At 40.2% G+C, this 144179-nt stretch overlaps 6 protein-coding genes across 8 annotated transcripts in view; all 6 read right to left on the reverse strand.

Annotated features, from left to right (window-relative positions):
• Window positions 1-1727: 1727 nt before the first annotated feature.
• On the reverse strand, window positions 1728-23530 carry rif1 (replication timing regulatory factor 1). Its single transcript, XM_062431770.1, has 36 exons — window positions 23392-23530; window positions 22803-22851; window positions 21516-21652; window positions 21341-21419; window positions 21137-21233; window positions 20899-21029; window positions 20717-20811; window positions 19927-20116; window positions 19718-19810; window positions 19073-19211; window positions 18813-18964; window positions 18067-18181; window positions 17785-17970; window positions 16888-16998; window positions 16259-16321; window positions 15274-15377; window positions 13951-14037; window positions 13767-13840; window positions 13036-13216; window positions 12117-12224; window positions 11872-12021; window positions 11367-11466; window positions 10983-11272; window positions 10513-10715; window positions 10261-10354; window positions 10012-10143; window positions 8927-9069; window positions 8734-8823; window positions 8590-8644; window positions 4174-7425; window positions 3957-4085; window positions 3787-3873; window positions 3454-3569; window positions 3166-3316; window positions 2947-3073; window positions 1728-2654 (listed from the first exon to the last, which is right to left on the reverse strand). Exons 3-36 carry the CDS (start codon window positions 21629-21631, stop codon window positions 2383-2385), a joined length of 7512 nt encoding a protein of 2503 aa, XP_062287754.1. The 5' UTR covers window positions 21632-21652; window positions 22803-22851; window positions 23392-23530; the 3' UTR covers window positions 1728-2382.
• Window positions 23531-25808: 2278 nt separating this feature from the next.
• tnfaip6 (tumor necrosis factor, alpha-induced protein 6) lies at window positions 25809-33561 on the reverse strand. Its single transcript, XM_062432258.1, has 6 exons — window positions 33462-33561; window positions 31992-32129; window positions 30903-31064; window positions 27254-27482; window positions 26013-26053; window positions 25809-25918 (listed from the first exon to the last, which is right to left on the reverse strand). The coding sequence occupies exons 1-6, from the start codon at window positions 33559-33561 to the stop codon at window positions 25809-25811; spliced, it is 780 nt and encodes a 259-aa protein (XP_062288242.1).
• Window positions 33562-46683: 13122 nt separating this feature from the next.
• Window positions 46684-88924, reverse strand: itgb5 (integrin, beta 5). The gene is made up of 16 exons (XM_062431837.1): window positions 88374-88924; window positions 87563-87648; window positions 87135-87342; window positions 86784-87033; window positions 85649-85817; window positions 84095-84256; window positions 82545-82640; window positions 82355-82444; window positions 79983-80117; window positions 74228-74402; window positions 73199-73453; window positions 54578-54800; window positions 52970-53070; window positions 51140-51259; window positions 49943-50109; window positions 46684-49047 (listed from the first exon to the last, which is right to left on the reverse strand). Exons 1-16 carry the CDS (start codon window positions 88450-88452, stop codon window positions 48952-48954), a joined length of 2412 nt encoding a protein of 803 aa, XP_062287821.1. The 5' UTR covers window positions 88453-88924; the 3' UTR covers window positions 46684-48951.
• Window positions 88925-89814: 890 nt separating this feature from the next.
• rbm44 (RNA binding motif protein 44) lies at window positions 89815-97752 on the reverse strand. The gene is made up of 19 exons (XM_062432259.1): window positions 97738-97752; window positions 97343-97484; window positions 96964-96991; window positions 96763-96869; window positions 96018-96092; window positions 95229-95428; window positions 94935-95113; window positions 94157-94784; window positions 94018-94079; window positions 93773-93922; window positions 93422-93587; window positions 93296-93327; window positions 93098-93182; window positions 92840-92972; window positions 92643-92750; window positions 92474-92538; window positions 92254-92306; window positions 91709-91922; window positions 89815-90105 (listed from the first exon to the last, which is right to left on the reverse strand). Exons 1-19 carry the CDS (start codon window positions 97750-97752, stop codon window positions 89815-89817), a joined length of 2733 nt encoding a protein of 910 aa, XP_062288243.1.
• Window positions 97753-105925: 8173 nt separating this feature from the next.
• etv5a (ETS variant transcription factor 5a) lies at window positions 105926-117365 on the reverse strand. 2 transcript variants are annotated; one of them, XM_062432041.1, is made up of 13 exons: window positions 117269-117365; window positions 115490-115634; window positions 115136-115229; window positions 114912-114959; window positions 114281-114331; window positions 112237-112360; window positions 111821-112129; window positions 111343-111692; window positions 109528-109590; window positions 109047-109115; window positions 108604-108773; window positions 108406-108507; window positions 105926-108018 (listed from the first exon to the last, which is right to left on the reverse strand). In XM_062432041.1, the coding sequence occupies exons 2-13, from the start codon at window positions 115535-115537 to the stop codon at window positions 107788-107790; spliced, it is 1659 nt and encodes a 552-aa protein (XP_062288025.1). In that variant the 5' UTR covers window positions 115538-115634; window positions 117269-117365; the 3' UTR covers window positions 105926-107787. The 2 variants fall into 2 exon arrangements, with proteins under 2 accessions (XP_062288025.1, XP_062288024.1); XM_062432040.1 differs by having other exon boundaries at window positions 108400-108507.
• An 11467-nt stretch (window positions 117366-128832) lies between these two features.
• LOC133992722 (diacylglycerol kinase gamma) overlaps window positions 128833-144179 on the reverse strand; it is an 86508-nt gene continuing 71161 nt past the window's right edge. For both annotated transcript variants that reach the window (XM_062431431.1, XM_062431432.1), the window contains 3 exons: window positions 133353-133473; window positions 130754-130814; window positions 128833-129173 (listed from right to left, as the gene is read on the reverse strand). In XM_062431431.1, coding sequence (XP_062287415.1) covers window positions 129075-129173; window positions 130754-130814; window positions 133353-133473 — 281 coding nt within the window. In that variant the 3' untranslated portion in view covers window positions 128833-129074. The remainder of the gene's footprint in view (window positions 129174-130753; window positions 130815-133352; window positions 133474-144179) is intronic.

The raw sequence follows: 144179 nt of genomic DNA on the forward strand, positions 1-144179 counted from the left end.
ACTTAATCTGATTCTATAAATCTGGTGCCTCTAGGAGCTTTATAGGTTACATGAGGATTTTACTGGAATACCGCCCAAGTGATAAAAGCAACAAGAAGATCAAATTTACACATCTTTAAACATCCAATGAAAACAGTGAGGGAGTGGTTTAGTTCTCACCTTGCTGCAGTGATGTATGTGTGTACTCCTGGCTGTGTCAGTACACCGTGACGTCACTGTCGGGAGTGATTAGAAGCTGAACTTCAAAAGCCGAGCAAGACGGTGCCAGTTTGAAAATGGCACAACGCTTGTTTCAATTTGACAAAGTTCACAGATGCTGTAATTAAGACAGACTTTTAAAAAATGCATTTCATTGTGTTTATAGTGGCTAATTTCCAAATGGAAAAGAAAGTTTAGTCTGTGCCAATGTCAAAGTTTTGAGCATAAAATAAGTTTTCTCAAGATCATTTTTAAAAAAATCTGACAAGTCACTATTTAGAGCTGCAGCTAATGATTATTTTCATTATCAATTCATCTACCATTTATTATCTTGATTATACCTTTTGTCAATAAATACTGAAAAAAATGCTTTTATAATTTCCCACTGCCCAAGTTAATGTCTTCAAATGTCTTTTTTTTAAGTTAAAAAAAAAGTTATTCAGTTTACCATCATGTATAGCAGTGATCACCAACCCTGCTCCTGGAGAGCTACTGCCCTGCATGTTTTAGGTATCTCACCACGCTAACACACCTGATTCTAATTATTGACTTGTTCAAGCCCTTGAAAAACATCAGCTGCTTGATAACAAGTTAATAGATAGATACATAAAACATGCAGGGCAGTAGCTCTACAGGAGCAGGGTTGGTGACCACTGATGTATGACAACAAAAAGCATCACATTTGAGAAACCTGAGAAGCTGGAATGACCAAATGTTTTGTATATTTGCTTAAAAAAAAAAATCTGAATATTATTGTTTGGGGCAACATCGACCTGCAGGGAGAAGATACTGACTGAATTCATAACAATTATATATAAAAAGGAAAAAAATCAATTAAAAACATCTGATTGTAAAAATTGTACAGTAAACCTTTTTATCTGAGGTATTTTTTTTCTTTAAAGTATAATTTTTAAATAGTGGTTCAAGTATCACATATGTGTATATAAGTGTACATTGTTTCATCAAAAAATGCACCTACTGACTCAAATAAATCAGTCTAATCTTTTAAACGGTCCTTCCCCAAAGCTGACTATGGGTGTCAATCTCCACATGATTTAGTAATCCTCTCATCTCAATCATTTTTTTCTACAAAAGAAATGTTCAGTTATCTCATTACAAATCCTTAAAATGACATCTACTTCTCACTCACTGACCCAGATTTCTCTGAATATACAAAGGCTTCATTTCAAAAGTGTTTTAACTGCTGGACACAAGATGTCTCCGACTTCACTATAAAGTCCAGTCTCAGTTTATGAGCACTGAAGACTTTAAGTTTCCACATCACACTTGTCTAAGTTGTTTACTGGCGACAAACTAGTTATGTCACAAATCATGCAGTAACTTTCCCCCTACAACAGATTAAATGTGAAAACAGCCTTCTAACATCACTCTCACAGCTTCACTGTGCAGAATGATGCGAAGATCCAATTCAAAACAGGAAGGAAAACATATTACTGAGCAAAGCAACGTTCATATAAAATGGAATCCAAACAAAAAGTATGAAAATGTAACTGCTTTAAAAATATCAGTTCTGTATTTTATTGAAGTATTTAAAACCACAAATACTGAAGTGCAGACCGTCTATTTCATTAAAAAAAAATGTGAGAAGACATTAAGTGAGATGACAGAAATGCTACAAAATATACAAAGGCACAGATGAACTGTAAACAGCCTAAAAACAGGCACACTGAGGAATGAAGGAATTAATTGACATGAGAGAAAGTATGTAGAAAATTCAAAAGGTGTAGAGGAAAAAAAGTTATTTTTCTTCTACATACATTTGTCTTCCATCAGTCTTTTATTACAAAGTCTATACAGGAAAGTAGGAAAAAACCATCCTCTCCAACTATCACTACTAAAAAAAAAAAACATGACTTCCTCTTCTGACACAGCTTAAAAAGTGTGACTGTGCTTCCCTTTGAGTGTCTCTAAAAATATGCTGCATTACAGCTCGAGAAATGAGATCATAAAATAAAAGTATTTATTTTAAAATATTTAAAGCAGATAAAAGGGGGAAACCATACCCAGTTAAAAGCATAAAATCCTCCTTTGTCAATTCAGTTCATTTAACTTGAGCAATGATGTATTTTTGCAGAGAATGTCTCAATGAATCCAACAGTTTGGTCTTTTCCTGTGCCTTTTATGCCTGTGCTGCCGTCTCTTCCAGCAGAAGCATTAGTCTCTTCAAGGTTTGCTATCTGTCTGGCAGACCCGTGTCTGCAGCTCCACCACCACGCGCCTCATCATCCCTCCTAACTGATCGTGCATCTGAACGAGCTGCTGTGGTGAGCAGCGATTGAGTTCTAGAGGTGACATCCTGCAGGTCAGAGCCTCCACCTCTGACAGAAGTCCTTTAGGCCGATCCCCTGCAGCCAGCAGGTCAAGCTTCAGATTCCCGGAGCGGTTCTCCTCCATCCTCCCATCCACAGGAATGGGCTCGTCCACCAGCTCTGTGGCTGCAGAGAGAAAGACGCCGTTGTTTATATACTTGAATGAATAGTTTGACATTATGGAAAACATGCTTAAACTCCTTGTGCTGGAGAGATAATATTGCTTTAATCATAGGGTTAAATGTAGATTCACACAAACTCCAGTATAACAGATGTACTGTATTACAAGATAAATTTGAACAGCATATAACCCCAGTGACACTGATTTTGATGGTGTGTTGTGTCGCCTTTAGAAACAAATGTTGAAATAGAGTAAGTGAGCACCTTTACATACACAAGTTTTCACACCCACACCCACCTAGTGTCTCGCCTGAGGTCTTATCCTCCTCATCCTGGTTGTGAGGAGTGCTCGTCTCTTCCAGTTCAGAGGTCATCATCTCCGTTTCATCAAAACTCTTCAACTCCTCAAGACCTCGTCCTTTACGCTGAAAGACAATGGTTCATATTTCAATACAAATAAGAATTTCATCTCATTTATTCATCTCTTTAAAAAAAAAAAAAGGGATCTCTGGAATACCTGTTGTTCATAGCTTTTAAGTGCCTTCTTGACATTTGAGATCTTTGGGGAGCGAATTGGCAGAGTCTTGATTTCACCGGGAGTCAGAGCACTGAGGTCACCCACTGTTTTGATGTTTCTGGCTCGCACAAGCTGCCCAAAACCCCGAGACCTACGAGGACAATTATCAGCATTTGGTTTCATTTAGACTTGACATGAATACAAAATCAAGTTCATATTTGAATACAGATGATCAGTTATAGTTTATGATGCATCCTCTTTCTTTACTGGACCCTGTGGTGTACTCACCACATGTTGGAGGATATCTGAGGCAGCACAGCTTCTACGGGTGCAGAGCAGCCAACAAGGGCAGGGTAGATACAGTCTTTGGAGACAGGTCGAGGCTCCTGGCTCATTTCAGAAATCTGGGGGAAAAGTCAAAATAATGCCAAACAAGAACTATAACATGGATGAATATTTGACAGATGGCGGACATGGACAGTTCCGAATGAATGCTAATGTTGCTCCATCTCTGCTTGATGTATAAAAATGCAATTCAGCTTGTTTCTGGGAATTTTCTACCTTCAACAACCTCTAAAAAGATGATAATAGTGAATGTTCATGTCTTATTCGTGTTCATACCAGGCATTTCTTGGAGCTCTTGTAACCTGGACTGTGTAGATTTCTGGGACTCAGCATCAGCAGACCCTTCGTTGGAGTTGTAATATACTAGAATAAAGAGCGGAAGGTATTAGGTTCCTGTGGAACTGAAAAATAGCAATTAACAACCATGTAGAAGACCTCATTCATACTTTTGGCTGTGGGATGTTGCTAATTCTGGATCTTCTGGGGGAGCTGGTTCTGATGGCCGGACTGCGACGATCGATGTCATCTGCAGTTTCCTGCTGCTGGATGGGATCAGCAAAAGACACACGGCGGGACTGCAAAATTGGAGACAACAAAGTTCAGGTTTGTGCACTGAAAGAAGTGAAGAGCATTTTGAGCAACTATGTTTTACACTCCACTTACCTTGATAAGAGGTGAGGGAGTCTCCTCTTCTAGTGGTCTTTTCTGGCCCTTTTTAAGAATACTAGTAGAAGGGGAGGCTGAGGGAGACCAGGTTCCTCTGGTCCTGCCACTGATGGGACTTTGACCAACGTCAGGCTCCATCAAAGCCTCTAGGTCTTTCTGCTTCATTGGAGATTCTTGGAAAACATGTTTGGTTGTCGGTTCTAAAGTGACTGAAGTGGCAAAAACGTCATTCAGAGCAGCATCTGAAGTTGCGACTCCTTCGTTTTCAGAGTTCGAAGTCTGAGTTTTCTCTCCATCCTGACACTCCAGAATCTGGGTTTTGTTGTCATCACTGCTGTCCTGCAGAGGTGTGACGTCTTCACCGGCACTGGCCTCTGTGAGCTGGTTTGTTGATTTGTCTTCTTCGACGGGAGCAGGCTGTTCCTCCTCCATTGAAGGCTCATCAATGACATCTGGATACTCCTCCGGGTTTTGTCCAGAAGAGGTACGGGGAGTGTCCTCTACTGGATGTTCTTGGTGGTCTTCATCCAAATCCTTTTCGTTTTCTATAACCGTGTCATCGGGCTCGGCCATTTTCTCCTTTGAAGACGCTGAGGCCTGTGGTTCCTCTGTTGTCTCAGCAGGTATGTCCACAGCAGACAAATCACAGGTTTCGTTTTCTGTAACCGCGTCATCGGGGTCGGCCACTTCGGCCACTTTCTCCTGTGAAGACGCTGAGGCCAGTGGTTCCTCTGTTGTCTCAGCAGGTATGTCCACAGCAGACAAATCACAGGTTTCGTTTTCTGTAACCGCGTCATCGGGGTCGGCCACTTCGGCCACTTTCTCCTTTGAAGACGCTGAGGCCGGTGGTTCCTCTGTTGTCTCAGCAGGTATGTCCACAGCAGACAAATCATAGGTGCCACAGGGTAAGTCTTCCTGAATTGGTTCAGTGCTGATCCCAACCGATTCAAGCATTTCAGCCGGTTGTGAGTCTCCAATGTCACTTTCTTGTGATGTAGAATCAGCATTTGTTTCGGCCTTCTTGCAAGGTGACATGCTGCTGTCCTTTGTGTTTTCAGTGTCAGTTTTGTCCAGGACAACAGGCTCTGATGGTACAGCAATACCAGCCTCCACCTCCATTTGTCCCCCTTCATTACTTTGCTCCTCAATGCTACATGTAACCTGGAGGGATTCAGAGTCCTGCAAATCTTGGCTTTTTGGGGAATCCAAATCTGTTACATTAGTTGTTTCTATGCCTTGTGAATCTACCTTTTGAGAAATATCCAAATCATCCTTAGCAATATTGCCATCAATCTTGTCTTTGGGTTCAATAGTGAGAGGACTTGCAAGAGACAGCGCTCGAGATTTCCTCCCTCTCTTTTTGGGCATTGAGGGTGTCTCTTTGGCCTCCAAAGATTCAGACTCTGAAGACTGCATATTGGCTGCCAACGCGGGAGAAGATTTTCGTCTAGAATATCTGCCCCTTCCTTGGGAGGACTGGCTTGATCCTGAAATATCTAATGATTGAGAGTTCTCTGGACTTGACTTGGATTGTTCCTCTTGTACCTTGCTCCTTCTGGTCCTACCTCCACTTTTAGGCTCTGCCTGACTGACAGCTGACTCCATTGTCTGAGAATTAGACCTACTCTGCCTTCTGGATGAGTTGCTTAAGTCCTGCGACAGTTCTGCTGCCTCAGATGATGCCTTACTTCTTCTTCTACGCAAAGACTGGCTATCAGAAGATGACGGTGTGATCACTTGAGAGTCCTCTTGACTAAGGTTGACATCTGTACCTTCTACTGTCTGGTTTTGGTCTTTGACCATCTCCTCTGAATCATTCACCAACTGGCTTGTAGTGTTTGTTTTATCTTGGGACTCTCCATTAGTTGTGGAAGAGGAGATTGTCTGAGAATCTACCTTTTCATTTTTGGTCTGTTCTACATGCTTGAGCTCTTGGGATTCTTTATCAGTTTGAGGAGATGAAGTGACCATTTGAGAATCTTTATTTGACTCATCTTCATTCTTTTTGGACTGTTCCACAAGCTCAAGCTCAGGTGTGGCAGTTTGGCTGGACTCTTTCTCAGGTAAAACCTTATTCTCCAATGATTTGCGTGGACGACCCACAGGCTTTTTCTGTGACTGACTTTCATGCTCAGATTGTGTGTCTGACTGTGGGTCAGTTTGGCTGGACTCCTGATCTCTGGCACTTCTCCTTTTGTGTTCAGGTATAGCAAGGAAATCCTGAGAATTGCTGAACAGTCTGATCTTCTTCGACGATCTACCCTGAGAGTTCGTTTGACTGGACTTGTTCAAGTCGCTCTGAGCTCTTGTTCGTCTTCTGCCACTATCCTCCTCAGCAGCCTGTTTACTTCTCGTGTTTGGTCTGCCTTGTTGTGGGGTTGACCCTTTATTTTCCTCTCCAGAACGTCTCCTTTTCGAATGCGTGTATTTCTCTTCCTGTTCCTCTGGATTCTCTCCAGGCAGCAGAGGTCTGACTCTGGGGCGTCCTGACCGCCTGGGTTCACCTGAAGAGGTCTGGGTCTCGGAGGATTGAGATTCATCCAGACTCTGTTGAGATTCACCTTCCTGGCTTGAGGGGTTCATTTCCTCTAATGTAGAAGACTTTTCTGTACTCTCCTTAACCTCTGCTTCAGTCTGAGTGTCTGGGATAACGTCTTCATCCTCTGTTGCATCACTTGGCAGTCTATCAGTTAGCCTTACAGGCTTACTTTTCTTCCCAGAGTCTACTTTGGGCCTTCGAGGAGACTCTTGGAGATTGTTTTCAAGACACTGCGAGTTAATTTGTCCTGTCTGTGAGGAATGACAGTCCTGAGAGTTTGGGCCAGTGACTGTCTGGGAAGCTTGAGGGGTGGAAGTTTTGAGGCTGTCACTGCGTTCTTGGCTATTGGAGGTCTTTATGAGGGGACCTGTAAACGTAGATTTGGGGCTAGCAGGTTTACCCTCAGTGTACTTCTCCAAAGTAATAAAGGACTGGCGGCGGCTGCAGGGTTTCTGAGGAGTTCCTGAGACCAAATCTGAAGAGCCTGAGATGTTGGGACTGGTGCCCTCTTTAGCATTTGTATCCATGTCTTCTGTGCTGACCTCATTCTTGGCGTCATCCTCCATTGAAACATCTGCCGACTCGGGTATCATCTCTTCCTCTTTGTGGTTTTCTGTCTGATTCTCCACTGCTGTGGGGCTCACGTAGTCTTGAGTGTCTTTTGTTTGAACGTCAGCTTCTTCCTCATTTGCCACAGCTTCCTGAGAAACCTGAAAGAAACCAAATGCAAGTGAATAAATCTGTCCTCAAAGATTAGCCATAATAAGTTTGAGAGCATCTCGGTTTGCTCTTATAGTTATAGTGATGAGAAGATGATTTTGATTTTTTCTGACCAGTCTCAACTTCTACTGAAACCCTGGCTGTGTTCTAATGGATCTAATGGATTACTTCACCAGTGGTGACTGGTTTGAAAGTAAATGAGAAAAAAAATAACGCAATTTATTATATCAATACACTATCACCACACTCTATTAAGTAATAATGAGGTATAAATGTTTCCGTCATTTGCTGTAGATAATTGCAGTTTCACTTTCTACCAGTTCAGGGTTACAGCAGTAGCGATAACTCGGTCTCGACCGCGATATCTTTTCAGTAAATAAATCTTATCATGTCAGTAATGTTAGACCCTGCAGCTCAATAACAATGCTTGAGAGACCATAAAGATTTTAATATTTGTTTTGCTTTGGGATTCAAAAGCATGTTATGCTTGATAATTTATTGTTTTTCCATGTACTTTAAAAATAAACAGGGACTACTGAAACTGATAACAGGAAACTGTAATTTTCTCCCCCCATCTGTAGAGGATACTTCCTGGATGCCTTGTGGGGATGCTCAACTGGGAGGAGACCCTGGAGCAGACCCAGAGCATGTTGGAGAAATTACATATTTGGCCCAGAACAGCTCAGTATGCCACAGGAAAAGCTTAAGGGTGTGGATCAGGAGGAAGATGTTTGGGCCATCATACTTACTCTAATGCACAATGAATAAGAATAACAACCCAGAAAAACAACAGATTGTTGATTGGATTTAAAAGAGTATTTAGACATTTTAGGGCCTCCTTTACCTTTATTTTGATGGTATCATATTGTTATGAGACATCACTATCTATAATTGACTTAATTAATGCTCAAGATTTCTGTAGTAAAGATATTTGACTTGGAGAAGATACCATTACTTAAAACTCCTGTTGCAGTCATGCTCAAACTACATGTGGGGCGGGTATAAAGTGCTGTGAAAAATGATGTTTAAGGAGATGTTTTTATTTGTATTGTTCTGGCAGTATTAGAGAAACCAGGACAAAAACAGGCCCGTGGTGGAGTCCTTCCTGCCAGTGTTATTTCGTTCCTTATGTTGGTGTGTGTTTGTTTCATTACCTTGCCTGGAGCCTCCTTGGCAACCATGTCCTCTTGTTCAGTTGGCAGTTTGCCCCTGTGGGAAAAATGGTTTAATCTATGAATCCAGCTTTATTGGAGAGCGGGGATTTATTCAGATTTTGGTAACAGACGCTTTGAACTTACGCTGAATCTTCTTGGCTCTGTGTGTACTGGCTGAACACTGTGGTATCCATAGAAGCATCAAGGTTGTTATACATGGCTGGGATGTCGACCCTAAAAAATAATAATTAAAAAAAAAAAGAAATTAGCTCTACACTCAGACACTTCAAATATAAAAAACACTGCTGACAGAAACAACCAAAGGGACAAATCTGACCTTTTAGTCCTCTTCACTTCCTTCTGGTGCTCTGTTAATACTCTCTCTTTCGTCTCAGGAGGAATGAAGACAAAATCAATAGAGGCCTCTTCCTCCAAAACCTGTCTGCGGGGAGGTTTGGGAGAGCCAAAATCCAGTTTTGTCTGCAGAGGGGGAAAAAAGAAAAGAAAAGAAAAAAAAAAAACACAAAAAAGTTGTGCAATGGTGAAAAAAAACACTCAAGTTGTTTGTTTGGGGAACATACACTTGCAGTTTTTGGGGACATCTAGCATGAAGGTGATGGTAAAGATAATTTGGCCTTTTTATATTGGTCATCTGCTGTTACCAACAACTATTGAGCATTTTTAAATAATTAATATGAAATGAATGAAAGTTCAACATTAATAACAAATTAAGTTTCCAATAATCAAAAACTGGTTAATGAATATTTACACAGGTTTAAATGGAGCTTCTATTTCAATAATAACTGCCATCAAACTACAGACATTATTCAAACTTCTCTGAACTTGTTAAAAAAAAGTTGTTTGTTTTTTTACAATCTCAGTTTTAAACGCTTTAATCACTCAAAACATGAAGATGACTGAAGGTCGAAATGTAAAAATGAAACCTGGTTAATCTCCCTGTATTTTGACTACCAGGATCACTCACACACTGTAGGCTGCTGTATAAGAGAGCAGCGCTATAACACTGCCAGGCTGATGTGGACTAAACACAGAGTACAGAAACCACAGGATCAACATTGGATCTGCTTTATTTGAGCAGATACGGATAAGATTGGCTCGGAAATCTTTAAATAACTTGTTTGTTTTTTTTTTTTTTAAGTAATGTGCTCTCTTAAGGTGCCCACAGAAAAGCAATGGTTTCCTATTCAACACTACATCTTTTATTTTTCTTGAAAATGGAGCGCAGACCAAACATTCACGTTATCACTGATGGTCAGACCTTGTGTGGGATGTGCCAGTCGTGTTTAAACAGTTGACATTTTCATTGGCAGTCATATAGTGGTCAAACGTCTCTCTTTATCTGATGCTGTCTAGACTGATATCAAAGTTTAGACTAGACTTAGAAAGAGAGTTTAGACTTACAGAAACTGGCTTGGAGGTCTTTGCGGACCTCCTGTCTTTCAGCTCAGGAGTCTTTCCCAGCAGCGAGTCTCTCTTGCCCACAGAAGACACTGTAATACCGCTGAGCTTGGTCTCCATCTGGGAACTCTCGCTCTGAAGAGACAAAAAAGATCAGCCAGATGAGAAAAACGACAGTAAACACAGAGTAGTGCATTAAAACTAAATGAATTTAAACCAAAAGAAGGTTAAAAGGTGTTCAGGGCAACTCACTGAATACTGTCCACTGAGCTCATCAGGAACACTGACCGCCTCAAAGCCAGGAAGTATGATTGGAGTCTTTTGCTTCACTTGGCTCAGGATTGGTCTGAGTACAGAAAAAGACAACATTGATAGATTATTATAATCTCAACTCATGCAGATCTCATGTCATTTATTGTGTATTCAATCAAAACAAAACATACATGTGGCCTTTTTTTCTGGCTCCAAATGTGATTGCAACAAATATGAGATGGAGATTTTCACCTGAGCTCATCTGGATAAGCGAGGCTGACAGAGTTGGCGAAGGTGGAGTTCCAGAAGTGGGCGACTGACGTGCGGACCTGCTTGTTCTTGTGAGGAAATACCACACAAAGCAGAGGAGACAGCAGAGCCAGGAGTTCATCATCGCAGGCCAAAGTGGAGCTGCTCTGCAGGCAGCCCAGAACTTCCGCGAGAAGCTTCTCCAACTGCAGGAAGCAGAGCGGAAATAAAACTGTTAAAATGTTTTAAAAATGGGCAAGAAAGTCATCAGTTGCATTCAAGGCCAAAATAACGATCCTGTGACCAGAGTCATTTGTTTATTTACATTCATGCTTTGACAAATATCAGCATTCCTGCTCTTCACGTGTCACTTATTAACTCTTGTGCTGCAGTTACAATGATATTAACTGCCACTCTAAAGTCTTATAAAAACGGTTTGTGAAGACAGTGTACCCATTTGATTAAGAACCCACCTTTGCCAGAATCTGTGAGGTGAATTTTGGCTGCTCGGTGGCTGCCTGTTTGTAGAAGACAGTGAGAGGCTGAATCAGAGATGTCAGCGCCTCCTGGACAGCGAGGGCGAGGACCAGGTTTGTAAAGAGAGCAGACAGGATGGAGAGCAGGGCCAATCCCGTGGGATCAGCGGAAGCCTCGGGGTTCTCCAGATACACGTCTAGACATTGTATCAGCAGCGACTGGAAGGTTGACAAGTTCCCCAGAGCTTTATTTCTCTTTCTTGTCCAGATTACAGGAGTGTGAGGAGCTGGAAGAAAGAAAAAGAGAAAAAAAAAAAGTTCATACAGAGGTCTTGTGGGTTATATGAAGGCTGAATTAAAGGGGAGCTCAAGTATCCTTACACTTAAGCTTTTGCTGAAAATGAGGTGTGTATGGAGAGAAGTCCACACACTCCACCACGACCTGGAGGATACTGGCAACGGCGTTCAATGTCGAAGGAGCCTGGAGGATCACACAAGGGTTACAAGACAAAGACTAAAATACCAGTTTCTATTTTGTCATCCCTCATTTATTTAGAAATATGTGCCCAAATTTTCAGATGTGAACTGGACTGTGGAACAATACTGCTGGTGGTGGCACAATAGTGACTTCAACTTGAGGGTGAATCATTTTAGGCTTGATAAAGAAACCTAGTAAAAATTACTAATTATGTTTTCTCTTCATGACAGAAACAGCGGACCAGCTGGACTTTTTCATTTATTTTCATTCTTTTGCATCCTTTACCACCTAATTGCTGAATTTTTGTCCAGGTTGGCAGCTTTTAAATTGAGTATATTAGTGAAATGACCATCGATTGTGATATGCATTTGTTTAGGTATTTACTTATGTTTGTTTTTTTCTACTCACCATTAGGGCATCTTTGTCGATTGCAGTGGCCATCTTTGCACAGAACTCCTCACAGCAGATGTTTTCCTCAGCTGTGACCACCAGCGCTGAGCAGCGGGCAAACACCTTGTACAGCTTGGACCACGTGGACAGCATGGACTTCTGGGACGCCTGAAAGAGAAAAAAAACATGCAGAGATGAGAATCAGACCATTACTGTTGGCCAAACAGAATGTATGATAGTGAAGTAGCTTAAAATGTACAGACCTGCTGTAGAGGAGCACCACGTAGCAGATGAGTGACTGGGAACAGCAGGGCAGAGTGCAAGGCGCTGAAGTTGTGCTCCAGGGCATCACCTTGGTTGACTTCATTAGACTGTAAAAAAATAAATAAATAAATAAAAAATAGGAAAGACGTAGAATATTTCTGTGTGAGATAAAACTCATGTAGTGCTCTGCTGCCATCAGGTCTGCTCAGAAAACACACATCCTGTGATCCCTCACTTTCAACCTCATGTGCTACAATAATATTTTCCCCCAGAAGAATCGCTTATGTAATCTGCAATCATTGTAATGTTTCTACTTAAAATCGGGTAAAAACAAAGGTTATCAGTCCAAGCTAAATATTAAATAATACTAAACAAAAAAGGTGTTTAGATAGTCTGAGATAATACAGCTGTTTTATGTTGCCTCCATCACAGAGTGTCTTCATCTGTTGTGGCAGGAAGGTTTGAACAGGGTTTGTTCATTGTTTTCTTTCTGTGTCATGATGCATGACACAGTTTTTAATGAACAGAAGAACTTTATAGATTGTGAAAAAACTGCAAAATGTTACGAAAACAGATGATTCTTCAGCATCTCCACCCATCATGCTTGCTCTCATTGAGGTTTTTATGTTTGTTTTTGCTGTTTTATCAAGGTTATTTTTCAGGATTTCTGTTGCTCTTGTGGTGATTTAAAAAATGCTTCAATTAGCTGAGATAGTAAACCTGCAGTTCAAGATGACGTGGACTAAAATCCAGATAAAACTAAAGATATTAAACAAGCATCCTTCTTCAACTTCATTTACAAAATCAGCCTTTGTTGTCCAGTTCTTATCAGTGGCAATGAAACTAAAATCTTCATTGTCAGTTCTTTTTAGCTATCCCAACTCCTGTGAGTTTCACTGTCAGTGCTTCTCCGTGTACCTGTGTGATGGTGTCTGTGAGCGGGCTGACCATCACGCTCCACATCCTCAACAGCTGCTCCTTGTTCTGCAGAGACGCAGCACTGTTGCTCATGGCGCCCAGCACCGCTTCCCCAAACGCCAGAGGGGATGTGGGACCAGACAAGCCACAGCCCACAAGTGTCTGAAGGCACTGGAAAAACCTGCAGACACAAATACAAAAAAGATGTTAAGTTGGTTATTATTTTTTTTGTAGGGCTGAGATGTGGGAGACAAAAAAAAAAAATTTAAATCTTGCACGTGTTGGTGCACCACTTCAAACTCACATCCTCATTTCATATTTGTGTGAAAAGCACCAAATCATTTTCTATAACATTCTACTCAGTTCATTTAGTGTAACAGCACAAGTATAAAAAAATAATAAAATAATACTTATGAGATTTAAAAGCGGTTGCCTACTAAGCTAGAAATTATCATAATGATTGTAATTATGACAAAAAACTTTCTGCAGGTGACAATCAGGCTGAAAGGCTCGAAGTATTTATCAAACTGTGAATGCCACATTAGTGAGCTGTTGAAAAGGACGTTTCCAAATTCCAAACAACTCTTCACTGACTTGTAGTGAGTCAGTGAATGACCTTCACAGACTAAACAGGCAACCATAGATTTGGTCTGGACTGAGAGAACCCAACTACAGATGTGAGCACAACTGATCATTTTAGGGGAAAAAAAGAAAAAAAGAATGAGTCCCACCTCTCATCCTCTATATATGCAGGGAGCATGGTGCTGTTGAAGAGGAGAAGAACGATGTACAGAGCCGGTGTTCCCTAGACAAAGGAAAACAAAAAGAAGGTGTGCCAAATCATCTTTGAGAACAATTCCATGAAAACTGTTCATGAACGTGATAAAAAAAGTAGATCCAGAAGCTCTCACTCACATTCAGTACGTCCATCTTGCCCACTTGATAGGAGGCAGAGCCGAGGACTCTCTGGGGAACGCCTTTCACTGTGGCTTCAAACAGAATCTGAAGGAACATCAGACATTTGTGTTGAAGCAGTTTCAACGACAAAAACTTCCAACTGTTAATACAAAATGCACTTCGATCAGTCAGCTGAAAGAAGCAGGCCAAGCAGGACATGTAACCCAAAGTTGTTGTTTTTTTAAATGCTGGGATTTAGAAAGGGAGCATGATTTGAAGTTGTTCCAACAGACCAGCAAAATTAACTATCAAAACATAACACTGTTACTAAAGGGCCGTCCACACCAAGAACGATGACCACAACAATAACTATAACAATAACAATGTGAGCATCCACACTTAATAACTTCCTGTAAACAGTGGCGCCAAGCACACACTGTACACTCCAGAAGCTAATAAAAATTTATATTAACTTGTTACTGCTGTATGTTATACAGAGAAATAAAAAGGAAAAGCAGAAGGGTTCACAGGGCGGTTGCTGATTCAGTGTGTTGCTCAAATGTATTTCAGGACACTAGTTGCTGTGAGGTTTCTTTATTTATAGACCAAACTGCACTGACTGACAGCGGGAGACGCTACAAAGTGCCATGTGCAAAAGCGTACAGATGAGCAGCTTTAATTGCACTGTGGCAGAGACACAGTATGAGCACAGATCTGAAGCCTAAAACATCTTCCAACTTTGTTGTTTTACATTATAATGGAGAATCTATCTATCTATCTAAAAAGGAAATCACTTTTGAAGACAGTGTCATCCTGCTCCAGTATACAGTGCGTCAGTGTGTCGTGAGAGAGGAGCAAAGCTGCATTAAAAATAAATACATATAAATAAATAGTCATCAGTCATTCAGTCAGCCATAATTAAGATGATATTTTTACTAGAAATGTCAGACTGGATGCAGTCCATGTGAAGGATTTTGATTGGCTGTCAGCTTTCCTATCGTTCATCAAATCACTCTGAAAGCGATCCCAACTATATCATTCACCACTGTCGTTGTCATTACAGATGCTGTGTGGACTCCATCGCTGCCATCCACTTCAGTTAGAACAATTTATAGTTACAGTAACTTATCCTACAGTGTTTGGTGTGGACCGCCTTTAACACTTTAAAATACTTGTGCTGAAGTTTTATCATTACGTGTACACACAATATTTCTTTGAAGATTCCAACCATCATGTGGAGCAACAAATGAATGGATACAATGAGTAGAGTTAAATTCTGGGTGTAGTGAGGTGAGTTAAGTACATAAATAGATGAGGCAGATGTTTTGGGATCGGTCTTACCAGGACTCTGTCTGCAGGCAGAGCTTCAGAGGTGACGATGCTCTGCAGAGCCTGAAGCATCAGCGTCAGAACTTCACAACCCTGACGGTCCTTCTTACTGCCTCCTGACAGACAGACGTGAATATAAATCATTTACAAAAACACATCAGCAGAACGAAAAATGCAAACAAATCTTTACAGAGGCTGAAACTTGTTTGTTTTTTAAAGACTTTGAAGGGTCATCATCGGGGGGGAGACCCCCTCAGTGTTTTTATCTCTTCACAGCGATCCAGACCCAAAAAATGGTTCTGAACGCTCCGACTTAAACTGACGACAGTGAGAAAGGGCCGGGCGGGAGACGAGGACGAGGTCTCGCTGGTCCTCCCCCCTGACTGACGGGAGCCCAGACCCAATCAGAGTGCTCTATGTGGAGCCACTGGGCGGGACCCATGACTTTAAGAGCCCACCCTGCTGAGCAGCATCCACAATCACATATGAGGAAACAGTTTATGAAAACGCTGGCATGAGGCAAGACCACTTCATATGTGGAAATGACAGGCAAGTGATCATGATTCATCTCATCGGCTCTGCAGTGAAAAATCCATTAATGTAGCAATAAAAGACAAAGCATGCTGATAAATAAACCAATATTCTGCAAAAGCATCTCATCAATTTTAAAATAAAGTCACAAAGGAAGCTGTTCTGTGTTTATTAGGATCAGTTTTCTGCTTTTTTGAAGTTTAAAATCAACCAACATTTTTATAACAATACTGCAGACTTTAATGAGGAGTCTGACTCTGATTAAATGAGTACAAAAACACCCACAGCTTCCTTTTTTGTCATGTCTGTGGTCTTTTCTCATAATAACAGTCCAGGTTTCCCAACAGAACAGAGAAAATTGTTTATAAACCAGCATTTGTTGCAAAAAAATGGAACAAATGAGTCTAGTTTGAGATTCATTTTCTACAAATCATACACCGTACAGAATGAACACCAGAGTACTTACCAGACTCAATAGTTAAGCTGACAAAACGAACGAGATTGGTCCATAAGACAGACAAAAGGGATTCTGTATGGAGGCAAAGAGAGGAGATGAGAGAATGTTAATGCAGGAAAAATCAGTAAATGTGCTCTAAAATAATGTAAAACCTGTGTTAATTGAGAGGGCTGATTTATTTAGACATTTAGACTTAATATATTTCAAATTCAGTCAAACTTTGATGAGTCTGAATACCAGGATGCTTTCAGTTAGTTTCTCTAATCCTCTATCCTGAGTCAGAAATCCAGGTTTCTCATTACAATAAGTTAAAGAGTGTTTCTGCATGAATGAGGTTACCATCACTTTACTGACTTCAGAGAAATGAACCCTCTCCCTACTCACACCATAAAAATGTACTTCTTCGTAAATGTGTTTAGTTCTGTCAAATAACTCACTTTGCTTTCTGTTAATAAACTGTCATAGTGTCCATCTTTATGAGCCCTGAGCATTTACAGACACACGGCTTCCTACTGTTGGTGGTTCAATTCTACTTTAGTAACAATCATTGACATTTTGCTAGATGCTGATTGGAGGAAAGGTGGAGATAGGATTCCCTTTTAGAAACTACACGACGGAGTTAAGCTGGTGAGGTTTACCTGGGGCTTCTTGGCCGACGCTGGTGACGCCATCTCTGATGTTTGAGATGAGCACGGCGGCATGTTTAGTGAAGGAGGAGGCGGCATAGAGGAGCGGGTGGTTCAAAGGCTCTGGAGAGGAAAGAGTGAGAATGGTGGTGAAACATGTTCAATTCTAGTGTTTATTTATCGACTTATCATACGCTAGACAACGGAAAGGCTGATGAATCAGATGCTGGTCTGATCATGACGCTGAATCATCGTTTTGTTTTTGCTTCATCATTCAGTCTGACGTTGTGTTCTCAACAAGGAGATTGTGTAGGCGGTTGAATAAAAACAATGATTTACCAGTTGCCATTTATGTAAGTAAACTATCAATCTATACAACTATAAAGCTGCTTCATCCACTTTATCAGCCTCTGATAAAGGAAGAGGACTGAAACAAGCTATTTCCGTACTGTTTGGGAATGGTTTGGACAAAAGTACTATAAATATAAAAGTAAAAGCACAAAAGTACTGTAAATAAATGAAACCATTTACTATTTGCTGGCTATTTATGAGTAGTGTAAAATAGAAGAATCACTGTTTTTGTTGCCAGGTTATTTCCTCATTTGCTGCCTTGGTAGTCCATTTAAAAAGGGCAACTTTGAATTACGCAAAGCTACAACAACAACACGCTACATATGCACTTCATTTATAACCTGCTGTATGTTAAGTCCGTCACATTGCGGTGGTATACTGTCAACTTTGTCTGTGTGAGTCCATTAAGATGTTGTGTGATTGTGATTTTCTTTAGAGCTTCAGGTGAAGGATGAAATATAGAAGAACATTAAATAGAAACAGAAGTAACATGTGTGAGATCAGCCTGTGACAGAGCAGTGTATGTACAACGAGGTAACGTGTGACTCCGACTCTCACCGAGACTCAGGGTGACTTTGTGCTTTGCTGCCGTGGTAACAACCTCTGGTCCCAGGAAATAATGAAGCAGCATCTCCAGCCCCAGCACCTGGATGGAGGGGAAGGTGGTGGGAACCTGAACGCTGGAGTTCAGGCTCATCCGGGTGGTGTTGGCTGGGCTGTTGAAGCCTGAGGTGCCGGCAGTAGCTGGGGGAAGAAAAAAAACAAATTACACTCTCCCCACCAGTCAGGCTGTGTTACCTCAGGAGGCTGATATGTCAGGGTGGATGTGCAGAAACGTACCGGTCTTAGGTGTGCCGGGTGTTGATGTGCCGTTTTGAGTGACAGCTCTAGCGGGTGTTCCTGGGACAGAAGAGGAGTTTGCTGCAATAGTGCACTGGAGCAGAGGGACAGAAACCTGGAGAGAGACACAACAGCACAATGTCTAAACTCTACACGTATATCATAAACAGGCTTAAAGCAATAACAATCATCTACATTTAGGAAGCTTTTTATACTGGACGTATGTCTTCAACCTGTTTGACCCCATCAACATGAGACTACTGACACAGAAAAACAATCCTTTGTCACCACTGACACAATTCCCTAACTGCTAAGCAAACAGTAACAAACAGTTTCTCTGCACACTGGCCCACTTATGCGCAAACAGGTTTTATACAAATAACCACTGAGCAATAAAACATTGGCACGTCAAGTTGAGTTAAATGCTAGACTTCCATTTACAGCCATTATTCACATGCCGCCGACTTACTTCTCTTTGAGCTGCTCTCTGACTTTAGTACAACTAATTGTAACTATAGCTAATTCTAATGGTTACTACTGTGTATTATTGCATAGATATCTTAAGACCTTTTTCAAATGAACCAGGACTTCACAAAACCACATTTAAAAAACAAGCGTTAAAGGGACAAAACATGAAGTGATGACGGTAAGAGCAGCATCACCTTCAGACCATATGATAATACAGAGACGATGAAGAGATGTGACAACTGAGATAGAGTCTAGGTGTTTTTTTATTTGTGACGAACCTGATCAAAGTTGGGCGACAGGTTGGCCCCGAGCTGGACCACCAAGTACCACCAGACCTCCACCTTGGTGAGCATCAGGGCCTCCGTCTTCACGTTGATGGATATGAGGGGCTGCATCAGGAGCTTCATACGTTTGGCGCTGCACAGGATGTCTGCGGGAGAGAGACGAGCAGGAAGTTAAAACTCTAGGAACTAAATCTAAGAGAATCGAAACCTGTCCGAGACTGATCTGAGAGGAAAAACCGGGATGGGACGCTCACCTGGATTGAGGGCAAAGTTGTCTATGAGGCTTTTCCAGGCGAGGAAGGCGATTTTCTTGATGGTGGGAGACGAGCTACGGAAACCGAGCTCCTCCAGATGCAGCAGGGAGTTGATGAAGGGGCCTCCTTTGTGGAGCAGCTGTGCAAAAAATACATACAAGTTCAATATAAGTAATATAATGATAAAAAGGTTTAATAAAACTCAAGCTCTCTCAGTCTGTCTAATGTTACCAGCTAAAAATAACGACACTTGTACCTTCACACTTCTGATAACTTGCAGATTTTCACTTCTAACAAGACAGATTTTAGACTTTTTTCTTTTTTTTTTTTTAAGTATTTGATCTCAACCTTGGGAAACTTCCAGAGAGCACACTGCAGTCTGGACTAACAACTCAGCTGTTTCAAATAGGGATGATGATCAAGTTTTCACTGTTTTCTTGGCCTAAAGTCTGCCTATGTTATAATTAGTAGCAGAACTAAATCAAAGCTAAGAATGTTTCTGATCTGCTTTAAGTTTTCCAGTGTGTCTAATTCCCCTTCCTCTACGGACAATATTGATTTATGGAGAAAAAGGGAAACATTCACAGTCACAGATTCATGTATTAATGCTTTACAAAACAGAACATGAGGGCAGATGAGCTTTACCTTCCCTAGAAGTTTAACAAATAAAGGCCACAGCTTCAGGACGTTTGTTTCATTCTTGGACATGAAAAGCTTTTGCAGCTCTGGGATCAGTTTCTGTGAAGACAAAATGCAAAGATATGTCAGCAGAGTTTCAGTTTCTCATGTTAGGAAACAAAATGAAATTTAAAAATGTGATGCTGTGTTACTAAGAAACACAAAGAACTACTCACCGAAGACATGATCGGTTCAATGATGCCGGCCACATCCGTCTGTTTCTCCAGCAGCAGAGGCATGCCCAGCTCCATGGCCGCCGCGGCTCGTAGGCGCACCTTGGAGGCAGAGTGCACCACCAGCGGGATGACCAGTTTCGCCCACCGGACCGTTCCGTCGCCCATCGGCTTCGGCACGTGCTCCAGCAGCCTGTGAAGACCGGGGAAGAATATGAACCAACGCTTTTTTTCAATCACAAACAATATACAAAAGATAAATGTTTTTTTTTCTCTTTAAAATGAATGAAGATACATTTGGGTTGTAGTGTCTGTTTTTGTTACACAGATAACTAATTTATTTGACAGTTTTCTTCCTGCGGTGTCTTAAAGTGGAGGTGGGCCTCGACAGAAATAAAGATGACCTCCATTCAGGGTTTTAAGATTACCCATTGGTACACTGAAATAACACATTAACTTTCAGGGAAAAAAAGATGAGTCACTGAACTAGGCACATATCTATTTCACATTCTAGTGTTGTTACTGTCTGAAACCTTCCATCACTACCACACTCATTTACAGATTTTGAAGCTGAGAAAATTACAGACTGATCCTTTAATATTGCTATGTATATTGTAAAATAAAACTTTTGTCAGATTTGTACTACTTTGCACATTTTTAATCCAAAAACAGACGCATAACCACATTCATTCCCTCTATCTAACAAACCCCAGCAAAAATGTAACTACTGCTGAACAGATCTATCTAGTATTCCCATTCAATAATGCCCCACTTTGACTAAATGTTCTTTTACCTGATGACAACGTTCAACGCTTCATGCTCCATTACAACAGACTGGACATCCTCTCTGCTCCACACGCTCTCCAGAGCCTCCAGTATACGCGGCACCTGAGAGGAGGAATCAATACAACATCAGCATGACACCCCTGATACTTCACTATATTTGTATTGATTCAAACCTCTACTGACGCTTACTTTTTTAGTTACCACATCTGGAGAAAAACTCTGTTTGGAGATGACCCATAATGCTCTAGTGCACGTATTCTTATCTGTCGATTTCACCACCAAGGAGCAAAGTGCTGATAGTACTTCTGCTGCGAAGGTTTCTGGAAGACAAAAACAAGAAGATCATCACTTTCAAAGCAGCAACTTCAAAGCCATAATCATGTGATCCCACCATGTCATGTCATCTTTGAAGTTAAAAGTTGTGTACCAGGCACTCCAGAGACCACGTGAGAATGATACACGCAGAACCCTAAAGCTTGCAAGGCAGCTTGGCACAGATCGGTGTTGGGACTGCTTATGTGAGCCTGGAAAACAACAAGAAACAAAAACAGCATTAATTATAATATTTTAACATAAAACACAGGACATTTAGGAGTTCTATAAACATTAATGATGTGCAAAAAAGACTCACCAAGATGGCTTTACCCAAACGAGAAAAGTGCTTTTCAACTGCAGGGAGAAACTGACGGCCCTCTTCTCCACTGAGCCGGCTGCAAATAGAAAGAAAACATTTTTACCCCTCACAAATTCCAACAATAACGACTCCTTCGACAAATCGAGAGGATGTTCGAGCACTGGCGACATACTTGGCGATTGTGAGGTAGGCATCTGTCTGCTCCGACTGTCCGGCAGCACCGTCCTCCAGAGACTCCAGCAGAGGGAGGAAGCTGGAGTTGCTGGGAGGCCCCGCCGTCGCCATCATTATTACTCACCACCACAAAGCCTTCAAAAAAAAAAAAAGAGAGAGAGAGAGGTGGAGAAAAGCAGGAGGAAGGGAGGCAGAGATTAGTTATTATGGGAAACAAGAGAGTGAGTGGTTGTGGATAGGCGGTGATGTTTTTATCATTAGAAAGAGACCTTGAATTTTGTGTAAAAATGTAAATCAAGTGTCTAAGAGGAACCTGGGGCATGTTATTGTCACACAAGACATAATTAATCAGCTGACAGGGAATTAATTAGCTAATTATTTATATAATCAATTCATCGTTTGAGTCATTTATGTGGTCTCAACTTCTCAAATGTGAGGATTTGCTGCATAAACTGAAAATCTTTAAGTTTTGGAACCTTTTGCTGGACTAGACAACCCATCTTAAAACAACACAAAGGCCTCTGAAAAATTGTGATGTCAGCGTTTTATTTTGTAGTTCTCCATGATGTACCCACTCATTTGCATACATTTTTCAAAACTCACTCAAGACTTAAATTTTAACATCCACAAGATGATAAGAGAAGACAGTTATACAACCATCAACAACTCCAGATCTGGGACAGGTATGTCTGCTGAGCTCTGGGTCAGAAAACAGTACTAAGTTTTCACACAGCGCACATCTGGAACAACTCCCAGAGAACTTGAGGTTTGCTCCAAATCTTTAAAATCAAATTAATCTAACACAATTAGACCATATTTTGTACTTTGCTATACATTACATTTATTTACTCCTATTGGTCTTCAATGTGATGACTTTTTATATATATATATATCTTATGTAGAGCAGTTTAAACTGTTTTGTTGTTGCAAGGTGCAACACAAACTTAACTCACCCTTCACAGTGCTGTCATAATTTACACAAATTGTACCACAGACCCCTATTCGATAAGATTTTAGATAGATAGATAGATGTAAACTTTATTGATCCCCTTGGGGAAATTTAGGAATCCCGGAGTCACCCATATCATAAGATTTTTACTTTTAGATGTTTTATTATGACAAAAAACAGTCATACATTCTGCCATTGTGTTATTTAAGGATGGAATAAAGTGAATAAATTATTTATACTCTCTTTGCTAGGAACCCCTAGAGTCCAGTGTCCCCTGGGGGTCCTTGCTCCTAACTTTGAGAAGCCATGGGGTAGAAAACAAATTAGTGGACATACCTCACAGAGATGTATGTGGAGCTGTGTTCACCCTCCACTATATCCAGAGCTGTGAACATGGAGCAGAGGAAGACAAATGTTAACTCTGCAGATGTGTGTGAACATCAGTCTCTCAGTGTGTGTGTGTGTTGCTGCTGCTGAATGCTACCCAAGGCCATTTAGCAACATCCTCTCGGACACTCAGAGGAACCAAAACAAGTCAGTCAGTGTCCTGCTGTGAATAAAAACTTCAACACACTGCCACAACTAGCCTCTAGCATTATTTAGGGACACATAAACCCTCACAGTAGTCATGTTGAAGCACACAGGAAAGTAGCAAGAAGCCTGCTAATGTTGACTAGCTGTAACAGGTTAGCAGCGCTAGCAGGCTGCATGTCGAGTCTGCAGCTGGCCCAACTTTGATGCACACAGGCGGACAACACTTTGTGTGCTCACACCGCGGAGGACTGTGCCTCACTTGTCCTCTGCCAGGTGTTTATTTACACTCTCCGACAAACAAACAAACAAACAAAGCTAACAAACATATATTTACACTTGTTTGTTTGACAAACATACACATACACACACGAAGCCTCCCTCCACCGCTCACCATCAACCCCCCGGTAAAGAAAAGGCTCCAGCAGTCCTCCTCAGTGTGTGTAGAGTGGAAGTCTGCCCTCCGCAGTGTTACACTTTTCTATTTTAGCTCTCTTCTTGTGTTGCGCCTTGTGCTTTTACCCCGCGAAATCGCTGGCGCCAAACCACCACGCAGACGTACAAAATTACCTTTGACCCCGCCTACGTCACACTCAGGACCCGCCCCTTTGACCTTATAAGGAAAAACAGCAGCTTCATCTTCATCCTCCTTTTCTTCCTCTCCACACAGTGTTCACACTTTCCATTAGTATGCTTCTCAAACACACAGAGGGAACTGTTTAAACCAGCTGAACTGCAGTCTCAACTAATTTAACTTTAACTTCACTTTAATCTGATGACATTAAAGATAAATAAATAAAATAGATTAAAACAATAAAAATCTAATGAATTGATACTTTTTTCATTTATATGGTGCATGAAATCACCTAATCATAAAATAATGTAATTTGATGTTGTAATTTAATTTTAATTATTTTAGGTCTGTGATCATTTGCAATGAGACAAAAACACAAGACCAGTGTCAATGGTCGGCAGGGCTGGGAAGGTTACTTTGGAAATGTAATAGGTTACAGATTATTAGTTACTCTATTTAAATTGTATAAGTAATGTAACTATTTAAATTACTTTATCAAATTACTTACTTATTATATTTGATTACTTATGATTACTTTACTAATTTTCTAACCAATGTTTTCAGCTGTTAGGGTAAGTGTACCCATTAAGCACCACAATCTAAGTTCAGGTGTTTTTCATGGATACTGACATGATTTATAAGGGAGATCATTTCTTATAAAGAATGATATATCTCTCATTTGAAAATGTATTCAGTAGTTCATGGCATGGGCTTAATTGGTACTGTGACACCATTTAAGGCTATGTGTGCTCCAAATAAGCCCACGTCATGATTTATTTACAAAATATAAAAATATTGATTTCAAAAAATTAAAAACAGCAATATATGTATTCAGCAACATGTTAAATATTTTAAAAAATGAGTGAAAACCCTCCTTCTTAAAGTAATGATAAAGTTTATCAATGTATTAAACAGATTTCAATTTTAGTGATCTACAGGACTGATATCATCTACTCATGGATAGCATCATGGATTAAAAGAAATATTGTATTATTACCTCTCCATCACTATTTCAAAATGCAGCAGCTCCAAAGTAATTTCTCCTTTGATTCTTTGACTTATGAACTATAACAACAAAGACACACTTTACACAAAAACAAGAAAACTCAAAGCCTAACACAGTTGTGTGCCTGCCTAGCAGTTATAGTACACTAAGGTAAATGAATATTCAAAAAATACCTTTAAAAACAAAAAGCAGTATATTGATGAGATTTGCCACCCAGAATCCCTTTAATAAGGCAAGTTTATTTGTATGGCACATTTCAATAAGGTCATTCAAAGTGCTTTACATCAAACATAAAAGGCATGAAGACAAAATGTAAAAAAATACATTATTTAAAAAAAACATTTAAATACAGTTAACAGAGAGTTAAATAGAAAATAAAAATAAGCTAAAAAAGAATAAAACAGGAGAGTCAAAGTTACAGTACAGTGTTTTGCTGGAACTTAACCTAACATTGTAAACTGGTCAAATGCAAGAATTATCAACATTATCAATCCAGAGGTATGAAGTATGAAGTCATTATAAATAGGTACGAAGTTGACGTATGTATTTAAAGGACGGTGGTGGTTCCTAAAAGATGCACAGATGAGGTAATAAAAACTGAGAAGCAACAGTGTAAACATAAATGCTTATTCACAAAATGCCACAGTCATGGTTGTTATGCTTTGAAAAGACTTAACAGTATGAAAGTCTATGAAAAAATAGGTGGAATAAATGGAAACCAGACCATTACCTGAGCATTAGACTTGTGAACAGCTACAGTACAAGAAACGGCCAGCTGACCTTGTGTACAGACTGACAAATTCCTTCATTCACACTTTGACTCTTTTGTGCCTTTGTGGTGTTGAATGTTGTTGGCCAGCTGTAGACGAGCCACTGCTATTAACCCATGTGTGTTTAAACTCTGACATTGTCATACATTTTTTATATGTGTGTGAATAAATTGCAGATTTGGATTTTTTTGCAAAGGTGCTTGCTTCAAATTGCCCCTCGAGGGATGTATAAAGTATTTTTAAATTGAATTTTGTATTTTCTATTGAGTAAGTCTTTGACAGATGAATACAAAGTCAGAATTGTTTATTTTTCTATAACGTAAGAAGAAGTCAGACCAAAAAAGAAAAACAAGCACAATTTAATGACCTTTTTTATTCAACATAATTATTTCTTTAATTAGTTATAACGATTCAATACTACTAATACGACTACATTTTACATCAGTGTATAAAACCATTGGTCAGTGAAAATCGTGTTTAGCCAGAGATGCATTAAAGGCAGTATAATGTAACTGGAAGCCCCCCCCTGTGACTGAAGCATCAGACAGGAACTTTAGTGTCATCACGTTTCCTGTAAAGCAAAAAGTTAAAGAATAAAATGTTTGTTGTACGATTGGCATGGACATATTCTGTATTTCCTCTATGAAAATACAAGGATGACTTACCTGTACTGATGATATCGTCGGGTAAATAATCACCACAGAACCTGTAAACAAACAGATTAGAAAGTTATGTTCATGTTGCACTTTTGTGTTGTGTTCTTATCTCAGTTCAAACATTCAGAGGGCAGAAAAAAACACATGAAAAAACACATTTGACCAGTAGAGTGTCTCTGGAACTGGAACTGGAACAGCACTGGAACTGCTTTGGTGTGAAAAGGGTAGTGTCACAGTGACAACCAGTCTGATAAACAAGCAGTAATACATGATGAGAGAAAATGATGGGAGATAGAGGTGAAGAACATCACTACATGAAGCTGAGTGATGTCCCTGCACTCAGTGTTGATACTGTTGTACATTTTAAAAAAAGATCAGTTTACCTAAAGCTTGAGTTACTTTCACCATTGAGTGGTAACATAGTGTAAAGCACATGTATTGTCACTAATGGTGACCTGTAGTTTAACGTACTAATGAATGAATTATTTCCCAGAACTTTTGTGCAAATACGTCATTTGGTAAAAGTTGTGCAGAGAACAGCAACACTGTTTAATTGGGAAACTTCCAATCTTCTTCCAGTTCACTGCTGTAACATCAACCTTTCAGTAAAACCAGAGTGTTTTAGTCAACTGAAGATGCAAAAATGTGTAAGTGTATAATCCAACAGATATCCAATCCAATAATAAATACAAATATTAAATACATTTGCTTGACAGTTCATTCTTGCCCTTTGAAACAGCAGTTGGCATCTCAAGGAGAAATAAAGCTGTCATTGTCGATTTTTAAGTGCTGAAAGGGCTCTGAAAGTTTTAATATCGACAATTCCATCACAACTAAACAAACTCTGTCTGCTGGTGAGGACTGTGTGATGAAAGCTCCAGAACAAGCAAGTAAGCGAACATTGAATTGAAAATTGTCAGTTATTAATTAAGCTATTCTTTCAAGGACATCCCCATCTTCCCCACAGATTTTCCCAAAAAACCTAATTAGGAAATCATAAATAAACCATTACTATTTAATGGACTGATTTAAATTGGTAAGTGGTCCCAACATGTATGTCTTATTGTACACGTTCACATTTGTTATTTATTTTCTTTTTTGTCGCCAGCATGATGAACTCAATTTAATTCCTATATATACACCTTGTCCTTCATCATGATGGCCAACTGGTTGATGAAGCACGTGTTTCAGTCCAGTAAGGTTTTGGTAGCTCCATGTATAGATGCTATTTTTCCCTCAGTGATCCTCACCTGCCAACAAAGCCTGAGACATCATCGTAGCTGTCATAAATCTCCAGGTAATCTGAAATACACGCTGTGTCTTCCTCCACATCAAACTCCAGGAAGTGCAGGTGGATCCTCTGACCCAGGCGCACTCGGATGTGCCAGTAGCAGATCTGTTCATCCTGATACTCCTCAGGAAAACCAGGAGACTGAATGATCCTCTGCTGATCTGTCAGCACACCACCACACTCCTTGGCTGTAAGACACATTAACCATACCTGCTCATTAGTCTTCACAGATACATGTTTTAATGTTTTATACACACAAGTTCAGGGTAACAAGTGTGGTCCCTTTATATGCACATGGAAGATTTAGATATATTGAATAGGCGAAAAATATAATTTATATACTATCTATGTGGACCGTGCGCTAAGCATGAGAGAATTGTTTTTTGTTAATTCTTAAATTCACGTGATAACTACGATTATGATTGATGATTCAGTAAGACACCTGAAAAAATATTTTGATAATGTCCCGGTCAATTAGATCAATTTAAAGCAATCCTATAAAAAGCTAAAAATTGGATATCTCTCTGGGGAGCTACAGATACTGGTGGCGGTGGGCTGAAATGACAAATATTCCTCAGCTAATATGATCATTAGATGACAGGAATGCATTCAACCAAATTCCAATGAAATCCTCGGAGTAGTGATAGGTAGAGCAAATGAGTGATGACAAATCAAAACGATGTGTTCCTGTCTGAACTTTTAACTTGAACTAGAAATACAACTAATACCATCAGTGCTACATTGCTAACTATGATGAATTACCATGAGTGACTAGCATTAAATGTGAAAATCTAAATGCTTATGTTGTGTTATGTCATGTCATGTCATATGTAAATTAATGTTATATTTTCGGTAACGTTGCATTGTGTTGCGTTATGTTATGTAAGGTTACATTTTTGTTCTGTTCCCTTCCGTAATTTACGTCACGTCACGCTACGTCGCGTCACGCTACGTCATGTCACGTAGCCTATGTTACATTAGCCTATGTAATGTTAGTCTATGTTACGTTAGCCTATGTTACGTTACGTTTTTTGACAATCATATTTTACATAGGAGTATTCCTTGCATGCAGAAATTAAGTAAATGTGTTGAACGAAAGGAGCTCTGCACAGTAGATCACTACATGGCGGCTCACTGGGAAAAAAATCTAAATAAAAGCGGCATGGGGGCCTAGTACATGTGCCATAACCACATTCACACTCATATTACATACATTGTATGTGCATATAATATAAATACAGTGTATACATTTCTCACACATGTAAGAAAACCACTGATACATTTTATATCATGGCAGTAAAAGGCAGCTCTGGACCATTGTCAACCGCAGACGTGGAGAAACTTGATATCCTCCATTGTATGATTTTCCCCACAGTCCTCTGTATTTCTTTAATCGACTAACGGGACTGTGCATACGTTCATGTGAAGCATTTTGGGTTGGGGGTCTGTCTCTTGCGTGTGAGCTCTGAATGATTTCAAAACAGGGAAAAGAAATCCTTTTGTTGAGTGAGGGGAAATTAAACACACATGTTGAGGCTGATAACAATGATATCAAAAGCTTTTTCTTCCAGACTTCTTGACGGGAAATGAAATGAGACCTTTTATATTATTTTTCATTCGTAAAAACGATAAGTGGCTTTCTCCTCTAACAATGAATCTCACAGCCGCTGATTATTAAATGCAAGTTGTTAGGAAATGAGAGAAATTAAGCTTGATTTAGTCTAAAATGTCTCATCTGTTTGAACTGGCTTGAGGGGATGAAACATTTTCTAAACAGAGACAAGCTAATATCATCAGCATATACTATGATATTGCACATATTTATACTTCAGTCAAGTACCAGAAGCAAAGTGTCAATTACATACTTTGTCCACCAGAGAGCATCTTCGAGTTTATTTTCAACTATAAAATCTCCTGCTCCGTACATATGTTGGTCACAGTTCTTTAATGACTGTGTTTAAGGGGGAGCATGTCTATGTTCCCACAGTCCTATGTTCCCTCAGCCCTATGTTCCCTCAGCCCTCTGTTCACTCAGTTTAATAATAAAATAAAGAATTTCACCTGTCTTTCAAGCATTTTAAAAGATGAAACACATTACATGCATTAGGGAATGTGCATTAGGGAAATTGGTGGAAAATCCTTGAGGGAACATTAGGCTGAGGTAACATAGGGCCTAATTTTGATTGGAGGAAAGTTTCTTAGAAATGGGAGAATATAGGGCTGTGGGAATATAGAGATGACCCAGTTTAGGGATGCTCGAATCAACCTTTTCAATGTGTAATGTGAAACGGGTTACTCGTAATGACAAGATCACAGAGAATTGTCATCTGACTCTGCAGTTTCCATTAGCCCTTTGGAGCGTTTTAGCATCTTTTAAAAACTTTACTCTCACGGCTCTCATCTGCATCGTTTCCAGATGAAGACAGGCAGCTGTTTTCAGCAAAAAAGTTCTGAAAACCTACTGAACACTACGTGTATAGCACCAAATATTTCTTTGAATTGTTTTTGTGTCTATATGTGAACCCTGTGATGGACTGGCCCTATGATGGACTGGCAACCTGTCCAGGGTGTACCCTGCCCCCCCCCCCCCCCCCCCCCCCCCTCTTAGTGTCATTTATGTTTCACTCCATCTTTCGGCCTCTGGTGAATCATTCAGGCGTGGTGCCTCACTCATAGGCCAGCATATGTCTCAGTTATCACTTAGTTTCTCCATGGTGCATTTACTCACTGACGTCTGAACCACATTGATGCTTTAGATCTGCCAAGTTTATACTATGTCTGACCATGCTAACTCACAGGGTGGGACTCAGATTGTGGCTTTGGCCTAGATTCTAAAACATCCTATCTTCCACTGTGGTCCTGTCATGCACAGATTAAGTTCTCTGTACCCTCCCTCATGTTTGACTTTAAGCAGTGGTGATGACAACGTCCTGAGTCTGTGGAGCCTCAGACTGGATGACTATTCTTAACCTGTGTGCCCAACCTGCATCCCCTCACTGTGACTCATGACTCTGACACTTAATCACAGCGATACAGTCATCATTTATTGTTTAAACCACAGAGAACCTCTTATTCAGCTAGTTTACTTAAAGGAACTTATGAGTACTGCAAGAAAAAACCCTGAATTCAAAATTTCACTTCAGTAGGTGAACAGAAATGTTTACGTTTTGAATGTAAACTGTACACATTTCTATAAAAGTCAAGTAAATGTAGTTGAGTAAAAAACTTTTAAGTACTTAAAGTTGTGTACAGTTTTTTTCCTGGCCACATGGAGCAACAAAACATCATTATCAACCCTATAAGGTTTGTAAAGAGAATGTGTTATCATGATATTAGTTGGTTTATCTGGGCACTTTTGGAAAAAAGGAAATACTATAAGAGATGCGAGAATGAACCAAACAGTAAATTTGCAGGTCAGAAAATTATAACAAGGAGCAAAAACATGCTAAACTGCTTCACAGAGCTGCATAGTCAAGCAATAATTCTCTGTGGATTTGCCACGGTTCACATTACACATCTAACCCATAGTTAGTATAACAATGTTAATTAAGGCAGCTTTGAGTACAGTTCTTAAGTAAAGTTACTATTTATGCAAAACATGCACTCACAGTTTGGGTTGTAGCAGTACACATCCCATCTTTCGCTTTTGTTCAGCCTGTATCCGTAGTCGATGATGCCAACTTTTCCAAATCCACAGTTTGCACCAGCTTTGACGATGGGGTAACCAACACGTCCTTTATCAAACCATCCAGCTGCACACACATGGAAACCTAAAAGAGCAAATAATTGGTTTTATTCAAGAGTACCTGTCACAGTCGTTGATAATGCTGTCACAAATAAACTACTGTATTCTTCAACCATAAAAAGGCTTTCTTTCAACTGTGCCACATGGTGAGCCTCAGATGGAAAAGATTGAATAAGGGCCTCTTGGTGACCACTGCAAGGCTTCTTTGGTTTGTTGTTTGATCGCTCTTACTTGTGGAGACACGGTCTGGCTTCAGAGTTTAGCTTAGAGTTACAATCAGCAGTCCCCAGGCAGAGCAGCCCAGATAAAAGGTTGGACCTCCTAGGTAGACTGCCGTGGGGAAACTCAGCTGTCAGGGAGGTGGATTGCAATGCCACAGCCAGTGGCTGGATCCAATCTCTGTGCCATGGGAACAGTGATACTACCTTTCCAAGAACGTGTTAACAGGCTTTTACAATACTCAAGAGACAGTTTAAACTTTGGCAGTGTCATGCAACAGCTCACAGCCAAGCACTCGTGGAAAGAAGTACTTCACTAACTGCTTCGAATTGACCTTTACCCTTTGAACATATGAACCTCTCTTCCTACATGTTAAAAGCATTCCAGTGGGTGAAGAGATGTATTACCTATATAACATCAGAGACAAGTCCTCAAACATGATTTTTAAAATTGTATTTCATGGATGAAAGGTAAACACAGCCCCACCTGCCTCTATTTGGTGGAATGGACTGGTAATGTAAATACTTGTTCTTATAAAAGTTATAAAACAGCACCAAGTTAATGGATCAAACAGCACACTGTGACTAATGGGAACTAGTTTTAACAGAGACAAAAGAGCCTCTATCTGTGAGTTATGATGAAGTGTGTTCCGCACAGTTTCCCTATTGTAAATCTTCTTTGGCAGGATCTCTGCATGTGTAATGTAGATGTTTGTGTGCAGGTTGCTGCAGACCTATTTGTCGAGCGGCCTCCAGTTGCTCGTGAGTGGCCAGTTTCCCTCCCTCATATTTGCAGACAGCTTTGGCCTCTTTATACGTCAGCTGGTATCTCCCTTTGCGCGATTCCCGGTGGTAAACTCCAGCTGCTTGTTCTGTCAAATAAAGAGCACAAGAAAGCTGCTAACACAGTCCACAGCCAAGACACAGCTGACAGCCTGTGTTTCTGTAGCAATCACAGTGAATTTGATGACTTTGCGTCATCAGTAAGGTCCAGAAAACATCCAAACATTGAGACAAACATAAATCATGGAAGGGGGAGGTAGGTGTATGAAATTTTTCTCCATTTTGGACATTCACCAATAGGTCACCTGCTCCCTGGCCTCTTCCATGGGGAGTCCTCTGCTGATCCTGTTTTGGTTTTACGCATGCATGACTACAAGACTGAGCAGAAAGCAACCTAACATAGCCTCAATTTGATATTTTGATCGTTTAAACGTGTTTGATGTGTGTTTTTACAGTCATCAAACTCTCATACTACACTGAACAACTGCCTTTTCACTCTACCGTTAACACCAGTAAGTGACCAACTATTCAATTGTAGAATCAGAGAAACTCAATTTGCCTTACTGAGCACTGCCCAACCAAAACATGGAAAGATGACACAAGTAGAAGCTGCATGTAATAATATGAGAAAATACTGTACATGTGAACCAGATGTGGCAATATGAAACACTACTCCAGTATTACAACAGGCTCACACCTCATAAAAATATAAAGAATGAAGATTTATGAGCTGGTAGACAGGGGTGATTGTAAAGGAATCAGCAGCTCTTCAAATTCAGTAAAATGAACAGGGAAGCTCACAAAATTATGTTCCCAAAGTCATAGAAACTTGAACTTTTTTGTTTTTCTTTTGACTCTGACCTGTTTGCGGTTTTCTGTGCATTTGTAGGATGCTGGGATGAAGTCATTTCCCCATATAGCCTCATGCAGTACTCGGCCAGGTCATAAACATGAAGTTTGGCAGAGAGGAAAGCTGCTGGGCTTGTATAGCCTATTAATCCTTGTTATTCTTCACAATGTGCCTCTGTGTGAGGGTCACTCTTGCCATGTTCCCAAAAAAACAAGCACAGAAGTTTTCACATGCTCAGGTAGAAGTCCGTGAGAGGACAACATCGTGAAACAGAGACGATGTAAAGCAACAGGATGCTGCTTGATAACGTTGAGACTGGAGTCTGATGGTTTGAATAAAGTGTACATTATCCTGTTTTTTAGAAAAACAAAGGAAATGAGACTATGTTCAGTGAATGAAACTAAGGATGTAAATATAATTGATCGTTACCGATTTCATCACAATCAGTACAATAACTAAAATGATTAAAAGTGATGAACTTTACCCCACAGTGGCCCTCACGTCACAGCGTCACCGACATTATTTCACCAACAACGACTACAACAGCAGCAGCAAGATCGTAATTATTTACCCAGCCAGATTGAATTGTGGAATATTCCGTCTTTGAAGCCCCAGGTGTGCGCCTCTTTCAACAGGAACGCGAGTGTCCAGAGGATAGTGAAGACCTGCATCCTGCAGCCCTCCGTGCGCAGCTGTTCTCTCCGGTCCAGATGTTTCCAGGAGCGTTGGCTTTATATACGACATGCTGACTGTTGCTGCCTCCTCAGAGAGGTGGGAAGTGGGTGAGCACTCTTCTTACTCACGTAGTACTACAATTACTGGCCCCCTCCTTGGGAATTTCTATTTTCACAGAGACGATCTTTCATTGCATGTATCTACAGAGATTTATTCAAGTTTTTAGTCCACCACACTGACGTTAGGTGTTACAAATTAGGACTTTAGCTCTATAACTATGTTGTTACCTGTTAAAGGTACAGTGTGTTAGATTTAGTGGCTGGCATCTGGAGGGATGGATTTTGCAGAAATTGAATAAAATATTCATAAGTATGTTTTAATTAGTATATAAACACCTGAAAAAAGAATGAGCCCTTTATATCTACATAGGGAGTGGACCATGGATGTATTATAAGAACTGGATACCAGACGAAAAATGGCACCCATTCAATCCTATGAGAATTTCTCATTGAGAATTACACATATGCCAAACAAAAGTTCCTAGCTTCCGGGTTAGCTTTGGTGTTATGAGGCCCACTGAATATGCTTAATGTTTCCTCCCCCTGCCCCCAACTCGGCCCATAGACTTTATATTGTGATGACGTTTGTGATTTACGTTAGGTTGCAATTCCTGACCTCACCTAGATGCCACTAAATCTTACACACTGCACCTTTAATAAAGTCTTGCATCTCCAAAGCTTCCACCTTTTGGTTCTTGCCTCCCAGCAACATTGGTCAGACGATGATAATGAGCACTTGGGAGAGAAGTTTCATGCTTTTCTTCATGTTTGTTGTGGATGTGTTCACAAGCTAATGCTAATTATAACGTTCAAAAGACAACTTAAAAGTAAACACATCAATTTTAATGAACTTTAACAGTGTGAGAGCAACAGTTCTTTTACCAGTAGCCTCCTTATATTAATACTACCAGTGTTATATTATTGCTAAATTGTTCACCTTGGTTTATATTAATCACGTTTTGGCCACTAGGGGGCATACGACTTCCACACCAAATTAAAAGGTATACATTATTATTATAATAATAATTATATCAATCATAATACTGTTTTAAAGGGCCATTCCAATGATTATAACAAATCAAGACAAGTTTACTTATCATAAAATTACTATTCAGAGTGTGAAACCAGTTTTACAATGTTCACTTACCTTTTAGCTTTATTTTGGTCTCCACCATTATCTGGGAAAAAGAATCAGACTCTTTAGCCATTAGATTTTGACTTTCCTCAGCTTGTATAGTCTTATTGCTAACTTTGTTTGTCTGTCATTTGGTTGTGTACTTTATGTTTGTCGTAGCTTGTTTGCTGCTGCTGGACACATGGTGGCAGCGGTGAGACTGGACTAAACAATAAATGTGCCTTAAAACCAAATCAGTTTAAATTAAAGAGTCTAAAACTCTCTGTACAGCTGCCGAGCAGAGGGTGGGTTATCACAACGAGTGAACTTTTTATGTACACGTCTCATTTCATAAACTGATTATTGCAGTTTTTCAACACAGGTTTTTGTAGTTTAGTGCTTGGCTCAACAAAAGAAAAGGCTTTAAGCTTAGCTCCCCTGCAGAGTCTTGTCTGTTGCTCAACAACAGGCCACATGGGTACTGGCATTTCCGAAGAAAGAAAACCCCACCATGCATGGGGGTTTTCCAGATGTTTTATGTCTCATACAGCTTCAGTAATGGGGTTCACTTACAAGAACACATTCTATGTTGAAATAGGCCTAAGGACTGTGTTTTCCCAGCAGTTTGGGAAGAGATAGTACAGTATATGTGTCCTGAACCCTAAAAGCAACCCTTAGACCAGGCCAGGGAGCCAGAAGTTATTAAGGATTTGAATACAATTTAGACATATGTTTTCAGTTGACAGTAAAAATTAAGTAGCAATATGAAAAAAAAAAAATAAAAACACAATGAACTAGTCAACAAGGACAGCAATAACAGTGAGAAAATAACATCTGTCAAGTATGTTTTCCTTCTTATTTGGAAAAATGATAACTTAGTTAGAGCCCAAACAAATATTCACCCAGCAAGTTCCTCACAGCTTTACGCATCATCATTTAGGGTATTATTTTGGTTTTACTGCCCGCAAATGTACTTCTTAGTTAGCGCCTAACTGGTGAATATAGTGGAGCATTTTGTAGCAAATAAGACCTTTTTTTCTCAGAGTTAAAAAAGAGTCAATATTGGATTTACAAAACAAATACTAATATGCTTGTATTGATCCTGAATGTGTACCCCTTGATGCATTAACTATAAGGACTTTATCGGGTGTTTACAGTTTGTTGTAGTGCCCACTAGTGGCCAAAAAAATCAACTGATGTAGGTTAAAATAAGACAAACAAATAGTGAAACCAAAGAGCTGACTGGTGGACATGTGTGAGTTTATTGACATCACAGCGGGTATCCAGATGCTCTGTGGATACAGAATATTTTGTGTTATACCAGACCAGAATAAAATATACCAGATATAGTCATTCAAGTTAAAAAACACATTCTATCCCACAGCGCTTGGATTTCAAGAGCAGATCCTTGGACTGACTCAGTGTGATACCTCAGTCTGCAACATGATATGTACTTCTCAGAATCGCAGGTTAATGTGAGAGGGCGCGCACTCACCACCGGCTGTTGGGTAAAATTGCCCAGAATTGGTTCCAGATCTGGGAGGAAATTATCTGTACCCTCTAAATTCCCCGTGTGCCTCTCCCATTCAAACCCACACATGGAAAGTCCGTCTCAGACACTCTAATTGTGACATACTGTATATTACAGTTGCTATTTAATGGGAGATTCATCATCATTTCCATGCGTCCAGGGAGAGGAGAGTAAACTGGTTACAATATGAATGAGTCTGTAACATGATTAAACAACAATTAAAGCGCACTAAATTATTTATACCACTGACATCATGTCTGTCATGAGGGCTATAAATAAAAAACAAGGTGAATGTACACAGAAAAAGAAGGAGAGGCAGCATAATGTTAACATAAGCAGGTTTTCTGGGAAATGTATCTTTAAATGGACAGAATAAAAAAAAGAAAAACTGACTTCAAAGTTAAATAAACAAGTAGCAAAGATATTGCCATTTTCAGAAAGCGTTGTAATATACCGAATGAAATGTCCTAAAAATGAGTTTTAATACCTACCCTGTACTCACATCATGGAGAATAGAGATGTTATAAATATAAGTATAAGTATTTAAGTAATATTCCTTTGTGTATGTATGTTTTTCTGAATTACATCAGTCACTGTGTGAATTACATTTCAAAAGCGACTTTTATGACTATGACAGTTAAAGCTGGATTTATGCTTCTGTGTGGACTGGATGGCTTTAGCGAGGGATTTGATTTATAGTCAGGTGTCAAGATTTCACTTGTTGATCGTCACGATGGATGAGTTGTATATTATCAGGCAGTTTCATGCTTTAAATACACCCTTGAATTCACTCTTTCATTTTCTTTGTGATGTAGCAACAATGGGTAAGATTACTATGTCTAAGAGAGAGACTACCGCCATCAATAAGAGTCAAGTACGTTCGTTCATTCTCTATGATAGAGGACATTTGCAGTGAAAATTATGTTGCTGTCACACAAAAATGAGTACAGTAAATGTAGAGCTGATGAAAAGGAAAAAATGACTCAGCCTTTCTTTGGCTTGCTTGGTCTTGTCGTCACTATGAACAATCAGAGAAAAATAGAGGTCTCTTGAGACCATCTATCATTTGAAATGTAGAATAAACAGCTAAAAGCACTATAGTTTATACAGACTGAAAAGATTCACAGAAAATCTTATTACATGAGCATGGGAAGCAGTACATCAATGCAAGCTTCGAAGAATAAGTATGCGATCGCTAACTTGTATATTTGCGTGACCTTTGAACAACTCCTATGTGACATCATTCACTCCTTGTCAGTGTGATGGAAATCTGAAAAATAAAGAGTCGACTCAATGACCAAGTTGCCTTTGTGGTTTGCAAAGGAACAGTGTACAATCAGGACAGAGTGCAATGTAGACTGATAGTTGATTCAGGGAATGTACATACAGTTTATACAGCAAGGAAACAAAGGAGGCAGAGTCAAGATGTGCCTAGGTGCACTGGGTACCATCAGGAACTATCCACCAGTAGCACAAAACTCATTAGTTCTGTTAAGGAGGAACAGCTCTGTGTATTCAAGGACAGGTTACCAATTAATCACTATCAGACAACACGAAAGGAGAAGTAAACATATGAGAATATATTTTATATTCCAAGCTAATAAAGTTAGATTATACAAAGTATAAAATGTAATTTTACTGCAACATCAGTCTCACTTCCCCTTCAGTAAAAATCACCTCTTAAATTTGGTGTGATCATGTGTATCATATTCTTCGAAGGAAGCTTTTTTTCCCCCAAATTCCTCTTTCGTAACTGATGAAACACAAATTTTGGTTACACAAGACAAAGCGCATGATCTGGCGAGACATCTACTCAAGACAAAACAAGGCAATCATGGTATGAAAAGGTCACCGATCATAAAAATTGGTGAATGAATGAATTACTTCAATCACACAGGTGTTTAAGTATGATACATAATCTAACATTTCTATTTATGTTATAATGGTCAGTTGGCAATTAAATAAATACTTCTTAATTATGTCTAAATGTATTCACATAGCGAAGGTCTTTTAAATCTTATACCTCAAATTTCAGATACTTTGTTTAATGTTACGCAAACAAAGTTTTAATCAGTTGATTTGAAGGCAGAAGTCCGCAAATCTTGAGATATTTTTACATTATATTGTTGTTGGCTGATATCTAATGTAGTAGGGAGCACTATAGGAAACACTACGCTTAACTGCTCTTGAACACAACCCTTGTCTGATAACTACCCCGCCCTTCCAATCAATCAGGGACAGGGATATATAGCTGTAGACTGATATTCACATATTAGAATGAAGCTACCTTGTTGTAGATGTCTAGTTGGGATAATTGTTTCAGCTTCCTTGCTGGTATTCCCTGTGAGTCTTCCCAGTTGTAGACTCAGTAAGTAGGAACCAGACAACTCTGAATTGATTTTATGGTTTATGCAGGTACAGGACTATATTAATGACAAATCTCTTTTGTTGGTCTCCACCTGCTGCTGTTTTGCCATACGTGTTTTTTTTAAACATTGTTGTGGAAGATACTGCCATCTTTAATTTTTCTGTAGTTCCTTATTTCTTTCATTTAATGGAGCTGAGTGCCAGTCAATATGTGGTTAAAACCACTTCAACACATGAGTATAGTCTTTTTGTTGTGTGCATGTGTTTGGGTTACTGTGACTATACTTGTGGTGAGCATATGGTAGCACCGCTAGATACTGGGGGCAATGGCAATTCTCTTTGGGTTTGCCACTATAAGTGACATTTGTGTCATTTGACCTATTATTCATATGATAATATTGATTATTACAGAATTAGTTCAGTAATATGGTAATGTTCTATGTTTTTGTCTTTTAAGACAAAATAGGAAACACATTCAGAACAAATATTTTGCAATGGATAACTTGTTTCTGTTCATTTGTGTATTGATACAAGAGCCCATATTGGATTTTTCAGGTTGATGCAGAGAGTAAAAAAAAAATATATATATATTTTATTGATATATTTTGTTAATATATACAGAATATATACATATACGCACTGTTTTTGCAGTAATTCAACCAAATGTGGTTACACACTTATAACAAAGATATGTAATGGAGGAATGATATTTAACAGTTTAACAATAAAGTTTATGTGACATCAGTGCACTGAAGACGTAAACTTGGGAATTCAATAATTATAAATAACTATAAATAAAAAACAAAGAACAAAAACATATGCATATATAATAAACACGAATCATACATAAAATGCTGCCTATATAACTTTTTTTTTTTTTTAAATATCGGTGTATATCGGACAACACGCCAATACCGATATAACTGTGATAGGCCAATATTGGCTGACTGATAGATCGGGCGGGCTCTACTTGATACATTGTTACATTTCTAATATAATTCATTATTGTAAGACCACAGAGGAGCAAGTTTCTGGTAATCATCCAGTTAAGTTGTTTTTATTTGTTTTATCTTTTCATTTGCTCATTTCACCTAATGAAATGTGTAATAGAGTTTGAAAGTATGGGTATTTTTATATTTATTTAGTTAGTAAAGTCTTAGTGGGCTTCGAGTATTTGAAACTTGTAAACAGTAAGAGGAAATGGTGGAGAATTTCCCTAAATGTTGGGGGTCGTGTCTGGTCAGTAATTACTGCCCTGAAATGACGTGACATCCTCTGGGCCCTCCATACTTCTCCACACATGCCAAACACGTTTCTGGAGCAGAGCTTATTTTATTATTCAGACTCTCTCAGGCTGTATGTAACTGTTTCCTGGGAACTACCTCCACATGCACATCAAACACAACAGACCCAGATGGTGAGAGGATGGACGGATTGGAGGGAGGGACACATGCAGAGGATAATAGTTTCTTTGTTTCTGGGTTGTTCTCTATGGGCTGTACAAACTGACTTTCATGACTTAACATACCGGCACTGGCATGGGTCACACTGGAGGGGGTGGTGGTGTTTCTCCCTCTGGTGGTCTATGACACATATTCACTTACACAATCACACACACATAAACACACACACCCTCTTCAGTGCTTTGTTAAAGACCCTTGCACCAAATGAACTGATATCAGAGTAAAAAAGTTAAACTAGCTTAAAACAACTTTAGTAGAGAGGTCCTGATTAATCCAAGAGTATCTTTGGTTTCACCAGTATTAACCTACTTCTTATAATACTCTTTCAGACATTTTGGTAGAGAATGTTTAATACATAAATGTATCATCATGTTTCCACAAAAAGAAACAGAAACTGAAAAATAGGGTAGAAGAAGGACAAAAGAACTTTGTTGGACTTGTGTTCTCCAAGCACATTAAGTTACCACAAACGCAGCTTCCAAAGCAAATGTGCTGAATGCTGCCATTCATGTAGATTCATTGACAGATACCACTGCCCACCAGCATATTTCTGTTATACAGGCTACAGCCACAATTTATCCTTTCATGGCCATCTATCCAGCAGTTGCTGAGTCATTCCACTTTGAACCAAATATGTTGGTCAAAGTGTTGTTGAGATGAAAAGTTGGGGTCACCAGTTATTAGGACTCATTCTTTAAGGCTGATGTTTGGGCTAGGCCCCTTACTTTCAGTGAAGACTAATATTAATGCCACAGATAATATTTCGGAGCAGTGATCCTCCGATACAAGCCTGAAACCAAATTTTCACTATCTCAGGGTTTAAGGGTTGATTAACTGAGTATAGATATTTAAAGATCTACAACGTTTTAAGACATATAGAAATACTCTGCTGAAAGATTGTGTGGCATCTAGCAGAACAGACTTGGCAGAAATGGCACATAATATTCATAAGTTTGTTTTATAAGAAAATAAGAATAGTTGTGTTTTCATTACCTTAGAATGAGCCCTTTATATCTAAAGAGGGAGCAGATCCTCTTCCACAGAGGCCACTATGTTGCACTGCCATGTTTCTATGGTAGCCCAGAATGGACAAACCAAACACTGGCACAGGGCCTTTTGCATTTTTCATGAGGTTGGCAGCCACCATGGGTTCTTTCTCCATGCTTGAAAGGGGAGGAGGGCAAATAGGGAGGGAGCGAGGGGGTTATTCAGTTGGTTGCTATTTGCAATTTCACCACTAGATGCCACTAAATACTACACACTGGTACTTAAACTACTGAATACAAGATGTTTCCTACTCCACTGTAAAGTCCATTCTTAGTGTTTGTGCATTGGAAGTGTCCACATTTAAATATGGAATTTGCAATAAATTATGTACTATTTGTCAATGTGTTTATACAGCAGCATAAAATTCAGACAGTAGAAATAAGACAGATGTGACATCTGAGGCCAAAAAGCCATAGCCTTACAACAGAACTCACCACAATATAAGAAAATGAACAAACAAAGCAAGGAAAAAACTGCCAAACTAATAAATGGTAAATATGAAATACACAGAAAATAAATGACAATAAGAAACACAACATGAAGAGGAAAGTTTACCAATCAGCAGGTAATAATGGCATAAAAACCAAGACCTCTATGAAAGAAAATGCAATAAAATTATACATCATAATTTAGATTTCCTCTCTGTAGGCAGACTCGTCGCCTTTGGTGATCAGCCCCACTAGTCGTGTCGTCTTCATATTTAACTATGGTGGTGGCGTTGGGAGAGGATACATAGTACAGTTATTGTAGTGATTACTTTTTTTTCATCATTGCAAACTTTTGATAATGTGCACCGTGGCACTCCATATCTGTACATTTGAGTGGACACTGGCCAAGTTAGTGAAGATTATCAACCTGTTTGGTATCATAAAAAGAAATCAGAAGAAGAATTACATTTGAAGCACTCCCTAAAGATCTGGTTAGGTTTAGCAAGACACATATTTCCTCGCCCACTTATTTCTGTTCCTGCAACAGTGCAATGTTTCAGATGATCCACTAGATGGCAGCAGAAGGTAGGAAGCTGGGGAGCAACCAGTCTTCTAATGAACACAAGTCAACATTTGAAGTGCTGCCATCAATAATACACTGTGCTATCTGTACACATACTGTACATGTACTGTACTATATGTATTATAAATGTATGAATCATGTTATTCAGCTCTAAAAGAAGAAACTCTTAAAAACAAATATGCACTCACAATCATTAAGAAAACAAGTAGCAGCCCAAAAATCTAGTGGAACATTAGGAAAACAAGGTATCTTGGAATTACCATGTCTGATTTACAAGATAATATCCATTTAAGATTTAAGAATAGTGACGACATACAGTATATTTCACTTTGTAGGTGCAGACTTGGTGTTTTCCTACTTTGGTCCATTTCCTGTAATTCACCCACTACTTTTAGACACGTTTTAGACCAAAAAAAAGCTACTTTATGGCTCAAGAGTTTAAATAAAGTTATACCACCAAACTTAATGTGACAGGTGCAGGATGGAAGCAGATACGGCAATAATTCTGTCCAACAGTGCACGTATTTCAAACGTAACTCTCAGAACAGACTGACAATACCAGCATTCAGCAACAGGAGGTGAAAGGTCAAAACACAGTGACTTTCTGACAATGTTGTTTTTTACGCCTCATAGAGCTTTTGTGATGCATATGACTCGAATATGAAGTCAGCGCTCCACAGTGTTGTGACCGTGGATGCAATTGGATGGCAACAGAGAGGACTAGTGACAAATGAGCTGCTGTCACACTTACACACACACACACACACACACACACACACACACACACACACACACACACACACACACACACACACACACACACACACACACACAGAGCAGTTCATGTGAAAACTTTCCTGAATCGTCTCAGGATCCAGGCCACAGTTTAAACAAACCATTTTTACATCACAAAGAGAAGTTCCTGCTCCAAAGAAAACACAGCACTCCACTCTATCTCCACATTGTGGAGCCAAACAGACGACTGTTTCATGAGTAACACGGTGGATAATTCATCAGTGAAGACAGTGAAGTCATAAATTACCCTGATAATATTACACTGATATGCTGTCACTCCTGACACCGTTTCACATGTGTATTTTATAAATGGAGGAGAAGATATTCAAAATGCTGTCAAGTATAGTTTCCTGTTGAGAAATGAAATGTCTGGTGAAACATGACAAGAGGTGAAAAGTAAATTATGACTTTTTCTCTGTTGTATGTGAATACAATTTAGAGATGATGGTAGTCTGCCTGAGTGTTTTGTTTGTATTAGACTTTAATTCACTTCAAAGGGGGATTAAGTGCATTTTAATCCATTAAAATCTCTCTTTCTATCACATCATCCCCTGTAATCTTTCATTTTTGCCTTCAAATAAAGGCAAAAATAGCATTACCTTAAGAACTCTGAGAAACAACCTTCAGCTCAGTTACACAATGCAGTTACACAATGCATTTATATTTTATCTTTAAAACTTGTAAGATCTTATAAAAGCTGTAAAAGTTGATACAAAAAGATGACATTTCCCAAATCAGGAGGTTGGTGAACCTTGTATTTTCTATATTTATTTACTTCAGTATCTTCAGTGATCATTCTTCACAATAAGTAATTTCACTTTTGATACTTGACTGCATTGTATTGCAAATACATACTTAAAAATGTAAATGCAGGACTTATCCTTGGAGTATTTTATCATTGTGATACTGGTAAGACAATTACGATCACTAACTGTTACCAGAGTTGTCAGTAATGATGTAAGTACATACCAACAGTTACTGAATCTCCTTTACAAACAGCTGAATGAGAGGTGGTACAGACATGTGACAAATTAAAGGAAAAACCAACAGAAAATGTGTCTTAGTAAGGTGTCCATATGATTCACTTTATTTTCATACTCATCAAAGCATTCAGTGACTCCTCATGCCCTATGGATGGGCCAGTTTTTAATTTAATTAGTCATCTGTCTGTGTGTGCATTCAAAGATTGCTTAATTTAAAGTTAACCCTCGTTTTCAGTTCCTCTAAATAGAACAGCTGACAGTCTGAGGAGAACAGAAAGAGAGAGAACACTCTCAAGTACACACTGAATGGAAAGACGCTGCATTGAGGAAAATAAAGCAGAAGGGTGGAAGAAGGAGTTTTCTTTTTTTATGTAGTGAAGAAGTCAAATACAGGAACAAAACCCTCCAGTCAGGAATAGTTTCATCCAGTGGAAAAACTTTACTCAGATGAGTGTGAAGTGTGAGAGGAGCAAGAAGAGAAAGTTTGACCTAAGTAGTCTCTCCTTTATATACAGTACAGTGTACAGAGACCCGAAACACACACACACACACACACACACACACAAATTATGTGAATAAATATTCAGTCACTTTTTCACTCAGTGTGAAATTTGTAAAATGGTCAACCTTGAAGGTGAAAAATATGTTGTTTTAAACACTATAATGTAACATTAAAGACTACATAGAATATTTTTGAGCAATGTTGGAATCATAATAATGTTACAAATGCATATGATTGGATATAACAATATAATATAACTATGCAGGTCATTTGCCAGAAAGAAAAAAGAAAAGAGAAATAACTGCACATAAGGTTATATATAGCATGTTATGGTATAGTAAGTGTCTATGGAAAAAAAAAACCTCTAATAAATTTCCTCTGACTAAGTCTAAAACACAGCCAATGTATACTGCAGAGACAAGCGTTTACCCTCTTGAAAATCTATTCTCCATCACCCCCTGTGAGTGATGTGTTGGGCCAGTTCAGCAACAGCTAATTGGGTCATTGATTGTGTTAATTAGTGTGAGTGAATAAACCAGTGATTCATCAATGTCTGACGGTTTATTTTCCTGTGTTGACCCTTTTTTTGTGCACTTGTGATTTTCACCAAACTGTCATTCTGCACCCCTCCTCCACCTCCTCCTCCTCCTTCTGCTCCAAGCCAGATTACACCTGAGCTGAAAAAGTGACTTCACAAACATGACAGCGTGCTGGAAAAAGGTTTTCTCACAGTCAGGGAGGGAGAGAGTAGAGAGGGAGGAAAAAAAGAACACACAAAAACCAGGGGTGCAGAGATTAATGAGCTCATCTCGAGCAGGAATAACAGAAGATCACAGATGTAAGAGGTTCATCTTAAACCTCTGAACACAGCTGCTGGCTTCAGAGACACATGTGAGCTACTTGAGGCATAAACACAGAAAGTCTTTGTAGCTCTCAGTTGATTTGTTTGATTTATTCTACAGAAATTGTTCCATGACTACACACACTGCTGCTGTCAAGTTTTATTTTCGACCTTCCTGAAAATTTTCCAGTGTGTGAAAATGTTTCAGAAGACCAAAGATGCAGATGCAACCCACATGAACATGTTTGCCATCATCAGAGTTATTTTCTATCTAGAGTTGTTGTTGTTATGTATTTAAAGTAGAGTAATATTATTTAAACTTTTTTTTTGTTATTACTTTTACTGAGAAACCATATTTTAACTTCACTTAAAGCATTGTCATTTTTATTACTATTCATTTTGTTAGTTTTTAAAAGGTGCAGGTTGTAGGATTTAGTTGCATCAAGTGGCGAGGCTGCAGACTGCAACCAAACAAATGCCCCTCCTCTTCCAAGTGTGGCTGCGAAACGTGTGAAAAAAATGAAAGTCCCTCTCTAGAGCCTGAATTTGGTTTGTCCATTCTGGGCTGCTGTAGAAACATGGCAGTGCAACATGGTGGCCTCTGTGGAAAGGACACGCTCCCTATGTAAATATAAAGGGCTCATTCTAAGGTAACAAAAACACAACAATTCTTATTTTGAGGTGATTATTCACTAATGAAAACATACTCATGAATATTATATATTTAATTTGTGTCAAGTCTGTTCTGCTAGATGCCATTAAATTCCACACACTGCACCTTTAAATCTAAGTTTGTCTCTTCATGTTTTCAGTGTTTTCCCATTTCTTCTTTTTTGTGAAGCACATTTTTTTGAATAAAATTGCTATATAAATAGTTTCTTATATTTTTAATTGCAAAAGAGTGTAGGAAGTTGTGAAACTGCATCTCAACCTGTATACATGCACACTCAGATTTGTGAATGTGTATCTTCTTAATCTTTAACTGTGTGTATTCACAGATTTACATATTCACAAATCTGTGTTCACACGTACAGATTGAGACACAATGACACATTGCCAATAATATTGCTACAAGGATGGATGTACCATGCTTTAAAATAACGTAAACATAATTAAAGGGTTATATTATAAAAGCTCCAGCATCATCATTATACTGGTGAAGGGTCTGACCAGGGAAGTGTAAATTACAGCATCGAGGGACACATCAGACCAGCCTTCCCACACATCAAACATGGAGGAGCACGGTCAGTGGTGCGAGCAGATGTGTGACTAAACTTTGAAGTCTGCATATACACACAGTGGCAGTTATATGCGAGGTTTAAAATTAGACCTCAGATTTACGAATGTGTAACGTACAGCTGAGCCAAACACAACACACTCACTGGCTTTAGACATAAGCAAATTTATTGTTTTTGCTCTGTGCGCAGTATTACATAAACAAGTTGTAGTGCCATCATCCGTATGTGGAAATGTTCAGACTGTACAGGAAGAACGCTGCAGTCATGCTTTACGCTGGAGCTGAGGGAGAGGTGTGTGTGTGGGTGGATGGGTGAGTTTTTAGTACAGTGTGCCAAACCAAGTCAAAACTCCACAAGTGAAAACACTTTAATTTCATTTTGGCACTGTATGTACATACGTACCCATGCATTATTATTTACATACACTCTTTTTCACTCAAACACACTCGTACACACACAAACTCCAAGTCCCTGACACTTTCACTGTAAGACCACCACCAAAAAAAAAAAGGCCACAGAGCAGCTTCTCCCTCACCCCACTGTCAGAATTCCCTGTGACAGCTCAGACTCCACCTCCTCCTGTGGGAACAGCAACGGTAAATTTATGACACTGTATGTCACTATTTTCCACCCACTCCCGGAACAGGCGGGGTGGACAAGACGTCCCATAGACCTTATAACATAGCAGCAGTCATGTGCCAAATTTAATATTAACTCCATAAGACGTTAAAAGTACTGCATGTGTCTATATTCCAAATGAATGGTTATCTAGTGTAGATCTAATTAATGAGTTTAACAAATCTACTTAATCACATGGAGAATGCTTTAAGGCAGTTATCACATTACTGGCTAGCCAGTATTGAGCACATGAATCATGAATGAAGAGGCTGGTGGTATTTTTGTTTTTCTTATTGTCAACAAATTCCATGGAAAGACCAAAACCAGCAATGAATTGATCCCACTAACAAGTGTTTTCTGTTTATCCAAAGCCGGATTTTAAGCAGATGATTCTTCAGTGCCAAAGACCTCAACTGGTTTTCATTTTCATAACTCATTAATCATTTGGTCTATAAAATATGAAGTGAAGAAGATAGCTGCCAATTCATTTTCTGTTGACCGACTAATCTATTTAATTGTTTCTGCTCTGCTGTAAATTATTCATTGTACTATGAGGGTGTGTTCAACTGCAGTTGAAAATAATCTTGTATAGACTATTTACTCCTGTTTAAGTAATTTTTGCTAAAACGTAAAGTGGCCAGCTGCTGTAGGAAATGACTTGAAAAATGTTACAACTACATATTTTTGTAGTTGAATAAGGGTTTGGACATCAGTAGAGAAGTCATCACCTGGTTCAAGACCCTCTGGACCGCTGCCTGCATATCCCATTCAAATGAAAAGTCTGATAATCTGGATGGAAAATTGATCAAGTAGTAAGAAAATGATTAACATGTTGTTGGCTTTGGACTTCTCATTGGATTAGTTGACAATAAAAAAAATGAAAATAATAACTCATCATTTCATGGTTCAGAGGCCAGGGGGGTTAAATTAGTACCCTGTAATTCAGATTAGGAGGAGGCAGTGCAAGTGGAGTATAAAATAACACACACACACACACACACACACACACACACACACACACACACACACACACACACACACACACACACACACACACACACACACACACACACACACACACACACACACACACACACACACACACACACACACACACACACACACACACACACCAACAAAATAAAAGTTAAATCTTTATGAGACTTGACTTAATATTTTCTGTGCAAAATGAAGGTAGAAAGTCTATTGCTTAGTAAATGTTAGTAGTACCACAACATGATCAGAGTCACCTTCAGAAATATGTGCTTTTGAGAAATCCTGTACGTTTGAAATGATCTGAGGTGGAGTGAACCTCAGTTTATTCAAATGGAAGTCCGGTTGGATGCATAGTTTATACTAAAAAAAGGCATTTTTTAGTGTTTATAAAAATATACAAATATAAGCCGATGTTTTGCTCTGTACACAGAATGAATGAACGGTGGTTTTATGTGGTTGCAGTTATGTTTTTTTTATGAGTTTCTTTATGTTGTTTACCTGCAGACAAACTCACTGCTAAGTCTACTTTCTCTAAGACGCAGGAGTTGATGCTTCGCTGCTCCTCTGCAGACTGCCACCAGTGAAAACGCGAACGCAGAAGAAAAAGAAGTCACTTCTTTGTGGAAGGCTTACGGACTTCCTCCGTAAAGACAAAAAAAAAAAAAAAGGCCACGGGATCCTCTCTCAGACATAGTCTAGTTCATTTCACGTCTGTTATCAGTTGTGGACCGTGCAGAGGGATGAGTGTGTTCAGTCAGTCCGCCTCGGCCTCCGGGGATCTGTTTCGCTGGACCGGTCCTGCCGCGCCCCGTGCTGAGGGATCAGTGGACCCCCCCGTTGTAGGACTTCCCGTACATGTTGAAATCCGTTTCTACGAAATGTGTAGAGGTGGGCTGCTTGTACAGAGGGTTGGAGGCCTGAGAGAGTGACAGACAATGACAGAGAGTTATGAGATGATGGATAACTGCAGTCCTACTGACATTATCAACTGATTCTAGTTTATGACATAATGACGTCGGCACACTGGTTCAGAGTACAGAAATGACAAAGATATGCTGGAGATCATTTCGAAACCGTGTTACAGTTTGTCCACCAGACGCTTTCATTTTCTATTACACAGGGTTTTTATACTGTGGCAGAAGTGGGTCACCTTGCCTAAAACCTACACCACCCTCTGCTAACCAAAAGAGCTGGAGTTACCAAGTATACTCTATAATGAGTGTGGTGGTTGAGATAAGATGTAGTTTACCACCTCTGCTTGATAATGTCCTGAGGTAAACCATATCACTTATCTTGGTCACAATTATATAATAAGCAAATCTAATCTTATCAAAACATTTTTGTCATGTTTTGATGTTAAAAAAAGTAAGAGTTTCTGGCTGGGAAACTTTGTTGTAACCCCCCCGCTTCTATCTTTGCCCTCATGTTTCCTGTGTGCTCCTTAATCTCTGTCTGCTATCAAAAACAAAAATACCCAAAACAAGTTCAACATATTTCAGGACATTTTCCATTATTTACCACACATTTATATGTTTGTCTGATATACTCTGCAACATGGAAGTCCACTGTCATCACTCACTGACCCTCATTATTTATAATAACTTCCTTGTTTCACAGACTTTCGTGACAGACAAGAGAAACTATATCTCACCATCGACTGAAGAGAGGAACCGACTCAACTAAGTGGTCATTTGTGACTCATACTATGTTTAACTATGAGCCTCATACTTTTGCTTGGCATTTCCGGTTTGGTGTTAGCGGATAAACTATCAGTGATTTAGATCAAATGTTTAGTCGGGTGATCATGCTTACCATCTCGTATCGGGCACGTGAGCGTGCGTTCTGGAAGCGTGTAAACTCTCTCCGGTCATGAATGGTGATGACCAGCTTCCAGACAGCCAGCAGCAGCACTCCTACCAGCAGGATGCTGCCCACCACAGCCAGCAACACCATCATGGCATCTGGCCCGCCACCACACTCTGACACAGGAAATATTAGAGACATTGTCCAACGTATTAGACATAAAATGAGTTGATCATATTTTGGCTTTCACCATAATCAGTTTTATATCTGCTTTAAAAGAGAAATAAGAGCCTGGCTGGAATTAACTAGAGTGATCCTTTAATGGAGTTTGGTGCATGGAAATGATTAGTTGGTCAGGTTTAGTTGGAAACATTTCAAAATGTATTTCATTTCCAAAGCCAGAATTACAATAAAAAGTCAGCCAAAAATCTCCACCCCACCTTTTCCAGGAGAACTTTTTCCAAATTTTCAATTAGATTCTGAGCTCCTCTCTGTTGGAACCATTTACCAGATCATATTAGAAATTCCAGCAGTCTCAAATCATAAGACAAGAAATTAACCATAGTGACCAGTTAAGTAAGGCAACATCATATTCAATGCATCGGTAAATTGTCATCTTTCTCGTTACACTTATAACAACTTGGTTTTTTATGTTTTTGGTTAGTATTTGTCTGGATTTCTTTACTCTTACATTTTTATGTTGTATGTCTCACCATAAGAAGGCCATCCAACAAGCCCTTATTGTATCCTCCTGCACATTTCTCTTTTGTTGGTTATTGTTGACTCTCAAAAATTCTGCATGTATTAGGTTTTTTTTTTCTTTTATGTGCAATACATTTTAACAATAAACAATCACCAATTTCAAAATATTTCAGGTTTTGAGCCACAAACAAATATCTGAATGTTTCAATGTTTCAAATTTAACAACAACACAAATTCTTAAAATTTCAGTGAAGCCATTTTTAGTCAGACAAACAAGTCTGAGTCAATGTGTTGACGAGCACACACTTAGTGACTAGCATGGAAAACAACCTGAGGTCAGGCAAAGAACAAAAACAACTCCTGTTAATCCGTGCACCACAAACATAATATTAAGGTATTTGGTTCTTGGCAGGTGTCAATTTGTGACCCAGAAATCAGTGTGGTTAAAAAAAGAAGGTGTAATCATGAAGAATACTTAATCAGTTGTTGTTTGGAAGAACTGACCTGCCTCTTTAAGGGCTGTGAGGACGGATTGTCCGCTGGCGTGCTCAGAATATGTGAACTTCATCACACAATCGTTGTCTGTCTTATACAGACAAAGCACAGCACCGGGGTCCTCAGTATCTGTAAGGGATGAAAGTGTGAGAGAAACAGAGAAACAAACAGAGTTTCAATCAGTTAGAAAAAAGACAAACTGAATGATGCTGATTACAATTATACAGCTATATAGCAAGAGGAACTAATAAAGAGAAAAACATCCTTTGAGTGTCTTTTTTCCTTTGTGTTTACACTGAAATGATTATTTTAATAGCACAAAAAATATTTAGCATCTATACATTTCTAGCTGCATTTGAGAGCTGTAACATCCTATCATGATTATCATCTATCAGGGTTTGGCTTCAGATTGATAGAGTATGAATAGAGGATGGGGAGAGAAGATGAATTAAGGTCGAAGCTGAGGAGAGAAACTGAAAACACTTGTGAACGGTCATCACATAACTTGAATATCTTTGCTGTGAAATCAAATCTTGGCGGAAAAAAAGGAAAACGCATTCCCTGATTGAGTCGTTTAAATTCTCGGTGCCCGAACTTCCAGTCAATCTTCATCACTCAAAATGAGTGAAAATCTCAGGAGGGAGGGTGAGGTCAGGCTGCCCTGGTCCACCCATCCCTGACTATGCTCATCGCCTCCACCTCCCTCCCACCGCCCCCTTCTCTCTCAGCCCCTCCTCTATTTCATGCACAAAGTATCTGGAATGTACATGTGGAGTCCATTAAGGCCAGTCAGATGGCTGGACTAGCGGGGGATTGCTATGAAACACGTCAGATCTGGGCCAGGGCCATGCTGGGCCAATATGGAGCAGTCTTATAATAGTCTGTATAACTACACTCATGTTCCTGTATCTCTGCTCTGCAACACTGTGCAGCATCACAGTGCTGTGAAGGCTATAAATCACTGTGAGCTTATTAATATTCCTTCACATGGACTGGCTGCTTTCCAGCAGGCTGTGGGAAATGTAAAAAAAAAAAAAAGTTTTAAAGACAGGAGCTCTTATAATAAACAGAGCAGGACTTGAACTCCCTGACTTCAAAACAACATTAAACTCCTTCTCCTGCTTTGCAACAGGTACAACTTTGTTTAATGGGTGGACTGCACTCCCTGTAGAGAAGGACAGAAGAGCTCTTTGCAGGACTGCACACTTGAATTAACTACACTCTCTGAACCCAATGAGGTGTTTGGTTGGCGGTGCCTGTCGTTCCCCGCTGTGGGGAGCGAGGGTGTCTGTGGAGCTGCGAGAGGCCCAGACTGACACCTGCCACTTAATAACATAAACATCAGGACAGGGCTGACCGCTGCATGCAGAGTGTGTGACATCATTACTGAATCACAAAGGTATGCGAAGTCTGTAACAAGAAAGAAAAAGCCCCTATTTGAAGTATGAAGGGGTCGTTTTGTGGTCATTTTTTCCATTGTCAGTATGTACATATTTAAAAATATGATTACAGCTCTCATATAGTATACAGTCAAGTCAGCTTTAGGTTTGGGTAATGTAAAAGATAGTAAAGTCTAACTTTCTAAGTCTTAGAGACAGTATAGTGGCTCGAGTAAATAGGCTGGGGTGTGACACACTGGGTGAAATCAGCAGACCACTTGCTATACTTAAGCCTGTCCCCGAAAAAACAACAATGAAAGGACTAATAAAAAGTGACAGTCAAGGAGGGATGTAATGCAGTAAGGGAAACTGTTGCAGATGCCACAGATGTGAAAACGTTTCTTTGCCAGCCAGCTGGTGTCTATGTGTGTGTGTGCGTGCAGCGCTTGTGTTTACTTACTGAGGGTCTCCACAGTGATGATTTCATCCTTGCACAGGCGCTGGCAAGTCTGGTTGTCTGCGAGCCGCCCTGAGTTGAAAAGCCGACACTCGATACATTCTCTGGAGCAGAAGAGAACAAGTTCAGTGGAAAATTACAACTTACGCTCAAAAATGAAACCTTTTATTCTTTATTCAGAAAGCAACCAGAGAGCACAAACCTTCAGCAACTCTGCAAAATCTTCTAAGTTTGTTACTTTCATGCTGTTTGTTATTTTTTGCTCCGGGTACATCAGGTGTCAAGAATGCCCCGCTGTGCACACATCTCTGCAGTAAACTGTAAGCAACTGAGGAGCGAGTGAACCGTGCAGCACATAAAACAAATCAACTGCAGCCAGTGATTTCAATTACTGATGGTTTGGTTGGTTTGCAGCAACATTTTACAGATGCATCAAATTAGTTAAACCCTGCATTTGAACTTTATTGTTTTGTTTATTCTGTAGATAAAATGAGGTTTAACTTCTCTCAAAAGCTTCCTGCTATACAATGTATTAACAGTGAGCCTCCTCTCTCTCCTTGGATTTTTAAATAAAACTACACTGTAAAAGAAAATGTCCAAAACCAACTACAAAAAGCTGTGATTCACACTGAACAGCGTCTCTCCGAGGCTGTCAGGCTACGTGTGAACTGTGCAGCTGTTTTATGTATGAATAAAAAGAATATTAACTTGGACTTGGCATTGACACATGCTCAATATTAAAGGAACAGGATGGGAAAAAAGGGTTTAGGAAATCCCCACGCAAAATGTTAAAATATGCCAACATTTCTTTTTGAATTTCACAAGAAATAAACTAAAACATAAATCCCAGAGCGGAGGTGTTAACTGTTAAAACAAACAAACAAACAAAAACTGCAAATGTGTTCTCACAGAAAATGCAGAGACTTGTACAAATGCACAAGTTGCTATGATTTTATGAATTTTGGCTCCTGCTTCTGCCAGCTGATGAGGCTGACCTGTTTCTAAACTCAAGTCCTGTAAAGGGTCAAAGGTCGTTCCATAAAGATTGCTCTTGCCTTGGAAAACCAGAGCCATGTGTATGTGAGGAGGCCTGCTGAGAGGACACAGCAGTTATTCTGCCCACACAGGCAACCCTTTTTTTTACTCGACGCCAAATAAGACATTTAACCGTAACCTCAAGAAGCGCAGGCTTCCTCGCTGAGTGCCTCAAGTTCAAACGGCGGGGGCAACAGTTTCATTTCTTAGGTCACAAATGGTATGAGAGTCATCTTAACAGCTCTCTTCTGACTTTGTCATCAAAGCTTAGATAAGTTCATAAGTGAGTGAGTTATGTGAGGGTCTTGACTTTAGCCTTGGATTTGATGTGTTTGACGCTTTGACCTTTCCCCTCACTCACAGACTGACTGTGTCTCATCTCCAATGCAGATTCCTGTTGTCAGATTGTTGCGCCTTGTTCCGATTTTTTCCACCTCAACCTCACACCATAAAGCAATCCACCGCCTCCATTAACTGATGTCAGCGTCACAAGAATACACATAATTATGCCTGATCTTTTGGAGCGGTTTTGTCTCTATCTGTGGCGTGAAGTGCACAGTGTGATCTTAAAGTTACCTTTTAGTACCACAGGCATCAGGGCAGGTGGGGCATTTTTCACAGGTGTCTCCAAAGGCCCCCGGCTCTGTACACTGGCAGCGTCCGCACATGCAGTTGCCTCGCCCGCTGCACATCTGCCCATCGTCCGCAATGCAGGACGCCGTCTCGGTGGAGCAGTTACAGTTGTCGCCAATGTATCCAGCGTGGCACTTGCACTCCCCGCAGTGACATTCCCCATGACCTGAACAAGAGAGGAGCAAAGAACAAGTCAGCACTGGTCATTAAACAACACAGATTGAAAAACCCTACATGTCCAACAACATGTGTACACTGTAACATTACACACACCTCATTCCCAAATCATGGGCATTAATACGCTGAAAAAAGTGTCTCCACTCTTCTAGGAGGCATTTCCACATGATTTTGGAACCTAGCCACTAGGATTCAGCCACAATGACATTAGTGAGCTGTCACTCATTTTGGGTGAAAAGGCCTGGCTTGCAATCAGCAGTCCAATTCATCACTGAAACTTGTGTTGGATGAGGTTCAGGTTGGGGATCTCTGCAGGCCAGATGAGATCCTTCACACCAAACCATTTCTTAATGGACCTTGCTTTCTGAGTGGAGGCATTGTCACGTTGAGACAAGAATGTGCCATGTTACAAATCGGTAAAAATATCATTGTATGCTTGTAGCATTAGCAAAGAGGCCAAGGCTGAACATTAAAAAATACCAAAACCAAAAGTACACAAACGTATCTGACCACAGCAGCTATTTTTAGCCTTTAAGGCAAAGTTCTACTGTCAAAAGTGTCATGAAAAAAAGTGTTTGGCAGTATCTAGGTACTTGTACTCAGAAGCATCGCCATTGTCCTGATGATCATTGTGTCTTCCTGAGCTGTGATCACCTGAAGTTAAAAATCTTGTCTTTGGTTTTTGAAACATTTCTCTTAAAATGCCTCTGTCACTGACACAAAACAGTGTGACATAAGGCGGACGCTGACAAAAAGAGTCCTGTTTCTTCTTCTTGAGAGACCACTTTGACCTTCCTCTGCAACGGTGAACAACTGGAGCAGCTGGAGAGAGTTTTACGGCAGTGACCTAATCCACATCTACCACCAGCGTCAAGCAAACTGCCCCTTTTTTACCACACTCATTAACTTGTTATCTGCGCTGGGATAAATCCAGCTAGAGGCCAGCCTTCGGTTCAGGAGGAAGACGTGTCCCACTGGGTCTTGTTGAAACACAGATTCGTCTCGGTCGTCTATGTGACCGCTCTACCCTACCGCAGGCCGCTTTGAGACAAGAGGAATCCTTGATGGAGGGAGGACAGCAGCTGTAATCATGGAAGCGTTACTAGACAAGCTCATTTCACACTAGTTGTTCCAAGACCCTCCACAAAGACCACATTCATTATGCTGCTATCAGAGATGGATAAGAAGTGGACAGACTGGAGATGGAAACACTTTATCGGAACGGGCTGCAGGCTGGTTACATCCAACAATATGTGGTCTGTATTAAAAGAAATATGCAGGCCTAAACAAGAACACTGTAATGTGTCAGACATACAAGGCCAGCTGCTAAACCTGAGACCCTCCGAAGAAAGCTGGTGAATGTGGCAAACTGTTCTAACAGAATTCCCAACTGGATCAGAGTTGCTGTAAAAAAAAAAAGCAGCATGTGGCTTCATTACAGAGCCTGAGACCTTTCAGTCCTGTGTGAAAACTGCACACTGTTGTGGGAACTTTCCTGGACGTATGCCAAGATGTTGAAAATCATTCAGGCCAGGCATGTATGTTAGGAATTCAGTCTCTAGCAATAAGTGAGATAATTCTAGGCTGTTTTAGAGTAGCCTTTCATATAAACCTATTCCAAATGAGCCATTAACAGGAAAAACAGTTGTGTTTCCAACAACTGCTTTTAATGTCCTTTTATTTGGAAATGGAAACACGATGAAGACAAAATTGTGATCCAAGTGAGGACTGTGGAGAAAATGGGTCAGAAATCACTGTTGTAAGAGTGTGTAGGAGTTGCTGCTCCTTGCGTAAACACGCATTAATGACAGTCTGGGATAAGAACAATCAGATTAGGCTGCCATTCAACCTTAAACACGGCAGAGACGAAAAACAGAGCCAGTGATTTGACCCAGATTCTCAAAGAGGTGACAGAAACGTCTCAAAGTAAACGGGAAGCGTTTCGTTTAATCATCGACCGAGTGATCTGAGTTGTGCAACACACTGTCTGGACACCCAGACATGTAATAAACTCTGTCTATTCATGTATTAGTGAGTCTCACTTCTTAATAATTCCCAGCAAGCTGCAGAACTGTGCATTTTTAAAAAGGTGGAAAAAGAAGACTTGATCAAATTAATTCCTTTTTTTTGTTGTTCGTGGTTGAAAGTCTGGAGCACCACTCCCAAGCCTTGGTCAGTGGCTGCCGTGATGAGCGGCATATGGCTGAGTCACTGTACCAATCTTGGGAATGTGTCCTTAAATGACACCACTGCGCCGGCATTCGGAGGACGGGGAGTGGGTTTTTTTTTTCTTGTGAGTTTAGGGACTATAAAAGAAGTGCAGGTGCAGCCGCTTTGACATGGTCTTATTGTCCAACAAGTCCTGACGAGCTGCTACCACATCCGCTGACTACAAACGCTCTCCTTCGCTCGTTGTGGTTGAGAGATTAAGCGTGCCCATGCGTATCGTTTCGCAGACCTTCAAAAGTGAGAAGTGGTTGCCAGGTGTTCTGCAGTGCCGTTCTCTGCTACTTTAAAGCTGAACTAATCAATCATTTTATATTAGCCATGGGTCAACACTACTGATAATGTGAAAGGGCGTCACTCGAAATGACAAATGGCTACTACTGAGCGTTTTATGGTCTTTCAGCTAGTTGTTTTGATTTTCTGGATCACAACTTTAATGTTTTATTCTGGTTTTGTTGTCACTGCTCTTATGAGTGTAGTTTCCAGATGTTTTAGGCAGCTGTTTTAATCAAAAAAGTGAATGAACACACTGTAGGCTACCTGCCCAGCATTGAGCAACAGTAAGATAAAAAACATGGTATTCCCTCAGGAGTTGGTGAAGACCAAAACATAGCTGAAAGTAGAGTAGAATATTGGTCTTAAATTCATAGACTGTCAGAAACACGACTCCAAATGAAGGCTAATATTTCTCTGTGTTTACTGGATGTGTAAAAAATAGTAACAGTTGCCTAAAATATTGGCAGGAAACTTTATAAGGTGATAATATATTTGATGTATTTACAGTTTGAGACACTGACCCCAAGTTTAAGTGTTTGGCAGGAGACAAACATTTTTTTCTGAGCACTGTCGTATTGCATTATTGTGTAAGAGTGAATATTTTTTGCATTAATAGGCCAAATAAAAGCAAATTTCCCTTTGGGACTATTGTATTATCTATCTTTCTGTCAGAGAGTGAAAGTACTCCTGCTGCTGCAATCAGTCCATTCATTGTGGATTCTGACAGCTGCAATCCCAGCATCCTCTTATCTGCATGGCTTCTTACCTTCATGAGCCATCTTTACCAGTATAAGGTTTGAAGTAAAAAGATCCCATCACTGTCAAACTAATGTTATAAAAAAGCAGCTCGAGTGTGCTACCTTAAGTTTTTATCACACTGAGTTTGACTTGCCTCTGTTGTGTCACATTATGGTCATTTACTGTCTCTTTATCTAAACACAGAGAGCAAGAGGCTCACCGTTTCTCCAGATGAACTGGCATCATGACAGGAGAGAATACCAGCACTCAACGCTACATCATCCCACATCCGATAACCATCACCGTGCTTTAAAACAGATGTTTGGAACAAGTGCACACGCTCTCTATCCTCCCATTCCTTCTTTGTTATGGAGTTGCTATGTCAATCCCTTTCTTTTGCCTATATTGTTAGGCCATTTTTGACTTGCTGCTGGCGTTGAGCATCGGTTAATGTTTAAAAAATGTTTAAAAAAGAGCTGCAGTTTGTTTTGTCATTAGTAGCCTGTCCGGGGTTGCAGTCAGACCTTGTTCTTGTTACTGCTGGTTCTGGTGTTCTGTATTCAGAGGTCGGTTCCTGAGGGAACACTTATTAGCAGTATTGGACACACCTGTGATGAGCTGCCAGTTCAGATCTTCTTCTCTCCTCCACACACTCCTGAGCTGTTTTTTGGTTATTTTTTCCTTTGTGTCATCCTACAACAATCCCACACACACACACACACACACACACACCATACACTCTCTCATCCACTCCCTGCATGACTGACTTTACAGACCTACCCCACCCATTTGGTACTTTGTCTTAAATAAATTTACTTTTCTAATATTGCATACCAGTTTGACTTCCCATTTTTGCCACGGTAGAGCTGGGCTGTGACAGAACATCGCTCATGAAAAACACAGCTGTGGCCAGAAGAGGAAATACGGAATGTGTTCAGATCTTTCAGAGCTGTGACCTTCCTCTTTTCCATGACGTTGTTTGTAGACATTCGGTCAGTCTGGACTAGCAGCCAAGTTGAGTCAAAGTGACACAGAAGGAGCCTATGTCTAAACAGATTTTGACCTCAGATATTAGGCTGTATTATTTTATACTAAAGCATCTTTGCAGATCATGCCTCCCTACAATATGTGTATATGAGGCTCTGTGGGCTCTGTCAGCCATGAGATCAGCATAACAGAGTGTGAAATTGTACAAGAGAATGAGCAAATCAAAGCAAGGGGGCTGTCAAAGTACTCAGCCTGGTGCAGCTGGGTCTCAGCCTCACCGCTCGCTTCCTCTGCTGAGCGGATTACAGATAACTGAGTTAATTCACATCTTGCATTGCTACTGCTGATTAGACCCCCAGAAAACTAGAGGAAAACAGAGAGAATAGTCAAGCGCTTACATTAACCAGCCTTTCAGTTCTTTGTGATTCACCAATGACGATGAATCACACATAAATACATAAAACCCAGTTCTCTTTTACTTACGGGAAAACTAAAACATCTGCGGAAAAGGAAAAGAAGCGGTCGAATAATATTTTTCGAAGATCCCGTGATGCGATTGAAAGCTCTGGAACGGCTTCTAAATGAGCTGAGGTTGTTTAGTCAACATTGTAGGTTATGAAAAGGTCAGGAATGAGCTTTGAAACTTAACTTTTAAGCCAAATGTGGGCAAGAAGTCCTTAAAAGTAAAAGTAAAAATTGACATTTGAACAGCTATAACTGGGCAAACCCCATCTGCTGAGCAAGATCATGTGGTATAATCTAAAGCTCCAGAACAGCTACTAAATTGACCCTGAGGTGAGATAGTTAGATAATTTCTCGATATTTTTGAAGGAATAACACAATAATTATAATGTAATGTAATGTGTAAGTTTATTGATTATCACATAGGTTAAATAGATACAGTAGATAGGAGCTTTAGAACAATGAAGGCTAAATTATAAGATCACACATGCATTCCTGGGTTTTCTGCCTGGAGACATGCTGGATTTCAATGCCACATTTCAAATCAGGCTTAAGTAAATATTTGGAGATCATATGAAGAGGAAATGAGCTGTCGGGTTATTTTTAGAAGGATAGACTTTGCACGGTATCATGCAAACGTGCCAGAAAACAAGAGCTCGAAAAGGCATTTAAAAACAAACAGCCACTAATCTGACGCTGCCCTTTTCATAAAAAGCGAACAGAATAAACAAAAATGTTCCCTGTGCAGCTGATTTCTGACATCTGGAGTCAGTAGACGACTTCATGTCCAAATATTTCCTGTCTTGCAGTGATAATGGACAAAATAGGGCTAGATGCATCATCTTTTGCACTTCTGTGAGGGGGAAAAAGAGAGAACGGGAGAACGTGACAGACTGGACTCAGATGTGAAATCCGTCAGATGTCCACAAACCTGGTCCTAATGGTTTTAGAGCACCTGTGCATCACTTTTAGCCTTATTCAACCCTTTGCTATTATTGTTGATCGTGCAAAAACATGGACAAATGAAAGCAGACTGAACACAGTTAAAAGCAACCCATCAACCCGAACCCATATACCTAAAGAGAATACAATAAATGTAATGGGTTCCTTTCAGATCTGGAATAATCATCCACTACAAAGCGACAGAGGTCACCATACTGAACTCAGTAACCCTCATTAGGAATGCGGTGTCTGATGTGATGCAGTAGCATGTGGAGGGACTGTATGGTATGAGGTCAAAAATGCTCTTTTTCTTCTCAGTGTTGACACAGAGAGAAACAGTCACTTCCTGCATCCATGGCCCATGAGCCGCCTGAGTCCCAGAGGCTGTGGTGTGTTTGTGTGCGTATGGGAAGACAACATGCCCTCTCACCTCCCGAATCTCCAGTTCAAGTCTGAAGCAGCATCGTCCGACTTTCTGAGCTTGAGCCTGCTGATGAAAAGCTTCTCTGAATATTTGAAATACTTGTGGTGCACCCCAGCTCGCCAGTATCGCGTGGAGAATTGGTGCATTTAAAAAAGGGGAAAAAAACAACAAGGCGAGTAAAGAGGTAACATATCCGTCTCTAAGGGAGGATGAAAAAGTCTTACAAGCTTTATTTCCTGGGTTTGGCATTTCCTGTTGGAAATCAGTGCAGTATTGGCATACCAGTCTATAATTTTAAAAATAATGCGCCTCCAGAAAGGAAAGAATGCAAATACTTAACTAAACATCCTTCCTTTGTTTCCATGGAAAGTAATCATGTGACATTATTGCCTCCTTGTTGTATTGCATGTGCCCAAAATACCTCCAGGGGCAGGGTGAAATCAGACATCATGGATGGATGTTTAAATACAAGATAACAGTGTTCAGACAGTATTTGCTGGATGACATTTATAGTGTTGCATTTGGTTGCACACATGAAATTGGGTAAAGAGTTAAAAAGTTAGATGCCAAACGCTGCATGAATGTCAGACTGTTGGTTTTGGAAAGTTACATTAATTGATCTACCTGATGTCGGACAGGTGTGGGAGGAGGAGGGGGTTTCTGGCCTAGTTTGACCATCTGACAAACACTTCGGATGATTGGAGCATGTTAGACTCAGCTTCGAGGGACAAAGTAATTTAGTCCCATGTCCAAAAAGCTACTTTACATAGGAAGGTGTCAGTTCACCAAGGCCTTCTGGCTGGCAACAAATAGACAGCAGGAGTAAATTATGCTAGTTAAATATAAAAGTGGTTCAATTTCCCTCCTTTTTGCCTCCCATTAAAATGTATCTCCATTGAATTCCAAAGCAGCTGGTGTAATTCAACCACAGCCACCACGATTTAGTCTAAAGAAGCACTCAGACAACACAACACCACATATGTGATAGTATTAACTGGAATGTTTAAGTCGTGTATATATGTATGGCCTAATTTAAGAAAGCGAATGTGGCAAATGAGAGAGTGCTTTGTCCATTAATTTCAGGGTCAGACTAGACAAATCTACATGCAGCCCCTCCCTGACCCTGGGAAGCAACGCAGAATATGACTTTAAAAGTCTTTAAATGTCAGCAGAACAATATCACCAAAACCACTCAACTTAATTACACAGTAGGCTTCGGGATAAGATTACTGTTTGGTTGCAGGCTCAGACTAGCCTGGGAGAGCTTTTTCTTTTTTTGTGCATTTCAAGTGAAAATTAAACAAAAAAACGCTCCAAATGTGCATGAACCGACTTTAAATACAATATATTTAACTGTCCGAAAAAGGCGCACCAACACGCAGTTATTTATAACTTCAGGGTATCGGATAAGATCGCCCGTTTGTGACTGACTGTCATTTCAATCTCCCAAACACTTCATCTCCGCATCAGCAAAGCGCTCCCTGCCAGACAAAAACTGCCAGAATAGTGATGGAAAGAGAAGTGATGCTTTCATGACAGAAGAAGACAAACCACAAAAACAACCAGCACACAAACCCCAAAGTGAGGCCTGTGAAACCTCTGGAGTGACAGCGGCCTCTGTAAACAAGGAGAGTCAGCAAGCAAACAAACTGCTGATGAGGCTTCTTTTTTTTTTTTCCTTCTGCAGATATTTCACAGATAGGATGAGATGAGATGTATCACTCACACTTATGGTTTGCAAGTGGAAGCTTTCAAAACTTAAACAGAGACATAGTTTTGTCATTCTTGAGGAATGATTACTAATCCTCCTGCAGGGCTGAACGTTGGAAAACATAATGTTCTGATAGGATGAGACACAGACACAACATCCAGAGGCCGTCTCTCCGAAATCTGAGCTACTGAAGCTTTGCTACGCATGAAGGAAAATAAGAAAACTCGATGGAGGGGGAGTAGCATGAATGTCATCCAGTTTGAGGGATTTAATACTTCTTGAGATTAACAGCATTTCATGAAACAGATAAACCTTAAAGCCAAACAGCCAATGGATTATGACGGCTTGAGTTATATGTTGCCATGTTAAAGTACATCATCAATTAATCTTTAAATCCAGATAGCACTGTCACATTTACAACTTCCTGCTCAACGGCAGCAGCCAGCAGATAACCTGTAAACATGTGAGCAGGTGGGATAAGTGAAACATTCAAAGTGAGAACAGCTTTTCTGATCATAAATATCATGCTGTTCATGACCAACACTGATAAGCCCTTCTTTACTGTACATCACTTTTATTATGTCAAGTGATAAGCATGCATGGACTCTTTTCATTTAACTTATTGTACACACATCTTTGGGCTCTTTTGATTGTGTGTAGGTCTACAGCGTGTTACTGGGACTTCATGGCTTGGTTTTTGGTTCAACAAAGCACTATGACAAACACAACTATGTGCCTTTCTAAATCCTATCTCACTTTGTCATTATGTGTTGACGGGAAGCCAAAAAAAAGTCAAACTAATACATGTTAAACAAAATGTGTTACATAAAAAAGGGAAGAGGTATGAGTACTTTTAAAAGCTGCTTTATTTCTTGACAGTTAATCCGACTCTTCTGTGCAGTTTCCGACGATTAACTGGCAAACTCAGTATGAGGACAAATCTCTGGGAAGTCACTGTGCCTGACTGTTGTGTGCCAAGAAACAGCTCCAACACGTACAGTAACTCCCCCTAAAATCACAAAGTCTTGTTTTTGCATTACTGTTTCTGTACAGATTAAACCTGTAAGATGGGTGTAGTTTTCAACTTTGAAAAGAGCCAGGTTAGCTGGTTCCCTAGTGTTCTGGTATTTATGCTAGGTTAGGCTAACTGCCTCCTAGCTCCATACTTAAAGCATAGAAATGCTTGTTTTAACTATTAAAAAGAAAGACACTAATGCTGTATCTCAAATTGTGTACTTCTGTACTTACACTTAACATGGGAAAATGCAGTGCACTATGACTACGCAGATGGTGCACTCAAAAGAGTCAATGGTTGTCATCTTGGCTATATAGCGGAAGGGGAGGGACCACTTTTCAAAATGGAAATGGCGGCCGAGGCCGTTGTTACTACAGTGAACATTGCATTATACATGTGTTTTTTGCATTAAGCACCTCTATACTGTTGTCACATATAAGCCATCAGTAGGTTTATTGGGTTAATTTAGCAGTCTGTAATGATTTGGTACTACGAATGCTGATGCTAGCTTGCTAACGCTAGCTTGCTAACTAGCTAGTGGTTATTTGCAATAAGTGCGCAACAGCCGTGTTTGATTTGAGACAACACTAACCTGTCAAAATTTGCGCACAACACAATTAAGTACATATTGTACTACACAGAAATGTACTAACAAAAATGTGTGATTTGAGACACAGCATTAGTGTATTTTCCCAAATGTCTAGCACACTCTTTCAGTTAGCAAAATTAGCTTTATAATTGTAGCAGCATATTATTTGCTACCATACACACAAACAGTTTAAATTCACACATTTTATACATCTACTGAAACCAACTCCATGTGCTGCACTACTCCAACTCTGGGTCTCCTGTCATGTGTTTTTAGTATAGACTACCCAATGTTTAACTGATGTGTTCCCCTTTAAAGGGCTGTTAAAACAATATTACTACCCCCCTCAGAGAGCGTGTATGTGTGTCTTTGTGTCGGGGTAAAACAGCTTAAAAATGTTGGCTGTTAAATCTGCAGGCTCGGACACGCTCTCTTGTATGCTGAGCCAAGTTGTTCATCATCTGAAATAAACAGACGGCTAATATCTTGTCTGCGTGAACTGTGGGGGGTAACAGCTACTTCTTCGGTTAGCTCGTGTTTGTGAGCCAGTAAAAGAGGAGTCGTGGCGCTTTCAAAACAACCAGCTTGCAGAGCTCATTACAACTAAAAGAACATGCATCAAGATCATATTTAGGTAGCCGCAGCATCGGCAGATGGCTTCGCATGCTTGACAAACAACAGTCATTAGCAGCCCTGAAAACAGTGTTTACTTCTATATTCTCCAGGTCATAGGATGTCTCCGCACCATTACATTACTCACAGTCAGCAGAAGACAAAAGCCTATAAAAAGAAACACAGGATGGAAACAAGGAGACACAATGATTACCTCTGTTTGTGACCACAGGCTCATAACTCTGAGGCAACCTGCTTTTTGTTAAGCGCTGATATTTGCTGAGTTTGCAAAACATCTGTTGACAATATGTGTACTGCTGGTTAAAAATGATATTTATATCTGTATTGTTTCTCAAAAAACACAATGATATAATCAAGTTTGTGGTTGGGTGGCACCACAGAAATGCTAATCAAACAGCCAATCAAAGCAATAAACCTTATCTCCTTAATGCTGCGACAAAGCTAAAGTCCCAACCCCCCTCTCCTACTAGCTATCCTGTCTTCCACTAGGACCATAAAGGGACAGTTTACATATTTGAAGTGGGGTTGTATGAGGTACTCATTCATAGTGACTATATTATCAGCAGTAGAAGACGGTTCACAGTTCCTCCCCTGTTTGGAGAAGCAGGAAGAAGTACTGGCACTGAAGCTAAGCAATGTAGTGCTGTGGATGGGATCGGCAGCAAAATCTATTTAGCCACCTAAAAAAGGCCCACACAAAAAAAAAAGAAGAAAAAAATGCAGAAAGGTCTCCACTCCCTCAAGCCAACTCAGGAGCTCTATTTATTTTCTAATCAGCACCCTGGTTCAACACACTGGGGACAACACAGCAGGCATCGAGCATTCATGCAGCTGTGATTTTTTTTTCTTATCCCACTGACACAATTACAGTCAGCTGTTTAGCTTTAGGGGTAAATCCGGGGGCTGAAGCAGTGACTTCTGGGGGCTCTAAATGCTCAACAATTACCCAAGAGACTGGGCTGTCCGTGTACTGGACCTCACAATGAAAACAGCTGCCGAGCCCACAAGATGAAACACGCTCAACACTTTTTAATTGATCATGTAAATGCACTTTTCTGCGGCACTCACAGCTACACGTGACCTTACTGTGAGTCAGTGTCTGAAGTGATATTGGGCTTTTGTGTGGCTCCAGTGGAAAAACACAGGTTTCTAGGCAGATTTATCATCCGGTGCACAGTGACAGGATCAGGATCGGGGTGTGGTCTTGTATCTGCTGTATTTCACCAGACGGAGCTGAAGGTTTTATCTGTTGCGGTCAAGTTCAGTCAAGTCTAAAGGAGTAGAAAGTCAGTCAATGTTTGCTTTACCTCCGGGTCTGAGGAGTGTCAGTTGCAAGGGTGATTTCCCGTTAACCGCACTTAAATGCCAGTTTCGATGATGAAGATGGAACCACCAGGAGTGTTTATAAGATTTCACCAATAGATTTCATGCTGTAGAATAGAGCTGCAACTTACAATTACTTTCATTGTTGATCAATCTTCTGAATATCCATCGCATGTTGCTTAATCAAAAGTCCAGAACCTAAAAATATTCAGTTTGCCATAATTAAAGAATGAGAACCTGGAACTATCAAATGGTTGGAATCGAATCACTAACTAATTGATTCATTGTTGCAGCGCTAATGTAGAATTAACTACTCGCATAAAAAAAAAAAAATCAAGATATGAAAACATTTCTGGCCAAAATGAAACTTTGTTTCGATAAACCAATTTGTGCTGCTTGAGGGCTTGAGAGCCAACAGAAATTAGGAAGTAGCATGACACAAATTTCACACACAAACTTTCAACTTCTCTTTCTTGACATGTTAGCTGTATCCCTTTTCCATATACCTGATACTAATTTAACTGACTTATTGTATGCAACAAATGATACAATATTAAGTTTAGTTTTGTATGTATTGTGGCATCAGACCATTAAAGTTCAACTGTAGACAGGGCAAGTGAAAACATTTAATAATGAAAGATCATGTGAGGATTGTGTGGGCATGTTAAGACTCTGCTTGATTGATGTCTGCCACGCTCTCATTGGCATTAACAGCTGTGTGAGTGTGCAGAGTTTTTCAATATGTCTGAAAATGAATAACTATGCACAAGCTGAATATGTAAAGCAGTATATGTATATTTAAATTAATAACATTCAGTACAGAGAGTATGTAGGATATTGTTAGTGATTCTTTGACTGCCTGGGTGGCTGTTAACCAAATGTTAACTAAGACCAGACTCACTAATTGGTGCATGTTCAAATAACAGCACATAAAACGGTTATGTGCACCACAGCCTCAGAATCTATCACACTTCACACACTTCATGCTGCAGGAAGAAAATCTCTGCTCCTTCATCTTACACTTAATCAACACCAAATGCAAAAGATACCATTCCAAACTAATTTCATTTACAGTAACTACATGACTGTATGAGCTGACAAGCTAAAAAAATGTAGAGCTATTACAGTAAGAAAGAAAAAAGACAATACATCATCTCAGTCAAACCAGAAGAAACACAAAATGATACTTTTTTCTCTTGTTGCAATATATCCTAGTCATTATCTACAGTTCAGAGGATGATGGGAGCTTCTACACTCATGGTTGATGCTTAGGTTGCACAACAAAGATACCAGAGCAATCTCTCCTAAGAGGAATAAATTGCCATGAATGTAACTTTGGTTAAATGAAGTGCAGAGATGAAAACTGACACTGACAGTCACATTTAATTGATTGAAATGCTCATGCTCATATATTTCTGCACTATAGTGGTGCCATCAAGCTTTAAATGTCTCATAACAACACTAATAATTATCATAGAATTGGTCGATTTGTTTGATATAGCAAAAGGACCCTGCAGTATGTTGTGACATGAGATAATTCTCGCGGTATATCAGCAAAAATAAGACATGTTTTTAAACGTCAGCAGTTTTGTGTTGCCATTAACAATAGAAGTAGCAAGGAAGCTGAAACTGCACATATTTCAGGAGTATTACCTGTGTCTCAACATGTCTTTGCTGTGGCTAACAACTTGAACTTCTCTATTCTCTCTGAGCAGTCTGTTCAAGGTGAACAAATGTTCCTCTTGTTTTTATCTGTCAGGTTGTTTGTAGAAACAAAAGAGCACGTAAGTGAAAAGGCACTTTGGGCCTGAAGAAAACTGTCTCCATCAGTGAAGCACAGCTCAGATGATGCTCAGCACGAACATGAATGAACACACATGTTACCGTTTACCCTATAAGGAGACATGCACATGAATGTGTACACATGGTGTGCGGCCACACACACACACACACACACACACACACACACACACACACACACACACACACACACACACACACACACACACACACACACACACACACACACACACACACACACACACACACACACACACACACACACACACACACACACACACACACACACACACACACACACGGAGCGCAGCTTTGGGACAGCAGTTATATTTATGGGGTAAAAGAGGGTTTGTGCAAGTCTGGAAAATAAAGCTACGCTATTTCTGGCAACTGGAGACTGCTGAGAGCTTAGATCATTATTTAGAACCAGCTGCGGAGTCGGCGGTGGAGATGTGGGTCAGGGGGGCAGGAGGACTAGGAATTCAAGACTTGCTGAAGCCTTGAACAGACAAGAGAGAAGAGCCTGACCATTATGGAACTGATGAGGTCGATACTGATATCTGTACTTGAGAGTTAGAAGACACTTGACAAGGATACATAAAATATAAGTAACATAATAAAAGAATACTGCATATCTTTACACTTACAGTATATGCTGATAGTGATATATCTGCAATAAGCAAGTAAAGGCAGCCAATAACTGTCTGCTGATATGTTGGTCAGGCTGTAAAAGAGGAATGACAACTTATTCTTACATGAGTTTCTTTGGAGGAGAAACTTGTTGGACACAAACAATTATTGTGTGTAAATCACAGTGTAGGAGTTTGAATGAGGTCATTCGCAGCTACATTATATAAATGTTGGCTGTGTTCCTATAGTACACGATTGTCTGCTCGTTATTCACCTTAAGGATACTCAGAGAGTCTGGGCACACATGGGCCTCGAGGCTCCACAGACAGATACAGACATAAACACAAAGACAGATGGTCATGTAGATACTGAGGGTAAGATTACTGGAACATTTAGAGACGGACAGTCGTCCAACACAGGTCACCTTACACCAAAAACAGTATGCACTCCTGTAACCTTCCTGCTCCCAGCAACCTCTCATCTAATTACAAGTATTTTAAATTATTCAGGTTTATTTCTATTATTATAGAAAGCCTTCCCTCCATTTAAAGACCTGGGTGTTTTTTATTTACTTTTTAAACGAGTGCTAAAAAAATACCTGAGAGTCAATACCAGTACCAAATAGATACTATATTCATTACCCAGCTATGAAAAATATATTATGTTATGTTATATTTATGTTTTTCTATAAAATATAATGATGATTAAAACAGTTCTCGAATGTAAAATGTCTCAGTATAAGCAGCCATACAAGAACTTTGATGATATCAAATACTGAATCTAAAATTGTGAAAAAATGGAAGGAACTCAACAGTAAATCAAACAGTCAGGGTATAAAGTGACCACACTATTTCTAGTTGCCAATATAGTCGAGATCCAGATTCTGAAGAATAACTAAACAAGATAACAAACCTGACATTTTCCAGCTTTCAGAACTGGACAGATTTGGATATAACAAATACAATAAAAAAAAGACTGAGGTTTGATACCTGGCTCTGATAGTAAGCGTGAGTGCTGACGTGTGCCTGTGGATGAGCAGACAAAGAAAAAGTGTGCCTTCAGAACCTGCTGTTTGATTGACAAATGAATTAATAGTGTGACTAAAATGAAAGAAGCAAAAGAAGATCTTAAGAGTTACACCATGCCTGAAGGCATTTACACTCCCTATGCAGTTCCACTTGGATTCACAGGAAGTAAAACGTAGAAACCAATTAATGTCTTTGAAGTCTGATCACACCGAAACCACCAGCAGTTGAAAACTGAAACCAGTGCTGAAGTGCCTTTGAAAGCAGTTCTTTTATCCACCATTGAAAAACTACACCCGATTTAAAAAACTAAAAAACCCTAACCTATTCATCTGAAATACAATTACTTCTTTTCCCCAAATAAATTCATATATGGGGCCTCCATACTTTATTTCACCTCTTGTAACGCATTGATTAAAGAGAGGCATGTTTCAGACTCATTTTTTCCCCCAGCTCTCTCAGACTATCACACCCAGTGGTTCTGGATGCTGAAGATTAATGAAACACTTTGTCATATCAACACTGATATGATCTACAGAGCATCAGTCAACTAAAAAGCATGACCTGGTACTCAACCTCAATTACGTATGTGCACAATCTAATGTAAACGTCACATCATTCTACAAATACACAAACAGCTTGGTGACTCCTGCGCGTCTCATCTAATGAAGACCAGCATCACTCTTATCTGTTCAGTCTAAAAAGTGAGTTTATTCAAACTGCCAAACAGATAGCCTATCACAGTTGTCCATCAGGACAACACATCTGAGTCAGCTGGATGAGAGGGAAAAGAAAAAAGATCTGAGTCACTCGTGGTAAATGGCTATTATGGGAATTTTTACATTTTACATGTTAGGGAAGAAATTACGGTCAGTAAATACATAATGCTGTCATTGTTTCTGGCAGTTTTTTGGTGTGTTTTACACCGAACATGTATTTGCGGCTCAGAAAGGCACACTGGGGAGTTGTGCGTTATAGTGGTTTTGGCTGCCTGTACACACACACACACACAGCTTAACACAGCAGCCAGTCTGTCCGGCAGGTGTGAGCCACAGCTGGTTGTGGAGTGCTGCCTGCTTCTGTCACTGTGTCCTTGCACTCAACTCTGACTGGATAACCAGCAGATGTCACAGAGTGGAAAGTGGGCTAGAATGACTTATAGAAGTACTTTTTAGTACTTTTGGTTTATTGAAGTTTAATGTGAAGGGAAGACATATTTAAGTTAAACTATAACAATGAAAATCCTGTTCAAACTATATTCTTTAAGCATTAAGTTCATTCTTAACTTGTTAAGAAGGAGCTCAACTCAAAACAATCTCAACTCGAGGTCTACTAATGAGCTTTTTCCTTACGCTTACATGCTAACCAATCCATCTTCACTTCACACTCCTTCTACTGATCAAGATGTGATAAGGTTGAAAGCCCAGGAAAAAGCAAATAAGTGGACCTTGAGTTGGCTTCATCAAACTACTATTTACATTCTCAAGAGTTTAATTAAATGCTCAGCTTTTAAGGCAACACAGACGAGAATCCATCTCCATGGCAACTAAGAGAGACCGTGTGATACAGCCGAAAGCTCTGGAAAAAGCTAGAAAGTGGACTTTGATTTGAAATTGCAAATCTTAGAAAAATTAATCTTATAACAGTCAAGCACAAAGCAACCACCTTTGTGCTATACTATTAAATTTGGCCAGTTTGGGATGAGAGCCAACAGCCATCTCATCTCAACTTCAATCCATTAAGGATGAGATGATTTGCAAAGTTTCAAGTCTGAGCATTTTTAAGAGACAAACACAGTGACATAAATATATGAACATGAACAGCAACAAACTGGCAAACATACATTTCTAACAGAAAAGAGAACAGTATAGAGTATCAATATCAAATCAAAAGAGGCCATGTATGATATCAGACCCCTGATATATCATGTTCAATTCTGATCATGAATTCTGATTCATCAGTGAGCTCCATGGGAAAACTGCTGTGACATTCAGGGAGGTTTTTTTGGGGTTGGGGGGGCAGAAAAAGTATGCAGTGCCAGCTGATTCCCTTTAAATAAAACCTGCTGCGCCTTTAGGTGATTTGTCAGTCTGAATACTGAGTTCCAGACGTAAGACTACAAATGAGCTGCTCTCAGTGGAGTATGACGAATCCAGGTGGAGCACAATACTGTTTACAAGAGATTTTTTGCTAGCGAAGGAGCCTGAAACAAACCTTAATAGTCTTTCCTGTGGTTTTTTAAAGAAACGAACAGGCACAGAAGAGTTTTTACAACATGCTTTAAGCAGAGAGACTCCACGATAATTAACTAACGGATTTAGAGGAGTGAGGGGAGTAAAGCGTGGAGGAGGCGTATTGTTTGATATCATTAGGAACTCATTATGGTTCCACACTGGGTGACCACGCTGACAAAAGGAGGAGAAGAGAAAAAGAGAAGAGCGGCAGAAGGTGTAGTGGACTGTTAACATTTAATGACTGCTTATGGACGGTGGGCTCTAACAAACACAGCTATTCTGCATCTGTGCGTTCAGCGTGTCCGGCCTTGCTGCTGACTAAACGAAAGACTACTGGGTGTAGATAAATAGAGACAGGCATTGTGTGTGTGTGTTGGGGGGGCGGGGTGGGGTGGGGGGGATCGCGCCAAAGCTGGCCCCACTGTCACAAAGCGCTCTCTGTGGTTTGACGGGAACAGTCGGTGGCTTGGGGATGAGCCAGCGGGCTCCCCTCCCAGCCAGGAGGTTCTCGCTGCAGAACGCGGAGTCTTGGACCCGATGTTCTGGGAACACAGAAGCTTCGGCCTGTTTGGTCCAGCTGAGCAGATACGCTGAGCCAAACCTGCCTTTTTCATACCGAGTCTCAGCTCTCTTTGGGCACCACAGTAAAAAGGGGATGGCTCAGTTAGAGAGGAGAAGGATTTCAAGTTGGCATCGGCGTATGCATTGATGATTAACAGAGCAGATATGTGCCTGAGGATGGAAATAAGGAGATCATTGAGAGCCAAAGTGCTTGAGCTCAACCTTCTGGGCTGTTGGGTTTAAATCTGTTGATATGTCACACATCTCTTGTGCTAAATCTGCATCCTGGATGTTTACTTGAATTTCTATTCCAACAAACAAAAAGGTCTCTCCACCTCTCCCAGGTCCTGGATCTTTCCAAAGTATCATACAAAAACAAGCCCTCCGAGGCAAACCTGAAACAAAACACAAGCTGCACATCTGAGCAACTACTATTGCAGCTGCGCCTCTGAGCTTCTTTTGGGAGCGACGCCAGAAAGCCCTGCAGGTTTCAGCTCAGTAAGAGAGTAAAAGTTGGGTTGCTTGTGGTGGAGTCAGGAGGGGGTCAAAACACTGAGACACACCCAGAGCAGGTACGGGAAATGTGAGTCAACTTCATGGAAGTGCATTATTGTTATTAATAACCCACAACAAGTTGCAGATGTAAGAGCTGACAGCATGTTTGATGTCGCCTGGTATTCTCATTAACTTCAATGCCAAAAGGAGGTGTGCTCTCTCAACAGCTGGAGTTCAAACCTTTACCTCAATTCAAGCACAGCGACTTTAGAAACCATGACAAGTGAATTCAGATACATAAACTATATGTTTTTACCTGAGCAGAGGATGCCTTTGTGTCGGGCGCAGGAGAAGTCGTCGCACTCGCAAAAGCTGCCGTAGATCTTGCCAAACTCCGACTCGTAGCACAGACACTGGTTGCAGCTACACTCTCCGCGGCCGCTGCAGATCTGCTTCCCCTCGGCTTCCCGGCAGGCGCTCATGTACAAGCTGCTGGCCTCGCCCTCCTGGCACTCGCAGCGAGCGCCCAGGTAGCCTGGCTCGCAGTGACAAGTCCCACAATTATATGTACCTGCAAGGAGAAAAGGTCATTTAGAAGCATGACTTAATGTGCTGTATATATCTGAAATTGTACAGTGTTGTATATAGAAGAATATGATGTATTCCTGTTAAACAAACTAAATACTGCATCTATGTCAAATATCTATATACTTCAAATGTAATAAGAATATATTATCCTTTTTTATGACCATCATTATCTCAACAGCAACCGCCATAGTGTTAGGGAGAACCTCTCCATAATCACGCCAAAGAAAGTAGCCAATTAAATGTGTAAAAGTAGAACTTGTCCTCAGTTATTTGGGGGTAAATATCAGGTGTGCATGACTGAATGAGGTGTTCAACTTTCTGGAGAGTTTCAACCCACAGGAACCAGTGCAGCGGCTCATCAGTTTGGACTCATTTTCACATGAGCCCAAGTATATAGAAAAGTTTTGCTTCTTGCTGCAAGAAGACATGCTTTCTGTAAATTACAGAATATTTGCAATGAAAAATGTGTTTCTAAAAATCACATTTCAATTCACTATTATGTATTTATTTAAATTCCCATTTCACACTATTTTAAAGATAAATTAATTGATTTATTATGGGGGAATTAAAATGTGAAAATGATGAAATCTAGTGATGCAGAGCTGATTTACCCTTTATAAAGCATTTTTCCTTGTTTAAAGGAATTCAAATGTAAAACTGGTTGGTCAAATATGAGAACTGGTATTTTTAATATTGATGTAATATTAGGCTCGCTGTGAATGCAGTAAAATGCCCAGAAATGAATAGAAAAAACTACCAATGGAGCTGCAGATGCTGCTGTTGGTCTGTGCTGTCCGACTGCAGCCGCAGTCACACTGGTAATCCACCACCACCTCCAGACGGTCTTTGAATCCCACAGGTTTGATGGTGAAGCTCTGGTCAGTGCCACGAGGAGGGCAACTCCTCGCCTCCACACTCACGTTGAACGATACCTAGAATGAGGAAAAAGAAAGGGTGTTTTTAGAAAGAAAATGCACAAACATTTACAGCCACTGTAGGAAAAAGGGACAGTGACTTCCTGTTTGTGGAATGAGGAAGACTCGGGTCAAGCTCATATAATTTGAGAGATACAAGAGTTTAGAGTTTCATACAGTAGCAGCATCACACGGTGTCGGACCGCATTACTCCAACTTCCTTTGTTGCCATATTTCTAAGAGACCTCACCCCACCATGCATCCTTTCATTTTAAGCAAACACAGCTGCTATACAGTGACTTGGCAGCTGAACTACATATGACCCTGTTTTGTTATTATTACGCCACTGGGCTTATCTGGAGGAATTAACAGAATGCAGCTGATGTGGCTTGGAAAATTGGGAAATGACATGAGACCTACACCCATTAGATTGCTCTCAGGAAGGAAGTCCTAACAAGAAATGAAACCCAACCCCAGCCCTGCACTGTGTGTCCCAACATGACAATTTCAGACTGACTCAGTCACGTCAGTCATTCTCAATGCTCTCTGTTTAAAGTTAAGCTTTTTCTTCCACGTTGCTTCCATTTAAATAGATGATATGAAGCTACTGCAAATCAAAATGCATTTTTTTCACACCGCATATGACAGAGTGGGAAAAAGTAAAGCACATTGTGGACAGAGACATGTTTTACTGGTTTGGCTCTGCACTGAAGCTCATCCGATCATAACAATTGTGGAGGCTCAAGAGCCAGATTTCAACTTTAATTGGAGGGTGTTCATATCCACATCAGATCAACTATGTAGTAATTGCAGCTGTTTTTATAAACAGCCTCCCAACTTTTACATAGAGACAGATACATAAAGACAGACAGGCATACATTATAAAGTATACACAGCAGTAAATAAGAGTGTGGTATGGCTGATATTAGTTAGGACTCTCTGCTGTGAAGCTACAAATAAGAAACTCTTGACCCTGAAAAAGACAAACTGAAATCTTGCACCAAAAGCAAATCTTTCACCCTCATAGTCACAGTCACACCTGCTGTTCTTGGCAGGAACATCAGTGTGTTTGGATCTGGATCTCCGTAGCAAAGCAATACAAGACCAAATAAGTAATTCAAGACGAAATATGTGAAAACCTCTTTTGCCACTGGTGCAAATAACTGAAGTCAGGTGTGAACTCCAAAGATACAAACTGTTACGGTCATTTACGCAGGATTCTGATAGAGAGATGGAAGTTATACGGATATATTTACCATTACTCCAACTTTTGAAAAAATGTTTTGCTCATGTTTCTCCTATTTTTGTCAAAACTTTTGAGATGACTCCTTGTTAAAGACAATACAAAGGGAGCGTGCTGATTCTCTTCTTTAAAGACAGATATCAGTAGCTCAGTTCTAGAGGGCATTAAAGTGGAGCATGTGTTTCTCACCGCGACATGCAACACAAGCTGATTCATGCCACAGGAAGAGCCAATGTCACATGTTGCCAATAGAGGGCCAATCCTTTCCTGTTTGCCCAGGCGGCCCCCCCTCCGCTTTAGCGCGGGAAGCTTAACAAGTTAACGAGGGACACAATTAAATTTACTGTAAATGTGAGTCGCGAGGAGGCGAGTTCACCCAATCATGTGGCTCATGAGGACAACTGCGAGGTTGTTGGGAAATGAAGGGCGCAAAAAAATGTAAGGAGGAAGTAGTAGTAGTAGTAGTAGTGGTGGTGGTGGAGGAGGACATCGGTGGGGAAATGGGAGGAGGAAAGAGTCAGAGGGGGGGAAATAATACATTGAGGCTAAACTCGTTGAGAAAATGCGTCAACACAAAGTTGGGTGGGTAATGTAATTCGAGGAGAGGCTTAAGGAATCAGATCAGGGGCGGATAAGGAGCAGACAGTGGATTTATAGATGATGTAAGTGGTGGGACAACTGAGCACACGCCAATATCAGAAATGAACATTAATGGCTGTTTTTTAAAAACACACAGATTTTCCCTCATGGTGGAAAAAGAAAAACCATCCATGGAATCATTTTTGAGATGATGGAATTCTTATGACTGCTTGAAATTCAATTAACGGAGACAAAAGCCATAGAAAAGGTCAAACAAAACGTGGCGTAACCTAATTCAAATGCCTCTGGTTTATTTGGGGGGGGGGGCTTTAAAAAGAAGGACCTGTGTGGTATGTTAGCTCAGACTTGGCTTCATTCATATGCATGAGTCTATTCAGCAGTCATACAGTTCTGTGAGTGTTACAGTGAAAAGGATGCTGGCTTCCCTACACACACCCCAGCTAGCATTTCTACTCCTGCAAGTTCATTTCTTTCACGGCTCGCAGTTTCACAGGCCTCCTCCCGTCTACCTTTGTGTGAGGTCATTGACATGCAGCGGCGGGCTCGATGGCGAGCACACACAGGCGCAGTGACTGACACCAGGGCTGCAGATTGGACCGTATCCCCAGTACAGACTGAGAAGGCTTGGCACCCGGAGCACTGTGCTGCGACCCTCCATCTCTTTTCACCACAGATTTAAAAAAAGGACATAAGCGAGGCCCATCACCCGAGGTCTTTTAGAGAGCCCCCACTTCCTACCCACCCACCCCTCTTCCATTCACTGGTGTTATTCTGCCTCAATCGCCCTCAACTCCTCCACCAACCGTTCCCATCCAAAAAACAGTCCCAGGAAAATAAAAGCAGCTGAGGGAAGAGCAAAGGGGGCGTTTTTGGGAGGGGGAGAAGAATTCCAACACGCAAAAGCTCCCTGTATAACAGCATGTATGAAGCTGCCCCCCAGCTAGCATTCTCAATGGATCCTGCACTCAATACAAATCTAAACTGAGGCTTGTGCAGAATATAAAATGACCACCAAGGGGAGGTCCGTGCAAAAAATTCACAGCGATTAAGATGTACCATTATCCGCTGACCCCTGACCTTTGCCTTTTTTTGTTGTTAAGAGAGACGACATGAGAGAAAGCATGTAAGTAAGTGAGGGTAAATGCAGCTGAGGCTAACAGCCATGGAAAATACACAAATCTTCAAACATTAAACGCCAAAAAATTCAACCAGAAAAAAAAAGCCTTGAAAATAGCTGATACCCATTTTCAGAGCTCAGAATGACCTGAGACTTGGATCACTTATCCAATTTATCTTGTGGTCTTGGCTCTTTTGGGGGGGAATTTTTTCAGTCTTACTAAGCCTAATATGGGTGATCTTGGATAAACAGCATCACAAAACTGGTTATCAACTATCTTGTGGGGGGTTTCCAGTCAGGCTATGACCAGATTCACATGACAAAGATAGAGTTCTTAATTACAAACTAATCACATGTGACATCAACAAATCAAGGGTGGATTGTTTAATATGAAGAGGAATATGAAGAGGAATATTAGAGAAAAATGTTGATATTTGTGGAGATATTAGGTTGAGAAAGTTGTATTCAGCACAGGCCAACAATATAAAGTGAAATGAAACAACTGGAATAGAAAAAGAACTGATATAAAGAGTTGGGACTGAAAGAGAAATAGGGATTTATGGCCTCTGAGGACATGTTCAGACTGAAAATAAGAAGAAGCAAAGGGCTGCACTGATGTAGGCATGTCGCAACAGGTATAGGTGATAAGATAAATGATCCGGAAAATCCTGTAATATCCATGAGTCGGAAGGCTTATCAGATATTAAAAACACTGTACGGCACAACTTGGGAAAGTTATTGCAGATGGGAGCAATCAAGTTTATTCTCCGTGCTGAAAATTGCGAGGCAAAAGTTCAGCCAGGCTCAACGTTTTTACTGGACGACTCTGCATTTTTAAAAACGCGTTCTTGTTGTTGGTCTGATCGCCTGGGGACAGACAGCTTTTCCCGTAGATGTATCCGCTGTTGACTGAAACCAGCTGAGAGGGAAGGGGCGAAAAAAAGAGCAAATATTCCCTCAGGAACAATCTCTGCCAAAAGAATTGTATGATAATAAATCTGGCACTTCCTACTTTTAGATATAGGAGATAAGCATTATCTGGCAGTAAGAAATACAATTACATAATAATTATTAAGTTGCATAAATCCACACCTAAAGGAAAAACGAGAAATAGGTTCAGGCAGGGAGAGACTGTAACAGAAGAGGCTTTAACACTTCCTGGAGTCAAGAGTGGAGCTGACAAAGGTTTACAGTCACTTAGCTACAGTGACTTTTACTACTGTGGCTACTTTTCTTCACATGTGCCAATACTGTCTCTTTGGCGACAGTAAAAAGCAATATAAACACCCCCCAAACCAATCTCCCTTTGATTTCATCAGACAGGAACTCACTCTAAGAGGATTCAAAGGTCACACTGCGTTCGTCTCGAGCTGCCAAGTCAGAACTTTTTCTTTCTTTAGCTGTGAGGGTTGAATATCAGTGTGTGCAGAGGTAGGGTGATATGACCTACAGCAGAATAAAGCTGAATGAATTGATTCACCCTGGTAACAATAAGAGTAACATGAACTTTTCTTAAATATGAGTGCGAGGTATTCCTTTTCTCGTGTAGCTTGGGATGTGATTATAATAATGTGATGAGTGAATTTAAAGCTGATAAAAGATGAATAAAATCAGTGCAGCTTTCTAAGGTAGATAAACTTCGACCTGCTGAAGCCTGATTCAAATCAGAAGCATTTGGCAGAGAGATAGTTGAGAAGCAGAGTAACAACCTCTCTAGTAGTAAAGCTGCTTGTTCTCTCCTGTTTACACCGCTGTCCTCACCTGCATAATTAATGTCTTCCACTCTAACACGTGAAGACATTTTATTTTTAAAAAAAAATCTTTTGTAAAACCCCAGAGAACTTGCACAATGGATTATGGAACTGTAGCAAAACATCTGCGCATGTGGACAACATATTTACAAGTATCAGTAAATTTAAAGTCATAGAGAAAATAGTTTTAGTTCAACAGTTACGTTTCCTGAAATCCATCACTGTGACCTCTCATATCCTGAAACACACACGCGCTGCATTTCCTAGATTTTACACACACGTTTCTGTCACATCTGCTGCTGTAAACATGGAGAAACATATACAACAAATGCATATGGATGGATGCAGTGAGAGTGGCAAGCCTTAAGAATGAATTCTTACAAAAGTATAGCTTTCTAGTATAAATGCAAGTCATTAATTCAAACTGCTAAAATGATCTCTGCAGAATAAGCACTTCGTTTTGCCCCGTGTATCAATCTTGTTGCAAAAATACTGTCATTAGATAATGTCATGCAAATATAATTCCACATGCAAACATAATTATACACATTTAACAGTATAATAATTCACAAAAAGAGTTAAGTGTGTGCTTTTCTAGGACAATGATATAACCTCAACAGCCTGCAGCTTATAGGCCAAAACTGGAAAGTGCATGTGTCTGACAATCTGCTGCTTTCAGAAGATCACTGAAAAATATATATTCATGGAAAATGTGATTTATTTAAAGCCAAAATCACTAAATCCTCTCTGCTGCTAAGAAGACATTTGAAGAGATCTTGAAGACAACCGGGCGTGTAAAATATTCCACATTTTCCTGAATCAACAGGAAGTGTAAAACATTTATATTGTGAGTTGAGCTGTACAGAGAAGTGTGGACATGGACTCACAGTGTCTCCTATCTTTAGGTCGGCACACTTCTTGAGACCTGGCAGCGGCTGTCCATCCTGGCAGGTGGCGGTGAAGGAAAGACTGATGTCCTCTGGGTGGTCCAACACTGTCAGCTCCACTTTAGAGCGGATGTTCTGAGGAAAACAGACCCGGAATGACAAAATTACTTTTACTGCATGGTGAAAGAAATCCTTCTAGCAGTTGTCATTGTGAATATACAATGACGTCCTCTACGCAGAAATGAATACTGAAACCACTTCACTTTATCTTTTCATGCATGTAACTCTGGTTGAGTAACTGAGTGAAAATAGCAAAATATGTGGAGTGCAATGCCCTGGTTATGCATATTTTTATAGCAAATCTTATCAAAACCTCAAGCACTGTGCATGGATTCAGGTCATACGTGTGTGCATGTGGAATACCACAGCTGTTTGCAATACCAGCTTCATCTGGCTCTGTGCAACATACTGTATGCAGACTCAATCTGCAGTCATTCAGGCACATTAAGTGTGTCATAACTGTGCCAAGGATAAATCAGGATCGTACTCGGTGCACATGGGTAAACATACCCTCACTCACTCTCTCTCAAACACACTTATCTGACCCTGAACACAATCATAACAAGCAGCAGCTTCGTGCCACAGTCAAACTTTGGGTAAAAATGAGTTGGTTTCACAACATAACCTCACAGTGTTTGGCAAAGCCTATCTAGCTAACAATCCCAGCGTGGTGGATATAATGTGGCAGCTGGAATGTTAATAAGACCGTGAGTCAAAGCGCTTCATTCAAGCTCACTCCCACACGCTGAGCGTGTCAAGTCTGTGTTTGACACAAGTTTCTGTCCTAGAGAATACACTGCCACAGGCCAAAACAAGATGCAGTTCCTCCTGACTGAGGCGAGGAAAAATCTGAACCACCACACACCAGACAAACATTCAGGGAAAGGTTGACTTCGTGCTGTTGAGTTCTCTAGTTTCAACAAGCACAGAAAAACAAATTGGTTTTTAAGTAAAGCAATCAGATGAACATCAGGGTCCAGTTTAGGGGCCAGAGAGAGAGAGAGAGAGAGAGAGAGGAGGGGGGGGGGCAAACCAGAGAATAATGTGATGGTTTACATTCATATTATATTTATTATGAAACACACTGAACATTATTAGTTCAGCTGTGTTTATTAGTAATACCAATTTACATCTACTTATATTTCCACCATTGTTGTCTTTATTTTTAAACTAGCCTGCTTTAAGTCACCTGTAATTAGTTTAAACTGCTGCAGAAAGATTTTTAATCCATCATATCTTACAGAATTCTGTTAATATTAATTACCAGTCAAAGGTTTGGACACACTTTCTTATTCAAGTGCATGAGAAGGTGTGTCTAAACCTTTGACTGGTACTGTATAAGTCCTGACTTGACCAGGGACCTGAGCACTACTGTTTTATGATGAGGGTGTAACACCTTCATCATAAAACAAAGAACCAAAGTTCTTCAAAGCACAGGATGATTAGCTGCTGCAGCATCAAGCCTGAACTCAAAAGAGGAAATAGCTTCACTGAAGTACAGTTGACCTTCTACTGTTGGACTAACTGAAGCTCTAACAGATTGTTTTCTATATAAAAGCACCACTGATCACTAAGTGTATTGCGGTAATATTGATGCTACTTGGCTCCAACACCTAAGATTTAACTCAGACAATGATATTACTTCTGCCTCCAGTGCAACTCTCCCAATACAGTGATACAATTAATGTTTATTTTCATTACTGGTTAATGTGTGCATTATTTTGTCAATGACTGACCAATCATTTGGTTTAACAAGAAGAAAATGAGAATTATTTATTATCCCATTTTCTGACGGTTGATGTCTCCAAATTGCTTGTTTAGTCCAAACACAGATATGCCTGATTTACAATGATATAAAACTGATCAAAATGGGTCATGTTGTCTGTTGACTAATAAATTAATTGACAAGATGTTTAAGCATTATCCTTAACAGAAAGATTTGTAAGAAAAAAATCGAAATTGCTACAAAGTCAGCTGTTAAAACCACATCTGCACCGCTCCACCAAAATGAGAACTCCAGCTTGTGTGTAAACCCCCCGGTGTCAGCTGGAGGCTCATTAACTGTCACAGTAGTGGGAAGACTTTAAAGAATCTACCTTCGTTTTCCTCCCCCTCTCTCACTCTCACACACACACACACACACACACACACACACACACACACACACACACACACACACACACACACACACACACACACACACACACACACACACACACACACACACACACACACACACACACACACACACACACACACACAGGAAACCCTACACACTGACACTTAAGCCGGCACAGATTCTCTTTACTCACATTGTAGGCATTGATGATCAGCTGAATGACATTCTTAGAGTCCTGGTCCAGGATTTCTACTGTAGTTCCAGGTATGAGTGCGGTAAAATTCTTTTGAAAGACATGAAATAAAAGATATTTGTTTTATTTGATGTTTCAAATGTGTGGGTGATGCTTGAGTCAAAAAGAGAAAATAGAAAAACTGAAGTACCTTATAAATAACGTACAACCGTTTCGTCACCGCAAAGATGAGAAATATGTTATTTTCTGCCAGTTTCTCCCCGAGAAGCGCCAGAGAGGGATAATCCTGTAGCGGGAGAGAGAAAGTACAGGGCATTATGGGTACTATTCTTTACATATTTTGTATACAGAGTTCCCAGTCAGGAAACTACACTAACGGATATGGAGGCTCTCCTGAACCCTGGCGTGGTGTTTATGTACACTGGCCTGTCTGCTGACCTTTTGACCCACGAGTTCAGACTGGTGTGGTTTCTCCTTTTAGTCAAGATCACATTTCAGTATCTCAAATAAAGAGTCCGCTAGAAGTCCAGATTACAGCGTGAGATGTGGTTATTGTGACTGGACACAATTCAGTCAATACTAAGATTTCAGTTTGAGACAGACCATGGAAAAAAAAAAAGAACTTCCAGTGATTTGTATCGGCGGTCAAACTCAGAAACAGAAACGGGGAACAGTTTGTCCCCAGGAAGAGATAGAAAAATAGAATCCAAGCAACTTTTAAGTATTTAGGAATTAAAGGGCGGAAATCCAAGATGAAAAGCCTCCTACGCTGTAGCTCTTGTATGATGATGCTATCAATTAGGCTTTTGAAATAAGGAGGAAAATAAACCAGAAAAAACATGAAATGGGAGCACAGTGCCATTCATATGATAATGATCCATTTTTATAGCATTAGTCCTCTGGCTTCTTCAGATCTTGTATAAACTGATCATGTGTGAAAGGATTTCTTTGTGTGATTTTACTGCACTGAATTAAAAACATCCACTGGCTACTGATTGGCGTAATATCTCATATTAAAAAAATTCTTTGGTGTCTTAAGTATCCTTTGGAATTTTTTGTTGAATGCGTGGGTGAGGTATGTGCTCTTGAGCTGTGTGTTTACAAGTCAACACGCTATTCAGTGGTTTTAAATAGGCAGCCACCAGGTGTGGGAGTATGTATTGGTTTCTCCCTCTGCAATTACTACCAAACACTGTTGCTATTAATAAGCGTGCGCTGTTGCTCAAGCTGCCTGGTTAAACAACAATTTAAAAAATGCCTCATTTTACACTACATAAAGGTGGAGTCAGTGATTCTAATCCAAATTCAGCTAATATCTCCTCATGGTCCACTAGTTATTTAATAGAGTGTGAATGGACTGCGAAAGTGACTCTACAGCTGACACATTGCTCTGGGTTCCGCCATATTTCTCTTGTGGTCGTTGCCTTGGCGATGCAAGTTCATGAATTTGGGGTGCGGAGCTTCTGATGGAGCAATGAAGGGAAGGGTGTATTTGTTTTGCTGTTTAGTTCAAATGTCAATCTTTTTCAGACTCCACCTTTAAACTGAAATGCTCCTTTTGGATCAAGAGTCATTTAGCTAACACTTTTTGAATAAAGTCCTTAAATCCTGTAATGTGCACCAAACAGAGTCAGAAATCCTACTAAGGTGAGCATACTATCTTTAAAAAATCTGTTTTGTAGGGAAAAGCAGCTTAAATCCATGTTTTAAGTTTATTAGGTGGTTGGTGGCTACTCTTACCATCCTAGTTGAGGCGCTGTACTCGTTCTTGTCATTAAGGTGGCAGAGTCCATCGTGAGGCTGGACGAGGCCTCCGAGCCTGCCGTCCAGAGCAAGGTGAGGCACGTCGTCTGTGGCAAACACCAGCAAGTGGTAGGCTTCCTTCCTCCAGCCTATCTCATCCTGTTCAGAGGGTTATGACACACAGGAAGAATTGTATTACTATTACTTTGGTTTTGTTTGTAGAATTACACTAAAGGATGATTTTGGAAATGTGATTAGGGCAATTTATGGTTGAAAGCATTCCTTGAATAGATGACAGAAACAATACATCTGCACATTTGCAAATCCATTTTTATTTAACTAAAAAGCAAATTCTGGACACTTTATCACTCCCCACAAGCTCTGATCCAAACACACACACACAAAAACAGTGTGAGTTTACACTCACACTGTTCAGCCAGAGCTTTCTGCTGCAAGGCAAAGCATTATCAATAGGAAACAACAGGCGGTGGCAGAGTGAGCGTTTGACAGAGTGCTGACTAATGCCTGACACTAAAGAAACATAACATTTCAACCAGTGAGGAGAGGGTTATTAAAATTCCTTTGTCTATTATTTGACCTGCACTGTATACAAAAGAGCCGTGAGAGACGTCTCTATCAGATGCCTCTTTGACAGCAAACGGGCAACTAGCAACTGTTTAGCTAAAAAGAAAACATGTTTTCTGAGGGCTGAGATTTGCATCTTGGCTTGACAGAAATTGATGACTATTTCCTGTTATTGAGGATTTACTGTAAAGAAGGAAGCCATTATTTTGCATGAGACCAACAGTGTTTACGGCGCATGTACTAAGTCATTTCAACAGAAAGCTGAGGTAAAAATGATGAGAAATAATTTATCTCCTCCCAAGCACTCCCCCTCAGTATGGATTTTAACATCCACACAAGTACAGCTATTCTCAATAAGAAGCAGTTAATTAACTCGCCTTCTGCTTTACCTCCTAACAAAGCAACTAACTTCAGTCATATTCATGTTGAAGCCCTTACATATAACGGGTAACATGACCTACAGTATAAAATTAGAATAGATCAATCAAGCTTGCGGACAGCACCGGCTCAGCCTCCTGAGTAGTGAGCGTTTGAAATAGTGCAGCTTGAGTAAATTACAAGGCTGGAGCTACTTGGAAGTCATTCTCTTCCTGTTGAAAACAATTCAACTGGCAGAGAAAGACAGGGATATGACCGGACCTGCGGGTGACTCGTCCTCATGTTTAACCAGCTGCACCAGACTGCGCTTCCTGTCCGTCCGTCTCCCCCCCCCCCCCCCCCCCCTCCCCCTCCGGTGCTTTTAATTAACAGGCAAATAGGCCAGACGCTTGCCATGGGGAGGAATTTCAGTAGTTTCACAGGAGCTTTCCCCTCCATCTGAACTAGATGTGTGCTGTCACTAATCGCAGTCGGGGGTCAGGGTTCATGTAATGGGAGCGTTTGAAGAATCTCAAAAGGGTGCTAACTGAAACAATAGTGAGTGGATAAAAGCCTCTATTAGAAGAAGATTAATTAGGCATTTGTCACCTTACAAACAGCAGCCTGCAGGATGGCGTCAAATCCGCCCTCTGGCGCGTCCCGGTTGCGAGAGACCATCTGTTTCTGCACCTCCTCGTTGAAACGGTCCACTTTATCCGTCAGTGAGAGGATGTGGCGGAAACCGAAGGTGGGGACACAGTTGGGGAACAGTTTGTATCTGTACAGGGTGACAGAAAGGAAGAGATTCAGATATTTCCTCTGGAAGTTACATCAGGACAATAATGAGGTTGACTGGATTTGTATGACATTAGCAAAACATTTGCATCAATCCTAGAAGCATTATTTTAATGGGTCAGTGACTTTACATTTTGTTTTGACAGCTTAAAATGCAAAATCCATTTTTTAAAGATCTGGTTGCTCTAAATGTAGGCCGCTCTCTCGTCTTGTGTTAATGGAGTGAGCAACGGCAGGAGTGAGCCACGGCAGGAGTGAGCCGGGTTGCTTTGGGGTCAAAATGTTGTCATCTATCTCTTTAATATTTTCCTGCTGGGCTTCACTGTATGCAACTGACACACACACACACACACACACACACACACACACACACACACACACACACACACACACACACACACACACACACACACACACACACACACACACACACAGCCCAGGCCTTAACCTAGATGAGAAGTGATGCGCGATGGCGGCCGGCGAGTTAGTGCAGCACGCTCTCACCTCCGGGGCAAACATCGTGTGCCACAGCTTTTTTTACCCTCTGTCTGTTCTGCTGCCTTTCAGTTTGCCCACATCAACAACCCCCGAAGAGTGCGGGAGGATAGGGGCCATTTTGAAGAGCCACTTATTCACTCTTTGCTTTATCAAATATGAAAAAAATCTCCAACAGCAGAATATCCAACTATACATAATTTATGAAATGTGCAGAAATAGAATGCGTGGGCTTGGAGTAAACGGTTACTTGAGGATTTTCCTTTCATATGCTGTTACACATTTACGAGAGAGAATGATTGAGGCTCATCTTGTACAGTTTGATAGTTGGGCTGCATTTACATTTAGCTTATACACCAATAACTTAAAGTCTATCCAGTTGGAATTTGAATGCAAAGTCATGAAGGCGCAATCCCATTTAAAGCATGCTGTAAATCCTGCTGCCACTACCCACCCACTGCATGGATTCTCCTGATATTTGGGTGCTGTGTAGGAGAAGGGGGACATGTTTTTGTCCACAAAGGAACCGAAGCCCAGCCTGAAGTTGCTGGTGAGCTTGCCCATCTCCAGGGCCAGTTTGGTGCCCAGGTTACGGATAGTGTCCAGATCATCTTTCATGGAAAGGGAAAGGTCCATCAGGTAGTAGAGATCCACCGGGTAGTCCTCCACCTGCCGCACCTGCAGCCCAAACCACGTCTGGTCTCCTGGGTGGCCGATGGGAAAGAATCTGTTAGCTCAACTTATCTTTGCATTATTTACAACAGGGTGAGATGTTTATCCCAGAATATTATTAACTACTGCATACCTGGTCGCAGGCTGACAGAGATCTTCTGAGGCATAATCTGGACGACATCGTACTGGGCCGACCCCGATCCTTTAGAACTGAGAGGCCTATTATTCAGGACGGAGATGCTGCTGGTGGGGTATTCGATGAACCGCACCTCGCAGCCCCTCTTGCGCAAGTTTTGACTAAAATCGCAGCGTGATGTTAGAGTCCGCCCCCTCACGAAATCCTGAAGAAAGACACACAACGTATTACTGATTGTTGTAGCACATCAAGAAATAGCAAAGGTATTTCACCTCTGTGGAAAAGGAATAGAAATATGAACGTACACTCAGTCATGCACCTGTGCTCTGACTCCACAACACTGTGCCTGCACCTGTGTGTATCATTCCAAACATAGACTGTATATAAGAAAGGTTCCAAAGAATAAAGTGACAGGTAAGGCTTACCTCTTGTGCGCACCAGGCGCAACTGGGGTGAATTAGGAGGCATTCTTCACAGGATGTAGCGCTGCCACTCATACATATGTTGAGACCTGAGAAGAGGGGAGGGGGAAAAAATCACTTTTGTGGGAATTATTATTATAAGTTTTATTAACAATGTATTCAATTCACCTCTGTGTTAATGTTTGAAGTCATAGTGATGTTGCATTGGACTGCATTCTATTGATTTAGACACAATATTAAAATAACGTCTTCCTATATGAAATAACCAGCATAATAATTACACTTACACAATGTCAAAAATCATTTAAAATGATAAAATTCACACACAAATTATGCATCACAATTCATGTTTCTATTTTTCTGGTAACTGATGGTAACAATGGTGATTTTTCTTCTTCTTCAAACTAAAAGCATCTGATTACAGTCATATTCCCTTGGTAATACGACCTGTGTGTAGCAGTAAAGCCTATATATGCAGTATATTATAAAACTAAAATAAACAGTACATTGTAAAACTGTAATACACAGTACAAATTCTTGATATTTTTAAATATAGAGTATTTTATGGATAAGATTACGCATAGATATACATTTTTAGGCAGCTTTCTTGTACTGTAAACTGTCAATAAATAATCAAACGTCTTGTTTCTCTTGCCTCCATGTGGCACCAGTTGACAGTAGCTCTGAGCATGCATGTGTGTATGCTCCAAACACAGGATCACTGGCTATGTTGATACAAAAACAGGCTGACAAAAGACATTCCTGATATGTATATATATTTTTTTGCAAAGCATGCAAGATGGCTTTGTCCTACCTCTGGCAGTGTGCAGAAATGTTTCCAGAAGCATGCAGCACACAGCCGCTCGCCACATCCACGTCCCCGGGCTCCACATGGTGCCACTCTGCGTGTTTAATCAACGCTTTGTCAAATATACCTGATTTTCTCTACTCGCAGTTTGACACCAATCCTCTCACTTTACCATCAGACCTTTGGATTTAGTTCCAGATGATCCGAGCAAACCGCAACAGTAACAGTGTGCTCAGACCATCTCAGCTCCACTGAAGCGCTTTATTCTCTCCTTTTCATGAAGGATCCGTGTAAAATCAGGGACAGTCTTCCATTGTTATGTGTTTTTTTTTTAGGCTGTGCGGAAAGCGAGCGCTCCACAGCGTACTGTTGAACTCCAGTCGGCTGAGTTTGTGGTGTGTTTGGGCTCCTCTGCTGCCTTCCACGTCTTGACTACTTCACCCATAGCTGCCAACAACTCCACAACTTCTCGGTCGATTGCATGTTAACATGTCGCTCCGAATTGGTCAAAATCCGTGCAAAAAGATGACGTGGAAGAGTTGACAACAAAAGGCCAAATGGATAAATAAATACACACACTACCGAAGCTGTGATTTTCGGGTTTGTGTTGCTTGTTCGGTCTGTCCGGTTTGAGTCCCAGCTGGAATCTCCGCCCATTCCCAACTAGGGATTACATTAACCCCTTAATGGCCTTGTTGAACAGTCGGCACCATATTGTGGTTCACACCCGTGTAGCCAGAATCCAGTTGTTACAGACACCCAGGGTGGCTCCTGTGGACTGGATCAGGAATGGACTGGATCTCAGGGAATTGATTTGATGATTAGCAGCCAAGTTTTCTTTGTTTGTTGTTACACTGTCTGTAGTCTTGCGCTCAAAATCATTAAGAAACATTGTAATGTAGTCTGGTGCCCCTATACTTAACCCCTAAGCATTATGTGTGTCCACAGTAACAAACCAGTTTAATCCAATCAGGACCACATGTCAAAGACAGCTGTTGGCTCAAACACTGTGAGGGGTTAACATGAAGTACAACAAAGCTCAGGATAACACATTTTCATGTATATCCTTTTTATTTACAGAGGGTATAACATACAAACAAAGCTGCTGCATTTATAACTGTATGCAGACATTACAACCGTGTTTAATGTCTATTATAAAGTAAACTAACTGCCAATAAAAACAGCAGGGGAGGGACTGTTTTGAAGCCCTGAAACTTTAAATGTACCAACTTTTTAGACAAAAGAAATCAGTTCACTGAATAACAAAACCAATCCAATGCTACCTGGAATGAACACAAACACTACGGGAAACTATAACACCGTTTTTACTTTATAACAGACTTTTTTTGGCAAACGCCAATATTTATATTCATACCGTTGATGCTATTCTAACACGTAACCTTCAAACAATCAGTAACAACAACAACAACAACAAAAACTCAAGCTATTATTGTGTGGAACTGGCTGGCCTTGTAAGGAGTTCAGATGTCATCTCCCTGATGGTCCTGAGGGGCAGGCCGCTGAGGACACCCTGGTGCTTGGTCCTCAGCTCGATCAGAGCGTCCACAATCCTCTGCCTCCCGATGTCAGGGTGGAGCTGAGTCAGCTGTGCCATCAGGGTATCGAAGCTGCCCATGGTGCCATAGTGTTGGGGAACACAGGTTCCCTTTGCCGTGGGGGAGATGCAGACCACCTTCCTGTTGTTTAGACTAGAGCTAAGAGGAGGCTGAGTTATCAGCTGGAGAGAAGACAGAACAGATGAAGTTAAATCAATACCATAGCATAAAAACATGTACAGCTTTTTAGGTTTTCAGGATGATGTAGAATGAATAAACTAATCTTCTTAACTTTTATAACAACTTTCAATTATTTTCATTACCAATTTACATGCCCGTTATATTCTGAAAGAATCATTTTTTTCATAAAATGTCAATGAAAAACAGTCCAAAGTAGAGCCCGATCGATATGGGATTTTTAAAACAGATACCAAATTTAGAGTGGAAAAATTCACAGATAACAGATATGGTGGCCATTATAATGAATTTTTGAACTGGAATGAAAATAGACGTTCTCTATGTGGATTGTTCACTGATATGAGGCTGCTTTATTAAACAAGTAACTAATGAAGTATATTTAACATTGTTAAGCATTTCTAGAAATTAACACTAACAAAATAAAGAATAAATAAAAACAAAATAGCAAAATAAACATCAGTACTGTACCGTATCAGTCATTATTTCAATTGATTTTCAATTTGTTTTCAATTGTTTATCAATAAATGTCATTATCAATATTTCACAGTTCATGTAGTAGAGATGAAGAGCAGCAGTAATGTTAGTCTGTTACACATGTTCAGGGGAAACTTTCAACAGTGAAATGAACAACTGTAGCTGTTCAGTTGGAGAAAAACTGAACTGTGAGTCGTGAACAAAACCGTTTCATGTGAATACATGTTCACACATTAGCTTCTGCTTAGCTGACAATGTATGAAAATAGCTACGTGGTTAGCTGGCTAGCTAATGTGGTTAACGAGTATAATGAGTAAAAAAATGGAGAAGTGGTTTATTTTCAAGCATTGTCTCAAACTAGTTCACAACATAGTGTGCAATCAACATTGAACAGACTCGGCCCACCACATGTCTGCTGAGCTGCAGAAAGCTGCTCTGATGCTAACTTTTCGGCCTGCTAATATTATATTACTGATAAACTGTAGCTGGCTAACATAGCAAACAGATGTTAAAAGCATGAGTGACATGTTGTCAGGGATTGACTTAATGTTATATTGAATAGGGGAAATGATGGGGTCGTTGTTTATTAACTTCTCAGTATGTATTTCACAGATTTGTTGACAACTTACTGTGGAGACAACGCTTGACTCCAAGTCTATACTACCTTGAGCTCTGATACCAACTCTGCCCCACATGCAGAGCTGACAGTATTGTAAATGAAGTCGAAGCGCTCTCTGCTGGATAAATTACGTAATGACACCATGCTTAAATCAACCAAGCATCATTTTCTGCACAATATGTTCTGAAAGAAGTTTTTATATGGGCGCATATCAGAAAAACATGGGACGCCGATACCGATATATCTGTGAAAGGCCCATATCGGCCGATAAATCGGTTGGGCACTACTACAGACTTAAGAAAACATCTTTATTTGGTACAGATCCCTGCAAAAATCATATTATCATTTTTATGTTATTTAATTAAGATGACAATATTACAAATCATACCTCAATTGCAAATCAGTCAAAATAATTGCGATTAGATATTTTTGCGCAACTGTTCAGCCTGAATAGAGAAGATGGCATTATGGACCTTTATTTCTCATGCTCTCACCTGTCTGTGAGTGCTGCTGGAGTCAGTCTTGGAGGTTGGTGGTTTGGTGGTGTCTTGTGAGGACTCAGGCCCACAGATGGAGGTTGAGGCCTGGCTCTGGCTCCCTGCTGTGGCTCTGTTGATGAGCCCCACATTTAAAGTATGGCCTTGCATTATGTAGCCATTCAGATCTGTCACTGCACCCTCTGCATTGGCCACCATCACTATGGCAACTCTAGAGAACCCAGCCAGTGAGACAGTTGTTACACATAAATTTGACGATTTGGAAAGAAAATTGCTGCTGTGACATTTATTCTTGCAAATATGAACGCTGGATGAGAAGTTTGACATAAATAACGACTTCACAGGAAATGGGGAAACATATAAAGCTGCTTAATGTAAAAATACATGAATATAAAAGAAGCATTAACAGTGTGGTGATTTCACAAGTAATGTGTGTTACATTAGATGTTCTCAGATAGCAGAGCAGAGGCTCACCGCAAATCATTATTTAGAGTAGAGATGCTGACTTCAGAGGCCTGGTATTTCTCAAACCACTGCATCACTTCACTCTGGCAAAGACAAAGTTTTGTTTAAAGCCTCCGCTGCCCTCTGCTGGCTACAACCGAACACACAATGAATAAGAATTCCTATTTCCAATTTTCCATACACATTTCCATCTATATTTAACTAGATATGACTACTATCAAACGTATCTCTCGAGGAGCTTTCTTTGAGGTGGTATTGTTGTTTTTTCTGCGCCCAGCAGCAGAAATGTGCACTCACCTCAGTCACATTACTGGGTAAGTTGACACACAGTATTGAGTTCTTTGTCTCCTCACTGGTTGATTCTGTGCTTACAACAAATTCAACAAGAAAGGATTTAAACAAATATAAATCCTAAGTATGCATGATTGCAACTGTAAGGCTTTAACTACATCCACTAAGTGTGTACCGTCTCTCTTATCTTTTGACTCCTCTCCTATCTGAGCAGCCGCTGCATGCTCCAGGTCTTCCTCAGCATCGAACCACGCCTCGCTCATGTTCAGCTCTTCGCACGCACCTGCTGCCCAAAAAGAACAGCACACGACAGACTCAACAGACAAATTCAAGAGTAGTTACTGAAAATACCTGAAAGATGCTTTTGCTTACTCGTCTGCTTTTCTTCTGGCTTGTATGCTTTACATATAGTGCCCCTTTCTTGGGGGACGAGAGTGACGGCTCTCCTGGATTTGCAGCTGTCCTTTGTGAGCTGGTTAGCTGGGATTTGCTTTTTCTGACCACCCTGCAGAGTAATGAACCAAACACTGTTCAAACTGGCTTCAATTAGCAGCCATACAGCAACAATAAGCAGCTCATGGATTTCGTTTTAACAGAACTCTTCTCTGACATCTCCGTCTGTCAGCACACCTGGTAGCCATTGCTGTCTTGACCCTCAGAGTATCTAGTTCCTCCACCTGGTGCTTCACTATTTTCCTGCGACTGCTGAGAGCTCCTACAGACAAGGTAAAATAAATTTACAGCATCCGGAAAGTCAAAGGCCAAGTCTGCTAAACCACTGAAATAGAATAACATCTGACATGCATTGTACTGTATGTGCTAACATACCAAGATGATTTATTTCCCAGCACATCACTGATCTAAAACAGAGAATTAGACAATTATCAAATCTGTGCTTAAAATATTTGATATCACTACTAGTTTTAAATATTTTGAGATTTCTGGGTTAGTTACCTGTGTAGGGATGTAACTTGCTTGTGTCATGATCTTCTCACAGTCAACAGACAGAGGCTTCAGCTGCTCCAGAGGAACCCCTGCCAGGATCTTGTCCCTCATCTGCTTATAGTCTGATTCCAGATTCTGCAGAACAGTCACAATGTTTGCAGGAGGCTCCTTCAGCCTACAGTGAGAGGGAAATGATACAAGTACATGCTTGTCAACTAATTTACATTATAAAAATCCATCTGGATAAATTGATTAAATTACAATTTGACACTCATTAACTGTTTCAGCGGCAAAAAGCTATTTCTATATTAAAAAAATTAAAAACTAAAATATGACCATTACATATTAATGTCTACATACATTGTTGAAAGCTGTCCTCCTTCAGCAGAGGTGCAGTAGAGTCTCCAGCAGTGCTGTCTGCACATGTTGTACTGCAGGGCCAGGAGACACAGCTCTGCTTGTTGAGCACGCTGCATACAGTCACATTCCTTTCTCAATCTGTGACCCTGACTGCACAAAAATAAATACAAATATTAGTTATAAAACTGTAGGAGAAATACATTGTGAACAAAACTAATATATAATGTCATGTTTTGATATTTTACCTGTTAATTTTCTTTTTTTGCTCTCTTGGTTTAACTTGAGCCATTTTGATTTTGGTAAATTCCTGAAATGTTAAAAAGAGGTTGTGTAACATTTTGATATAAACAGCTATTAGCATCAGTTCTTTAGTTTCAACCTTACCTCAGCGAGATAGTCCAGATCAGCCATGTGGACTTCAGTAATGATGTCCTTGTCAGCTGTTGCTGGATCCTCAGTTTGGGTAAAAGCCAACACGCCCTCGGTCAGATCAGTGCCAACCATGGCGTCACAGGTAGGAGCACGGGGCATAGGGGAGGTGTACTTCTCTGCAGTGCTTATCTTCATAGGACAATCATCAGCCTTCAGGGTCTCACTGCTGCCTGCAGGTTCTTCACTGATAGTAGTGACTACACCTGAGTGAACCACACTGACAGGTGCTTTCTGAGCTTCCACGGGCATACAGATAAGGATGCTCTTATCGTCCTCCATGAGGCTATAGAAGTTGTTGCTCGGATCTTCAAGGCTTGAGCTAACTTGATCATCACCTGCAGGGTATTCACTACCATAGACCGTGTAATTCTGACAGGCTGTGTTTGAGTACGTTTCATCTACTGGTTGAGCAAAAGTCTCCCTCGAGGTGGATATTCCCTTGAAGGCCAGAAGAGAGTTGTTCTTTTCTGGTTCCCCTGACTGGGTCAAGCTCTTGTCACAGTACTCTGTGTCATCCATTTGGATACTATCCAAGGTGTAGTACTCAGAAGACTCTCTCTTAATTGTTGACCATTCAGACCTGAAACATGAAAAAAATTATGTTTACATTTACCCTGGTTGATCTACATATTAGTGTTAAAGTAATTTTCAAAGTGGATGGTTTCCAGACACAGTACCAGTCAAAAGTTTAGACACTGTTTCTCATTTAAGTGAAAATATGCATACTCACTGTAACTGACTGATTTCAGCACATGTGAAGTTAGGACTCTGGTCTTGTGCCACTGAAATCTGGCCGCTGAGCTCAGGCTTTCCCTTCTGTCTGCATCTCTCCAGCTCCATGTCCAGAGAGAAGCTGACCATGGCTGCTGGATCCTTGCAAACAGCACCACTGCTGTTACTCCTGGACAGCTGGGACAGTGGGGACCCCGTCAAATAAAATGATAATAGTCATGCATTAATCATCTTTTTGTCAACAAAAGGTAATCATACAGCATCTTTACAACATTCAAGCAGTTAAGTATACCCCCACTTGATGTGCTTTCTGATGGCTCTCTGTGAAGGGGCTGTTATAGGCTGTTTGGAAGCTGTCTTGCGGATGGGCAATCTGTTTGGTGGGGCGCATCTCCTGTGACTGTTTCTGTGATCCAGACCTGCTGTTGTTGCAGCGGGGCAGGGATGAATCCTCACTCAATGTGTTGGAAAGCATCTCCTCTAACTCAAGATCTGTATGGGGCATTTCTTGCAAGAGGAGGAAACAAACAGAACAGAACAGCAGTTGTTTCTAGTATGAAAGTTCTAATGTCATTCATACAGGTAGCACAATGTCAAGACACAACATTGATCCACTGCACTGAAGAGGTAGCGTGTGTCGGATGGATTTGTGTCATTAAAAAAAATTCCTATGTAACAATTTCATACAAAAACAATAAATGAGCATCGCCAGCAGTGTATGAGACTTGCATATTACCACATCTGCACTTTTCCACTCTTGTCGTTACAGATCTGAAAATCAATCAATCTTTATTTGTATAGCGCCAAATCACAACAAAGTCATCTCAAGGCCCTTTACACATAGTAAACAAAAACAGAGCTTCAACAATGTATCACTGCAACATGATAAAGCCTTAACTCATGTAACGTAGAGTATAATCAATTCACAGTATTAAGACGTACCTGTGCTTGTTGTATGTGGTGGTCAGCTGGACAGGACTGTTAACTCCGATGTTATCTGCAATGATTGTAAATGAAAACTGTCATTTTTCATTATTGTACATGTGCTACTTACTAGGTTATAGCAGCTTAACAAACTTACACTTCACATAAACATGATGCTTCGACAGCTCCAGGGAAGGATGTTGATGCAGAAACTGGTATAAACCTCCATCATCTATGAGAAAGGAAAGCAATCAACTTTTGAAATTGAAGGAAATAAAACTCACACTTCAACACACAAACCACACATTTAATTGCTCAATTACCACTCTCCCCTCAATAAAATAAAATCCTAATAATATTGTCTCAATATGTAACTGTCTGTGGGACTGTATGGTTTTGTTTATTTTGTTCTGTTATTTATTGCCTTCTGGTCATAAACTTGTCATCAGCCCCTCAGTTTTTCACAACCCCAACATGAATTTCTCAGTAACTTTTTAACTCCTCCTTTCTTATGTGTATGTGTTGTTGTGTATAAGTCACATTATGTTCACTGTTTTCTACAACACCCTTTGTCACTAAATAAAATTAAATACAATGTTAAACTCATAAATTCAACATTTAGAAACGGGCTGCCAGCTTAACCCACAATTCCCTTCCTATAAAAACACACTACTGTGGGCACTAATAGTTAGACATACTATTAAAGCTGAGATTTAATGAAAATAATAGCTGACAAGGAAAATAACATATCACTGCCAGCTATTTAGCATTAAGTTAATGATGATCAAATATATTCAGTGAGAAACTTTCTCCATTTAGGAGACAACAGACTCTATCAGTGCTACCATGGAGCAGATATGACTGTGGACCACTGTGAACCAAGTCGCTGCATAGAAACAGACCTTGTATGATCTTTCTGTCGTCTGGAGACAAACTGAGATACCAGACCAGCAGTTTTTGGTCAGTTAGCGCCAGGTAGGGATGACCTTCCACCAAATCAAACACTGACCTGTAAGATGCAAAATAAGAAGCTCTTTAGGTCAGCAAATGAATGTTGAGATCCAAAGATAGTTGTACCGAGAGAGTGAAAACAAGCTACATACCTTTCCAGAAGGAATCTCCTGTTCTCTTCTGTTGATAGAGAAACCAGTCAGACGAATGAGCGAAACAACAGCCACAATTGTGTTATGAATTTATATTAATAACAAATCTGTCTTAAAAAAAAAAAAAAAACAGTCAGGTAGGTGGCCATATGAATACTGGAACAGATATTGCTTGCAGATATCATTCCTGTCCATACTAAGAGATTTCCTTACACAATCCAGTCCTCATGTCACTATGCTAAAGTATAGCTAATGCACAATTCATCTAGTGTTAATGCACACTCCGCAGACCTACAACGTTACAGTCTTTTTAATGGAAAATTCCCTCTTATGTTAACAGACGGCTTGTTTTATAATGACAGTGTATTTGAAGACTTACTTGGAGTTCGCTTCTCAGTCACTTTGTTGTAAAAACATGGTATCGCCTGGGAGGACACCAACACGCCAGCATAGTCACCCGTAAAGTACGAATGCCCGGGAACCTGGTAGGGTAAGGAGATTGGATAGCAAGGCCACCCTGTCTGAAAAGCGGGGAAAACGGTCATTTAAGATCTTAAATGAGCAGTCGTCGAGGTGGTCAAATGTTAGCAACACAGTATGACTCAATGAAGACTCAAAAATTAATGTTACTGTCGCTAGCTAACATTATACATGAGGGACGCTGAAAACAACGCCGAATGACGTCGAAATATATATCGTCACCGTCATTCTGTGTGCAACAGCAATATAGATGTGAACCTAACCCCTTAACTTCAATGTTAAATACTTTGTTACCTGTGGTGTTGTCATATCCACCTCCTTACAAGACAACGCCAAAAAACACACCAAATGTCTTCTGTTTCTTTCAGTTTCAATGAGTTTCACAGAGCCACCCTTTAAGCGTTGTGAATCTGCCAATTAAGTTGATTGGTAGCCATTGCTAGACCTTATTTCAAAGGGTCCGTTCAACCAAAATAAAGTGCGCGTCTACATTACATTGTACGGTAAAGCGTGTGGGCGCCGACAAGGACTTCATTCATGGGCGTTTATACTCGAATGACCACAAAAGTTGCTCAAAACGGGAAAGTTTCTATTTTTTTCTTATTTCATTTGTTGAAATACATTCATATCTGTCATTAATTTCTTGTTCTTTCACTATAGTAGATAAGATATTCCTTTATTAGTCCCACAATGGGGGGATTTGCAGTATTAGTGGACAGTAAAAATAGAAGAGCATCAATAAGAAAGAATAAAGAACAATAAATAAGTACGAAAAACATTAACAATAATAGTAGAGTATATCATTTAAAAAAATATTATAATAATTGTGACATTATTTACAGCACAACAGTCATATTGGGATTAAAGTGAAGATAAAAAAATTAAAGGTATATAATATATATATTGCACAGTTGAATTGAAATTGGTATTATACATGAAATACTAATATTGCACAACATTGGACATTAAAAGTGCATTGTAATAATTAGATGCTAAAATCATAACAAAATCCCTTCCATTTCTACATGATGTTAAAATGTAATGTAAAAAAAAAATTTATCAAATTGTTATCAGCAAACTCAATCATATTCTTGTACAACAGGTCTCCACGTATCTCTGTGATTTTCCAGTTGTTTCACTGCATCATTTTTAAATAATTAAATAATAATATGTCATACCCAATACACATATATTGCTGTATGGCCAACAAGCAGATATCACTTTTAAAAATTGGACTTTGTTGTCCACAGCAAAATCCATAATATTCTCATACAATACCTGTTGTTTTACTCCAGATTTTTCATAAGCAGATGCTAAAATCATAAACAATATGCATATATTGCTATATAGTCATTTTAAAACACTCCAAAAAGTGCTGGGTTATTTCTGTAACACTGTAGCACATTGTTGGGTTGATAATTCTGCGCTACTTGGGGCCCTGTAAACACACCGTTTGGTTGTTTATGCTGGGTCAAAGGGGTTGACCCTCACTAGCTGGTTAATAATCCACACACTGATGATGTGTAAATTATAAATGCAAAATTTGGGTCTGATAGAGCTCATCAGTCATTAACTACTTTTCCACTCTTTGCTTTGGTATCAGAAACAATCTGGCATTACTTTAAAAATGTTTTATGTGACATATTTAGAATAGTGTCTTCATCATCTAATGAAACAGCATGAAATAATCACTCTATAATTAAGTCATGTATAATAATTCTTACATTTCTTGATGAACTCTACTCAAAATAAGCTGTTTCCTTTATTTGCCTTGATGGAGTAGCTTCCTGGTTAATATCTTGTAAACAGTTTTTTGGATTATTCAGTAAAAGTTCCTTGCAGAAACTATTATGTGTAAAAATATATATTTAAATTCCAGGACCACAGATACAATTTAATTCACCTTCATTTTATCATAGTGGATAAATCTCATAGGCAGACTTCCCACAACCTCAGCAAGTGGGCGAGAACAAGCCAAATTACCATCCAAAACAACAAGCAAACACTTAACGGGCAGCAGTTAGCAGATGGGTGCAGTCCCGCATGTCTCATCACTTCCATTATTGCCATGTCTGCGTCATGTTTTCTCAGGCAGGTGCAGAAAACGATGCAATAATTGTGCTATTTCAGTCGTATAATCACAATGCCATAAGCAGCTTGTACCATACTCAAAAATGGCATCAAATCAGATTCATAATCTTGTTTACATATGTGTTGATCATAGAGTTACTAATATAAACTAAATATCTGCTCAACCACATATATAATGGTCATTTTCTTACTGATCAGCTGCATATGTTTATAGTAGTTTGTCTGTTGATTTAGCGGTCAGCACACTTGTATAATGTACAAAGCTCCTGCTGTTGTGGTCCTCTCCCATCAACAGCAGGGAGGACAATTATATAATTTTGACGTCAGCATGTTTTGAAATCCAAAGGACTCGATATAGTGACGGTATTGTTTTGCCACCAGGATATATTCATATCCCAGTCTAATGAGTGCTGCATTTTATTTTGTGCAGTTCATGTCAGTTTTATTGTCTCTGTGTGGAAATTCAATGTGCAGCTAAAGAGAGTGAAAAGCACACATAACAACAGCTCCAATGCTCAACTCCCACACTACACCTACGATTTCCAGGAGAAAAAAAGAGAGCAGCTGCCTCTTCAGCTGCATTATATCCATCTAATGCAACGTGTCATTCAGAGTTATGGACAATAGAAGTTTTACAGATGTGTGTCTGTGTGTGTGTGTGTGTATGTGTGTTTTTCTAAGCCAGAAAACTATATGTAGGATGTTACTGGCCTGATGGTATGATCAACCACACATGATCTACATTTAAAAAAAAAAAAACCCAAACATGTAAAAAAGAAAAAGGACAACAACAAAAAAAGATCTAAAATGTTGGGTTGGATTGTGTATCATCATTTTCAACTGTAAGGTGAAGCTTAAGTAATGTTTGCTATTATGACAGCCAACACAACACTGTTACAAGCTGAAATAAGTGTGAGAGCTGTTAAATCCATTTAAAAGAGTGACAAAAACTTTGGCTGATGAAATTATTCATTGTTTAAAAACAGACCATTGTAGTATTTTCACTTCTGTACCAGTTACATTTAATAGTCAATTTTATGATCTACATCCAGTCTTAAAACCCAGATACTAATAGCCTAACTGTATTGAAGTATGCTAGACTGTATATGTATCTATACTGAAGTCTTTTATCACCTCATAGTATAAAAGAGTATATAGGGTATAAAGGAATTCAATGAATAATCAAGAAAGGTCCAGTCTAAACTTTTATGCTATCATGGACAAGAACTTCTTAAAGTCCTTCGAAAAATTGGAAATTTGAACATTCCCTGCAGAGGAAGATTATGTGATATGATGGAAAGCTCCAGAATGGCTACTAAATTGATCTTGTATTGTTTTGTCTAGAGCTGCAAAAATTAGTTAATTAATCAATTAGTTGCCAACTTTTAAATGAATCACCAGCTAGACTGATAATCGATTTATTGTTTAGGGTTATTCTTTAACAACAACAAAAAAGTCCAAATTCTCTGTTTCCAACTCCTCAAATGTGAATATTTTTTCTCTCAGCATAGATCTTTTATATTCTCTCTTTTCCATTAGCAGGTTATCCCCAAATCTCACTGGTATTGTTCTCATTATCCTTCGATACCACATAGATAACGCCAGCAGAAAAACCAGCTCATTAAAAAATGGTTTCCATGAGTAATGCTCAGCAGTGCTGAAGAAATATTTTGGCGTACCTGTCATCTCTGCCACATCATCTCTTTCCAAACGGGCTCAAAGTCCCTGTTGGAGACAACAGCTGAACTCAAAATAAGATTAGTTAATCTAATTTTTCAAATAATATGCTCTATAATTATATTCTGTAACCTAAATCTTATTATTATACTGTTATGGATACTGAACACCTTGGTTATTGTGTTCTAGTAGGAAAGGTACTTGTCCACTAGAGGGCAGCGACATTTCATGTGCAATAAATATGAAAGCAAGCTTGTGGGTGGTGTGTGTGTGTGTGTATGTGTTTGTGTACATGTTTGTGAGAAATCAGTTATGTAACACAGTTTTAGCACCAACATCTCACCATGGTAATTAGGATTGTGAAAACACAACATGTTGGCCAAATAATGTGAAAGATTTGTGCTGCTCCCTTCCTTCCAGAACGACCCATATTTCTCAGTAGTCGTAGGCAGAACTGAGTAGTTCACACTCTTAAATTATAGTGGGAGGCTTTGTGTGTGTGTGTGTGTGTGTATGTGTGTGTGTGTGTGTGTGTGTGTACTTGTATAGATATCATTGTAAGAACCAATTTGAGTTTTACACTGGGAAAGTGAGGACATTTTAGCAAAGTAGGGACATTCAAAGGGCCGTTTCAGGCTTTGGACTTGGTTTTAGAGTCAAGGTTAGAATTGGGTTTAGGTTTAGTTTAAGGTAAGTGCTAGGTTTAGGCATTTAGTTGTGGTGTTCAAAGTTAGGGTTAGGGATTAGGCAATGCATTATGTCAAAGAGTGTCCTCACTAAGATACCTATACAGATGTATGTGTGTGTGTGTGTGTGTGTGTGTGTGTGTGTGTGTGTGTGTGTGTGTGTGTGTGTGTGTGTGTGTGTATTGACACACTGAGTGCCTGCCATGGTCTGAAGATTCAAAGCTGAAACCACATTACGCATGAGCTGCCGTGGCTTGTATCTGGATCAATAATTTACTTGGAGGCAGCCAGTGGTCATGTGGCATAATGTATGTTGATGGACGACCCATTTGTTCTGTCCACTTTTCTCCCTGCACAGACCCAGGGCCATGTATCAAGCTCTCTTTAATAGTGTATGTATTGATTTAGTTTGATGTTTATGATGCAGCCTTTTTTATTTTTTTTATTTCGTACATTTGGCGCCCTGAACTATCTCTCTAACATGTATACATTCTGTCCATACCTTATTGTTAACCTTTAGCAGGTCAACAAGTGGCACTCTACATGGAGGAGACTTTCTGTATAGGTGATGGCTGTTTCCAAGGCAACGTGATGTTTTACAAAGCTTCACTTGCTCCTGTTAAACAGATCAGGACTACTATACTGGACTCATGGCTTAATCTTGAGGAAGTCCGTAATATGGGAAGGAAAGGTATATCAGCTAGGTATAGGTATAGCAAGATAGGAAGAAGGGAAGTGGTGATTTTTAGCCTTGTCTGTCTGTCGGTCTGTCTACCACATTGGTTCAGACTGACTCTCTAAGGCCAGGTTCTGATCGAAATGTATTATTCGGTTCAGCTAATTTTAGTATGAACTCCACCGTTGACAAGGGTTGCAAAAAAACCTACAATGATTGATTGGGTAAGACAAACACATGACCAAAAATATTAAAGCCAGTCCATATACTAGGTCAATTTTTTGTGGAAAAGTTAGTAAGTGGACCTTTTGATTAGATTTATTTTTGGTCAAACTACTGTTTTCTAAGCCCAGGATTGAACTCAGGATGCTGGATAGGCTCAAAATATTTGTGACTGTGATGGATTGCATGATCTACATAATTCTGACAAGACATTTTTTACAATAGGCACTTCTTTTTTTGTGTATTCATCAGACACTGCTCGATAAGCTAAGAGAGGAGACGAGAATGGTTAAGTACATTCACTCATCTCTGTCTGTTTTTTAAAACTACATCTCATGCTATCCTGCAAAGTGTTCCAAATTTTGGCACCCACACATTTAAAGGATTTAAATAACAAAACAAGCAAAAAAACTTGTATCTATACATTTTGACTATGCCTTGTATTATATCTATGTTTTGATTCTTTTGCAACTTTTTGCCATGCAACTTGTGCAACCAACTTTCTCTCTATCCATCCACCCAACATCACAAAAGTCATCTGAATTATATCACTTTCTATATGATACATACTGTAGAAATGTTGATATTTTACATATTAAACATATTGAAATGTAGAGATTCAACATATCCGTGGTTTGCAGAAATGTATAATACCAACATTTTATTCTGTTGACTGAGCTGCTCATACACCTCCACCAAATCCTGAAAAAAACAGAAACACAAAGGGCACCTAGGAGTAGAATTTATCTCTAAAAAAGAAAAAAAAAAGAAAAAACAACTGTTATGAGTGATGGCAACAACTATACTCGCACTAACATGCAATATCAGGGTAGGGCACCTCCCATGACCACACTAAAAGGCCTTTCATAGCATTCAAAGGCACTCTGTCCTCTCAATCAATGGAAAATTGCCTGCCAGCCTGTGTTACTGGAGACCAGAGCTTGGCTTTTACACTCTGTGGTTTGATAAGGCTCTCACTCAACAGCAGGCAGAGTGCTGCTGGCCATCAAAACAATACCCGAGTCTAAAGCTTCACACTTTTATCACACACTGTACCAGATAGCATCACGCACCCAATGTCAGTTCAAGACATATTGTAAAAACAACTGCTCATGCCTCAGGGAAGCATTGGGAATGTTGGGAAAGCTGATGGTTGTGAAACAAAACATAATTTACAAGTCTTCAGCTAGTGTTCACTCATTAAAACCAATAAGCAAATCAAACAACACTTATTGGGTTATAAATTATATAATAGGCCCATACATACAGACCCATATTTAAAAAAAAAAAAAAAAGGTACAGTGAATCAGATTACCAGAAACCAATACCACACAGTGAACTCAGGGTTTATCAGGAGGTAATCTCCCATTCTATGTATGAATCTTTAGAATTAAAAGTTTTAAAAGTACTCTAGATTACTATAGATGTTCCATGAAATATCAACACAATCCCAACTTTGTGGTGATTTGATTAGATATTATTCAATGACTTCCTTTCATGAATATCTCATATTTTTTACCCATGCTAGCAGCATAGCCCAAGGTTCAGCCAATGTGGCAATGTTGGTCAGTCTGCCACTTTGGTCCAGACTGAAATATCTTGACAATTATTGGATGATTTGCCATGAAATGTTGTGCAGACATCCATGGTCCCGAGATGTTGAATTTTTGTTTGACTTTTTTAATCCCATGACTATAATGTCAAGTCAAACTTCACACTAATTTAGTGAAATAGCTCTACTGGATGGATTGGAGAAAAACTTGGTACAGGCATTCATTGTTCCTAAACGGTGGATCCTAATGACTTAAGTCTATTTTAACTTTTCTGCTAGCACCTCCAGCAAGTAAACATTTTTCATTGTTTCACTGCAATATCTCCACAACAATCACATGGATTGCTGTAAAATCTGGTACCAATGTTCATGGTCCCCACAGGCTAAATTGTAATAACTTTATTCCCCCAATGTTTCCTCTAGCATCATTATCAGGTCAATACTTCAATTTGTCCATTACTTTTGTTTATGACCAAACGCTTAGAAAACCGAGGACAATCTTTTGGTTTAGTGCCAATTAGCAAATGCTTGCATGTTAACACACTAAACTAAAATGTTGCCCACGGTAACCATTATATCTGCTAAACATCAACATGCTTGTATTGTCATTGTTAGAATGTTGACATGCTGATGTAAGCTTTTAGGTCAAGGCACTACTCCAAAGTTCAACTTCACAGAGCCTCTCATAGTCCTGTTAATACAGAAGCTACTGGACAAACATTCTTACAGCTACATTGATTTATCCTGGAGTTATCTCAGCCTGTATGTTTACTGTTAACTCACAGTCAATGTACAAGAGAGCATGTATTGGATATTTTAATATTCATGGCTTACCCTGTTCTCAGTCACATCTAATACTGGAACTCATGAATAATTCTACAAACTCAAATAAGCGTCAAACAACAGCATAAAGAATGTTTTCCTTTTTTGATGAATAATTATGATTTTTCAAATTAAATCTCATGCCAGGATGACATGTCAAATATGTCTTTTTCAGAGCTCACTGTAGGTTTACGCTATCAAATTGTGAATTATTTACTAATGAATCTCACCTGTACACGAGAACATAAAACCCATTAATATTAAAATAGTCAATAAATCTTTTCCTACACTCAGCTACTGTGCAGTATGTGTTCACAGCTGACAGAAGCAGTGAGCAGATTGTGATTTTGTTTAATATTCAGTGATTGCAGAGCTAGTTAACCTATGAAGCCATGTCTTTGTTCCTCAAAAACACCCAAATGTAAATCAAACATTCTCTTTGTGTGGATTAATTAAAGAATGCTCACTTGAATGAGCTTAAGCACTAATTAAAGTGTTGAAGAAAATGAAGCAAGTGGAATGAGTACACATCTACCCAGACATGCCTAAAGCACATTTGCTGAGAGTTAAAAGAGAGTAATCATTTACCTAGAAATGTGTCAGAAAGAGTCAGGAGAAGCATGTGACTCAGAAATCAGCCAGGTCAAGCACAGTGACTGCCAGACCACAGCAGCCAGTCAGCTGACTGACTCCAAGCTAGAGGGGGGAGAGGTGGAGGAGAAAATGATGAAACACACCATGACTGCAGGCAGTGAAGCATAGAGGACTGTTTATTGTACCCAGTACAGATTATCATAAACTCAGCAGTGTAAGAAACACATTGTGAGGGGAGGGGACTGAAGCCTATACAAGTGCAGACAATCCCTGTGCCTGGGGTGGATCCCATGATATAATGTGTGTCTTCAGTGCAGCCTTTGTTGGAACTCTGGCCTTTACACACACATAGTTTACAACCGAGATAAAAACATCTTCTCATCTGTTCTCCAACCCAATACAGAGGCCTCTTAAAGAAACAGTCTGCAGTAGTAGCATCATAAAGGACTGAGGATTGTTTTTGTTGTTTTGTTTTTTAAAAAGGTACATGTCTATTAGAGCCAGAACTATACAGCTTATACATTAAAATCAAAACAAATGCAGCCTTATAGCAAAAATATATACTTTATATAAGTTTGTCTTTGCCCCCATTCAAGAAACACAGATAATGAACACAAAAAAAAATGCAGAGAATATCACAAATATCTTCTTTGTCCAGAGACAGAAAAGCGATATGTTAGTGGACACACAGTCTTGACTGATTACACCATGCAAAGAGAAACAGAGGTCTCCTGTTGACAACTTGTGAGTGTGTCCAAAAGAAGGAGTCAAGTTTGACACCTTTTTTGCATGCAAACATCCTGATGCTCCTGCCATACTGGTGCATCAGAGGTACTAGTACACTGCCGAGGAAACATTAAGCACCCAGACAGAAATACAAAAAAAAAGGAGCAACATGACCATTTATCATACATAATAACTTTTTCGGCTCCTCTGGGGGAAATACGTACTTGCATATGCATCCCTTTTGAAAAAAATGGAGGAGATGGAGTGCTAATTGTCCCTAAACTTGACCGATAAAAAAGGACCCAGCAGTGATGAACAGACATGGAGGAGGAGGAGGGGTGCAATCTCTAAAGGGAAGCGGATACAATCTCTTACATGGGCAGAACGATTAAAGAACACAACATTTACAAGAGAGAGCAGCCCAATCGACTAGCCTGAAATACAGCGACGGCCCAGGATCCTGAGAGCTCCGGGTCTCTAAAGTCTCAACAGAAGTGTGGAACAGCTGGCATATTAAAAAAAAAAAAAAAAAAAGTCATATCTACAGAAAACAAACTGATTTGTGGGTTCACAATATGTTGTGTGTGTGTGTGTGTGTGTGTGTGAGTGTCTTTTTTTTTTTTTTTTGTCAATCCGTGTTTGCAAATTAAAGCCCTTTCACGGATCTTACAGTTCAGATGTGGTGACATAAAAATGGGGGGACCCAAAAAGGCAACTATAGAATAGTGCTGCATTTAGAATATCTCATTAGACTTTAAAAGATTACTCTCTGTTGGTTATTTGATTGTTTTTAAGAAAAAGCAGATTGTCACAAAATCAAAAATGTAACAACTCTTGCAAGTCTTGTACAAAGAAGGGGAGGCGGGGGCGGGGTGTCTGTCAGTTCGTTTAAAGTTGGCGGCCCGAGGCCTTCTTGCTTCGTTTGGTCTCTGTGTCAGCAGCGGCCTCCTCGCCTTACTTCCCCAAGCTTGCAAGGTGGGGCAGAGCTACCGAGTCCAGTACACCGCCACTGGTTTCACAAACCTCTCCCTTTCTTTCTCTCTCTCTCTTTTTTCATATGATGGTGCAGTAGAAAAGCTGTTGCAGGTTTTTCCCTCATTCATTCTTGGCTGGGGAGCTTTCAGAGTTTTAGTCTGTAAGAAGGTTTTTCCAGGGCGGAGGAGGAGAGCGCAGGGTTTTCCCTCCGAGCTGCTCAGCAGTTCCAGCTCTGGATTTTAAAAAAAAAAGAGTGGGCATCGAGAGACTTTGGGAGTGTTTGCGTGTACATGTGTGTTGTGCGTCAAGGACCCCACTGCGTGTTAGTAGCCGTAGCCGTCCGGGAAGGGCAAGCCCGCCACGCACTGCTCCCCGGTGTCCAGCAGATAGGGAGTGGTGTCGTCGTAGTGGGTGAGGGGCACAGTGTCGTCGTCCAGCCCTGGCAGGCTGTCTGGGTCGGCCTTCAGGTTGGGCCTTTGGTTGTCGGGGAAGGCCATGGAGAAGAGAGCCTCGGGGTCGCACACAAACTTGTACACGTACCTCTCACCTGCCACCTGAAAGCAGATGTCAGAGAAAAACATATTTTACTTATATGAAACCTCTTTGGTTAATTATTTTTGTGGGTTTTGAGTGCACGCATATTTACGAACCAGGTTTAATTTCCTTCACTTCCCATACCCTGACGTATCCACCCTCAAATTTGAGACTTATTCTAATTGACTGTTTGAAATCTCAGGCTTTAAAACACCATACAGAACAAAAAAAGACTGATATATTTAGTAGTAGAGGAAATGAAGCCGGTGGGATTGGATTCACCCCCACTTTTTAGCCACTGTTTGGACCTTGTATTCAAATATCACTATTTTAGCCCCATTTAGCACACAGTTGCTTGGGGATGTGAGGGTGGTGGGAAAGAAAAATAAAGGTGAACGTGCCTTTACCTTCTGCATGATGCCCTTCTCGTAGTAGTAACGCAGGGAGCGGCTCAGCTTGTCGTAGTTCATGGCCGGTCTGTTTTTCTGGATGCCCCAGCGACGAGCCACCTGAAGCAAAGAGGTCAAAATATAATGTAAGAGCCTAAATATGTAGTGCAAGTTAGTCAGAAAACACAGGTGCAGTGGTGGACAGCAAGAACTGACCTCTTCAGGCTCAATGAGTTTGAACTCCATGCCACGACCGGTCCAGGCAATGAAGTGGCCATTGGCTGGGTCATCCAGCAAAGTGACCAGGAACTGCCAGAGCTGCAGGGAGCCACGACGCTGGTAGGGGGGTCCATCTCGATAGACAGAGGGCTCCTGTTTTACTTTACCTGTGAGTGGAAGAAGAATGAAAAAGCAGAGGGGAGGGAGTGGGTATAGAAAGATACAAAAAAGGAAAAAGAGAGAGAGAGAGAGAGAGAGAAAAAAGTGTCGGTCAGCTCTGTGCGCCATCACAGCCACAGTGTGGTGTGACATTCCTGCCAGATGGTAACTGTGAAGTGGACTTTCTTGTTCATTATGCACCATGAGCAGCCAAAAGAGCGGACTCAGAAAATGCTCAGTATTCTAATACTTTACATATTAAAAGTTGTTGGGAGTCTCACCTTCTAATCTTTCCGGGACCACACAGGCATCATCAAAGTACAGGTGAGGATCTCTGTCGAAGGAGAAGCCTGAAATTGAAAAGAAAAGCAGAGTTAATAAGATGGAGTGGAACAGTATATAGAGCGTGGGAAACAGACAGTTGCATTGCTCTACCCAGTAATCCAAAGCTAAAGAGCTAGGCAGCTTCCTAACAGTTGGAAGGCTGCGCTGCACTGAGCTTCTTGCGAGCCGCCGATGTGAGAAATGTACTGTATTTATGTGGAGCGGCTACACAGGATTCATTGATAGATTCACTTCCCCTTGAGCTGTCATCTGAATGCTGCTGACCGCTATTCTTTCAACCCGGCGGTCACCCGCGCCGAGCTTTCAGCAGCTTGATAAGTCACACGGGCCCAGGGTCACAAAAGACTTTGCTAATGAAATGATTCAAACAGCCGAGAGATGACAAAAAAACCACCAACAAAAAGAATGTGTACTTACTTTCATGGTTATTTTGGTAGAAGCTCCCCGCTCTCCCAAATGATGACTGACAGTTAGGCACTTCTGTAAACAAAGAAAGATGGGTGTGTAAATTTAGACCAGAGACATCCCAACCTCACTGTCATATCAAATGTGCAATACATCAAGATCCACCTCGCAGCTGACAGATATATTTGGACCAGTGCCACTCTGTATAAAGATACACGGCTTTGATACAGTAGCTTCACTTTGTATGGATGGCGGCCCCCGAGCTATATTAGTGAAGTGAAGTCATGCTGATAAATATACAGAACGGGAGGAAAAGTTGCTTTTTTTGTCCACTCGCTGGTCGTGTTCATTTGCAGCTCCAACAGCTGTCCAGTCTCTCTCTCTCTCTCTCTCACTCACACAGGAGTGGACGAAAGCCCAGATCTTAGTACCCTCGCACAGCACACAACATCCTTCGCATGTCTACCAAGCCTTTAAACAGGATTAGCACCATGGCTGCTGTATTAAATCTCAATGACAATCAAGTTATAGCAGCCCCCTCCAATACCACCTCCCCCGAGGGGTCGAGGCCTGTCTTCCGTTTGCGGTGTCTCTGCGGTGCATACCAACCCCCCGCCACCCCCCTCCTACCCCCAGCCATTATTTCTGTTTCCTGTCTACTGATAAGACAACCAGAGATCAATCTTGAGCAAGTGTTTCCTCGAGTCTCTGCCCCCACTTGTCCTCCCTTTAGAAGAGCGAGCATTGAGAGAGAGAGAGAGAGAGAGAGAGAACATTGAGAGAGAGAGAGAGAGAGAATCAAAGAAACACGTGCAGGGATTCAAATTGGGGCTTTAGATCTACATCAATGGTTTTGGCACAGTCTGTAGACCACCAACACTGAGGGGGGGAGGGAGGAGAGACAATATGTCCCAACGTCAGTATGCCGAACATGCACATCCTCTGTCCATCTAGAGACGGTAGGCCTCTCTGTGACGTAGGTATTTAAAGGCCATAAGAAGCTAAGAGGATTTGTCATTACATCATTGCACGACCAGCCGGTCACTCTCCACGCACATTAAAAAAGAAAAAAAAAAAGGAAAGAGAGTATATGAGACAGCGTGTGCGAGAAAAGATACATTTAAAATAAAATAAATAAAAACGCAGCAGTGTTTCATGAAGAGAGGATGTTAATGCAGCCGAGCAGGGACAGCTGGCCATGTGGGCGTTGGGATCAAACAATGTACCGACTGCTGTGCTCGCCTGCTTGATTTACACCATGTGAGTAAACAACGTTTCTGCCGTCGCTGTTTACCGAGAGGACTGTCCCCGCTTGTCGGGACCTGCACAACTGAGCAGAGAATTTCCAGACTTTTACAATCAACTTGCCGTGCTGCAGGTCGTTAACTCCTGGGGGGGGGGGGGGGGGGGGGGGGGGGGGGGGGCTGGCCTAGATCTATTCCAGGTAGGCTCAGCGAAGAGGTTCTCTGCACCTGGCTTGGATGACCCATTTACTTTTTGCCCTTAGAGGCTTAAGGCTGAGCTAAAAGACCCACTTTTACTTTGGTGGCGGGACTCGGGAGGAATGATGCAGATCAGGATTTGAAAGAGCGTGTGTGTATGTGTGAAAGGAGCACCTGTGTGCGCTCAGGCCTCTGCCGCATGCTAAAACTCACAGTCGTGTGTCAGTCGCCAGAACAAACATTCCTCACCCTTTTTCCCTGCTCTACTCACACATGTCCATGGACAATTACTTTCACTCAGCTAGCAGGGGATCACCTCGCTTGGTGAAAAAGTGGTGGTGGGGGGACACCTGGAGGAATCATCTCAACTGAACATATCACTCACCAGAATCGAAGCAGAAGTCACGAGGCTCCGGCTTGATGGCCATTGGGTGGAAAGCAGCCTGACGTGGGGGGCACGGGGGTGGACCTGGGGGGCCCATGGTGGGGACGCCCTGCTCGGTGTATCGAGGGTCGATGAGCTCTTGCTTGAAACCCTGGGGAGGCACAGCCACCAGGGGCTCTGACATCTGCCGGTGGTACGGTGGCCGGCCTTCACGTGGCAGACTGTTACTGCTGCTGCTGCTGTTGTTATTGTTGTTGTTGTTGTTGGGAGGCTGCGGCAAGAACTGAGGGCGCCCTTGACTCTCTGATGGGGGGAAAGGTAGACATGGTTCTGACATCTGCCTCTGGAACCTATGAAAAGGGGAGAAGGGAGAAGGGAGAAAAGTGGCGAGACACCGTGATTAAGTATTTCGAACACTAAATCAAACACTGACTGCAAAACCAGATTATGAGGCTGGGCTCTGTGTGGAGTCGCTCACCTGTGTTCAGGTGAGAAGCTGTTGGCATCCTGGCTGATCAGGGTGCAGGGCACGGCGAAGGGCGGGCTGTGGCTGTGAACCGGGAGCGCTTGCTGGTTGGGCTGGCCCGCTCTCGTCGTTATAGGCTGCTGCTGCTGAATGTGCACTGGATGCGGCCCTGGAGTCGGATTGGCTACATGGGGGTGAGGGGGAGGGGTCTGCTCACTCAGCGGGTGCGTTCTTGCTGTGCTGGTTGGGCCGCAAGGAGAGACTGGCGTGGAGGGAGGAGTTAATGGCTTGAACCCGGGGGTGGGCTTCCTGTCACAGGCACTGTGGATGAAAAGATGGAACAACGTCAGTCAACATCAGAGGGAGAATCAATAACACTATCCTGTGGGTGCTTTTATTGTGTAGATATACAATTAAACATAATGTACCTGTAGCTGTAAAGGCACTTCTCTCCGTAGGGCATGGGACTCCTCTCCTGGTGACAGGGAGAAAGCTCTTTGGAGGGAGTCAGCTCTCGCTTGATCTTGGCTGGTGGCGGGCCATGAAACATTACTAAATAGGAAGAGACACACAGAGAAACAACACGATTGAGTGCATTAGATATTAGCCATAAAGAGAAGTACAGCAGTTATCTTAACCGCATTTAGAACTGATGGATAAATGGATGCTTGGACAATGTCTGCGTATTCCCCCGACTGACAGAGCCACTTAGCAGCTATTTATCATCCGCCTTAATGACGGCCGACTCCGCTCTCTCTGAAAACAACCATCTATCCGAGCGCCGCTACTGTAAAGGTAGCATGATACTAACTGTGCTGCACACGCACAAGCTATCAAACTTCTCGTCTGATTTCCATTAGGGCAGGCCAATACCAATACCCATGAATCAGTGTGGCTGTAATCTAATGGCGCTTGAATGATTTTCCTTCTCTTCGCGCTGTAACCATTAGACACTAGCTGCAGCTTTCTGAGTATCGGCTGCAGTTTCCGGGGCGCCACATAATAGCCAGGCAGAAACTAGATCCTCGGGCACAGAGGAGCGGGAGCCAAATAAATCACTGAGGGTGCTGATGGACCTAAGCAGAGTTAACAATGGACACGTGAGCTTCCCTGTGTGTGTGTTTGTGTGTGTGTGCGCCACGAAACCTGATGGCTCAAGTGAGACTCCTCACACACAGAGAAAAGTAAATAATGAGGAGATTAGGCATCTTTTCTTACTCTGAACTGGTGAACAGGGGGTAGATTAACAGACAAGCTGCGTCCTCTCTACTCCACAGTATTATATGTTTATAGTTTGGGCCTGGGTAAAGGGAAAGAGTGCTTCACCATGTGATGTCCAACTGACTGTGTAGCTCATATCGGCAAATCTGGGATCGGTGAATAGGCAAGTTGTGAGAGAAAATGGCCCGCAGCCTGGCAACGGCAGCAATTGCCAAACTTGCTCTTCTCTGCGTCTCACACATACTCCCAAACACACACACACGCATCATACTGACAGTACAAGGTCAAGCACTCTACCACAAACACTCTACACACTCTCACAACCTTCAATGGGCCCCTGTATGCAAGACCATGCCGTCCATCTCAATGTATTGACCTCAATAATATGTTGCAGGGATGCAGATTTGGTGGTCACTGCTTCACATTAACCAAGATATAAAAGAAAAGAAGAAAAAAAAAAAAAAAGACAGCCCCGACAAAGACAGGCAGCAACCACACCCTGTCTCCACATCCTACGCGTCAGACAAAAACATAAACTAAGAAAGACAGAGGGGAGGAGGAGAGGTCATAAAATGCTCCATCGGGCATAATTCAAATACATCCCTCTGTCGCAGCTTAAAGACAAACAGGGAGCTCGTTGAGGATGTGAGGTTTTTTTTGGGAGGGGGGTGAAGAAGAAGGACTCTGAAGCCGCCCTATCCACTGGAATCTAGCCCACTCCAGCAGCAGGGCCCGAGTGCGGGAAAGTGTGAAATCAGATTAGGAGCTTGGCTCATGTGATGCCCCATGCCAATCGGCTGATTAAACTCAAAATGGTGGAGAGGGAGAGAGAAAGAGAGGAAGAGAGAGAGAGGAGCTCTTTCCCAGAGATGTGTTTTTTGAAGACAAAGAATGGTGTTTCTCATCGGCAGGATGGAGAAACCTTAATAAAAAGAGGAGTGACCTAGGTAAAAGGTCAAGGACAGTAACTCATAAAGAAAAAGCACTTTTCTTCTCAAAATTTGAAAAAAATTCAATATGGTTGTCATAACGATGTATAATTCAAAGCTGCAAAAAAATACCCTGATATTCAGCCTGCTATTTGAAAAAAATCTTAGATGTGGGCAGCAATGCAGCAGTCTGGAGCCAGGCAAGGATAAACCATCCTAATCATGACCGGAGGTTTTTTTTCTTTTAAAGCCAGTTACAGAGTCCCTTCAGGGGAAACATGCAGACTAACAATAATCAGACATGAACAATAGAAGTACTCACAGCTATCCGACTGGAAATCTGGGACAAACTGCTCGTCATCAGGCACCTGGGCTGTGAAGATACAGGAGAGTGTCACATGTGAGAAAAAGCAAGCATGGCCCCCTTTAAAAGCTCTCTATAGCCATCAACCTAACACCTTTATGTGCCAATAAAGTGTGGAGAAAAAGGTGAAAAAATGACAATAAAAATCTACTGCTTTTCTAGCTTATAGAGTATCTTAAATGTTAAAAATAGTTCAAAAAGGGCAACAATGTAATCAAGAGAAAAAGAGGAGGTGAGTAACTGCTAAAAGCTGTTTTTAAGCAAAGACAAAAAATGGTCTGGCTCAGCAGTTTCTCATGCGTAGGACTTTGCTCTTCTTGCTCTGATTGCTAACACAAAAATAGGAATGTTTCACATTCTCATCAAGTTAATCTTCAATTTCCAATCTCGCCCAATTTCAACCCGTTCGCCATTTAGAAACAAAAAGGACCGAGACAAGAGATGTTTCCTCGAAATGATAAATCACACTCTAATAGTGGAAGTACTTTAGAAGTTAAAATGTGTAACTTTCACAAAAACAGGACAAATCCAGAAGTCTATATCAGAAAATAAAGATTCTGTAATAAAATAAAATGAGTGTAAAACTCACCTTCTGCGATCCAGATCTCTTGCAGCTGACTGAGGTCTTGGAAGAGTTCTGCAAATCAACATGTGAAAGACATTGAGTAGAAGCTCCTAATTTCATTGTGGATCTAATTACAAGTTTAAAAAAACACTAAAATTACAGGGCTACACGTCCCACGTGTTGCAGTGGCATGTAACATACACACATACACACACACTTGTGCTGTTCGATTCACAGCAACAACTTACCTTCTGTGTCCTGGGCGAGTTCTGTGTCCACAAATTTCCTCTTCCTGTCGTTCAGAGGCCTGCTGTGGGATGGTTCCTCTACGTGGGACTTGTGCTGTTGGGAGGAGAGAAGAAGAGGGGAGAGAAAAACATCATAAGGCCGATCTGCTCGTCAAAAGAGAGATGTCACTTCCCTTCCCTGTGGTCAATGCAGATGAGGTGCGCTATAAATAGGTCTGCTATTCAAATTTGAAAAAAAACACACACTGTGATCTACAGTGACCACAAGGAGGTTGCATCCATAATGAGGAGCCATGAGGGGGGTTGAATGTGAGGATGTGATGTGGTGGAGGAGCCTGGCACGTGTCCACTTACATTGGGTGGGACCATAAATGGGACTTGCTGGTCATAGAAGCCGTCCATGTTATCCGGGTGATTTTTTTTGAGGGGGGGGGGCTCCAATATTGGGTGGGGGGGTGGGGGGAGGTGTCGGCTTTAAAGCGACAGCGCCTTGGGTTGCCTTCGTGGGTCACAGGAGAACACCAAAGAAAAAGAAAAAAAAAACAGCAGGTGTAAATATAATACATCCATAACAAGAGAGCATGAGAGTGAGAAGCATAAACATTAACACAATAATAATAGTGTTTTTAAAAGTCAGACCGGGGCCACCATCTTCTCTCATCCCCCTTTTATTTTTACAACAAACAGCTCTTTGAACAGAGCCACGCTGAGTTAGGGGAAGTAGTGTAAACAGCATCATAATGGAACACATGTAACACAGTTATATAAGCTACACTCGCTGGCCATCTGTGGGCTCTGCTTTCCACTATAATCAGCTTGGAGATCTTGAGTAAAAGAATTGGGTTGAGATGAGTCCTAACCTCTGGAGTCTGTGGTCTGTACTACAAAGCAAAGCCCCTCTTAATAGTCAGGGGGAGGGTCAAAGAGTTAATTAGTGTGTTATAGAAGCTTGAACTTAATTGTGGGTGACAATGATGCTGTTATAATTGGCAGGAGTGGAACTACCTGCTTTTGTTGCACACTTGGAAGAAGAAATAAGTTCCCTATAAACAATAACACACTAACTCTGGCCTCCTCTCTCCATCTCCCTAGCAGAGTGATATGACTCACTCCTCTATCTGTTGTTAATGGATGACGAAGAAAGGATAGCCGCTGGGCAATTATTACAGGCGCCGAGCACATTGCACTTACAATATGAGCACTCACTATATGTGTGTGTTCATGTGGCGCCATGTTCTTACAACATGTCAGTCAAGAGCAGAAAGGTACGTTTTTGCCGTTTATAAAAGGCCTGGTTTGAGAGTCGTTAAAATAAAGCAAAGAGTGAGTGCAGTTTTCCTGCTAGAGGTCAGATAGAAAAAAAAAGAAGTGTATAAATATGAGGGGAAAGTTACTTTAGTATAATAAACAACTTAAGTAATTGGCTACTAATAATACATATTATATGCAGATGCGTCGACTCCAGAAATATTACAGAATTAAAACGTGGTCCCTCAACGCACCTTAAAGTATACCACATACAGTTAATAAAGCCTGTCGTGTTCACGTCGACTGCGGAATAAAAAAAGTTAACTATTGAACTTCTAACTAAACTTTTAACAACAAACATACATTTCGGTGACACTTTTTTTTCGTTTCAACAGAGATCCTGGGGAGTTTGGGGGGGGGGTGCGAAGATCACCCGACACCCCTTCAACTCCTCCTCCCCGCCCTTCCCCCACACCCCCCCCCCCCCCCCCCCCCCCCCCCCCCCCCCCTCCCCTCTCTCCCTTGTTTTTCTCAATGAAGTGAAACTTGATCCGTGTGGAAACAGAGGGAGGAAAAAAATGGCCCGTCCATTCATAAAAATAAAAAAAAATCACAAACAGTCGTCTGACCTCGCTGATAAGCCAAAGCCAATATCCACGCAGATAAACCGCAGGTCAAATACAACACTCACTGGGCTTAAATACAACCTATAACGTTTATTTTTTTTATAATTATCCGCGAATTGAACAATGGTTACCAAAGTAAAAAGCTTTAAATAAGATGGCGTTGCGCTCGTTTGTAGTCTTTAAGTGCGTTAGAGAAATATATAACCTTATCACTCCTGTTTAAAAGCAACTTCTCGCAATAATAAATATTGCAGCTTACCTTGTGTGTCTGTATAAACGTCCTCTATCCGAAAAATCGGTAGAAATGTCCACAGAGAGAAAAACAACGTGTGTCGGTAGTCGTATAGTCGTCTGCGCACTGATAAACTGATGTGTCTCCTTCGACTCACAAAACTTGACTGAGCTTTTCGTTAATGGCCCGGTCGCTTTTCCCCTGGGCTCGAGCTGTGCGAAGAGACGCACGCTGATTGGTGGATGCGCCCTGTCTGTTACACGAGTAGCCAATGACGTTCCAGGAGCTCATGCATTATGGATTAGGACCTGTTTGACCAATCACAGCGCAGCAGTGTCCTATTTTTATGAATGGCTGGATTTCATTCACATTTTTTTTCACCCATCAATGCCAAGAAGCGCTCGTTAAAGGGCCAGCTGCAGTGGAAATATACTAAAGAGCAGCAGCTAGCCTATACAGAGAGTGCTCTATGGTAACGTCAGTGTCACGCTGACTTTCCCTGGACTCTAATGATAGATTATTACACAATAAGAACAAATTGGATTTGCAACTGTGACACTGCCTTTGACACACTATACATAATTGATTTACATTGAAAGTTATTTGATCAGTGTGTTTCAGGAGAGTGACCCAAATTTCTGAGCATTAATATGAATAGTGAAGAAGAAAATAAATGCATTATAGAGATTACAGAAGAGCTCAGGCCATAAATGTTGCATCTGAAATACTGCAATCATTGCTAGCTTTCTTTAAATACTTTTTTCTTCTCATAGTTTGAAAACTGATTCTTCTTTCTGCAGATCCCCTGACCCCCTACAGCTGCTGATGACAACATAAAATGTGTATGGACATGCTGACGCCTGGGATGGTAATTAACTTGATGACCAGCTGACCTTAAATCTAGCACCATTGGTTTTTGTATCCACTACGACTGTTTGTATTCAATTTTCTACATGCAGTGTGATAATCCTTTGTCAAAGTTCAAAGAGAGTTTTCTTCTATTATTTCCCATTCATACTGTCCTTAGTATGGATTTTATTCTATGCTAGTATGTAGCTTTAGCCAGTATTCTTAAAATACTGAGGTCATGAATCCAAAGCTTCCCCAATGCAAGCCCACAACCCCTATACAATTTTGTCCAGGCACCAAAATAAAGTCTTAGTATTATTATTTTTGGGATCAATCTTACCATAAAAATTGCCTTCCGTAGATTTAACTGTCTTAAAGCATTTGAGAGACACAAATACCTTAGCATGTGTGCTTACAAATATATGTGTCAAGGAACGGCTGCTCCTACCCAAAGGTTAGAGGTCATAAATAAATAACCTCTGTCGTTATCACTTCTGTCGCCAAATTAGGAATCCCTCCTACAAACTATCTCACCACATACGTCACTCAGAGTTTAAAACAAATTCTGGCAGCTGGTATGAAAACTATAATCCCCGCAAATCCCTGCAGCCACCATGCAGAGATTATGAGACTGCTGCAGAGGCAATAATAGTAAGAAAAGACAAACACATATAGAGTTATCACATAAGATACAGTGCTATCTTTGTTGGTCATCCCAGAGGTCTAAGGCCAAAGGCAAACAGCTTGCCTTTCAGTACGTGGAGACGCGGCGAAGAAAAATGTGTAGGTGAGAAGGTTTAAAAATACCATCTGTCAAATTCAATTGTACATGTGTGTGAAGCATTAAATAGCAGAGGACATATCTCAGTGAGACTATTTCAAAACCAACAGCCTGCAGGTCCACTGTATGGTGCACCTCTTCATTGGTGCGGATGTGGTGGGTGGTCACTTGGAGGCGTGTGGAGAGTGAGCACATTGTGTTGCTGTTCTGACTCCTTCCTTAAATAAATGTGCCATATGCAAAAGGGTGACAGGCTGCTTGTGTACATACCTCTCTCTCTGGATGACTGCGAGTGTTGAGAGTGGGCGCTGTGATGGCAGGGCATGATTTAAAGCGCCAATTTCCTGTTCTCTCAAAGACTGTTACTGTAGGTCAGTGTGACACTGACATAACGGCCAGGTCGTCAGAGTGTCAGAGAGTGGGTTAATCCCAATCTCTAACAAACCAGGTGACGACGACACCAGAGAAAAGAAAAAGGTATAAATTAAATGTGGAACCATTGATGCGCCATCCTTCATGTACGTGTTCGGCCACCTTGCTGGTCAAGACAGAAATCCCATTCTTCCACTGTTTTGACGGTCAAAGATAATTTTGGATGTTGGAAACAGCTATGGAGAAAGCAATCTCCCCATGAGGTCCTTTTTGTAGCTGTTCAGGAGCTTTTGATCATATGACAAAATCTTCATCAGCAGATGGAGTTTGGAACTGTAGATGTTAAAATTTCCATATTTTGGACACCCTTACGGACTTTAAGTATTTTTTAAACACACTGGCTTAATGTTCAAGAATGAACATTGAACCTTTAAAGCGTATGTGAAAACATGGATTAGAGTGCTCCAACAAAAAAAGAAAAAAGAAGGAGAAATTTTAACATCTGCATTTCTATGATAACTTGATCAATTCCACTAACTGGTGCAGATCATATGATATGATCCAAAGCCCCAAAACTACAATTAAATGGAACTTGTGGTGAGATTGTTTTCTTAAAGGACCAGTGCGTAGGATTTAGTAGCATCAAGCAATGAGGTTGCAGATTGTAACCAACTGAATACACCTCCACTCCCACTCCCCTTCTAAGCATGTAGGAGAACCTACAGTGGCTGCACAACTTACAAAAGGTCCTCTCTATAGCCAATGTTTGGTTTGTCCACTCTGGGCTACTGTAAAAACATGGCAGTGCAACATAGGGGTGTAGCATTCATTTAATTTATTCTAAGATAATAAAACACCACAATTCTTATTTTCAGATGATTTTACACTAATTAAAACATACTTATGAATATTATATTCCATTTCTGCCAAGTCTGCTCTGCAAGGCTAGATACCACTAAATCTCACACACTGCACCTTTAATTATTTTTCCTTCTTTTAGAATTCAAAATCTTGTATATTCTTAGTCCTCAGCCCATCAATCAAATGACCTTTAATCTGATCGCTTAAAAATAACAGCCACACTGAGCAAGCATAAGTAGGTGAGACCATTATAATTGAGAGTCCTGGCAGTCTGTCCTAGCTTGCAAATGTCTGTCAAAATGCACATTTCAAAAAGGGTTGAAATAGGAAAGTAGTGCCTTTGGGCGCAGGATGCTCTCTCAGTGAGGGACAAGATGTGACTTGCCTGCTATTAATAGCACTTTGGGAGATAATTCCTGCCTTGTTATCTTAGCAGCCATACTCAAGAAGCCTTGCCAAAGGCAGACTCTTCTGAGGCTCGCAGTTGTATAACCATGCTTTCTTTTATTATCTTTCTCTGGTCTCTCTCCCATTCTTAATTCAATGCCTCCTTCTTCTTTGACATTTTCTCTTCTCTTCCAGATTCCTCGTCTTTCTCTCACTCTCAATCTGCTTTCACAGGCTCTGCAGGAAGCTACTGGGCCACAGATTAGGGCCAAAAGGGCAAAAAGAAAAAAACACTGAACATGATGAAGAGCTACACACACCTCCCCTTGGTTTACTGTAATTAGCTTAGCATGTGTTTTCAGTAACTGTTTTCTGATCCTCTGTTCTTCGAGGTTTCAGATGATTTTGACTGAGACAAAACACATCTGAAACCACAGCTATACAGCTCTGTGGTGTTTTCAGTACAAATGTCAGTGTGGACACATCCTCATAATGATAATGTCAACCTGCTAATGTTTAGTAAGTATAATGATCACCATTTAGTTTGTATGCTGAAATTAGTTTAACATTGCAAAACATTGTTGTTGGAGTCAAGGACACAAATGCCAACCTCATGGTGGCGCTAGAGAAAAAATCAGGGGATTAATACATTTGGTGAGATTCACCCTCTGTGGACCATGACAAAACCAAAGACAAAAACATCCATAGATTAAAAAAAATAACTTTATATATGGCAGAGGTATTTAGTTTTTAACTTTTAATGTTACATGTGCTGAGAACAAATTCAAAATCCGAGGCATCTCTTTGAAAAAGTTCACTTTTGACTATAGGACAAGAGCCTGTGATTTATCTAATTATATAAATTGTTAAGCATAAATGTGTATAAAATGGAAAAAAATTGAAAGATACATCTACATGAGTTGTGCTATAAATTGCAAAAAGTTGTTGGTTTAACTTCATTTTGGTAAGTGTTTCTATTATTTTGGCCACCTCCTGACTGATGCAGCCCCCTTCAAACCATTGTCTCATTGTTTCTTCTCTCAGTCATTGTCCTCAGAGATTTTTCTCAGTCTGAATCTGACTGTTTATTGTCATCAATGACTCACAAGTGTTGCTGGATGCATTTGTTTTCTGCTGATCCATGAAGATTACAAAAGTCTGATTTCTGTCTTTATCAGGCTCTGCTAACAGACATCATGTAACACATTCTGATCATATCACAAGTAAGCAAATTTGTACAGTATCTATCCAAAAGATCAGAGGAACTGCATGAGGTTTGTAGATCCTTAACTGATCAAATTCAAATCCAATCAGCTAAAATAGATATTCAGTGTGGTAGCGCTGAATATTTGGTGATTAGTTTGTGTGATTACAGAAAAAAAGGGACAAAATGCATATTCAACATCTTCTGTTTATTTGGTAAAATGTTTTGTCCATCAAAATGCCAAACAGTGAGGGTGACATGGAGACAGACGCAGGACAGACTGCAAAGGTTGATCATATTGATTCATCAACCCCCTTCATCCAATCACATCCCAGACAACATGGGGGATGGGCTGCCCTTGACCCTCTCTGGGCTGAGAGTCCCCTACCATATACCGACCCTGAGGGGGAACAGAGGGCTCATACCATAGACATAAAGTTTAAATCAGATAACTTGATTAATTCTTGTTTTTTCTACTCTGTAATAACCCCCTGAAGCTGTGTGATGAATGAGCTTTTGTGATATGTAGTATCTGATGTGTGATGGTCTCTGTAAACTCTATTTCTATGATTTGATGGTTTAATGTACGTGTAGAGCAACAACAAACTGCCGTGGCTCTGCTGCATCTGTGCCTCTGATGTCACTCAATACTGCTAATCTGTCCCAGGATGAGAACAGGATCACTGTCAGGACTGTAGAGCCACCTCTGCCTCAGAGGGCGTAGGGGGGCAGGCCAGGCAAAGTGGTGGGGGGAGGGGGTTGAGATAGTTCCACATGGACGAGCAGATGGAAACAGATGAATGTGATTCTGTTGATTAATGAAAGTGCTGCTGTTTGAGAACATGCGGTTAAAGTGGTGATAGTATTCAAATCACGTGTGAGCCCAGAGTTTAAATATGACACAGTATGGGATATATGCTGCTTTGTTTTTTTTAAGGATTACATGAAAAGATTGATAGCACCTTGCATGTTAGCAGCTATAGCCGGTTTTCAGTTAGCTTAGCTGAGACTGGAAGCAGATAACCTAGTTCAAAAATATGCTTAACTCCTTCATGAACAAACTGTCATTTGTTTTTTTTATCACGTACACAAACAGATATGTAAAAAATAATACTTTGTGGTTTCATGGTGTGCTATTTCTTGGTGAAAAACAGCCAAGAACAGAGACTTTTTGGGGTTTAGTCCGCAGTTAGCTAAACTGTTATACATCAAGAAATAGTTCCAGTCTGAGATTTTATCTAAAACCACAGACCCATACATATATATATATTTATATATACATATATATTTATATATATATATATATATTGGACAGAGCAAGGCTAGCTGTTTTATTCACGTCCAGTCTTTATGTTAAGCTAACTGCTTTCCAGCTTTAGCCAGATCAAATCTGGTTAAAAATTCAGCTAATCTGATGTATTGTATTTCTATTTTTCTTCTTCCTTGGGGGTGTATTTATTAATTTATTATGAATAATATGCTCAATAGATGACGCGTTTCCCCATACTGATATTTCCAGTGTGACTACAACATTATGTCTTTTCAGAGAGAATGTGAGGGAGCTTTTAGTGCCAGCTCCTCAGAATCACAGTCCAAGGACTTCTCTCTTGAATCATCAGTTTGAAATAACTTTTATAAATCATACAAGGAGAAACAAAAGAAGCACAAATACTAACTTTTCCTTCAGCAGTGGACTAGAGACTAGATTAGAGCTTGAGTAGACTAGAGAGCAATGCAGCCACATGTGTTTTGTATAACCTCCCTGGAATCTAGATATAGCCCCCAGCTGAATAGGACTAGCTTGTTGTTACTTTACTGGGTGATGTCACATTATTCAGAAACACAAGGTCTAAAACTGAAGTATAGATCAACCAGGCAGGTTAAAGTAACATGATCACAATTCAGAACAAAATAGCCCCTGGAATAAACATCACAGATTGATATATTGGAGAGTCTGAGGATTTCTTTGATAATTTTACTGAAACCGGTGAACTACATTAGCTTTTGGGAAATATTTCAAGAGATATTTAAAATGTAAAAGTTCTTTCAAAAGTAGCAGAAATAGATTAAAGAATACAAAAGATATTCTGTAGGTTTCTTATCGTCAACAAATCCCATGAAAACAAACAATGAATTTATCTTTTTAAAATGTATTTAACACATAAATAAGCCACATTGTTGCACTGGGTGACACATTCCTTCATTACTATGAACATGGGCACTGTAGTTTTTGTCGTTACTTTGAGTAAATCTCACATATTATATCCTGCAGCTGGTAATACTTAATAAAGCACTGAATGTGTATTAATCCATAGCTGAAAATAGTCCTCAACAAATTTACTACTTACTCCTGTTTGAGTAATGTTTAATAAAAAACTAAAGTGCCCAGCTATTAAAGAAATGACTTAGCCTTTTAAAAAAAAAAACAACTTCATATATGTGACCTGTTTTTAAAGATGTATTCAGTAGGAACAAAGGGGCTTTGGTTGGGTGCCACATTCAGGGTAGTAAATATTGAGAGAAAGACTAACACATTGTTGGTTGTTTTTGATGGGATTTGTTGCCTTATCTTTACAGATAACTTCAGGAAACTCAACACACAGATAAAGATGAACACAGATAACACCTCCTTTGTTTGCTAATAAAGGTCAGCACAATGACAGCTAATCACAGAAGTTCTTTACCGTGATGGCAACCAACTTCTGTCAACTGAAGGTTATGATGACACAAAATAACACCAGTGGGTTGCCAAGTATTGATAAAATCATCTCTTCTTTGTTTTCATGCTGTGGGTCAGTCCAGGTAAAGCAAATCCTTTTTTTGGCCATTTTTAGGGTGATATGTTATTGGAAATGTTGCTACAAATAATCACCCTTTCTTAGGTATTTGGTGATTTCTACACCGCTATATATTCTACTTTACTCTGTCTTCTGTGTTAGCCTTGTGCAAAGCTGTAAGCACAGGGTGGGTCCATTTATTTGTTAAGGCAATTGATTACTTCAAAGGACAGGAATAGACATGAGTTGTGACACACATTGGAAATTCACTCAGACAGGCTCTGCGTAGGCGTTCTTGTTGCTGCCCCTTGAGCCATCGGTAAATCACGAATGGATGTTGTAATGGTATAAACTTCATCTGGGAATTGTACTTTCTTCTTCTTTTTTAATGCAATGAGACAGCTTGTCGGGCCTTTTCTTGCACATGATTATAAACACGCTGCCAAAAAAATAAAATAAAACCACAACAAATAAATAAATGTGACCTGTTTTTTCTCCAATCATCTGATGAATGGAGATTTAAGCAAAGAATAAGTTTGAATAGTCTGATACACACTCTCCTTTTGTTCACTCTACGTTTGATTCAGCAGGCATGCGGTGATGAAAGTTTACTTCAGATAAAATATTATAAACAAATATATACACTTGGTAATATAGCTGTCTAAAATCATTCTTTCAATAAATGTAAAGTTACTGTAAACATGCACTCTTTTCACACTGAGCTCTCATGGCACCCAGGCTCCATTAGGACAACAAAAACTGGAGAAAAAAAGATTGTGATGTGCATTTTTTTTTAATTTTTTTTTTTAAATCTTGTGATATCCCCACAGTGTTGTTGTCGTATGAAAAGGTTCACTTTGTGTGTATTTGAAACTTAAATCACTGAGATGGATGAAAGTGACAAGTAATAAACCTGAAGTACATCTCCGTGTTTGGATTGATGCTGTTTGGAGGAACCCAGAATCACATCTTGGTTGGTTAAATATGGTATGAGCATACAGTAGACATTGTTTTGGTTTTCATGGGGCCTGGGTGCAAGAGCGGTGACTCAGTGTGTTTTAAAGGGAACCAGGGCATAAAGGCGTCAAAACCTCACCCTATAATAGAGCTCAGTTTGTACCAACAGAACATCTCACCAGTCTCTCTCTGCCCTGCATCGGTTTTGTTTCACCTTCGCTTAAATCATCACATTACCAATTCAACTATCAGTGGCCCATTCCCAGTTATTTCTGCTCTAAATGTTGGCTGTGTTCCTGGAGGCAGTAAAATTAGCCTCTCAAGTGGTTATTTTCCCACTTGCCGACCCATTTAATCTGTCCTTATCTACTTGTAAATGAGCATATATTTGTCTATCCACTAGTTAATTATGGACTGATTTCTATTATTTGCACCGCAGCTAAAATATTTGAGGAGTTAATTTTTAATCAGCTATTACAGTATGTTAATGATTTCAATATTTGTTTGCCATTTCACTCTGGGTTTTGCTCAAGTTCTTCTACTACTACATGTCCATGTAAAATTTACCAATAATGTATTTCCTCATCTTTAGACAAAGGTTAATTTACATGTGCATTTGTTTAGATATAGTAGCTGTGGTTTTATGTGCATGTTCTTGTTGATGTCACTATGTTGATTCTTTTAATTAATTTATTGTTTAAACATTTATTAACTTTCATGCTTTGTGCCTGGGACTCCTCTTGAAAATGAGATGGTGCATCTCAAAGGTTTTTTTTCCTTTAATTAAATTTGGAAATAAAATAAATAAAATAAATCACAGCAGGGTTCAAGACAGTTTTCCCCAAATGTCTAACTCACATCACTTATATATCCTGCGTGTTTCAACCTTCACATGTCCACACATCCCTTTGAATTTTAATTTGAAAAGACATCAGTGTCATTAGTCAGCTTAGATCAAGATCATTTTCAGTACTCTTTACTGAAAAGTGTGTCAGACAAAATAATCTCAACTCAAGGTCCACGTACTTTATGTCCCACCTTTTTGGAAGCATTCAACTACAGCCCCATTGATACTGGACTTTTGAGGTTGATGTATCGATATAATATATCCATATTTGAGAGTTACAAAAATCTGAAGACAATATATTGGTTGATATTCCTTTAAAAAAATAAAAATACACTTGTCAGTGCTATCTAGAAAACAAACATGGCCATGGCAATGTCAGTCTGTTGGTCAGGCTGCATTTTGGTCCACACTGGAATGTCTCAACGATTATTGGATGAAGGTCCATATAATTTGGTACACACATTCATGTCCCTATCAAGATAAATTGTAAGCACTTTGGTGATCACCTGACCTTTTTTGATATAGCGCCATCATCAGGTCAAGGTTTTAATTTGTCTAATACTTTGGTTTATAACCTGCAAAATTAATGACATTAATTAGACTAAACATTGTACCTGCTAAACATCAGAATGTTATTATCACTGTAAGAATGCTAGCTTGGCTGTAGTCTTATCAATTGACTTCTACAATACTGTATTGTCATTTCTGTATGGCAATTTCTGTTTCTCGTCAGGTGACATATATGCCGACACTGTTATGTCTGCAATATAGCTCGACTTTGAACAGCAATAAACCATTCGTCATCACTTGATGTTCCACAGTTAGGTCACATGACAAAACTTGATCCAGCTCCACCAGCTGACAAAGACTTGTTATTAACATTAAAATCTCGAAAAACGCTAATCAGTGGACCTTGAAATTAGATCATATTGTCATACGTTTTATAATTTTGATGCAATTGTTCCTGGCTCATGGAAGGAGAGACACTGATTCACACTTAAGTTGAATCTAACATCATCTGAATTAGACAAAGTGGAAAACTGCCTTCAGAGAGTGACTGTAGGTGTTCTGTATGGTGAAGAATACTGATCTGAACTCCTCTAAGCTAAGAATTCCACATTAATAACAATGATATATTAAAACACATTCTTGTGTACAGTATATGTGAGCTATACCTACTTTCCAGAAATATACATATACTCTGTCTGCACATACTGTATAATATAATTTGCCATATTTTGGGAACAGTAATATGGATACATTCTTTATAAACACTGAGCTAAGCTTCCTGATGAACAGTTTCGGAATTATTTTCTAGCATATATTTTGTATTTCGTCCGTCATCTCTGGTAAAAACAAATTCCTACCTATCTTGTCAGTTCCCTCCGTTACAATCACATCTTTATTTGGCGCGGTTAAACAAATCATGAATGCACTGAAGCCACCCAGCATCTCGCAGCGGGGGCAGGCTCTGGGATTTGCACTCTGACAACCCACTTGACATTGTGAGTCGATGTTTGACACGGTAATCAGGCGTAGGGTTTCACATGAGGAGAAATAGACCCTCCCTGAAATAGATGGATAAATTTAGTACTCCTGTCAATGCTTTGGTAAATAAAAACCCCAGGGGCCCTGTCGTGATTCCCTTGAGGGGATTTATTTCAATCCTTGACTTAATAGAAGTGTCCTATGGCATACGGTGCACAGGAGCTGTTGTAGATTTGATCTGGACCGTCGTATTAGAGCTCACAAACCACCAGGACAAATTATCTTTTTTGAGAAAGCTACAGTGCATCCAATCTCTACTTTCAATCTAAACTCTTGTCAATTTATATAATGATAATTGTGGGAAACTGGACAGGCACTTCCTCTGCCTGAAGTCTATGGCCAGATCAGTCTAAGTATGGTTTAAAGGATGTTGTTTTGTAGGCCAGTGATGCTAAGGGGCCAAAATCCCTGCATGTTTCCACCCATTCCAGGCCACTGTTATGCCCCACTGCCATCAGCCCATAAACAAAATAAGTCAATAATGGATGAGGCTTTTCCACTCTTCTCCTCAGCTGTACCGTCTTGTCAGTCTGTTGGGAGGCCCTGGAGCGAGCGTCCTTACAAGCAGCCGCTCTTCCATTATTCATACAGGTGTTTTAACGAAGAGGTGGATCTTACTCTACTTGCTCAGCAGCCTTGTAAACAGCCACGTTACTGCCACACCACTCTCACTTTCGCCGGTCCGGCTCACTCCCCCGTCCTCTTTTTCTCACTGTAGTGTGCCGGATGGCTTTCTTTCTTTACTGAGCTCATCATAAAAATCTTGCTTTCCATAGACCACCACTTTCTTTTCCCTTACTTCATTCAATGGCTGTAACGGTATCCCAGCAACCAAAGTTGTGTTTAGCAGGCAGTGCAGCACTGGTATATGAGTTTTTTTGGGCTAAGGGTGACTTGGCCATTGCATGTGGCTGAGGCTAAATTCATAGCTGGGACAGATGTTTGGACAGACTAGAGGATGATGGTTACACAGGAATAGGTCGGTACTTTATACTGAGTCATATCATTTTCTGCGTAGGTTCCTTTGGGATTGAATTGTCTGTAGGCATCCTGAAATTAGGAATGTTCCACTTGTCGATGTGTTCCTGTTTATGAACTCCCACTTTTGAACTCCAACCTGGGAACGGTTTACCAGTCATCTGATGGAGCTGCCTATACAGTGGGTGATATGTGTGTGTGTGTGTGTGTGCATATACTGTATGTACTGTATATGTGTATGTTTTTTGTGTTTGTGTGTGCGTGTATGCGTCCTAGTCACGGCTCCGGTTGCGCTTCTTGAAGAAAAAGAACGGTGTCTTCTGAGGTGGGCCCAGTAGTATGGGGACCTGGTTCTTGTGTGTGATCCTGATCTGTAAGAGTCAGAGAAGAACATCATAAAAACCACCATGTAGGTAGATTAATTGATTAATGGTAGTAAGGTTTTTAAAGAAACCTATTCTAACTTATTTACCAGATTGACAGTCAGCACTTCCTGTCATTTCTAAAAATGACTCACAGTGACATTGCAAAAAAATAAGACAACAAAAAGCTCTCGATCTTTTGCTTCTGTGAAGATGACAAAACGAAAAATTCTTTTTTTTTCTTTTTGTATGAAAACTGTAGCCAGTCTTTGATATTTGTTGGCATGACAGTGTTAGAGGTTGAGGGTGGGGGTGTGCAGAGGAAGAAGATGAACAAAAGAGCAAGGAATGACAAAAGTATCAAAAAAAGCTGCTGCAACACTCATTCTGATCTGCTCTAAAGTTGACTTTATCAGCTTTCTAGGTTAAGAGATTATCCACTGACATGCAGGGGATGCTTAGAGAACCCTGATGCTCTATACAGACAAACACAGAGACTCAGGTCAAAGCTGACGCAGTGCTTATAAGTGATCCCGACTTTATCCAGTCGCTATTGCATCACCCTCTTGTATTTGCTCTGGCTACAGCTCAGCCAGAGGTGACATTCCCTGTCGCAAGAGCCAATTGTAGCCAGGTCTGTCTGCCAAGTCCTGTGCCAAAAGCCAACACCTAATCTTGCACGTGATGGTCTTTTTTTCTCTTTTTTTGCTCTTGGTTGAACCTGACTGGGCTTCACAGGTACAGGCTCCTCTTCCTAGTCTGGTTCCAGGACAGTACTCTGGTTACCCTGATGTGAACCTGGCTCGACTTTTCACTCACCCACATTCCAGTATATTAAGTAGTTACAGGAGATGTTCAGTTTAAGCATACAGACTATACCTTCGTAATTTGTTTAGATCACATTCCTACCACAAATGAACCGCTCCAAAATTCATGACTGAACGAATACCACATGGTTTGGTTCACACCCATGTACGACTGATACTTGCAAGTACTCATACTTGCTTAAATGAATTGTACCAGGGGGGAAAACGAACCAGAGTTAAATTCAACTGAACTAACCTTGAAAATACATCCTGAATCTGAACGCTCAGTAAAGTGGCAGCTCTCAAAATGATGAAAACTAAGAACTTAACACACTGCATACCAAATAATTTCTATATTATTAATAATTTACTCTAGAAAATAATATGGAGTTCGTCTTAAGTTCAAAGATCTCTTAATATTTAAAAGCTACAGTACAGATCAGGAGGTCAATTGAGCAACGTTTTTATGCCAAGGTTCAGCCAAGGTTCAGTCTCATTTACTGTAATACTGTTGTGAAGAGCAGGAGAGAGGATTTACCTTGACTTGCATGTATGGGAAGGATGAGGGCTAGTGCTACCCTATAATGTATTATGGTCATGTTCTGGTTATGATTTATGTGGTTCTCTTTGGTTTAAAGTGTGTCAGTTTTCTTTGGTATATTTGCATAACAACAGCCTCCAAAGTGAAGGGAAAATATCTGAGAATCCCTGTCATGAAACAGTTTTAAAAAATAAAGCAGTTGTTCTAGTTAAAAATGCTGCATTGGCAGAGTTCACTCTCACCGTGCAGGGAGGCTGCATCCAGGGCTCGCCATCAATCTGCATGGGCAGCCGCCGGGACGTCCTGTTAAGAGAGAGCAGAAGGACGAGCATGAGTGGTGGTGGGGGTAGAGCAGAGAGAGAGAGAGACAGAGAGAGAGAGAGACAGAGAGAGAGAGAGAGAGAGAGAGAGAGAGAGAGAGAGAGAGAGAGAGAGAGAGAAAGAGAGAGAGGATGGGGTGGGGGTGGCAGTTTGTGAAGGTCAGATCACACACACCTCTGAGGCACGAGAGGCCTGTTCACACTGTCCGAGGACAGGGTCAAACACTGCACCCTTTGTTCCCATGAGACCCATTCCCAGACAGGCCCCGACTCTTTAAACTCACAGACCCACTGTATGCACACACACACACACACACACACACACACACACACACACACACACACACACACACACACACACACACACACACACACACACACACACGCTCTCAAAGTTGGTTTAAGACTTTCATGCATACCTCTCCGGCTAAAGCATCACAGTATGGGAGAATGACTGCGATGAATGCTCTTTAATTCTAGTCTAGGAAAATATTAGGAGCAGTTCGCTGGATACATGAAAGAATAACTTGTACATGTCACTTCTTTGGTACAGTAACTGGCTGTGGATCTTACAGTAAATGGGCCGAGTCTTTTTTGGCCTAAAAATGTGTACACTGTGCTTTTGGATTTGTCAGAAAAATAGGGTTGGGGTTCAATGGCATTTAAAGGGGACGTATCATGCACATTTCCATGTCTATATTTATACTCTGGAGCTCTGCTGGTATATCTTATCTTATCTTATTTATCTTGTACTGGCTCTTTCTGCAACCCCCCAGTTCAGCCTCTGTCTGAAACCGGCTGTTTTAGCTTCTGTCTCTTGAAGACCACTAAGTTTTGATTGGCTAACTTCTACGTTACCAAGCATGCACAGTGACATCTGCCTTACACGGAACTACTCTCCAGAGACTGAAAATGTTATCGCTGGTATTAGTCTTTCGAGCTGTTTCTAAACAAACTAATGTGTCCAAACTCTGTTTGGTGAAGGAGAAAATTACCCATTGCAGCCATGTGGCTCACTGATGTGTTTTTAATAGTTTTGTGAAGTCTACGCCACAGAGGAATAAGATACATCAGGCTGTGGATGCACACACAATACTTGTTTGTAGGATGAGTTCATTGTTGGTTTGGCTCTGCTCAGAGAGCTTGATAATAAGTAAAATATAGAAAATGACCAGCCTTTAACCCTTACAGTGAATCCATGATCAAATCTGTTCAAGTCTGAATTCCCTCAAACTCCTTATCAGATCTATATGGTTTAGATTTAGTTGGTTTAGTAACATTATGTTTGTAACTAAAGTAATAGATAGCTGTTGAGTGGTAGTCTAATCTCAGCATCACACATACAGAATATGGCACATTAAAATAACCAGCCTAGCCTTCTTACTATTACACACCTTATTGTTTAATGTACTCCAAATACTGGACGTCCCATTTCCAAACTCTAAACTTGATCATCCTAAATTATTGATCAAATGTAATGACTAGAACTGATGTGATATGACAATACCAATTGTCTCACTGAAGACTCATAAGTCTGTTGGTTTTGTAAAACTGTAAAAACACACAGTTCTCTTGGGATTAGAGAGTGGTGTTACAGAGCGCTGCGTTTCTTTCTAACACTCTATCTTTGACCGAATGCAGAAGCCAGCCTGTCATTTTTTCAAAAAGTCATGTTCATACAAATGAGACAAATGATAACAAACACTTTGTTCATATTCATTCAGATGCAAACTGTTATTGTAGAATTATTGTTTTTCCATTAATTTGAGGTGCCTCTGCTGGCTCACTTTAGATTGGTTGTCATGGTGATGTCACTGTTAGGCAGATGCATTTAAAAATCAGCAAACATCCTCAACTTTATCCACAATTTGGTATTCAGCGTGCTGCGCTTTTACACTGTTATTTTTGAATTTGGACAGATCATTACAGCTGGATTAATACTACATTTTGATACATTTTACTCATAGAATTAACATCAATTAGCTACAGCTAATATCTGCCACAGATAATGATGCCATTTAACAACAGGCAACTTTGCTAATAAAACAGTGTGGAGAATTAAGAGATTTATTAACCTCGAGCTAAGAGAATTTTGCCAACATGGAACCAAATCCAAAATGGATATAACTTAACCTCACAGACAGATCATTTCTCATCCTGCAATTGCCACTCAGTCCTCGACTCCAACAGCTCACTTAGTAAAACATGCAGTCGACATATATAATTGATAAGATACAGGCATGCTATTGTTTGGATACTGCAGGGATTTTAGCCTTCAAATGCACAAAAACACTCAAAAGGAATACATTTTTGATCATACATGTATAAAATGGAGATGGATTCACTTCGTGCAGCGAGTACAGCTTCCAGTTGATTGACCAGAAGGAGAAGAAAAGGAGAGTAGGGTAGTGACATGAGGCAGATGAAGGGAAGGGCAGATCAGAAAGTAGCAGGAGGGAGGAGGATGGATTCAGTGGGGTAAGAGATGGAGAAAGTAGCGTGCGAGGAAGGGCGTTCTGACCTGATAGTGACGTTGGCACACTGAGCCAGCCTGCGTCCTGCACTCTTCAGTCCCGTGTAGATCTGACCCATCTCTATCGCCCCTTCCAGCCCAACCACCTCCAACAGCTGGTCACTGAAGTCTACATGGAGAGGGTTACAGAGAGTGTGTCACAGAAAAACATAGAGATACACACAGAGATTTTATGGGTTCATTCATCTAAAAATAGAGGGATAAGATTTTAACTTTTAATTGAGAAGTACATTTTTTACAGTTGAGACATTCCTTTAATTAAGCATACATATATAAAGTTTCTGGTAGTCTAGGATAAATATTTGAGAGAGTAGGCAGTGATTGAACTTTTTTAATTCTTTGTACAACTCTTTTACTTTTTGAGTGCAACACCATGAATGCCCTTGAGGAGAGACTGTGACAGACTCTGTCCATCTTTACAGTGTGCGCTGTCATCTCCATTTGATCCATCACATCTCACCTCTCTCTCGTCTTTTGCACAGTTTAAAAGTCTGGACATTCGAAACAGCAAAAGTGTTGGATAACTGTGTGTAAAGCTGTTTGTTTCGTGCATCAGCCAGCGATTAAAACTAACAACTATCTCTGTTAATAAATGTTCATGTTAAAAAGAAACACAGTAACTCTGAGGAAAGCTAATAGGGCTGAAATGTGTCCGTTGTTTTGTGATATGTACTTATCTGAGAGTCAGCACCCATTACTCACTCAAGATTGCGACTTGAGCATTCCAGCTAGTTCTGACCTGATTTGCCTACACTGCCTCCGTCATCTATACCAGTGTTATGGTACTGTTGTATCATGGCAGCACAGAGGTGTGGTCACTATCATGATGATTCAGTACAATGGTATTACAATGGAACTGTACCATTATGACACATTTTTAATGGTATGACCTTTTTTTAGTTAAAGCAAGGTATGAGTTACTATGAACATAACTATGAATGTATTACATTTATAGTTATCGTTTATATAGTTTTAAATGCCTTTCTAATTCGAGTGGATGGCGGAGTCCACACCACAACTATAACGATAACGATAGAGGAGAACGATATTGTTAGGATCACTTTCAGAGCGATTTGATGAACTACAAAAACACTGACTGTCAATCAAAATCCTTATTTATTTATTTGCGGCTTTGCTCTTCTCTCACCATGGACTGACGCGATGTAAATAGGAGCAGGAGGACAGAGGTGATTTATTTAAATAGGTCTTTATTATAAAAAAGATGCTGGAAGTTTGTTCTCTATTATAATGTAAAATAAAAAAACAAAGTTAGCAGATCTTTGTAAGTGGATCTGTGCTCATACTGTGTGTCACTGCTGCAGCGGTGCCCTTTTAACACACCTCTCTGCAACATCTGCTTTGGGTCAGTTTGGTCTGTAAATACTGAAACATCACAGCAACTAGAGTCTGAATCACTCCCAACTCTGAACTCTTCTGCTTTTCTTTTTCTTTCTCCGTACAATGTACAGCAGCTCATCAATAATTAGCTGCAGACACAGCTGGAGCGCGTTATCGTTCTCAGTGTGGACGCTCACATCGTTGTCATTATAGTTTTAGTTGTCGTTTTCAGTGTGGAAGGCCCTTAACAAAGCTCCATTCCAAAAAAAGACACATTTTCTTAGCATGTAGGTAAACTATGATTGTGACACAAACAGTAAATTAAATTAATTTAAAATTAACTAATCATTTGAATTTTTGCACTTTTCATATACACAAACTACAGATTCAGTACCAGTCAAAAGTTTGGACACACTTTCTCATTTATGTGAATGGGAAGGTGTGTCTCAGCGCTTGAATGGTTCTGTATTTCAGTTTCAGTTTGACATTACACAGTCATCTCAGAGAAGTGTTCACATTGTAAAATAAAGGAAATGGAAAAAAAGACAGAGAGAAATTGTTCGTGTCTTCTCATTATTTTACCCTCTATAAATTTGCTTTGGTGTTCTGTGTTTAAAAATCTTACATCTTACAGGTCAGTGATAATTTTATTTGACGTTTCAATTTCAATAAACTTTTCCTCATAAATAACCTAATATGATTGAGAAATGATGTATTTCTATGGCCCAAACAACTTCACAGGGTTTACAAATGCTTTGCAAAATGAATTATTAAGAGAGAAATCTGAGAAATATTTCATCTTCACAGCCAGCGTGTTAATTTGTGAGCTGCTACAACAGACTCAAACCTCACTGGCTGGTGAAACACTCGACTACGCTAATTAACTGCGGTCATGCAAGGATCACATCTTGCCCAAACATGTTGCAGGAACCACAATGAATGAGCTGACTAGGCCAACAAAGGTTTAAATGTTTTATGTTTTGATTCTTAGCTTACTTATGATTGGTTTAGTGTTTTTTATCAGGATTTATTTATTACAGGATCTTATGATTATTAGTCTTAACCCTGAATGAAGGAGCCAAATCTCTGCCTTTAACTTATTTTCAGTGAATAAAACAGGTTAGTGTGGCTTGTGACACTTAAACATATCCCTCTCCTTTATCATGCATTCAAAAACCCCTCCTGTGACTGCCAGAAAGACACAGAATCTTAATAAATACAAAGACAATCTAGTTTATTTAACATTTCAAGTAGTTGATTTGAGTGCAGCAGGAGAAAACGAAAGAAATGTTGTGAGAGTCACCCAGGAAACCGGTCAAACCATTCCCCGAGGGTCTCAGCACAGACAAGCCAGGACTTGCACCGCAGCATGTTGTGACTGGAGCCATAGGCTGCAGGTCTGTCTATCTGTTACAGTGTAAACAATGTCAATAATTTCCCAACGTCGTCAGACCTCGCTCACCCCAATGCCTTTGTTTCAAACGACAAAGAGGAAAGTTGAGCGTAGAAAAAAAGAGGTGGGGGGGTGACAATAATGACAATGAAATATTGAATACTAAAGCCTCCTGATTCATTCAGAAAATGATATGCTCTGTCTTCAACAATTATTGTCAGCTGAAGAACATATGTTTTGTTGTGCGTGTTTGTGTTGGAGCATGTGTATAAAAACGTGAGGTCGGACCTTTACAGTATGTGTGGCATTTGAAGAAGTGCTGCCATTTCATGCTCAGCTTCATAGCTTCATAACTTTACTGCTGAGTCACTGGCACACTCTTTAATATTTCAGATGACAATTCAAAAGAAAATGTCAGCGCAGAGTCAGGAACAAACATTTTAAAATTAAGCAAAGGGTGTACTTTGTACTGTTTTACTTTCCAGTTCTCTCAAGAATCAAAATGTGTGCATTAGCACAGAAATAAAAGGAATAAAATGCAAAGACTAATGTGTTAATACATGCAGTTAAATGTGCAAATAAATATGGAAAGGTGAAGAGAACTCTTCAAATTGTTGCCACTGAATGATGCCACTGCAAAAGAGGCACATTACATTTATTTCATTCTGATGAGTAGTTTTAGATACTATTTTTGAAGTTTGTTAGAGTGAATAATGATCACTCTTTCACATTACATGCTGTAATCTGACACATTATATATATATATATATATATTTATATAAAAATATTTATTGAACCAGCTTTGACTGTATCTTATATTTTCTGGGATTTTTTTTTCCTAACATGAAGACTTAAACAGTATTTCAAAGCTTTTTCTGCACTTCCAGGAATAAAATGGACACTAAAGTATTTTCCTGGAGTGTCCTTAATGACATCTACAGTCCTGATCACATGTTTATAATGCTGTATCAAACACAGAAATGATGCCTCATCTGCATGCTACCGCTCAGGCGCAACGACAAGCATTCACCATATGCATCTCTCTGTTTCTGCAGAGCTTTCCAGGAAATAATCATAATAGGATTGGGCATCCATTAAGAAAAAAAAAACTGGACAGTTGGAGACTAAGGGATCAAGAAAGGGGACTAGTGACACAATAGATACACATGACAGATGGGAATTAAAAGGAAGGCCGCGTGTAAAGATAGACAGTCTGTCATTATCTGTGGTTGAAAACTAGAGAACATGTCAGTGTATGAAAAGTGTGACACAGTCTTTTTACTGCTGGGTCTGAAGAGAGAAGAGGTAAGAATTTCCATTGAGCGTTGACATGTCCTATTTTAGATTTTGAAACAGTACTATTCATATACCCTCTTCCTGATGTACTATTAAATATATAAATCCCCCTCCATCACACACCCACGTATACTGTACACCTCTACTTCCTCCAAATACCAAAAATGGGCATGCCGTCCTGCCAGTGTCCCAGTGTGTGAGCAGCAGAGTAGCCTACTGTGCTGGTTCTCACCTCACTGATGATTCCCGCCTCATCAGATCTTTGACTCTGAGGCAAACAGCACTGTTACTTCTCAGTGAGGTAGAGCTAAGAATAGACCAGAACAGCCTCTTACATAACGGAGCCATGGTGCATTCTGGGATGGGATGGCATTGCTTTGCCAAGCAGCGGGCAGCGAGAATCGTTACTGCTGTGCTGCTGCACTCGTCTCACAATCTGAAGTCAGTGAAAAATCATTCATTATTTTGAATAACACTTTAAATGGTCACGTGAGAATCTTCCTTCTTACTAGAAAATATTGTAACTGCCAAACTAATATTTTAATATTCAGAATGAATGAACTAAATAGAAATCATATAAAATATCTACAGTATACTTTTTATAAATAAAACCTAAAATACTAATATATATAAGTATGAATCCAAGACGAGAAAGCCAGAAATGAAAATATAAATTAAAGGATAAAGCAGGTGATATTCTACATTTTTATTACTGTTAACAAATGCCATGTAAAGACAAACACCAATGTCTTTACAACTTCCATTATGTCTGTGGCTCTTAATCCAAAGCCAATCTTTCCAACTCAACACGTAAATCCTTTAAAATGACTCAAACATATGTAGTTTAATTTGTAATGTATAATAATGTTGCTAGGTTGGAGAATTTGTCCCAGGCTGTTTGGAGTATGTCTGTTGTATGTCTGTTAGAGTGTTTCAGAAGTCTAGTAAAACCTACAGGAATTTCTAACAGCTCTTATAATGTGTTTGGTGGCAACAGTGTAAAAATAATGATTGAAAAGTGTCTCCCAACATCTGACTTTGTCAGTCAAGCAGTGGAGGACATCAAGATGAGAAGCTCAACGAGAAAAAAAAGACAGATAGTAAAATGTTAACTGTCAGAGAAAATCATTCTTCTTGTCTATCATTCATTGGTGAATAACAGACAAGCTACACAGATAGTAGTCTACATTACATCAGTGCTTCAATGGAAGTATTTCATGTTTCATCTTTTACAGGTCTTATTTTGCACTCAGAGTATCTTCAGGAAACTTGACTAGTCTGGGAGGTTTGTTTTTCTATATAAAAAACAGGCTTTGAAAAAAACTTAAAAAACAGGTGGTTTTATATTCAGGCCAATATGGTAATTTCCTAAAACACTGAGTTTTTAGCAAATGCTAATTAAACGGGAGTAAATGGTGCATTCACTGAGACCTATGTTCAGTTGTGAATTAATACACATTTGGTGCTCTCTTATTACAGATGGTGATGTGGGATTGATTCAAAACAAACTACAGTGTCCATGCTTATAAAGAAGGAACATCTCACCCAGTCTAATGTTGTATTTTTCATCTTTTTCAGACAGCTATAAAGAGCCCTGGCCCATATTAAGCCTTAGATATAAAAGCAATAGCTGTGAGTAGGGTCAACCATTATTTGGTTGATTTCTTGATAATAAGAACATAACCGGTCTCATGCTTCAAGTTTAAAATTAAGTTATTTATAACGCTGCCTCGATTAGAAACAGAGTTAAATTATAAATCCCCCAGAGATATAGCTGCAGCTTTCATTGTGCATCATCTTGTGGTGTTAGGCTATAATTATAAGCAGGCATATTTGTGTATCCTTCCTCCGCCCACTTGCCCTCCCTCCCTCCCTCCCTCCCTCCCTCCCTCCCTCCCTCCTCGACTGGCCTGTTATTGTCTCAGGGTGGTCAGAGTCATGGCAGATGGTCAAGAGGAACTGCAGCTCACCTCAGCAGCCTCAGCGGAGGTAAAGGTACAGGGGAGTGCACTTGGCCATTTGACAAGGAACACTATGTTACTATGATACAGAACAAAAATACACCACACACCATGTCATTGGACTCTTGCATGGAGTGTAAGCACACAGATGGTGATGGTTTCTCAGCTATTTTTCACTCTTAATAACAAAATGTCATGAGAAATGTCCACATAAAAGAAGAATAACTATGGGAAAGAACACATTGTAGATCTGTTCAGTTTTTAATGAAGCTTTAACAAATTAGAGCTTCAATGTGATTGGCCACTTTAAGGATCAGAAGAGTTGTCACTTATTAACTTTGAGTAAATGTATTACTGGAAGGTCATCCACTTTCCCACCATCCACTGAGAGTAACTCAGCAGCTCCGTACAGGAACTATTTCGAGCTACGCAGATTGGTGGGGGCGAATCAAAGTAATTATAGACTGCTGTTTTTGTTGTGTGAGAAGAAAACAATATGCAGTCTCTGGATGGGATCGGCCAAAAATAGCCTCCTTCATTGTGTGTCACAGCTTGACTGTAGTTAGGGAGGGCAGGCAGGAGTTTGGGAGCCTCGAGACGCAGGGAGGGAGGAGCACGAGAAGGAAAGGTGAGGGGAGGGAACGAGCTTGAGGTGTGATGGGTGGAAGAGGAGAGGGAGCAGAGAATGGACAGAGTCGGACAGAGAAAGAAAACAAATGAGTCATGAAGAGGAGAAGCAACGACAGCCTGGACAGAACATACTTCAAATAGCATACTTCTATAACACAGCACCAGTGTACTGCCAGCTTTGGAAATGCTACTTTAGCAATGTAATAAATGACCTATTGAAAAAGAATTGAGATCACTTTACTAATGACTCATCAGGAGAATTGACGAGATTGAAAGATAGATTCTTTCTGTTACCGACCTCTCAAACATCCATACCACACATCACATCTTCTGTAATAAACAGAAAACAAGACATTGTGGTCTAACGAGCAGACAGTCCACAGTTTGGAGGTCTTTACTGGATGGCATCACCAAAACAAAGGTATGTCTTTGTCGGGTAACGTAAGACTCGCAAAAGCTGCAGTGTATTTTGGGTCTAACTGCCATTTGGGGTGTAATGGGGCTACATCGAGGTACAATAACTCAACGCGGATCATTGTCTTTGCGTGCAAAAGCTGCATCATGAAGTCACACGACGGAAACGGTAGAATAGTTGACTTAAGATTTTTTCGGCACATTCTCAGAGTAACTGACCTAAACTAACTGCCTCCAAACCAAGCTATGGCCTGGCTGCCTGTTAAACCACAGTGTCTTCTTTCCTTCTTCCTCGTGTGTTAAATGCAGAAGATGAGATTTGGAAGCTCTGGAGTTCTTGAGAAAGTAAAGTAACAAGTAATGTGACTATTAACTTTTGCTGCTGTGTAATCAATAATATAATGAACTATTCAGTCTGTAATAACTAAACAAATACTCATTACATTTTCAAGTAACTCGTCCACTCGAGGTCCTGTCCTCATTCCTGAATGTAGGTGTATTAGGTAGTCAGCTAATAGTAACCAACATGTGCAACTTTGGAGTTACCCAAAGGTGGATTTCTCATTGCTAAAGACTATCTGAGCCACTCATCACCCCACCCTCCACCACCCAGTCACCTAATGACACATTTTGGCATAGAAACAAAATAAATATCAACCATCCCAACATCTTGTAAGATAGCAAACAAGCTAAAATGTAAGATAGTAACTACATTTATGAATTATAATCCCTTACACCATTTTTTACTGAAAAATAATGATATAACTGGTGATAATATTGAATACAGCACATCTAAATTTGTCTCATTTACCACTTTGAATTGAACAATTCACGTTTTTTAATTATTCCGATGTTTCGGTGCCCAGAGAACTGCGTGCTTCATCAACTATATTTATATCCATCCTCTCCAGCTTAGTCCAAAGCAGGAAGTTGAGGAAATCTGATCCAGGAGCAGAGAGGAAATAAACAGGGGAGGGGAAAGATGGTTCACAGATAAAAGTTGAGGAGGAGCATGATGATGGGATAGGCTGACATCGTGGCCTTCGTACGTGAATCCTGTTCCCATCACCGGCTCTGGCCGTCACTGTATTTTCCTCAGCTCCTCTGACTGTTATCTGTCTTCATCTATCTGACAGGAATGGACTTTTGGCCCCACTTCACCGACAGATTCAGAGATGTTGACTTTTTCTCTCCACCGCAGCACATTTGGAAACCTTGTGATGAATGCCTAGTTGCTCAAAACTTTTCTTTCACATTGTGCACCTGGAGAATTTTGTTACGTCACAGTCGCCGTCATCTTTTTTTGTGTGCGATTTCATAGAGTAGTGTTGCTAATGTTGACATAGACGTTGTATTTTACTGTTAACTTCCTTATTGATATTTTGATCTGTAACTTTAGATAACTTGTAATGTCCTTGTTTAATTCATTTAATTAGTTTAGCTAGCTTGCCAAAGCATAAATGAAATTACTGTGTGACTGTTCAATTTAAGTTTTATCATATTTAAGCAAAAGATACTGTGTCAATTCAAGGGCTGCATCCTTTGAAGTACTCAGTCTACAAAGGCACGTCCTATGCAGATTGTGAATGCCAAACCGAGTGTTGTTAAATAGCTGTTCTGGTCTATGGAGGATTTCCTGTTTGCGTCAGCAGCTGTTCCCACCCTAACCCATAGTCACAAAGCGCTACACCTGTCGCCTAGCAACTTTAACAGCTTCAGTTGACAATCGCTAGTAGAAATGGAACCAGAGATTTTAATTTTTATTAATGTGTCAGATCATCCAGGTCCAACAGTACCACCAGGGACTCACTGCTCAACCCAACCAAAATATACATAAACACATTTTCCTAGACCTCATATTTAGAACACTGAATTTAAAAACCTGCAGATACCCTGTTGTTACACTTCTGGTGTACTTTATATATTGTAACACTGTAGATTAAATAAACAATGTATTTAACAATTACTGTATTTTAATTTATTCATTCAATATTGTTTTATTTTTCGATGAATCTCTCAAGCTGAGAAAGTCTGTCCACTCTCTGTCTGATACTGCTTTTCTCTGCAGACTCATGTCTTCCTTCATGAGCTGAAAAAGCTCATCCTCTCTCAAAGTGGCTTTTGGCTTCTGAGGACAGGAGGACCCAGTAAGATCATTCTGCAGTATACCTTCTGACAGCTGCAGCTCAGCACAACACAACTATCTGACTGTGCTGTGACAAAGTAAACTGAACTCAAAGCTCCACTAACACTTTTTTCTCACAAAAATCTCATTGACAGAGAGATGCAGTAAATCATGTTATTCTGTAATACAGCTGTAATAAAAATCCAAACTGCTATGTAGCTGAATAAAATACAACACAATTTAATACATGACTGATCTGTTCATTTTAACATATGAATGTAAATGTGGTGATATGTATACAAATAAAGCTACAGAGGCAGTGCTGTTGTTCTGTCCAATAAAAACATGAAGCTTCACTTTATATTCAGATAAACTAATGTGGCAGCTACAACTGTTAGATTTAATCTGTGAGACCAACATTTGTCTTCCAAAAGGAATTTAATCATATATCAAAGTGCTGCAGAGACATTAGAGCCGGCTGTAAATTACAAAGAGCTGCACAGATAAATTATTCAGATCATTTTCTCATCGGGATGACAATGGATGTTGTCCAGCCGATCATCTCATGAGTCTGGCTGCTAGCGGCTGAGATGATCAGCTGGTCTCACCCGACCAGCAGTTCCAAAACAAAGTCATTGGAGCAAATTTTGTATTTGCATTATTTGTATAAACTGACCACATATTGGGATACTAAATGGTTACACACTCGCCTGAAAAAATATTCAAACTCAATAAAGTGACATATTAACAGTCCTACAGCAAAAATGACAACATAGCACGGCTCAAAATCTCAGCCATATCGCTGCTGGCTGGTGCAAAATGCATTCTGGGATAGGTTGAGCCTTGAAGGACCTATCTGTTTGTTCCTCCAAAATCAGGAAAAGGAGGCAGTATTTCTTGGCTGCATTTGAAGGAACTTTCAAAATGGGACAGCCTGCTGTGACGCATTCAAATGCAGCCTTTGAAGGATGCTGCCCCTGAATTGAAACACAGCTATATAGATAAAAAAGAACTTGAGTTCCTGGTAAGTTTTGAGACCCATCAGACTGTGAGCCATCATATGAACAAACAAACACAAACACACACACACACACACACACACACACACACACACACACACACACACACACACACACACACACACACACACACACACACACACACACACACACACACACACACAGACAGTGTGTAAATACATACAGTGTGTACATGCTGTTTGAGGTGAATAAACATGGACTGCAGCATTCAAATTTGAGCAAATAACGCAAGGCAAACATTCACTTTGCATTCAGTCTGTTCACAGTGGTTTAGCAGGACCTTTGTTCCAGTTAAAGCACTGTTGTTCATGCGGTGTTTAAATTTCCATGATGTAAATGACTGTATTACAACTGAATGTTAATATACATTGTCCCTGTGTGTCTGTCTCAGTTGTCAATTTTGCCCATGCAGTACAAAAGCCAGAGCAGAAACGCAGTGACTCAGAGGCCTGAGGTTTCGTCACTGAGGTCAGAAGTGCCCCTGGCTTCTTTCACTCACTCTGGGTAACCCTGGCTGATTCCATTATCTGCAGCAAATGGATTTAAAAGCTTTAGTTTATTGTGCCAGAGAAAGCAACTGCCATAAACAATTACTCGTATGATAAACATGCAGGCACG

The sequence above is a fragment of the Scomber scombrus genome, chromosome 13 (assembly GCF_963691925.1).
Source record: "Scomber scombrus chromosome 13, fScoSco1.1, whole genome shotgun sequence".
Classification (NCBI taxonomy): Eukaryota; Metazoa; Chordata; class Actinopteri; order Scombriformes; family Scombridae; genus Scomber; species Scomber scombrus.

Excerpts from the sequence above, each read along its gene's own strand:
- tnfaip6 (XM_062432258.1), bottom strand. The coding sequence starts at position 33,561 with ATGCAGGTCTTCACTATCCTCTGGACACTCGCGTTCCTGTTGAAAGAG. Across the intron at positions 31,065-31,991 it reads GGAGGCCGCTCGACAAATAG|GTTTCCATGTGTGTGCAGCT; the intron begins GTCTGCAGCAAC and ends TTGCTCTTTTAG. Across the intron at positions 27,483-30,902 it reads GTACTGCTACAACCCAAACT|CCAAGGAGTGTGGTGGTGTG; the intron begins GTGAGTGCATGT and ends TGTGTCTTACAG.
- rbm44 (XM_062432259.1), bottom strand. Across the intron at positions 95,114-95,228 it reads AGAAAGCACATCAAGTGGGG|CTGTCCAGGAGTAACAGCAG; the intron begins GTATACTTAACT and ends CCACTGTCCCAG. Across the intron at positions 92,539-92,642 it reads GTCAAAAGATAAGAGAGACG|AATCAACCAGTGAGGAGACA; the intron begins GTACACACTTAG and ends TTGTAAGCACAG.
- rif1 (XM_062431770.1), bottom strand. The coding sequence starts at position 21,631 with ATGATGGCGACGGCGGGGCCTCCCAGCAACTCCAGCTTCCTCCCTCTG. Across the intron at positions 19,212-19,717 it reads TTGTTAAACTTCTAGGGAAG|CTGCTCCACAAAGGAGGCCC; the intron begins GTAAAGCTCATC and ends TTTTTTGCACAG. Across the intron at positions 17,971-18,066 it reads ACCCGGCACACCTAAGACCG|CTACTGCCGGCACCTCAGGC; the intron begins GTACGTTTCTGC and ends TTCTTCCCCCAG.
- itgb5 (XM_062431837.1), bottom strand. The coding sequence starts at position 88,452 with ATGTGGAGCCCGGGGACGTGGATGTGGCGAGCGGCTGTGTGCTGCATG. Across the intron at positions 87,649-88,373 it reads ATTTCTGCACACTGCCAGAG|GTCTCAACATATGTATGAGT; the intron begins GTAGGACAAAGC and ends CCCTCTTCTCAG. Across the intron at positions 50,110-51,139 it reads CACAGCCCTTAAAGAGGCAG|AGTGTGGTGGCGGGCCAGAT; the intron begins GTCAGTTCTTCC and ends TTCCTGTGTCAG.
- etv5a (XM_062432040.1), bottom strand. The coding sequence starts at position 115,537 with ATGGACGGCTTCTATGACCAGCAAGTCCCATTTATGGTCCCACCCAAT. Across the intron at positions 114,332-114,911 it reads AGAGATCTGGATCGCAGAAG|CCCAGGTGCCTGATGACGAG; the intron begins GTGAGTTTTACA and ends GTATCTTCACAG. Across the intron at positions 112,130-112,236 it reads AAGTGCCTTTACAGCTACAG|TGCCTGTGACAGGAAGCCCA; the intron begins GTACATTATGTT and ends TTTCATCCACAG.